Source organism: Hordeum vulgare, chromosome 7H (assembly GCF_904849725.1).
Source record: "Hordeum vulgare subsp. vulgare chromosome 7H, MorexV3_pseudomolecules_assembly, whole genome shotgun sequence".
Classification (NCBI taxonomy): Eukaryota; Viridiplantae; Streptophyta; class Magnoliopsida; order Poales; family Poaceae; genus Hordeum; species Hordeum vulgare.
In genome coordinates this window covers 10377791-10521969 of record NC_058524.1, presented here as the reverse complement: position 1 = coordinate 10521969, position 144179 = coordinate 10377791, and the positions used below count along the sequence as shown (strand labels likewise).

At 44.5% G+C, this 144179-nt stretch overlaps 6 protein-coding genes, 1 non-coding gene and 1 pseudogene across 7 annotated transcripts; 7 read left to right on the top strand and 1 right to left on the bottom strand.

The window, feature by feature from the left end:
- Nucleotides 1-49418: 49418 nt before the first annotated feature.
- On the top strand, nt 49419-53205 carry LOC123412337 (anthranilate O-methyltransferase 2-like). Its single transcript, XM_045105293.1, has 3 exons — nt 49419-50005; nt 51991-52260; nt 52589-53205. Exons 1-3 carry the CDS (start codon nt 49583-49585, stop codon nt 52952-52954), a joined length of 1059 nt encoding a protein of 352 aa, XP_044961228.1. The 5' UTR covers nt 49419-49582; the 3' UTR covers nt 52955-53205.
- Nucleotides 53206-66177: 12972 nt separating this feature from the next.
- Nucleotides 66178-68497, top strand: LOC123411490. Its single transcript, XM_045104449.1, has 4 exons — nt 66178-66286; nt 67713-67811; nt 67957-68118; nt 68211-68497. The coding sequence occupies exons 2-3, from the start codon at nt 67718-67720 to the stop codon at nt 68100-68102; spliced, it is 240 nt and encodes a 79-aa protein (XP_044960384.1). The 5' UTR covers nt 66178-66286; nt 67713-67717; the 3' UTR covers nt 68103-68118; nt 68211-68497.
- Nucleotides 68498-80939: 12442 nt separating this feature from the next.
- Nucleotides 80940-81078, top strand: LOC123414472. Its single transcript, XR_006614434.1, has one exon. It is a non-coding gene; the product is annotated as a small nucleolar RNA Z247 (small nucleolar RNA).
- A 6370-nt stretch (nt 81079-87448) lies between these two features.
- LOC123410468 (GDSL esterase/lipase At5g62930) lies at nt 87449-91034 on the top strand. The gene is made up of 8 exons (XM_045103416.1): nt 87449-87615; nt 88319-88459; nt 88549-88670; nt 88755-88832; nt 88922-89059; nt 89697-89773; nt 90090-90254; nt 90658-91034. The coding sequence occupies exons 2-8, from the start codon at nt 88387-88389 to the stop codon at nt 90812-90814; spliced, it is 810 nt and encodes a 269-aa protein (XP_044959351.1). The 5' UTR covers nt 87449-87615; nt 88319-88386; the 3' UTR covers nt 90815-91034.
- Nucleotides 91035-91122: 88 nt separating this feature from the next.
- LOC123410469 lies at nt 91123-93553 on the top strand. Its single transcript, XM_045103417.1, has 2 exons — nt 91123-92717; nt 92822-93553. Exons 1-2 carry the CDS (start codon nt 92635-92637, stop codon nt 93318-93320), a joined length of 582 nt encoding a protein of 193 aa, XP_044959352.1. The 5' UTR covers nt 91123-92634; the 3' UTR covers nt 93321-93553.
- Nucleotides 93554-98610: 5057 nt separating this feature from the next.
- LOC123412694 (flavonoid 3',5'-hydroxylase 1-like) lies at nt 98611-102825 on the top strand. The gene is made up of 2 exons (XM_045105635.1): nt 98611-99787; nt 102043-102825. Exons 1-2 carry the CDS (start codon nt 98861-98863, stop codon nt 102670-102672), a joined length of 1557 nt encoding a protein of 518 aa, XP_044961570.1. The 5' UTR covers nt 98611-98860; the 3' UTR covers nt 102673-102825.
- Nucleotides 102826-117821: 14996 nt separating this feature from the next.
- Nucleotides 117822-118828, top strand: LOC123411979 (annotated as a pseudogene).
- A 20334-nt stretch (nt 118829-139162) lies between these two features.
- LOC123408002 (glycerol-3-phosphate acyltransferase RAM2-like) lies at nt 139163-140750 on the bottom strand. Its single transcript, XM_045101238.1, has 2 exons — nt 139755-140750; nt 139163-139681 (listed from the first exon to the last, which is right to left on the bottom strand). Exons 1-2 carry the CDS (start codon nt 140748-140750, stop codon nt 139163-139165), a joined length of 1515 nt encoding a protein of 504 aa, XP_044957173.1.
- Between the last annotated feature and the right edge of the window lie 3429 nt (nt 140751-144179).

Below are 144179 nucleotides of genomic sequence, written 5' to 3'. Positions count from 1 at the left end.
CTGACCTGAGAGGTGGACCGTGATGCGGTAGGCAGTGGCACGGTGTACCAAGTGGCTCCCGGATGGTGGGCTTGGGAACCCTGCGCACATCGTTTGAGGCCATCGCGGAAACCTCGGCCGGACTTCCGTACGGGTTACTCTCAGATAGGCGATAAACCTGGACTTGGTACTAGTGTGGTTAACGGTCGTGGCCGACTCCCTCGCTGGGCTTCCGCTTGAAGGTTGCCGAGGTGCATGACGTGCACTTGGCGATAAGTGGCGAGAGCGTGTGTGAGGAAGTACACCCCTGCAGGGTTATGATCTATTCGAATAGCCGCGTCCGCGGATATGGACTACTTGGAGACATATGTTGTTCATAGATAACTTCAATGGCTACTTATAAAATTGCCAAGATAAGCGTGAGTGTCGTGGACGACATTTCTGTATGGAGACGGAATGATTCCACGATAGTGTATTGTTGTGGTGTTAGTGGACTCGTGTGCGAGAAATCAAGTTGTGAAAACCAATTTTAAAAAAATGCAAGTTGTCTAGCCACGAGTCAAATGCTGGCTTCCCGCATGAAACCCCACAATACCTTTTGATACCTTGCATGAGTAGTTAGTTCTCCTAAAGTCTTGCTGAGTACCTTCGTACTCATGTTTGCTTAATAATGTTCCAGAGGTTGCTAACGACCCTAATGGAGGGTTCTTCGTAGACATCGACGACGACGAGTAGCTGGTGTCCCAGCTACGATCTGGCCCTACGTCGGCTCTGTAGTATAGAGAGGCCATGTGCCTTCTAGTTGCCCTGTCCGCGCCCAGACAGTTTATAACTCTTCCGCTGGCTTGTAATTGTATGACTGCTATTACGGGTCATGAGACCCTTGATGTATAATATTATGTGTGTGGCTCTTCCGAGCCTCTTAAATAAAGGTTGTATGTTTATGGTTATGTTGTGATGCCATCGATGTATCTATACATATCGGTATGCCATGCGTACGTGTGTCGTACTTGATATGTATGGGGTTCGATTACCTAGTCGTGAACTTTAGTAGCACCCCTTACAAGGAAATGCCCCTTTGTGATCCAACGAGCCTTGGTAGTTCGCTACTGCTCTGGACACATTGGTTGACCGGCATGTGTCCTTCTTAGCTGCTGTGTCTGTCCCCTTTGGGGAAATGTCACGCGATGTAATGGAGTCCTTGTAGCTTGCTACGACTCGTCTACATTCGCTGATGACCGACACCTGCTTTGTTGGGTCATGTATGCCTGTCCTTGTGCGGTACTGCCACTTTGGTTTATGACTAGACATGTCGATCCGGGTTCTTTGACATTGGATTGCTAGCGACACTATCGCATACGTGAGTCAAAAGACGCAAACTGTCCCGGCTAAGGTAAGGCTGCAGCCGTGGAGTTAACCGTGCGTGAGCCCACAAAGGGATGCGATGTGTTACAGGCTAGATTCCTATGGCTTAGGATCGAGGTCCCGACAGCGTTGGTATCAGAGCCTGACTGACTGTAGGATTACTAAGCCAAACTGGTCGAAGTTGAGTCTAGAATTTCTTAGTTATATATAAGGGAATTGTTTGTGGAAGGGAACGTAACACTCTTGTTCTCTTCTCAAGATATTCTATTCTGGTCATCCTCGTCTTTTCTGCGGGAATTAAGGACTAGGTTACTCATCTTCTCCTAGGCTCGTGTTTCTGATCGGTAGATTATAGGACTACGGGTCAAGAGATATTGGGTTTCTTTTATTCCTAGGAAGCAGGAAGTAAGTTTGATGGTCAGAGAGTTGAACTTGATAGTTGAGTGGTTACACTATTCCATTTTTGGGTTGTCTCAAAATTTGTTTTTGAGCATTTACAGCCGTTATGCTGCCCAATTTTTGCATTCGGAGCTCTAATGCTTTTGCATTACTCTCTATTTACAGATGCCTGGCCGTCCTTCTCGTCAGGTGGTACGTCTGACCAGGTGCATTGATGTACCGGGTCATACGGCCATGCTGGTCAGGGTGATGTCGGTGTGCGGTTACCGCTGGTACCCCGAGTACACAGTGGAGGAACAGTACCGAGACTTCAACCAGAGCCAGTACATCTGCACTGTTAGGGTATTTCCAGACTACCCTGGAGCTGAGAAGCCAATCCATTGGTCCTATGGGTTGGGGGTCACCGTTGACATGGCAGTACAGGATGCTGCCTATTCAATGCTGACCATTATGAGAGCGAGACATGCACTGTTGCAGAATTCAGAGTTCTGCTATGTTCCGGCCTCTCAGTCTGGTGAAGAGGGATACCTCAGTGGAGTCTATTTTGATTCTTCTATGGAGGATCCACTTCTGCAGTCCACTGTTGAGATGCTAGAGAACAGAGATAGGGATGCCCGTGCTCTCCGCATGGAGCTTTATGCTACACGTGCCCGTCTGTGGACAGCTTTGACGCAGCTGGCACCGGTAGTCCAGACAGGGTATGGAGAGATGGAGATGCTGAACCCTGTTAGGACCCATCTTCCGGCCCACGTTGACTGCCCGGCTATAGGAGGAGTCACACCTCTTCGGGGACCCCTCTTACCACCAGTCAGGGGACCAAGGCCACATCCGTGTCCTCATGGATCCCAGGGATCTCAGGCTAGAGTGTTTCCTGATCCGCAGGTTGAGCTTCCAGGTCATGGAGGTAATCTCTATGAGATGTTCTATGCGGATGCCTGAGCTGTGAACGGAAGGATAGTATGGTAGTAGCCGTACGTTCACAGTCCTGCATGACTTGTGGAGTATGGTAGTAATGTGAAATGAATTCCGGAGGCCTAGATAAATAATGTATAGGAAGCTTGTAAGCCTCTGATGAGTAGTTCCACCATTTCAGTAGTTTGCTCTTCGAGTAAGTTGTACTGAACTATGTAAGGGTGTGTATGAACCATGGTGTATATATAGCAGTTGCTTGTTACCATGTTGTTCGGATATTCATTTCCGCATTCCGTGTGTTCAGTACATTCTTAATCCATAGCTAGTATTGATATGATATTGGTTTAAGCTATGAGTTTGTTGTCAGGATGGTGTTCACCAAGTTGAACCGTGCCCCTGCTCATGAGCAAGGTGAGGATAGTCAAGCGTCGCAGGAAGACCTGCCTCACCCACCTTCTCTAGCAGAAGTGATGCTTGAGGCAGAAAGGAACAAAAGGGAGACCAACCGACTGCTAGACCGTATTGAGCAGAATACGGCTCGACAGCCTAGGAATGCTGCAGTGTCCCTCAATGACTTTGTGAAGCTGAATCCTCCAAAGTTCCATCATTCCGTCGATCCCCTCGACGCTGATGACTGGCTGTGCAGCATTTCACGCAAGATTCACTCTGCGAATGTGTCTGAGGCCGACAAGGTGACCTTCGCGACGTATTTCCTGGAGGGACCCGCCAATCTGTGGTGGGAGAATTTTGAAGCTATGCGTCCCGCTGAACCAGTGGCCACGTGGGCAGACTTCAGCGCAGCTTTCCGTCTGCACCATATTCCAGAGGGCCTGATGGACAGAAAGAGAGAGGAGTTCTGTGCCTTCACTCAGGGCAAGTTGTCTGTGGATGCCTATAGCCGCGAGTTCGGTTACCTCGCCCGCTATGCAACAGAGGAGGTGTCTACTGACGCCAAGAAGCAAGCAAGATTCCGTAAGGGTCTGAGCCCTGAGCTCCGTCGAGACCTGCGCCTCCATGAGTGTGCAAGCTTTCAAGCCCTAGTCAACAAAGCGATTAGTGCGGAGACTGGTCATACTGACTTCGAAGCCACAAGGAAGCACTCCCGTGACTTTGGCTCATCTTCTGGTTCCGCGTTTCCAAAACGCAGGCTGTGGGTTCCAAACAGTTCTCTGCCGCCAAGATACACTCCGAGGCCATCCTACGTGGCGCCTCAGACGAATCAGGCCAACCCTCCATCAAAAGCTTATGGTGGTCCAGCTAGCAATGCTGCACCCCGCGCCAACCAGGTGATATGCTACAAGTGTGGAGAACCAGGGCATTATTCCCGTGAGTGTCCTCAGAATGTGGGTGCCAAGCAACCCGGAAAGTCCGTCGGGCAGGCCAAGTCGGGCAAAGCTTATTATGTGAAGCCAGCTCCTGCACGTGGCCGTGTGAACTATGTGTCAGCGGAAGAAGCTGCAGAGGATCCCGACGTCATGCTGGGTACGCTTCTTGTTAATCATCACCCAGCGTCCGTTCTCTTTGACACTGGGTCTTCTCATTTCCTTCATTTCAGAAAGGTATGCACAGTTGCATAACATGTCATTTTGTGATATGCCAATTCCATTGGTTGTCCAAACCCCTGGTAGTAAATGGCAAACCTCTAGAATAACCTATGACAATGAGATTCTAGTAGACGGGCTAGTTTTTCTAGCCTCATTGATAGCATTGAAATCTTCGGATATTAATATCATCTTGGGCATGGACTGGATGTCAGCTCACTATGCCAAGATTGATACTCACTCTAGAAATGTCCAGCTTACCCATCCCTCGGGTGAGATAGTAAATGTCTCTCCTCGAGTTGCCAAATGCCAGCTCTATTCCCTAAATGCCAACCCTCTTCCGGAACTTGAAGACATTCCGATAGTCCGTGACTTCCCGGATGTTTTTCCAGAGGAACTGCCAGGAATTCCACCTGACAGAGATGTAGAGTTTGTGATAGATCTTGTTCCGGGAACTGTCCCAATAGCCAGAAGACCTTATAAGATGGCACCCCTAGAGCTAGCCGAACTTAAGAAGCAATTAGATGAGGCCTTGAACAAAGGTTTCATTCGTCCTAGCTCTTCTCCTTGGGCTTGTCCCGTCCTCTTCGTCAAGAAGAAAGACGGAACGGATCGGATGGTTGTAGATTACCGACCAGTTAACCTAGTCACCATAAAGAACAAGTATCCGCTCCCCAGGATCAACGATCTGTACGATCAGCTCGCTGGATCCTCAGTCTTCTCAAAAATGGATTTGAGGTTGGGATACCATCAAATCAAGATTCAGAACGGGGACATTCCAAAAACGGCCTTTGTTACTCGTTATGGCCAATATGAGTACACCGTTATGTCCTTCGGTTTAACCAATGCCCCAGCCACCTTCTCTCGACTGATGAATTCAATCTTTATGGAGTATTTGGTTAAATTCGTCGTAGTATACCTCGATGATATTCTCATCTACTCAAAGAATGAAGAAGAACATGCCGAGCATCTAAGGCTGGTATTGATGAAACTTCGAGAGCATCGCCTTTATGCCAAATTTTCAAAATGTGAATTCTGGTTACCAGAAGTGACCTATCTAGGCCACGTAATCTCTGGTAAGGGTATTGCTGTCAATCCCGAGAGAGTTCAAGCTGTCCTTGGTTGGACTCAACCTGAATCGGTTAAGCAAGTTAGGAGTTTTCTTGGTCTAGCGAGCTATTGTCGCCGCTTCGTCGAAAATTTCTCCAAGGTTGCAAAGCCTCTGACTGAACTCCTCAAGAAGGATAAAAAGTTCGAGTCGACACCACAGTGTGAGCATAGTTTTCAGGAACTGAAAAGACGCCTGACTTCCGCACCTGTGTTGCTACCACCAGATTTTTCTAAGGACTTTGTTATCTATTGCGACGCCTCGCGACAAGGATTAGGTTGCATTCTCATGCAAGATAGTCATGTGATCGCATACGCATCTTGACAGTTGCGTCCACATGAGGATAATTATCCCACACATGACCTTGAGCTTGCAGCTATGGTCCATGCACTAAAAACGTGGCGACATTACCTTTTGGGTAATCGTTGCGAAATATTCACTGACCACCAAAGTCTGAAATATATCTTCACCCAGCCGGATTTGAATCTCAGGCAAATACGGTGGGTTGAGTTGATCTCGGATTATGACTTAGGGATACCTTACACCTCGGGGAAGGCCAATGTTATGGCCGATGCACTAAGTCGTAAATCCTATTGTAACAATTTGATGCTAAAACAAGGTCAACCACTTCTCCATGAGGACTTTCGGAAGTTGAATCTTCATATTGTTCCTCAAGGATTCCTTTCTACCCTGGTGGCGAAGCCTACTCTTAAGGATCAAATTATAGCTGGCCAAAAGCGTGACAAGGGTATATCACGGATCAAGGAGAATATTTTTAGCGGAAACGCTAAAGAATTTTCCATGAATGATCAAGGTGTGGTGTTCTTCCAGAATCGTTTAGTGGTTCCTAAGAACCCACATCTAAGGCAGTTAATCCTTAAGGAGGCTCATGATTCCCCTCTCACCATTCATCCCGGTAGTACTAAGATGTATCAGGACCTACGCCAGAGGTTCTGGTGGACTAGGATGAAGAGAGAAATTGCTGAGTTCATTGCTAACTGCGATGTTTGTCGTCGAGTTAAGGCAGAACATCAAAGGCCTGCTGGCACCCTTCAGCCTCTAGCTATTCCTGAATGGAAATGGGATAAAGTTAGCATGGATTTCATTACCGGATTTCCCAAGACCAAGAAAGGAAATAATGCTATCTTTGTGGTCATTGACCGTCTTTCCAAAGTGGCTCATTTTCTTCCTGTTCGCGAGAGTATAACAGCTAGCCAGCTAGCAGAGTTATATATCTCTCGAATAGTGTCTCTTCATGGTGTTCCCCTGGAGATTAACTCGGACCGTGGAAGTATCTTTACTTCTCGCTTCTGGGAAAGTTTTCAGAATGCCATGGGGACTCACTTATCTTTTAGCACTGCTTTCCATCCCCAATCAAGTGGTCAAGTAGAAAGAGTGAATCAAATTCTAGAAGATATGCTCCGAGCTTGTGTTATATCGTTCGGTATGAATTGGGAGAAGTGTATTCCATTCGCCGAATTCGCTTATAACAATAGTTATCAATCAAGCTTGGGCAAAGCCCCTTTTGAAGTTCTCTATGGACGAAGATGTCGAACACCTCTTAATTGGTCAGAAACCGGAGAGAGGCAACTCTTTGGTCCGGATATGATCCAGGATGCAGAAGAGCAGGTTCGCATTATTCGTGAAAAGTTGAAAACAGCCCAGTCTCGTCAAAAGAGCCAATATGATCGTCATCATAAGGCTGTGACCTTTGAAGTTGACGAGAAGGCTTACCTTCGGGTTACACCTTTGAAGGGTACCCATCGATTCGGTATCAAGGGCAAATTGGCTCCTCGTTACATTGGTCCTTTTCGCATTCTTGCCAAACGAGGAGAAGTTGCCTACCAGTTGGAACTTCCTCCGCATCTTTCCAAGGTTCATGATGTTTTCCACGTCTCGCAACTCAGGCATTGCTTTTCGGATCCTATCCGTGAAGTGGACCACGAAACGCTTGATCTACAAGATAACCTTTCTTACCGAGAATACCCCGTGCGTATTCTTGATCAAGCTGAGCGTACCACTCAACGTCGAAACCTCAAGTTTCTTAAAGTTCAATGGTCAAATCATTCTGAAAAGGAGGCAACTTGGGAAAGAGAGGATCGTCTCCGACTCGAATATCCTGCGTTATTCCCGACGACTTCTAAATCTCGGGACGAGATTCTTTTGAGTGGGGGTGAGTTGTCACAGCCCTAACCCTTAAGCAAGATAGCATTGTGCTCATGTCTTCTTTGCATTTGCATCTAAGAAGTTTCAACAAAAACAACAAAGTGGCAAAGGAAAAACTCAAAACCCTAGCCACCATTTCAATTAAAGGAAATTTCAACTAGTTCAAAATCAATGAACCCAAAATGGCCTCAAGAAATGTTCAAACTTTCTGATAAATCATGAAAGTAAATGAGCATTGGAGAAAACTATTTTTCTTGACACTTTAAGCATTTTAAATAAATGCAAAAGCCACTGGTTTCAAATTTAAAATTTGAAATCAGAAACTATAATTTTCCAAAAATGTTGAAAGTCTTGGAAATGAGTGGGGATATTATAACAATTATTTCAGGAGGTCTAAAATAGTTTTTACTTTTTGTTTTGGAGCTGAAATAATTAGCAAAGCAATAAATAGCAAAACAGAAAAACAAAAACAGAGAAAATGGGGAAAAACTTACGTGTCGCCTAAGCCTGGCCCGGCCCATCTCCCCGCTCGTCCCCTCCCTCGCGCCAGTAGGCAGCAGGAGGTGGCCGCCGCCCCCTCCGGCGTGGCCACGCACCTGCGTGCCTGCCTGGCCGCCGGTTCGCGCTGGCGACGACGGGGATAAGCTCCCCAGAGCTTCCCCTATCCATTCCCCGCCTCGGTTCTTCCCCTCCTCCCGGATCCCCTCCTTCTCACTGCTGCCGCCATTAGAGCCGAGCTCGAGCTCGAGCTGGCCATGCCCCTGGCCATAGGATCCCCTCCCAGAGCACGCCATTAGCTCCGCCTCGTCGCCCTGGTTGTCTCTGCAGAAGCCGAAGCTTCTGCTGGGGAACGTCGCATGGGAAACAAAAATTTTCCTACGCGCACGAAGACCTATCATGGTGATGTCCATCTACGAGAGAGGATGAGTGATCTACGTACCCTCGTAGACCGTACAGCAGAAGCGTTAGAGAACGCGGTTGATGTAGTGGAACGTCCTCACGTCCCTCGATCCGCCCCGCGAACTATCCCGCGATCAGTCCCACGATCTAGTACCGAACGGACGGCACCTCCGCGTTCAGCACACGTACAGCTCGACGATGATCTCGGTCTTCTTGATCCAGCAAGAGAGACGGAGAGGTAGAAGAGTTCTCCAGCAGCGTGACGGCGCTCCGGAGGTTGGTGATGACCTTGTCTCAGCAGGGCTCCGCCCGAGCTCCGCAGAAACGCGATCTAGAGGAAAAACCGTTGAGGTATGTGGTCGGGCAGTCGTGGAAAAGTCGTCTCAAATCTGCCCTAAAACCTCCGTATATATAGGTGGGAGGGAGGGGGCCTTGCCTTGGGGTCCAAGGACCCTCAAGGGGGTCGGCCGAGCCAAGGGGGAGGACTCTCCCCCCACAAACCGAGTTGGACTAGGTTTGGTGGGAGGGAGTCCTCCTCCCTTCCCACCTCCTCCCTTTTTTTTTCCTCTTCATTTTTCTTCTCTTGGTGCATAGACCACTTGTGGGCTGTCCCACCAGCCCACTAAGGGCTGGTGTGTCTCCCCCAATGCCTATGGGCTTCCCCGGGGTGGGTTGCCCCCCCCCCCCCCGGTGAACTCCCGGAACCCATTCGTCATTCCTGGTACATTCCCGGTAACTCCAAAAACCTTCCGGTAATCAAACGAGGTCATCCTATATATCAATCTTCGTTTCCGGACCATTCCGGAAACCCTTGTGACGTCCGTGATCTCATCCGGGACTCCGAACAACATTCGGTAACCAACCATATAACTTAAATACGCATAAAACAACGTCGAACCTTAAGTGTGCAGACCCTGCGGGTTCGAGAACTATGTAGACATGACCCGAGAGACTCCTCGGTCAATATCCAATAGCGGGACCTGGATGCCCATATTGGATCCTACATATTCTACGAAGATCTTATCGTTTGAACCTCAGTGCCAAGGATTCGTATAATCCCGTATGTCATTCCCTTTGTCCTTCGGTATGTTACTTGCCCGAGATTCGATCGTCAGTATCCGGATACCTATTTCAATCTCGTTTACTGGCAAGTCTCTTTACTCGTTCCGTAATACAAGATCCCGCAACTTACACTAAGTTACATTGCTTGCAAGGCTTGTGTGTGATGTTGTATTACCGAGTGGGCCCCGAGATACCTCTCCGTCACACGGAGTGACAAATCCCAGTCTTGATCCATACTAACTCAACCAACACCTTCGGAGATACCTGTAGAGCATCTTTATAGTCACCCAGTTACGTTGCGACGTTTGATACACACAAAGCATTCCTCCGGTGTCAGTGAGTTATATGATCTCATGGTCATAGGAATAAATACTTGACACGCAGAAAACAGTAGCAACAAAATGACACGATCAACATGCTACGTCTATTAGTTTGGGTCTAGTCCATCACGTGATTCTCCCAATGACGTGATCCAGTTATCAAGCAACAACACCTTGTTCATAATCAGAAGACACTGACTATCATCGATCAACTGGCTAGCCAACTAGAGGCATGCTAGGGATGGTGTTTTTGTCTATATATCCACACATGTAAATGAGTCTTCATTCAATACAATTATAGCATGGATAATAAACTATTATCTTGATACAGGAATTATAATAATAACTATATTTATCATTGCCTCTAGGGCATAATTCCAACAGCTTCCTCGAGCCCTGCAACGCCCGCAACGCCGTCGTCTTCCTCCTCCGGCCGCCGGACCTCTCCCGTCGATTCGTCGCCCCCAGGCCTTCCCCGAGTCGTCTGAGCTCTGCTCTGCACTCCCTGTGAGCATGCGGTCGTTTCCCCTAAGTTTTCCCCGTCGATCCCCTCCTCTAGCCCTAGTTTCACCGGAGCCCGACGAGGACCGCCGCTGCCGCTCGTCGCCGGTAGCCCTCCGATGATCAGCTCGTCCTTCCGAGAGCACCAGCAGCTCCAGGACGACGCGTAGATGCCGTAGCAGCTAAGAACCGAGCGTAGATCCCCCTAATTCAAAGACCCCGAGGACGCCCGAGCTTCGGCCGCCGCTCCGGCTCGTAGCCGACGCCTTTTCCGGCGACCCTAGCCTCCCAGTTGGTCCTGCCAGATCGGCCACTTCGCGAGCATGCTGTAGCTGCCAACCGCGTGCGTTTTGGTGCTGTGCAGCGCCGTCTAGGTCGCCTCCGGCGAGCCCTCCGCCGCGGGTCTGGTCGCCGGCGACCACCCTCCGGTGGGCGTCGACGTGGCCGACCATTAGGGCGTAATCGCCCTCCCCTCAGTCGCTGACAGAGGGCCCCACGCCTGGTCAAACCCCAATTAGGGGCTGGTCAGCGCGGGATTAATCCCAGAGAGGCTGACCAGTGGGGCCCCCCTGTCAGGTTTGACCTGAACAGGTCGGCTGACCTGCTGACGTCAGCCTGATGCAGTAAATGGAATTTCCAGTATAAAACTAATTCACGAAATTGCTAAAAATTGCAAAAATCATAGAAATTAATCTGTAACTCCAATGAAAATAAATTATATATGAAAAAGTATCAGAAAAATTCAAGGATTCTGATTATGCTATTTTCAACTATGTTTGAAAAATTTACAGGACCCTAAATTGTGAAATAAGGAATAATTCAATTCTTTTAATCACTTTATAAATGGAATTTGCAAAAATATTCAAATTTCATTATATATGCAATGATCACACATTGCCCTAGATATAAATCAGTACCATAACATGACAATTCATGCTTGTTAACATTAAGTTGATCTGAGCATCAGGTCGAATCAATTAAACCGGTATTCGAGGATACCCGTTTGAATTGCTATTCGAATGTGATTCAAATCAACTCTAAACCTAAAACATCTTGATTATAATAAATTATCACTTTGCATTCTCATGCCATGCTCATGCATCATTTTGATTACATATGATTGCTATTGAATGTGGCCATTCATTTCGGTAGGCTCCGCACCCCCGGATTCCACCGAATATCCGTCTGACGGATATCGTTCCTCCTCTGAGCAACAAGGCAACCAACCCTTTTGATCATCCCGATAAATCCCATGTTCTTGCTCCTGCACCTAATTATTGCATTAGGATCAAATGCTTCAACTGCTTTTGCCACGATAGTTGGACCCACTTCCTTTGCATGACCTAACCTTGTCACAGTAAATAGCCAAACCTTGCAACCTAGCATACCCTGTAGTTGCTTGAGCTATGATGTGCCTTATCCTGCTATGCATGCTATGCTTAGAGTTGTGTATGGTCTGTCATCTGGGAGATGAACAGAAATGTGGAATGTGTTCGGTGAGCAAAGGTTGTGTGTTGAACTTGATTTGGTAAAGGTACCGGTGAAAGGCTGTGTAGGAGTACATGGCGGGTTGTTTCATTGGAACCGTCCTTAGGAACTGAGTTCCGTGTATGTAATCCAAGACTAGATACTACCACATGCTGGGTCCTGAAATATGACCCCGCTCGGCCTATTAATCGCTTAGTACTCGGTCCAGGAGTTGCAAGTAGTTTCCGGTGTTTATAGTAATGCTGGAGGCCGTGCATGGTGCTGACCTGAGAGGTGGACCGTGATGCGGTAGGCAGTGGCACGGTGTACCAAGTGGCACCCGGATGGTGGGCTTGGGAACCCTGCGCACATCGTTTGAGGCCGTGGCGGAAACCTCGGCCGGACTTCCGTACGGGTTACTCTCAGATAGGCGATAAACCTGGACTAGGTACTAGTGTGGTTAACGGTCGTGGCCGACTCCCTCGCTGGGCTTCCGCTTGAAGGTTGCCGAGGTGCATGACGTGCACTTGGCGATAAGTGGCGAGAGCGTGTGTGAGGAAGTACACCCCTGCAGGGTTATGATCTATTCGAATAGCCGCGTCCGCGGATATGGACTACTTGGAGACATATGTTGTTCATAGATAACTTCAATGGCTACTTATAAAATTGCCAAGATAAGCGTGAGTGTCGTGGACGACATTTCTGTATGGAGACGGAATGATTCCACGATAGTGTATTGTTGTGGTGTTAGTGGACTCGTGTGCGAGAAATCAAGTTGTCAAAAACAATTTAAAAAAATGCAAGTTGTCTAGCCACGAGTCAAATGCTGGCTTCCCGCATGAAACCCCACAATACCTTTTGATACCTTGCATGAGTAGTTAGTTCTCCTAAAGTCTTGCTGAGTACCTTCGTACTCATGTTTGCTTAATAATGTTCCAGAGGTTGCTAACGACCCTAATGGAGGGTTCTTCGTAGACATCGACGACGACGAGTAGCTGGTGTCCCAGCTACGATCTGGCCCTACGTCGGCTCTGTAGTATAGAGAGGCCATGTGCCTTCTAGTTGCCCTGTCCGCGCCCAGACAGTTTATAACTCTTCCGCTGGCTTGTAATTGTATGACTGCTATTACGGGTCATGAGACCCTTGATGTATAATATTATGTGTGTGGCTCTTCCGAGCCTCTTAAATAAAGGTTGTATGTTTATGGTTATGTTGTGATGCCATCGATGTATCTATACATATCGGTATGCCATGCGTACGTGTGTCGTACTTGATATGTATGGGGTTCGATTACCTAGTCGTGAACTTTAGTAGCACCCCTTACAAGGAAATGCCCCTTTGTGATCCAACGAGCCTTGGTAGTTCGCTACTGCTCCGGACACATTGGTTGACCGGCATGTGTCCTTCTTAGCTGCTGTGTCTGTCCCCTTTGGGGAAATGTCACGCGATGTAATGGAGTCCTTGTAGCTTGCTACGACTCGTCTACATTCGCTGATGACCGACACCTGCTTTGTTGGGTCATGTATGCCTGTCCTTGTGCGGTACTGCCACTTTGGTTTATGACTAGACATGTCGATCCGGGTTCTTTGACATTGGATTGCTAGCGACACTATCGCATACGTGAGTCAAAAGACGCAAACGGTCCTGGCTAAGGTAAGGCTGCAGCCGTGGAGTTAACCGTGCGTGAGCCCACAAAGGGATGCGATGTGTTACAGGCTGGATTCCTATGGCTTAGGATCGGGGTCCCGACAGTTCCGCGCCGGGCAGGAGAACGAGAGGAAGAAGAAGAGAAAGAAATGCGATTTGGGTTGGAATTTTTCTAACTCCCGCTTATATAGGTGGATCTTTAGTCCCGGTTCGGGGCTCGAACCGGGACTAAGGACCCCCTTTAGTCCCGGGTGGAGCCACGACCCGGGACTAAAGGCCCTTTTTCGGCAGACCAGAAGGCGGGAAGCAGGGGCCTTTAGTCCCAGTGCGGAGCTCCAACCGGGACTAAAGGGGGTCTTTAGTCCCGGGTGGAGCCACGCATCGGGACTAAAGGCCCGTGCTCGGTAGGTAGCAGGCGAGGGGCTTTAGTCCCGGGTCGTGGCTCCACCCGGGACTAAAGCCCCTCCTCGGCTGCACGATAAGTTTAGTCCCACCTCGCCCAGCGAGGGGGACTAACACTTGTTTATAAGCCCCGTCGCAGCATCTCCATCGAGCTCCTCTCTAAAGCAGGCTTACGGGCCTAAACTGACTGTAAATTTAAAAATTAAAACTATATTTGAAATTGTGGAGAAAATTAAACGTGAATTCAAAGTGAGGTCACTTTGAATTTTGGTTTAATTTTCTTTACAAATTCTCATATAGTTTCAATTTTTTTTATTTTCAAAATTAACTATTTTGTTATTTTCAATTAAAAACTATGTTTATTAAAATTCTTTTTGCATATTTGAGAATTTGACAAAACTATGATAATGAAAAGTGTTTGAAATTGAATAAATAATTCAAAACTATTTTCTATTTTCAAAATTAATTATTTTGACTATCCAAACTATTAACTATTTTGTTATTTTCAATTAAAAACTATGTTTATTAAAATTCTTTTTGCATATTTGAGAATTTGACAAAACTATGATAATGAAAAGTGTTTGAAATTGAATAAATAATTCAAAACTATTTTCCCTCGACTCCGTCGGCCGCCGGGAATCCGCTTGAGAGGCAAGTCTTTAATCAGTCTCTCCAGCCGACATTGGGATTAGGTTTGTCCTGTGCTATTTTTTCTCCAATGCGAGCAAGATTTCTCATATATGTTCTGCTCATATTCTGCATCTCAAGCTCAAGTAGTCAGCCAGAAGTTAGGACCATGATTTCTTTTTGTAGATGTGGATTATGCGTGTGGATTTTCCCCCGTATTCATCCGAATCATAACAATAGAGTGATCTGGCCATTTATCCATACTCGATGGTTCTTTAATCCGCATGGTTCTTTAAGCTTTCTTGTTTTTAAACTCTTTATGAAGAAGATAACAGATGGACAATATGTGCTTCTCTGTTTAGCAAAAGCAGTAGATCTCGGGTTACTGTTCACATCAAATCCATTATTTTGAACCCGGACCTTACTTTCCTCACTGGTGCACATGGAAAGGAAAATATGGCAGGGTCCTCTGAAGAAACAATGAAAAGCCAAGGAAACGGCATATAAAATGTTTTAAGCTGCAAACATATTAGGCCAATCCCCATTATGTGTGTATTGATTTCGAAGAATTTAGCCTTTATGACAGTGTTAACTTCTTAGATCCTTAGTGCTTCAGCTATCAGATATAAGTATATAAGCAACTTATCAGCATCACAATCACATTTTGTTCCTTTTTCGATTAGACCACAAAAAAGGATTGTGCAATCAAATACTTTCCATGTGAAGATGGCCGGCGCACCCTTTATTTAGGAAGGTTTGTGCATGACACTCATATTAGGGTGGGTGATATCTGTCTCTTTCAACCAATGAAAAATGTTAAGTAGAGAAGATTCATAGTGACAGTCCATCTCCTTCACAAAGAGAGCATTGCTCATTCCCTTGGTGGAAGAACAGACATTGGCTCAAATCGCGGAAGTACCTATGCCAAGATGGGCGGCATTAAGGAGGAACCACCTACCGATGGTACTAAACTGTTGCTAGAATGCATGTGCACTTGAGTTCTCATTATATTTGTCTAATCATGTGAAAACTTGTCCAGGTGAAGAGTACTCTTCAGAACATGAAATCTCTGAGAATTCTGAGGGCACTTATGAGCGTCTGTTCATTCTGTCAAACAGAGCTTTTCTAACACCAGCGCAATATATAACACACCAGCGCAGTATAACAAATCTCCCAAGTATCTCTACACATGTGTCATTCTAACATTTGCCCTCTGTTATGTATATAAACAACACTTTGGCTCTAAGTATGCGGCCACATATCTTGTTCAGAAGTTTGCTGCTGTCTCTTACAAAGGGATTTCATTTTTTTGAACTTATTTGAACTCCATACTTTTTGTGTGTTCAAAATGCACCATTCAAAGGCACATCACAAAATTTTAACAATTTCTCACTTCATTTGGTATTCTTCGTGCATTTACTTATTTTTTTGAGCTAGTTGACCCTGAAATTGAAAAGCACTACAAATGAACTCTGAAAATGTTGAAAGTTGGCATGTTATCATCATTTCACCCACATAGCATGTGTTAAAAAGTTGAGAGGGCTATGACAAAAACTAAATGCACTTCGTGTACAAAACGGACACTTTCTCTCGAAGTATCAGGGTTTCGAACGAGAACTCATCTCTTACAAAGGGATTTCATTTTTTTGAACTTATTTGAACTCCATACTTTTTGTGTATTCAAAATGCACCATTCAAAGGCACATCACAAAATTTCAACAATTTCTGACTTCATTTGGTATTCTTCGTGCATTTACTTTTTTTGAGCTAGTTGACCCTGAAATTGAAAAGCACTACAAATGAACTCTGAAATTGTTGAAAGTTGGCATGCTATCATCATTTCACCCACATAACATGTGTTAAAAAGTTGAGAGGGCTACGACAAAAACTGGATGCACTTCGTGTACAAAACGGACAATCTCTCTCGAAGTATCAGGCTTTCGAACGAGAACTCATCTCTTACAAACGGATTTCATTTTTTTGAACTTATTTGAAATCCATACTTTTTGTGTGTTCAAAATGCACCATTCAAAGGTACATCACAAAATTTCAACAATTTTTGACTTCATTTGGTATTCTTCGTGCATTTACTTATTTTTTTGAGCTAGTTGACCCTGAAATTTAAAAGCACTACAAATGAACTCTGAAAATGTTGAAAGTTGGCATGCTATCATCATTTCACCCACATAGCATGTGTTAAAAAGTTGAAAGGGCTACGACAAAAACTGGATGCACTTCGTGTACAGAACGGACAATCTCTCTCGAAGTATGAGCGTTTCGAACGAGAACTCATCTCTTACAAAGGGATTTCATTTATATTGAACTTATTTGAACTCCATACCTTTTGTGTGTTCAAAATGCACTATTCAAAGGCACATCACAAAATTTCAACAAGTTCTGACTTCATTTGGTATTCTTCGTGCATTTACTTTTTTTTTTGAGCTAGTTGACCCTGAAATTGAAAAGCACTACAAATGAACTCTGAAAATGTTGAAACTTGGCATGCTATCGTCATTTCACCCACATAGCATGTGTTAAAAAGTTGAGAGGACTACGACAAAAACTCGATGCACTTTGTGTACAAAACGGACAATCTCTCTCGAAGTATCAGCGTTTCGAACGAGAACTCATCTCTTACAAAGGGATTTCATTTTTTGAACTTATTTGAACTCCATACTTTTTGTGTGTTCAAAATGCACCATTCAAAGGCACATCACAAAATTTCAACAATTTCTGACTACATTTGGTATTCTTCATGCATTTACTTATTTTTTTGAGTTAGTTGACCCTGAAATTGAAAAGCACTACAAATGAACTCTGAAAATGTTGAAAGTTGGCATGCTATCATCATTTCACCCACATAGCATGTGTTAAAAATTTGAGAGGGCTACGACAAAAACTGGATGCACTTCGTGTAGAAAACGGACAATCTCTCTCGAAGTATCAGCGTTTCGAACGAGAACTCATCTTTTACAAAGGGATTTCATTTTTTTAACTTATTTGAACTCCATAGTTTTTGTGTGTTCAAAATGCACCATTCAAAGGCACATCACAAAATTTCAACAATTTCTGACTTCATTTGGTATTCTTCGTGCATTTACTTTTTTTTTGAGCTAGTTGACCCTGAAATTGAAAAGCACTACAAATGAACTATGAAAATGTTGAAAGTTGGCATGATATCATCATTTCACCCACATAGCATGTGTTAAAAAGTTGAGAGGGCTACGACAAAAACTGGATGCACTTCGTGTACAAAACGGACAATCTCTCTCGAAGTATCAGGGTTACGAACGAGAACTCATCTCTCACAAAGGTTTATTTAAATTATTTTTGCATATTTGAGAATTTGACAAAACTATGAAAATGAAAAGTGTTTGAAATTTAGTACATTCCATACATGCATTACATAAAAGGTTTAATACATTATTACATTATTGCACCAATATTCCTATCTATTATTTCTGTTTTCTTCTGGGTCGTAGCCATGGAGAATCTTCATCATTCAGTAGGATGCTTGGGTCAGTTTTCACTTTGAAGGGCGGAATTTCATGAAACTTATTATAAGCTTCTGCTATGTCTGTCTTGTCATCTACTCCCACGATGTTTCTTTTCCCTGAAAGAACTATGTGGCATTTTGGCTTATCGGACGATATCTTCTTTTGCTGATATTTTTTTCTCGTTTTTGTAGACATGTCCTTCACATAGAAAACCTGAGCGACATCATTGGCTAGGACAAGTGGTTCGTCAATGTACGCAAGATTGTTGAGAAACACTGTTGTCATGCCGTACTTTTGGTCTACAACTACCCCGCCTCCTGTCAGCTTCACCCATTTGCACCGAAACAAAGAGATCTTAAAAGTAGGTCCATAGTCAAGTTCCCATATCTCCTCTATGTACCCGTAATATGTTTCCAAACAGGGCCCATTCTCGTCTGTTGCATCAAAGCGGACACCACTATTTTGGTTGGTGCTCTTTTTTATCTTGCGCAACCGTGTAAAATGTATTCCCATTTATCTCATACCCTTGGAAAGTACATATAGTCGAAGATGGTGGCCTGGCCAAACAGTACAGCTGATCTTCAACGGTGTCGTCATTCATGAGATGTGTCTGCAACCAACTACCGAAAGTCTTCTCGTGTCCCCTTTAATCCAAGAGTCAGCCTTCCCCGGGTTTTCGGAGCGTAGAATATTCTTGTGTCTCACGATATACGGAGCCACCACGGTGGAATTGTGTAGAACTGTGTAGTGTGCTTGAGAGAAAGAATGCCCGCCCATACATACTTTTGCTTTCCTTCCTAGTGTGCCTTTTCCTGTCAGCCTACCCTGATACCGAGATTCAGGAACACCAATCGGCTTAAGGTCAGGAAGAAAGTCCACACAAAACTCAATGACCTCCTCCGTTCCATAGCCCTTGGAGATGCTTTCTTCTGGCCTAGCACGGTTACGAACATATTTCTTTAAGACTCCCATGAACCTCTCGAAGGGGAACATATTGTGTAGAAACACAGGACCGATAATTCTAATCTCTTCGACTAGGTGAACTAGGAAGTGTCTCATTATATTGAAGAATGATGGCGGGAACAACAACTGAAAGCTGACCACACATTGGACCACATCAATCTGTAACCCTGAGACACTTTCTCGATCGATTACCTTCTGAGAAATTGCATTGGGGAATGCACATACCTTCACAATTGCCAGGCGAATATTTTCCGGTAGAATTCCCCTCAATGCAACCGGAAGCAATTGCGTCATAAGCACGTGGCAGTCATGAGACTTTAGGTTTTGGAACTTTTTGTCTTTCATATTTATGATTCCCTTTATATTCGATGAGAAGCCAGTCGGGACCTTGATACTGAAAAGGACTTCAAAGAAGATTTCCTTCTCTTTCTTAGTAAGAGCGTAGCTGGCACGCCCTTGAAACTGCCCTGGATGCATGACATCTCTTCCTTTATGATGTTCCTGGTCCTCCCGTGCTTCCGGTGTACCTTTTGACTTCCCATACAAGACCAAGAAGCCTAGAATATTCACGCAGAGATTCTTCGTCAGGTGCATCACGTCGATTGCCGAGCGGACCTCATGGACTTCCCAGTAGGGTAGCTCCCAAAATATAGATTTCTTCTTCCACATGGGTATGCGCTTATCAGGGCAGTTAGGAACAGGTTGGCTACCAGGACCCTTTCCAAAGATTACTTCTAAATCTTTGACCATATCAAATACTTCAGCACCAGTACGGATGACAGGCTTCCCCCGGGGTTCTGCCTTGCCATTGAAATGCTTGCCTTTTTTATTTAAGGGATGCTTGGGCGGAAGAAAACGACGATTGTACGGGTACACATTCTTCCTACATTTGTCCAGATATATACTTTCTGTCTGATCCAAACAGTGCGTGCATGCATTGTATCCCTCGTTTGACTGTCTTGAAATGTTACTAAGAGCAGGCCAATCATTGATGGTTACGAAAAGCAACGCTCGAAGGTCAAATTCCTCTTGTTTGTGCTCGTCCCACACACGTACACCTGGTTCGACCCACAGCTGTAAAAGTTCATCAACTAATGGCCTTAGGTACACAGCAATATCGTTGTCGGGTTGCTTTGGACCTTGGATAAGCACTGGCATCAAAATAAACTTCCGCTTCATGCACAACCAAGGAGGAAGGTTGTAGATACATAGAGTAACGGGCCAGGTGTTGTGACTGCAACTCTGCTCCCCAAAAGGATTCATGCCATCTGTACTCAGACCTAACCATAAGTTCCTTGCGTCAGCTGCAAATCTCGGGAACTCTCTGTCGATTTTTCTCCACTGCCGACCATCAACGGTGTGCCTCAACTTATCGTCTTTCATACGATCTTCCATGTGCCATCGCAACAACTTCGCATGATCTTTATTTCTGAATAGACGTTTCTACCGTGGTATTATAGGAGCATACCACATCACCTTGGCAGGAACCCTCTTCCTGGGTGGCTCGCCCTCAATATCACCAGGGTCATCTTTTCTGATCTTATACCGCAATGCAGTGCATACCGGGCATTTATCCATATTCTCGTACTTCTCACCGCGGTAGAGGATGCAGTCATTAGGGCATGCATGTATCTTCTGCACGTCTAATCCTAGAGGGCAGACAAGCTTCTTTGCTTCGTACGTGCTGGCGGGCAATTCGTTCTTTCTTGGAAGCATCTTCTTCATCAGTACCAGCAACTTTTCGAATGACGAGTCAGTCACACCGGTCTCTGCCTTCCACTTCAGCAATTCGAGTGTGCTACCCAGCTTCTTCTGGCCATCTTCACAAGTTGGGTACAACAATTTGTTGTGGTCCTGTAACATCTGCTCGAACTGCAACCTCTCCTTTTCTGTGTCGCAACCTCGCCGTGCATCAGAAATGACCCTGCCAAGATCATCAGCGGGTTCATCTGGTTCCCGTTCTTCATCCTGATCTTCTTCTTCATTGTCTTCCATTGCGGTATCAGCATACTCAGGGAACATAGATCGGTAGTTGTCATCATCGTTCTCTTCTTCTTCATCGTCGTCTTCCATCATAACCCATCTTTCTCCGTGCTTGGTCCAAACATTATAGCCCGCCATAAAACCGGACCGAAGCAGGTGGCTCTGCATGACTCTTGAGGAAGTGTAATCCTTCTCATTCCGACATTCAACACATGGACAAAACATATAGCCATCACCATGCTTGTTCGCATCGGCTGCATCTCGAAAAGAATGCACGCCTTCTCTGTAAGCGGTTGTGCGTCGATCACCGTACATCCATGGATGGCTCATCTGCGTTATACGACAGTATATCAAATACAATCACGATCCTAAAAATTAGTACCGCACGGTCTAAATGAGGAAATATAGTTGCTAACCTTTTAGAATAAGTAGAAATAAAGAGGAAGAGGTTTAAGCGTGGCTCAGGCATCTCATATCGGAGTTGTGTTCGGTGAACTGAAGCGGCATCGCTCTAACACACATTTCAACAAACATCTCTAGTGCATAAAAAAAATGGAGAGCTAGCACACACACACTCTTTCATCCAAGAAAAATGCAAGGAAGAGGGGAGAGGGGGGCTGTGCTATATATAGGCAGAGTACTTTAGTCCCGGTTTGAGGCTGCACACCGCGTAGCCCTTTAGTCCCGGTTTGGGACACAAACCGGGACTAAAGGCTCCTTACGGACCGGGATCAAAGCCTCGTGGAAGGCAATGCGATTTGGGGCGACGTGGCCGGACCTTTAGTCCCAGCCCAGAGACAGGCCGGGACTAAAGGTCCAGGCCAAAGGCCCGTTTTGCACTAGTGGAGTGTTCGCGCTCAAGGGCGATGGCTCTAGTGGTGGGATGTTCACCGACTCTGGCACGGCCGCCATGTCCTTCCCACAAGCCATGATCCGGAGCAAGTTGGAAATTATCACAAAAAGCAGTAACGCCTGAACTTTAATTTGATACATCAAAATATAAACGACAATTGTTAAATCCATCTTAAAGTTCCAACAATTATCCACCAATGACATCTTCTAAACTGCCTACCAATACCATTGCCAATTTTTGACAAAAAGAAAAGATTTGACCATTAATTTCATCAATCATGCTTCCGGCAGGCTAATCCACATAGGGCCACTTCCGAAACAATCCTAATCCTCCATGTGAGGCCTCTTTAACCTCTCAAAAAAATGACCAGGCCTCTTTACCAGTATTTGGCCTTTTTAGGATTGATTTGTCCTTTTTAACCTGAACTTTTAAGCCTTTATGGTCCCCAGTTTCTATTCCATGCCTTAAGCACCTGCCGAAGGTCACTCCCACCGTCCTTGCGACAAGTTGTCCCAACCCGTAAGTTTTCCATTTTTTCGTAGATCTGTTTATTAAAAACATTTTATCTCTTAAATCGCGTTTCTAAATCTTGAACCATTTTAACCATTGGATTCCTCGCATCGAGCTCTTTAAAACTAGAACTCATGTTGATAGGTATTAACGAACTTCCTTTCATGAAAAAAAGGACAAAAAAACCATGCCTCTAGCGGAAGGGAAAAAAGAACACGCATTTTTTTCGTTTTTGAGAGGCACGATCATGCCTCTCGCGGGAGAAAAACCGTGCCTTTGGCAAAAAAAATTGTTTTCGAGAGGCAAAGCCATACCTCTCGCGGAAGCAAAACCATGCCTCTCAAGGAAAGCAAAGAAACGTGTTTTTTTTGTTTTCGAGGGGCAAGGCCGTGCCTCTCGCGGAAGCATATATGTGCCTCTCGAGCAAAAAAAATGCTTTATTTCATGGACAAAAAATAGAATTTAGTTTTGGTCCAAAATCTAAGAAAGACCGACGGAAAACAAAAAGCCGGCAAAATCCAGAAAAATTTCTAAAAAGCCAAAACCGTGTGCGAAAAAAATAAAAAATAATCCTAGAAAGCGCTCAAAGCACGACACATGACGGAGGCTGAGAATGCGTCAAGTGACTGACAGTGACCCTTCAGAGGCTCCCGAAGGAGGGCTCCTCAATTAGTTGCTCTCATTGAGGGTGTCCGTGGTTAGGGGGTGCTAACCCGAGGTGTCCAATAATTGTATTGTTTGATTTTTGTTCTGGTTTTCCCCAACATGTGATTTTGCAGTTTTTTGGTTTTCTTTTTCTTTATTATTTGTAATAGTTTTTTTGTATTATAAAATCCGTTAACATTTCACAAATCAGTGAATTTTCTCAAATTCATGAACATTTTTCCAAATTTCTTGAGCTTTTTACAAAATATGAACTTGTTCTGACTTAGACTGAAAGTTATGAATCGTAAAATGAGGTTTCCCACAAGGTCAGAGAGGGCACCAGTGCAAGAGTTATGGTCTGCCATATTCTCTTGTAGGTTTCTACAATTAGAAAAAGGAGACAAATGCTCCATAATGTCTCCTCCAAACAATTTTGCACTAGTTCAAGCTTTTCTAAAGCTACAATGTTCCCAAGTGTTGGTGGTCTTGAGCTTGATGAGTCCTTTTATGGTACATCAACCAAAAAGGAAAAGTTTATTTTCATGGTTCGACAGCTCAGAAGTGACAATCCTATACTAAATTTTTGGTAGTATATTAATTAGTTTGGGCATTTTTGGTAGTTCATAGTATATTTCGGTAGTGTGGTGGCAGGCGGGTCAGCCCCCGTCCGCTACTAGCTGTTGGAACCGGGACTATAGTCACATTAGTCCTGGTCCGAAACCCAACCGGGAATAATGCTCTGGACGAAAAGTTTGTTTTCTACTAGTGTTTGGGTCCAGAATTTGTTGACTAAGTTGGATGTTCATCATCCAAAAGCAGCATCACTTTGGTGTGACAGTCTTGGTTCTAAATATCTGTCTGCTAATCCTATTTTCTATGCCAGGACAAACATATTGAGATCGACTATCACTTCGTTCGAGAAAGAGTAGCTGAAAAGTTGCTTAATATCAGATTCATACCTACTGGTGATCAAGTTGAATATGGGTTTCCTAAACCACTTACTCTACGCCAATTAGAGTCTTTTAAACACAATCTCAACTTAGACAATTGTGAGTGAGGGGGAGTGTTAAACATAGCCTTGTAACCGTATAGGATAGAGATGTTGTATGGTTGTTGGACAGTTGAGATTTGCATCCTCGGAGATCAATCCACACCAACTAACTCCGTGTAAATCTCCCTGTAATCTTTTATTGGCTTTGGCCCTTATTAACATGCAACCCGTCCCTGCCAGGTGCATACGCTTAGATTCAATTATTGAACTCATTAATTTTTTCGTACAAAAATAGCATATGTTTAAAAAAATCGTTCAACATATTTGCCAGTCAATTCACTAGAACAATACATTTTGTTTACGGACTTAATTTGGAAATGCTAATGTCAATAAATTCATATGGAACTTAAATCAGCAATCTTTTACTTAGATAAGTTATGGTTGAGGGACGGTTGAAATGATGTGGTTACTACTTCACATGTTTAAGTTTGCCATATCTCTCTTGATGTGTACTAGTCTTGAAGATCAAGGCAATTAAATCACATATTTACAAAGTAACTAAACAGGACTAATAAACATTTTACTGAGTAATATAAATAACAACTCCTACAGGGTTGTCTATACTGTTCATCAAACCCATATCCATCACTATTTATAATAGCTTGAGTTCAGAACAGCTTCATTCCCATGGTTCGCTAGGAACATTCTACTTAGAGTTTCTAACATTTAGATTTGACATGCGTGTTATAAATGTCCGCAACTACATAACTCATTGTAGAATTAAATGATCACAACAGTTGGCATGTGATGCTTGGTGAAGCAATGATGATATGCTGGTTGTCAGCTAAACCCCTACTCACTCATGATCAAATCGGAGGTGGAATCAGCACAGGAAGAAGATGAACTACTGATGAACTCGAGAGGTTTTGTGCAGTGTCCAAGTTACTGCTTTTCTGGTGCTTTTCTTCCTCTTATTGTGCAGGAATAACAAAACTTGTCGTGGCTATAGCCACGATCCCGACTAAGTCGTGCCATCCCACGACTTGGATCGAGCCCACGGCTCTCCTAAGGACTCGCGATGCGGGCGCACAAATCGCGTCAACATCTGACAGAAAACGACTCTGACGAAACTAAACTTTTCGACACCTAAAACCCTGACGAGCTAACAACTGAAACTGAAACTTATTCCCAACAAATCTCCCCCTAAGTTTTAGTCCACGGTGATGTTGGTGATGCCGATCCTTCCTCGTAGTTCCTGGAACTGAATTCTTCCAAGAGACTTGGTGAGAATGTCGGCGAGTTGATTGGTGGTGCCGATGTGCTCGACGGCGATCTTGCCTTCCTCGACGCACCTCCTGATGTAGTGGAAGCGCGTATCAATATGTTTGCTGCGCTCATGGAACACTGGGTTCTTGATCAATTGGATAGCACTCTGATTGTCGATGTAGATCTTTACCGTCTCCTCCTCCTTGCTCAGCAGCTCCCCTAGGAGGCGTCGGAGCCATATAGCCTGGCACGCCGTAGCGGAGGCGGCCATATACTCGGCCTCGCACGACGACAGGGCTACTGCCTGCTACTTCGGAGACTGCCAGGTCACCGGGCAGCCGTTGATGAGGAAGAGACTGCCCGTCGTGCTCTTGCGGTCATCTAGATCACCAGCGTGATCCGAGTCGCTGTACCCTACGAGCTCGAGCTGCTTGTTACTGCTATGGATCACGTACCCGTAGTTCTTGGTGCCGGCGATGTAGCGGAGGAGGTATTTGACAGCACTCAGGTGCTCCGTCGTGGGCTTCTCCATGAATCGACTCACATACCCCACAGCGAAGGCGATATCCGGCCTGTTGTGCACCAGGTAGCGGAGACTTCCGACGATGGAGCGGTAGAGCGTCACGTCCACCGGCGGGTTTGAGCTTGTCTTGCTAAGCTTCAGGCGCGGCCCCATGGGCACCTGCGCTGTAGCGCAGTCTGCCATGCATGCCTTCTCCAGCAGCTTGGCGGCATATGCAGATTGACAGAGCGTGATCTTGCCGTTCTGCTGGGTCACCTCGATGCCGAGGTAGTAAGACAGGAGGCCCAGGTCGCACATCTTGAACCTGTCCGTCATCTCCTGCTTGAATTTGGCGATCTCCAGTGTGCTGACGCTGGTGACGATCAAGTCATCGACGTATACTCCCAGCAGCAGACGCGAGCCTTCTCCTCCGCGAGCGTACACAGCATGTTCAGAGGGGCATCGGGTAAACCCTAGTGAACGAAGAGTGTGATCGAGCTTGGAGTTCCATGCCCGTGGTGCCTGACGAAGGCCGTACAGCACTTTCTTCAGGCGCAGCACTTTTCCCTCCATGCCGCTGACGACGAAGCCGGGGGGCTGGGAGACGTACACCACCTCCGTCAAGTCGCCTTTAGGAACGCGCTCTTCACGTCAAGGTGGTGCACCTCCCAGTTGTGGTGCGCTGCTACGGCGAGGAGGACGCGTACGGAATCCAGGCGCGCCACTAGAGCGAAGACCTCGTCGAAGTCGATGCCGGCGCGCTGTGCGTACCCCTTAGCGACGAGCCTCGCCTTGTGCCGCACCACTTCTCCCGTCGGGTTCTTCTTCAGCTTGTAGACCCACTTGAGCCCGATGGGACGTTGGCCGGCGGGGAGATCGCAGAGTTCCCACGTGTTGTTCTCCTTGATCGCGACCATCTCCTCGGCCATTGCCGCCCGCCACCCTGCCTCGGACTGGGCCTCTGCAAGTGTTGCAGGTTCCTCCCCTTCTGCAAGGAAGAGATCTTGCTCGAGCTCTTCTTCTATGTTAGCCAGGGTCCTATACCTTCGCATAGGAGTTCCTATGCAGTGGGTGTGTTGTCGGCTCCTGGCGTGGCGAACTCCACCCCTGCACGCGGTGGCACAAGCGGTGTAGCGACGGGAGGAGTTGCGGGTGTCTCTGTTGGCGGGGGCGTAGCAGGTGGCGCCTCCACGTCGACCTCGTCGTCTGCCTCCGCTGGAGCGCTCGGTGGTGGGGCTGGTGCGCCCTCACGCGCCCCCTCCGAGCCGCGTAGGGCCGCAGTCGGTGGAGTGTAGGCGATGTCGAAGTCGCCGTTCTGCGTCTCTATGCCGGCGCCCTCCCAGCTCCATGACGCCGCTTCGTCGAAGATAGCGTCCCTGGTGACGTGCACGCGCTGGGTCAGGGGATCGAACACCCTCCACGCCTTGGTGCCTGGCTCGTAGCCAAGCAGCACCATCTTCTTGCTTCGATCCTCAAGTTTACTGAGATGTGGCCGCGCTGTTTTGACGTGGACGACGCAGCCGAATACGCGGAGGTGATGCAGACTCGGCGGCGTCCCGTGCCATACCTCGAAGGGTGTCTTGCCGTCCACTGCGTGCGTGAAGGAGCAGTTCAGCAGGTATACTGCTGTGGTCACCGCATCCCCCCAAAACGCACTGGGAACGCTTCTCCCTTTGAGCATGCTTCTTGCGGAGGCGACCACCGTCTGGTTCCACCGCTCGACAACACCATTGTGCTGTGGAGTGTACGGCGAGGTGAGGTGGCGTTGGACACCATTGTCGGCGCAGAAATCGCCGAAAGAGTGAGATGTGAACTCCCCTCCCCGATCAGTGCGCAGGGTGTGTAGCACGCACCCACTCTGAACCTCTGCTGCTGCTTTGATGCGCGTGATCGCCATCTCCGCTTCGTCCTTGGTGGTGAGCATCGCCAGCCACATGTAGCGGTTGTAGTCGTCCACCATCACGAGAAAGTAACGTTTCCCGCCAGGGTTGCCGGCGAGATCGGCCCGCAGAGATCGGTGTGGACAAGTTCCAGACGCGCCGTCGCCCTGAACTTTGCCGCCTGCGGGAAGGACGCGCGCTTCTGCTTCCCTGCCAAGCAAGCATCGCACAGCTGGTCGGCGTGACCGATCTCCGGCAAGCCGCGAACCATGCCGCTGCGGGACATGGTGCGGAGAGCGCCGAAGTTCTGGTGTCCGAGGCGTTCGTGCCACATCCAGGCCGTGTCGTCGCGGCGCACAGAGAGACAGGCAGGCTGCACGATCTTGAGATTGACTTTGTAGAGACGATTTGGCGAGCGTGGTACCTTTGCGAGTAGACGGTTCTGCCGATCCAACACCGTCATGTAGCCGCCACGGATCGAAGACGGGCACCCGCTTTCATCGAGCTAGCCTAGGCTCACGATGCTCGTCTTGAGTTTGGGGATGAAGTAGACATCAGTGAGGGCACGATGCTCGTCGCCGCTCACCGAGATCACCACCGTGCCGCGCCCCTTGATGTCGAAGATGGAGTTGTCGCCGAAGCGCACGGTGCCGACAATCTTGGTGTCCAGATCAGCGAAAGGGGCACGGCTGCCGGTCATGTGATTCGATGCGCCGCTGTCGAGGTACCAGGGAACGTCGACAGGTTCCTGGTCTTCCCCGAGCCGCACGATCGCCTGCTCCTCGTTCATGAACACCCACTCGCCGTCCTGCTCCCGTGCGTCGACGGTGAGGACGAGGTTCAGTTGTGCCGCAAGGTATGCCGCGGGCTCCTCCTCGCCCCCCTCCTTCACGAGGCGGGCTTCTTCGCGCTTCTTCTTGCGACACTCCCGGGCCCAGTGCCCGAGTTTGCCGCAGTAGCGGCACTTGTCATCGCGGGCAGCTCCTGTGCCCCCCCCCCCGGTTTGTCACGCGCGCCGTCGTGGCCGCGTCCCTTGTCGCGGCGGTTTCCGCCTCCGCCGCCACTCCCAGAGGGAGTGTCCTCCTTCTCACGCGCGCGCCACTGCTCCCTTGTGAGCAGCAGCTGGCCGTCATTTGCTGCACCCGCCGGCTCGTCGTCGTCGTCTTCCTCGCAGACCTTGAGACGCCCGGTGTGCTCTTCGATGGACATGGTGTTCAGATCGAGAAGACTCTCGATCGATCGTGCCATCTGCCTGTACCTCTTCGGCACGATACGCAGGTATTTGAGAATCACCTTCTTGTCGTCGATGGGGTCGCCGTGGACGTCCAGCTGATGGACGAGCTCCTGCAGCTGCAACCCAAAATCATCGACGGACTCACCAGGTTTGAACCTGAGATCCTCGTACTGCTTGCGGAAGTTCTGGGCCTTCGAGTCGCGGACACAATCGGCCCCGACTCGGATCGTCTTGATTGCGTCCCATGCCTCCTTCGCCGTGTCCTTGACGGCGAGCATGGGGATCATCTCCTGCGGCACGGCCCGGAGGATAGCCTCCAGTGCCATGCGATCGACGTCGAAGTCGCCTACTCCGATGTCGATGACGTCCCACAGGTGTCGCACCTGGAGGATCACCTTAATCAGCAGCGACCACGAGTTGTAGTTGGTCCTCGTCAGCGTGGGCCACGCCGTGCCCGAGCCGCCGCCGAGATCGCGCCCGGAGCGCGGGAGGGACAGAGTGGATTTGGGCAGCGCGTCGTCAGCGCCGTCGGCGGCCTTCTTCGACGCGTCGCCTCCTCCAATCTTCGGCATTCCTCCGACAGGTATGGATCAACAAAGCTCTGATGCCAATTGTCAGCTAAACCCCTACTCACTCGTGATCAAATCGAAGGTGGAATCAGCGCAGGAAGAAGATGAACTACTGATGAACTCGAGAGGTTTTGTGCAGTGTCCAAGTTACTGTTTTTCTGGTGCTTTTCTTCCTCTTATTGTGCAGGAATAACAAAACTTGCCATGGCTATAGCCACGATCCCGACTAAGTCGTGCCATCCCACGACTTAGATCGAGCCCACGGCTCTCCTAAGGACTCGCGATGCGGGCGCACAAATCGCGCCAACATCTGACAGAAAACGACTCTGACGAAACTGAACTTTTCGACACCTAAAACCCTGACGAGCTAACAACTGAAACTGAAACTTATTCCCAACACTGGTCACACTACAGCGATTGATCACACCGTGACCTCCTATATAAACTAGCTTATTCCCCATGTAGAGGGATCATATTGAATTGGTAGACTCGCAGAGGATGAAAAATCATGTGAGGAGAGCACCAATCACGAGCATGGTGAATGGCACCACCGGTCAGATAGCACGGTTTGGTGCAGGAATAGGATGTATTGGGAATTAGAGGTAGTGGCACATATAAAAGCACAGTCCTTCCATGATGTGCGTAACTAGAAGATACTGTGCAATTCAACGTTCTGATCACTCTACAGGCAAGCAAACCGTGATTTGGTGCTATCCAATGTACGCGATTAAAGCCTAACTGACAGCAGGACGTAGGTTTCTGCAATCAAGATGCATAAGAGTAGATCTGATGACGTTTCAGTCCTCTACATAATCATGCGCATGTAATCTCACATGATCTCCCGTGATTCATACATGGATCAGGTATTAGCAGTGACACAACGTAATTCAACCACACGAGAGTACGATCCGTCCAGTCGGTGACATGAAGTAATTATAATTATATATAAACAGAGATATGTTAACCACCAGACCTCCTAATTTATACTCCCTTCGTTCGGAAATATTTATCGCAAAAATTGATAAAAGTGGATGTACCTAAAACTAAAATACATCTAGATACATTCATTCTTATAAGTATTTTCAGATGAAGGGAGAATAGGACACCACAGTATGCTACTGCAGTTCGCCGGTCTATTGTCGTATTTGTCATACAGCGGTCACAAAAAAAAAACAGCGTTCTTCTGTTCTGTGAGAGTTTTATGTGAGTTAGAAGAGAAGAAGAAGATGGGAGCTGGCCATAGGCTCCAACAATTGGGTTTAGAGCCATGGGCTGTTCCGTCTTTGTAATCGGACAACAAGGGAAATGATGCGACCAAGGCGACGGAGCTGGCCAAGGGGAAGTTGGGGGAGCCAACGACTACACCGAAGGCGATGCTCACCGACGGCAGCAGCAGTGGTGAGCTTCGCATCGTCGAGCACCTGGTCCGGCAAAGCTCGTTGATGGTGCAGCTTCCAGCACTGACCCGTACGAACTACGCTGAGTGGCGCTCGTCATGCGAGTGCAGCTCCAAGCTCAAGTCATGTGGGAGAACGTCGAACATGGCGCCGTCATCGACTACCCTGACGACCGTGAGGCGTTGGGCATCTGATGAGAATAAGCCATGCTCAGGTCCGTGATGACCGAGCGTGTGTAGGTATGTGTGCGTGAGTGCATGTTCGTTAGAGACAGTCACGGGATAGAGGTAGACGCTGGCGATCCAGGCGGGTTCCAGCCGCGTCCAGCGCGTAGGAGCGCGTCGTGTGCGTAGGCGGCGCATGCGGATCATGGGGCGTGTATGTGCGCATCGTGGGTGCGTGAGCAGCGCGTATAAAACCCACCCCTCATGTACTCTCTCCTCATCCGAAGTTGCCAGCCATGTAGCCGTCGTAAAGAGAAAAAAATTAGGGCGTTTGAGCGCCCATGGCCGCGTTCGTGCGTCGGCCCGGAATTTTTTGTGTCTTGTGTCTTCTTCTACATCTAGCCCAGAGTGAGAGAGGGCTGCGGTTCCAACAATTGCTATCATGAGCCAGTTCGTCTTGGCGTGGTTTGCCGTGCCGGAGGCGTGCCGGCGATGACGGCGTTCGTCGGCGGCTGCACGATGGAGCTCCGTTCCGTGTGTCGGCCTGTGGAGGTGCGCGGCGACGGCGGATGGAGTCTGTGGAGGCGCTGCCTGGTGGCGCAGCCGCCACGGCAGCGCAGCGAGAAGGCCGTGGAGGTCCTGCGTGATGGCGCAGAGGCTGTGTGGAGAGAAGACCGAGCTCCTGGGCACGCCGGATCGGCCGCGTTGATCGCGTCAGTGCGTGATCATGGCCGCGAGCTGGGGGCATGTGGAGCTCGGGGTGTCTCGCCGTGAAAGAAGACCGCGTCCTGGGCGCGCCGGGCTGGCCGTGTTGATCGCGTTGGAGCGCGATCATGGCGCGAGCTGGAGGTGTGCGGAGCGCGGCGATTCCAGCGAAGGAGCAAGGCGTCAAGACCGCGTCCTAGGCACGCCGGCCGGCCGTGTTGATTCGCGTTGGAGCGCGACGAGGGCACGAGCTGGGGCGTGTGGAGCACGGCGACGAGCGTCGAGGAGGCCGTAGGAGCGGCCATGGCGCGGACGTCGACGACGAGCCTGTCCTGTGCAGATCATGGCTTAGGACGTGAATGATGGGAATAAGCCATGCTCAGGTCCGTGGTGACCGAGCGTGTGTAGGTGTGTGTGCGTGAGTGCATGTTCGTTAGAGATAGTCACGGGATAGAGGTAGACGCTGGCGATCCATGCGGGTTCGTGGGCGTAGGCGGCGCATGCGGATCGTGGGGCGTGTATGTGCGCATCATGGATGCGTGAGCAACGCGTATAAAACCCACCCCTCCTGTACTCTCTCCTCACCCGAAGTTGCCAGCCATGTAGCCATCGTAAAGAGAAAAAGATTAGGGCGCTGCGCCAGCCCGGAATTTTTTGTGTCTTGTGTCTTCTTCTACCTCTAGCCCAGAGTGAGAGAGGGCTGCGGTTCCAACAGCATCATCCTCTAGGCTGTGCTGCCGGAGATGTTGCCCTCCTTGGTTGTGAAGGACTCAGCAGAGGAGGCTTGGGACGCCTCGATCAGAGTTCTAGAATCTCAGCTTCAAGGATGGCCAGAAGATGGAGGAGTTCGTGGTCCGCCTCACCGGCATCGTGATGACCTCGAGGCCGTCGAAGATGGCATCACTGAGCACAAGGCGGTGCTCAAGTTTCTCCGCTGCATGCCGCAACGCTACCGGCGACTCTAGTCGCTGCTTGACCTCAAAACGATGACGATTGAGGAGCTCACAAGTCGCTTCTTGGCTGTGGAGAAGAGCTCCGACATGGATGAAGAGGGGTGGATGCAGCGGCACAAAGAAGAAGAATCATGGACGGGATAGGAAGATATTTTGGTGCTTGACAGTACGTCAGCGATGAGCCGTCTCCCCTCTAAAGCTCCATGAAGAATGTGGAATTAAGGATAGAGGGGTAATTGTTAGCCTTTTAATCTTGATTTTTTTTAAAAAGGAGGCTCAGCCCCGCCCTCTGTATCGAGAGATGCATACATTACAGCCATCCTTTTAATCTTGATGCACATGTATCTGCATATTTTGGAGAGAACTTGAGGTCCCCCGCGTCGCCTCCTCCCTGGCGGCTCGGGGGAAACCCTAGCACCGCCGCCGCAGCGTTTTCACCCTCTCTCCCTCTCCTCCGCCGCTGCCAGAGGGAGCCACGGCACTGGCTTGTGGCCTTGATGAAGGTGGCGGCGGGGATCCTGTGACCCGACGGCGGCGGTTCCCGCGGCGGCGGGGATCTTGCGCCTGACGGCGGCGGTTCCCGGAGCAGCAACTTCGTTCCAGGGGCGGCGGCTACCGGTGGCGGCGGGGATCTCAGGCCTGGACGACGGCGGTGGCTTCGGCCGGCGGCTCCTGGTGGCGGCGGGGTTCCAGAGCCTGGACGGCGGCGCCCGGGGTGGCGGCGGCTTCGGCTCCCGGGGCCGGGTCGCCTGGTAATCCAGCCTGATCCACCGAGCCAGTCTGGTTCCGGGTGCCTTCTCCTGGTGCTTGCTGGCCGGATCTAAACTGGTCTTGGCGGTGCCGACGGCGACGGCTTACCTGGGACCATGGTGGTGGCGGCGTCCCCTCCGCGGGGGATGACGGGTCTGATGGTGGGGAGACATGGTTGCCGGTGAAAACCGTGCCGACGGCGAACGATGGCGGCTTTCTGAGTCGTTACCTTGATGAAGGCTTCGTTCTGTAACTACTGTTGATCCACTCGTCCTGCTCCAGGGGAAACCCTAGGATCTGGTTTTCCAGATCAGACGATGGCGGCATTGCGGTGTCGTTCCTTTCTAGGGAGCATCGTTTGTGGAGCAATGCTGGAAGACGGTGGCAGGAGGTGGAGCGTCTTCGTCCAGCACGGAGCTTCAGTGGTGATGTCAGGTCATGCCTGGCCGACAGGTGCTACGCTTTGCCATGCCTGGTCGGCAGGTGCTACGCACGACAGATCTTACTGAGCCTGCGCGTTTGGATGGACGAGCGCGGGGAGGTGGTGCCGTTGGGCGCCGTGGTGGCCTCGACGGATGGCTGGACCGACAAGGATTATGCGGATCTCTCTCCTGAAGATGGTTCAACGGTTCGAGGATGATGGCGGCTTCTAAAACGTATGTATGTGGTGTACGCTTTAGGTCTGCTGCACCGGTTGTGCGTTCCGATACGTTATGTGGGTGGATCAAAGACGACACCGGATTTAGATATGGGGAGTGAGAGCACTCCACATTATCACGGTATGTAGGTGTGAGAGGGGGCTTCTCGGATGGTTTGATGTATGTACTTGTCAGACCTTTGTTGAATAAGTAATAAAGATGGCTGCATGCATCATTCGATGCAGAGGCCGGGGCTCAGCCTCCTTTTCTAAAAAAAAAAATCTGCATATTAGTTTGCTTCTCCAAGCATATAGCTAGTTTGTTCTAGCAGGTGCAGCCTCGGAGATGATGCAGGAGGTGAGATGCGTGGCGCCGTGAGATGTGATGCACAACGAGAGGCTGCTCTTTATGCATGTCGGACGGTCGAGGTTGTTAGCTGCTGCTGCATGAGTGGCCGGATTGTGTGGTTCCTAGATTGATTCTAGGAAAAGATCAGGTCATTAGTTAGTAGTGTGAGTGCATACGTGCATGCAGTTCGTGGGCGAGTGAGTGACCAGGCTGTTTGGGCGTGAATGTACTTAAACACGTTCCCTGTTCCTTGAGCGAAAAGGGCAGGCTGTGTGATGCAGCGGCCATGAAAAAAAAAAACCAGCGTTCTTCTGTTCCTTGAGAGTTCTACGTGAGGTAGAAGAGACGAAGAAGAAAGGAGCTGGCCAGCTAGGTAGTATTGTTGGGTTGTATTGGTTCGCATGAACCTTTTATTTCAAGTCAAAACATTGATTTTAGGGGTTGGAAAAATTTAGGATTGAATCCATGGCTCACCTTCCCGGAAGGAAAAAAGAGGTTGCTCAACAGTATGTATCCAATCGGGTTACTTTACCCTAAAGAGGCCCGCCAGTAATATGTTTCCGGTAGAGCTAGATTTCACATTGTTCCTCTACACTCTCACTTGAAAGCTAGATTTCCCCCTTCCCTTACTGCATCATTTCATTCTCCGTCGTGTGTTTGTCCTCACGGGGAAAGAGATCAGAGTCACGTTGCTAGTTCACGTTCCTAGTCATGTTTAGAAATGCCACGAGTGGTAGTATGAATGTCATCAGCAATAACAATTGTTGGCATGAGATGTTTGGTGAAGCAATGATGACGTCCTGGCTACAGACAGCGTTGATCAGTGAGTGACCTCCTATAAATAGCTAGCTTATTACCCATGTAGATGGATCGCATGTAGGAGACATGTAGAGGATGGCAAAGCATGGGAGTTTAGCACCAATAAGGAGTAGGGGCGAATGGCATGGCCTGTCACACAACATGATCTAGCAGCGGAATGGGATGTATTGGAAAATCGAGTCAGAACCACACAATGAACCATAGTGCATGCGGTCGCGTTGGAACTAGCATCTACTGAACAAGCCACAAATCTTGCTACTTTCTTGCCAAGCAGATCGTGGCTTTATGTTGCTTAATTAGTCAGTATGTCATGTATGAGTCTTTGATACCATCATGTCCGTGTAGTCTTGAACGGTCTCCAGCAGATTTCGTAGAGTACCAGTGTAGACCGTTCCACTATGGTTCGTACACCCATTGTCCAGAAGGAACTTCAAGTTGATATTTATTCTAATAATATAAAGTTCTTTTCTAGAAAAAAAAAGATATTTTGAGATTATAAACGGATTGAAACATGTAGCTTCCCTTGCCAACAACACAAAATAGAATGGGCCAATTGGGTTTAGGAACACTTGGTCTCTGGTCCTGTTGTGGTTGGTACACAAGCTATATGTACCTATGTCGAGCACCACCATTAGCATGGGCCAGCCAGCTAGGTAGAGCCCAAGCAGAAGGTAGCTCATCCAAAACTCTATTTTTTAAGATTAATAAAAAGTCTCGACCCGTTCAATATTGTTCAATTTTAATGAAATTTGGGATTCCTAAAAAATCTCGAAGTTTGCAGAGGAGTAGGAGAACAGAGAGCGGAATGAAACTATCGCTCGCATGGAGGAAAGGGATCGCTGCCACGGGCAACCATATCGTCGTTGCCGCCACCGGCTTACTCAACATTTGAACAAGGTTCGCAATATTCCATTGCCCCCTCAGTTGAACCCTAGTTTCTCTTCCTCCCTTCCACCCATCAGTTCATCCTCTGTTTGGCGTACACTTTTATGTGATTGTCGGGCGATTCTCGAGACCCGAATAATGTTTTTAGGATTTGGTTCCCTCTCGCTCGGAGCAAATTTAGAACCCTGGAACTGGCTGACGGCTTGATTTTATTAAAATTAATCCGAGGCACGTCGTCGATTATTCGAGGAACAAACAATCACACAAGACACGGCACCGATATTTGTAAACAAGGTTCACGAAACTCGGCTATATCACTGAGGCCTAACTACGGGTGCTCCTCCCAATGAAACCATCACAGTACCACACACCGGCCAGCCGAGCACCAACACATGTTGTCGGCTCCACTTACATCTCTGTGATATTGTGTTCTCATAGGTTAGATCGTGTGTCTATCTTTGTATTTTATGAGAGGCCTATGATACAAGTGTAGTAGGACATGACTCCATACCCTATAAACATAATACAACTCTGAGCCTAACTGTAACCTACCTTATACATACTATTTGACAAAATTCCAACAAACTTCACCTTGATCAATATTCTTCACCACCTTGAATTCGTCCTTACATCAAATTTTCGTGTACATTGGACTTGATTTATCCCATGACTACGTGACTCCACCTATAGTTTGTAATCCCTTCTTTTCTTGACCACACACCTTTACCGTGGGTTCTAACAAGAGCCGCTAGTGCCAATCTCTTCGGTCTTTGGTCTCTCCCAGGAGGAAAGAAAACAGAAACCATAGCAGCGCCGGCCGATAACCTTCACTACGGCGGCGCATCCGGGAAACGCGACTGCATTAGCGGCAATCAGTTGGTTGGTGGCAGGCCGGCAAAGCCTCAGCGACCATCGATTGGAGGCTAGGTGATTGGGGGCGAGGCCGGGGCGTCGTTGGCAAAAACAGAGGGAGGACTGGCGCGGCGGAGATCCGGGACCGGCAGCAGCTCAGGTTCTCACTCCCGCTCAGGATCTGCCACTATGCTGCTGCTACTACTTGATTCTTTCCCTCCTTCCTTGTGGCTTCATCGTTGTCTCCGCTGCAGGCCCGGCCCTGACGGGGGGCGAACGGGGCGGCTGCCCCGGGCCCCCAGTGCCAGAGGGGCCCCAAAATGTTGAAGTATTGCCTATTATCCAGATTTCCTTTTTGTTACAATTTCCTTTTTTAATACGTGTTTTCCCTTCTAGTACGATCCTTAAAACAGGCATACTCATTATTCCTAATTTCCTTCCTTATCAGCAAAGACATGATTGACAAACACGTAATAGTTTCCTAACAAAACAAGTAGGAGTTATTGTATGCGACTAATTAGGGGTAGTTGTGAATAAAAATTTGCTGGTAATTTGCTTCCTTAATTTACGAGAGCCATGCAAACAGACTCAAAAAGCGAGGGAACAGAAATAGATTCCCCGCTTCATTGCGATTGATATTCATCTCCTTTGCGTGTGTGGCACCGCCGCCTAGAGTTAGAGCTAGCAGCCCTGAATCAGGGGGTACATGACTGCCGGAGATAACCAAGCTGTTGTCTCCCATGACTGCCGGAGGTAACCACACAGCTAACTCTTCAAGATCGTGTACGAGTTACGAAGATGAAGGCATGTCTCTGGTCTCCAGTTATACAGGTAGTCTATCCCCTATGGGATTTTACCATGATGATTGGTCAAAATTTATAAATGATTATCAATATTGCATTTTTACTGTCGTAACTGTCCGCTGATGATTGATTTATTTGATACTGTTTATGCATAGGTATTATTGGTGTTATGAAAACAAATTTAGTTCGGCGACATGCTGATAGTTGCAAAGGAGGAATTAAACGAGAGGCTTTACATACCAAAGCAAGTAATCATGGGCATTTAACAATGAACCTGTTTATGTATTGTGATCGAAAAATCAGGTTAGCCTTAATATTGGATATATTAGTAAAGAAAGAGACTAAAGAACTATATTTTCATTGGCTCACAATTCATCATATTTTTCGTATTTTTTCTATGTTTATGTTAAGACCCTTGAGATTGGGATCTAGTTTCGCCCTGGGCCCTGCTCCGCTGTTGACTAGAACTTGCATAAGCTCCGGCCTCCATTGCTATAGCCAGTAGTAGTAATACTCACACGTCACATAAAAGCTTGCTCTTTTTAGTTTTTTTATTATTTACTAACAATCGTGACTATCACTCTGTGCTCGCATAGTTGTATTATGTTTGATATTATGTCATCCTGTTTTGAACATCTGTAAGTTCTAAACGAGGTCATGGATGTAATGTGGTATGCTATATAAGTTCGAGGAATTATTTTTTTATCAAATAGCATACCAACCTACAAAAATTGACCCAAACATCCTTGATTTGTGTCATCCACAAAAAAAGAAAGAACAAACTTTTCATGAAGGTTTTTGAGTGAGGGCCACAAACTGTTATCATATTTTTGAAGGAAATCTTCAGGTTTATACATGCTGGACCATACACTGCCTTTTTTTCCACAACTTCCGTGTGCCTCCTATGAAGATAATATCACATACTCTTCGGATAAAAAATCAACTTTGTAGCTACTAGCTAAGGGCGAGAAAGCTATTGTTCTAACAGTTTAGTACTGCTTCTACCTAGTCGTGGACGCAGTCCAGTCGTAGCAAAATGTCCCTTGATAATTAAGTTTCGCCAACAAAAATGTTGAAGTGTAGGGTGTTTATGTTCTTACCATCAGCATCTCCGGATACTTATGTGCACGGTCATGTTTTTAATCAGCACCCATTCTTTTTTCCTTCTTCAATTACCATCCATGTCATTCTTCTAATGTTTGTCTTTGAATTCATAGCCTCTCGCAGATCAAAAGCTACTATCTGCAAAACTAAGAAAGGCTTGTTGTGTTTGTGCCTCCACCATATCTAGACATCAAGGTTGGGCAGACCTAACAGATGTCCTGCTTCATTCCATTATTGCTCTGGCAGGCTCTTTCTCCGACCTCCTTGCTTTCGCTTGCACCCGCCGCTCTTGGCGTGAGGCCTTCTTCTCTTTTCCATCAAAGTCTTCCTCCTCGACGATCTTCCCACCTGTGCTCCTGCAACCTGATGTCCCGGGGCGCTCTCCATATCACCGCCCCTTTGGTCATAAATGTCCATGTCAGGTCATTGATCGAGCCAGTCAACACTCACGCCTTTGTTGTCAAATTCCCCTAAATGACCTTTCTCGTTACTCCAAGAGTCCTCTGGTAGCTTTTTCTTCCTAGGTGCTTCTTATGGCCATCTCATGAGAAAATTGCGACTATACCACTAGTGGAAACCTCAAGTGCCAAAATACCACTATAAAAAACCGAAGTTTCAAAATAGCGCTGCTCTCTTAGTTTTTCATGCCAGAATAACACTCCCGTTAGATGTCAAACCAATTATGTGAGTCAAACTGTTAGCATCTTGTCAGTTTTTTTGGTATTTCCAAAATGCCCCTGATCTCTAAACCTAAAGAGGGGGACTACCCCATATTCCCCATCTCTGCCGTATCCATTCATGGCGGCATGGCGGCACTGGCTCCGCTCGCCCCGCCGCCCTCCTCTAGCTTCACCGCCCAGCGCCGCCCTCTCGCTCGCCCCCGAAGAGGCCCCAGCGAGGCCGTCCTCCGGCCTCGATGCCAGCTGCTGGGGCAGCCTCTCCAGGGTACCGACGCTGCCCTCCCGCTCGCCCCCGACCAGGCCCTCGATGGTAGCTGCTGGGATGAATATCTGATGCTTTAAATCTGATATTTTTATTACAATTAAGGCTTGTAGTACTCTCTAACTGTTAGTATGAAAATATGATCCTTGTGGCATGTGATTCTAAATGATGATCCTCTTTTTGCATTTTCAGATTCGATGGGCGATTTCAAAGTAGAAATAGATGTTCAATCTTACTTGATGATTTCAAAATTGCTGCTCCTAGCCCTCTTCTGTGAGTTCAGTTCATTTGATTGTGAGAACCATGATTTTTATGTGAAAACATTCGGAGTCCAAATTGCCTTCATCATGATCTTTACTTTGTTTTCTCTCAAAACAGCAATGCCATGTGAAGGGGGATATCATCAAGCTTTTGGATGTTGAGCGTCCCAAATTATCACTTGTAGCAGATTAGTTAGATGTTATGTAATCGGAGTGAGTACTCCTATCCTATGGTACGAAGACTGTTTGCAACCGTGTATGCGTGCATAGTAGGCAGAATGGTGTACACGAGGTGCTCGGTGCTCTTTTGGTATGCTATACTGTGTTGTAACTTATGTGAACCATTTTGGTCTCTTCATTCTATGTTGAAGAGGTAAGGGCATGCAAGTCTTTTTCAGATGATGTTAGTATCAGTTATGAACTGGTGGTATTTTGACTAGAAAAAACTGAACTCAATGCTATTTTGGCAAGTTGGCTTTTACTAGTGGTATTTTGTCATGTTTGGTTTTGACTAGTGGTAGTTAGGCTAGTCACTCCGTTCTCATCTTCTCCAGGAACAGATCGTGTATCATTGTTGATTCGTTCACAGGTGATAGTTTTTCACCACCACAGGTTCCGGGTGACGAATCCACTGAGCTCTACTATGGTGCCCTGACCGCTCCTCTAGCATCACCCAACCCACATCTCCTTGTCACCAATGGATCACACGGTTATTTTTGGCGTGTTCGTAGTCCATCTTGGTTGAGAGCCTCTCCTTGTGATAGAACAGTCAACCAGATCGTGACCTTTAAAGGCCGGGTCTTTGGCATGGACTCTGGTGGCATGCTCTTTGTTGTGCACTTGGCGCCTCGGATTCGCGTACAGATGATGGCAGTCAGATTGGGGGAAATCTCCATGCGTCATCTTTCCAACATATATCTGGTGGCATGTGGAGATATGCTTCTCTTGGTCGGGTGTTGGGGGTTGTTTCCGACAAGAGGGGATTCCTTCGAAGCCTTCCGCCTCGACCAGTCGACCGAACATGCAAATTTAGTGAAGGTGGAGAAGTTGGAGAATTGGGCATTCTTCATCAGCACTGACAAGAGAAGCCAACCATTATCCTTCATGAACCCGGAAAGGTGGGGAGGGAGGAGAAACTGCGTGTACTACTATCGCCATGATTCTGAACATTGGGCTGCATTTGAGCTTGGAAAGCCTGCCTCAAGTCGAAACAGCTTTGTTTTCAAAAGCTCTAGCAATGTAGTGCAACCTATGTGGGTTGTCCCTAGCATGTTCGCCTAGTGTCCATGATGGTTGACGATGTTAATGCATTCCTTGTTCTAGGAATATAATTGGCTATTATTGCTGGTTGGAGCAACTTCCTGTGTGAGTGTGTGTAAGAATGTTCCGAACATCGATAGAAATAATTATGTAATTATATTGGCACTACTCTGCTGTTATAATCGTAGTATGATGGTTCACAAATCGTGGCAATGTTGTGAGGCTGCAATGACTTTTATCTTTGAGCCAGCTCTATGATTTGTAGCTTGTGCCCAGTTTTGTTTTATTTCGAGATAACTGAACTGCTTACTGGAATTTGTTAGTTTCGGTGGGCTAAACATCACTGATTTTGGATGTTGATTTTGGGTGTTGTATCAGGTTTGATTTTTTGCTGTTTCAGTCACGTGCTTTCCCCTTGGACATTCCAATCCTCTTGAACAATTTTCTTCTTCAAATAATGATTTTTTTCTTACTGTAATTTCGTGATCCCTCCACCTTTTTCATCAGCTAGGCCTTGGGCATTAGAGTGTTTGCCGACAAAATGCTCTACTTCCAACTTGTGTTGAAAGGTGCCATAAGGTTGTCTTGTTTAGGATATCATTACTGAAAGTATGTAGTAATGAAGTAAACCTATAAAAAGGAGTTTCATCGGTTTTTGTAGGGGTTTGAACCCTTATGATTTTTTTTACATAGATGTGGTTGATTTATAGGATTTAAATTCTACAAAACAATGAGATTCAACTTTAACGAAGATCTTCTACTATTTAAAACATAGATCTTGAAATAAGCCGTATGTTTTTCCGTGAAAAACCTAATTTACTAAAGCTTGTCGACATAGCTAGTCACTAAATTCAATAATTAAGTGGTTATATATATGTTGGGCACTCCATGACTGGTACTTCGACTGTCGGTGATTGCCTTTTTTTCATCTTCTCCTCCTCCTTTACCACTTATCAGAGGAGGAGGAGGCCAGAACGACCCTCTATGACAACAGTCGGTTCATCTCCCAAGTAGTTGTATATATGATATACATCCAATGTTATTTCGACCATTGGTGAAGGCTGTCCTTCACCTTCTCCGCCTACTTTACCAAGTGCTCAGAGGAGGAGTAGAGGAAGGATGACCCCTACGACAACAGTCTAGTATCTTCTCCTCTGAAAACAACAACTCTCATCTCAATATGTGAATTCAGAGTAAGAATTTCCTGCCTGAACAAAAAATGTAGTTAACAATATCAGCAGAATAATTAAGTATTACTTATAAAAACGTTAAATAACTACATGACTTAATTTTAAGAGCATTACATTAATATTTCGTCATTACTCTGCTTTAAAATAGACATCGTGCTAAAAATTTGACAAAACGAAAATAAATCAATGTTTCATAAAAAAAATAGCACTTATTACGAATCCTTGTAAAGACATTTCCTATAATCTAAGGCCTATGACCTACGAATACAAAATTACCTACAATCTACTGTCTATGATTTATGAATACGAATAAGAAAGGCCCTATAATATACGAATAAAGAACGCAGCTAAGAATAAAACAACACCATATTAAATCTTCGGCATGAACTTTGCTTTAAAATGGACATATGAAGTGCTAGAAATTTGGCGAAGTGGAAAAAAAATCAAAATTTCCCAAAAACGTTAGCCCTTATTATGAATCCCTGTAAAGAAAGTTCCTATAATATAAGATGTACGACCTATGAATACGAAAGTAACTATACTCTATGGTATATGATCTATGAATACGAATAAGAAATGTCCTATAACCTACGAAGCGGGAATGTAGCTAACAATATCAACAACACTATCTTAAAATTTGGACATGAATTCTGCTTTAAAATGCACATATGAACTGCTAGAAATTTGGTGAAACGGAAATAAATCAACGTTTCGCTAAAACATTAGGACTTATTATGAATCCTTGTAAAGAAAATCCCTATAATCTAAGGTCTATGACCTATGAATACGAAAGTACATATAATCTACAGTCTACGATCTAAGAATACAAATAAAAATGGTCCTATAATTTACTGACGAAGAATGTAGCTAACAATATCAATAACGCTACATTAAAATTACAGCATGAACTCTGGTTCAAAACATTAGACATAACCCTATCAACAAAAAAATGTAATAGAACACAATACGAATCACAAGCATGCAATCTATGAATACAAATCCTAGCCGTAAGCCCCTAACCCATGTACTCCTAACTCTAACCCCCGGTTTCGTATCAATGTGGGTGACGGCCATGACCATGGGTGTTGGTGGCGGCCGTGGCTGTGGGTGTTTGTGGCAGTGGGGACAACAAGATCGTACCGGATCCCATGGCGAAGTCGACGGCAACGGGACGAATGCGGTGAAGAGATCAAAGGGGCCGACGGGGGCGGCAAAGAGGACGGTGGGGCCGACATGGACGGCGAAGAGGACGGCAAGGCCGAGGTGACGGCGGCGCCGAGAGCGAGATCCATCAGGGAGAATTAGGGTGAGAGTGAGTACATGAAGTGAGGGGTCGGGGACGGGGGTACACATGGGTTGATAAAATGTGCTCGTGGTGCCACAGCTATGTTCTGTCAAAACTTGGCATCTGGCAATAATTACTAGTGATGGTTGCTAGCCAACACTCGCCACTGCTTGGTCACATACATGTGGCGGGCGCTAGGTAATGCCCGTTACTGTTGAGTTAGGCAACCAGGTCTCGCCCAGGGGACTATACCTATCGCGGGCAATGGGCTTTGCCAGCCGAAGACACGCTACTAGCTATGTAGATCACCACGCCCGTCATTAGTTGATGTTCACCTATAAGGGCTTTCTTAGTAGTTTTTTTTTCGAAAAGGAGGCATCGCCTCGGCCTCTGCATCGAGTGATGCATGCAGTCATTTTATTAAGTATGAAGCAGTCTGGAAGAAATACAAAGAAGTTCCAAAAGCGGAAGAAAATAAAATGAGAAGGAGTTACAAGGCGATCCTAACGTCAACACCGATGATATCAATCGGTGTAAATGACTATGGACCTATCCTATGAGCATGCCGTCATCCATATCGGTTGAAGATAACCTGAGCTACCATCTCCCATCGAACACATCCAGTAACCAAACGCTCCCTGGTTGTCACAGGAGTGAGTAAGGACCACATGTGGATCAAGGCGGTAGCCCTGAAGATGACCTGCAAAAAATTAATATAGTGTTGTCTGTTAAAAACTAGACCATTTCTGCAGTTCCATATAGCCCACAGAAGAGCGCAAGTTCCAACTCGAATTAGTTTGGCGTAAATTACATTAACCCCTTCCAACCACGTCCCAAATAACATGTAAATGCTAGTAGGCGGGGCAATGTTGAAAGTAATTTGGATTGAGCGCCATAAGAGTTTAGCCATAGGGCAGTCCAGAAAGAGGTGCTTAATCGTCTCATGCGTCTGACAGAAGCTACATCTTCTATTTCCTTTCCAGATTCTTTTGGCCAAGTTATCCTTAGTTAAAACAACTCCTTTGTGAACAAACCACATGAAGATTTATCTTAAGAGGAACTTTTACCTTCCATATATTCATTGACTTTGGAATAGGGGAAGAATCAATAATATGGTCATACATCGATTTCACTGAAAAAGTACCATTGGTGGTCAACCTCCAACGAATACTATCAAGACAATCAGACAGGGTAATATCCATTAGCCTTCTGACTAGATGTAGCCATCTAACCCATCTATTTCCGATCAGGGCTCTACGAAACTGAATGTTAAGAGGAGTTTCACGTAACACTACCGCAACGGATGTCTGTTTGCGCTGTGCAATATTATAGAGTTGCGGATACTGGAGAGCCAAGGGCTCTTCTCCTATCCAAGTATCCTCCCAGAATCTAGTTTTTTCACCATTGCCTATGATGAATCTAGTCCCTCTTAAAGAAAACAGTCTTTGTCCTCATGAGACCTATTAAAATTAAAATTATATGTGTTCACACCTATTAACAAGTGTACTTTTGCAATATTTATTCTTCTTCACATGGTACTTTTCTAATAAGGATTTTGGGGACCCAGCTGTTTCCACATCTCGCCAGCTGCTCTGAACGTCTAGCGAACTGATGACCACCTGCTAGACAGCTCTTTTATTTTTTGACATATTTGTAATCACGAGGGGTCTATAGATGATAACTAGAATTAGAGACATGGATTCTTGTGCAGGCGCTACCCGTAAATCCAATCCTTTTAAATGCCTAAAATGCCTCCACAATTGTTTAGCGTTCAAAATGACCTAAGGCAAAAGCACACGATGTCTCTTTTTATACGTTTCTTCCGTTGGCCGATGCATGGTGATGTCAATGAAGATCTATCAGTTTGCATGATGTTGACGACAGATATAGACAGTTATGCACGAGCTTAAGGTTGTCAAGTATCAGGAATAGTGCCATGGAACGTGTGCGCTTACGCAAACGGCAAATTGATAGATCACAAGCCATGTCGGCCAGCCACAATGACATCTTATCTACCACTAGCAATGTCGACATGTGCGTTGCCGGATCGACCTAGCCTATTTTGTTACTCTAGTATGATTTTCTTATATTTTGTGGGTCTGAATTATGTTTTACATCATGTTTAGTTGTCGGCATCCCTAACATGGCTGAGAATACACGGTTTTGTTATAAGCATTTAGTCCTTAGACATGCACGCTGATGGTTAGTCTCAAAACAGGCTTTCACCTACTTTAAAGATAAAGCAACCATCATGTTTATAGAAAAAAAAAAATCAAGTGCCGCATTAAAGATAAAAGGGTATGTTGGGGCAATAACATAAAAACACCCAAAATAACCATAAATGAAATAAAAACACCAAATGGCTGGAAGCTCAAGCGATATGTGGCGAAGGTCCATCAAGTTCTACAGATAGTGGGTGCCAGTGCTCGAAAGATGAAAGAAATTTGAAGATAGAGTCATAGGCTCGCTTAACAAAAATCCTCTTAATCACCATCTTGTTACGCGTTGTTCACAGGGTCCAAACTAGTGCCACGAACACAAGCATATAAGAAGGTTCTCCTCCTGGTCTGGTTGGCATCGGTTTGTAGGAACCCGGTCCAGTCTAAGGCGTCTCACAGCCTCACAGAACAATCTCCAAAACAATCTCACTGGCGTGCATGGGAAAACGATTGGTGTACAAATGGTTAATCTAACTATGTATCTACATCAAACAAAATTTCAAATAGTCGACGGCGTGCGAAGGATTTACCGAAATTCGACTAAAAAGGCTCCAAATATGAACATGAATTCTAAATTTTACACTTCATGGAATTAGGAACCAATCATATGAATTAAACCACACCGTTTGTGTGCATCGTTTCCATGTAGAATTACCTTGAAAAAAATCAATGTTGTGTAGATTAGAATAGGTAGAGTGAAGAAGAATAAAGAAGTGAGCAGAATATAAACACATGCAGACGTTCATACGGCCAACACTGTTAAAGCCACATGCTAGCTCACTGAAAAAGCCCAATTTGATCGTTCCTTTAGAGTCAATCTAGAAGCTGTTTTAAGAGGATTATCATGCAGCTGAACGGAAAATGCAGGCAGCTCAACGGAAAATGCATGCGTCCTGGAGCTTACCATGGGCCTCGTGCAGCCTAAAAAACATGTTGTTTTAAGTATATAAATAAAACATATCGTTAGTCAACCGAGTCGGCCTTAAGAACAAGCAACCCAGCTCATGATTCCCGTTACACGTTGGATTGATGGCCATGTGTTCCTGGATCTCACTGTTTGCCCTGAAAATAAAATGTGGCCCTGGCGTGCTCAAAAGTCATGGTGGCGGCGGAGCGGAGAGGAAGCCAAGCAAGCCAACAGGCTTTAGGATATGATTGGAGATTGGCTTCAAATCGTGCACATTGACACCACTATTTAGGCTATGGAGAGGTCCACAAAATATTGTTGGCTTAAAATGTCTGAAAGCAACATTTCTAATAGAAGTGCAATGACATTTTATCACCCTGCTTATGTGCAGAATCATTTGAAATGCGAAGAATGCAAGGGTCTTTGACACAAATCCTCCCCATGAGAATTCTGAAGGAGGAGATCAAAAAGAGAGGCAAGATTTTAGGTTATCGCCGGTTCACAAAGTTTGAGTCAACTCTTGTCAGGAGAGTAGTGAGCTCTTGTATTCCTTACTGCCTCATGTTGTAACCTCAACTTTCTTTTCCTCTTAATTAATGGATAAGGTAAAGTTTATGTTTTCATTTCCAAAAAGAGAAAAACACAGTCAAACTGGGTACGCGCAACTCCACCAATACATGGCAGGTTAGTAATAGCAGTGAGCTAGTGGTCAAAAGGGACACGCAGGCATCATACCAACAAAAGATAATAAAAGTTGTTTATTTCCCTTTTTATTGACGTTAACAAATGCAAGGAAGAAATGCGAACATTCATGTTAAGGGGCAAGGCTTCTTTTTACACCAAAAAGTTCAAAGTGGAGTGTAGTGAAGTGAAGCAGAGGCTTGGCTGTGCTTCGAGGCGAGATGGTGACAGTGGTGCCGGTGCACCATCGGCTCATCCTAGAGGTGGAAGATTCTTGTGAACCCTATGCCTTGGTTGTAGTTTCTTTTGTCATTAGGTATGTGTTGTAAATTCTGGATTTTGTTTAGATAATATAGAGGTCTATGTTCTTTTCGCAAAGAGAGAAAAGGCATGTTGTGTTGGATAATGAAGATCTCAACAGTGTTGATCCCTACTCCCCAGAAAAGATCTTGCAGCAAGCTAGGGATTATTTTAGTGTAAAGACCATCGAGGTCGAGGAAGAACCGAGAATGAAGATCTCCCACCACGAGTATTTCAACAAGTGTACCTCCTCCGATGTGGGTGTGTAGCACAGTACCCATAGTTTAAATACCTAGTTTAGGTTATTATGCAGCGAGTTGTGTATTTAGTTGCTTGTGTAATGCATGTTTAGTTTAATTATGTAACAAGAAGTGCAATGATGTTTTAAGCAAGTTGTTGTTCAGACAGAGCAATGCTATTGTTCTGGCAGGCAGAGTAAGTCTCGTCGCACACGATCCACATGACGAAACTATGTGCGATGATTCTTCCTATGACACACGGTTCTTTCAATTCCGTTGTGAGCCCAATATATCACACATTCACGCCACACAATCGGATGCGTTGCCACAAGTTACCGCACACGAATTCCCAACAGGAAACCGTGTGCGAAACTTCGTACATAGTGAAGATATCATGAAATATGTATGATGTTCCCCGTCATTACACACGATTCTTTTATTTCAATTGTTTATAACCCAATTCACACAATTCAAGCAACATAATTGTGTGTGCTACATTAAATTAGCACACACACATCGGTTGAACTGTGTGTCCTCTATCACGCATAAATCTCTTTTAAAAATCGTACTCAATTGACGAACCATCGCAGTAGTAGATGGAAGCAGGAGTAGGTCTACTTGTTTACAGACGTGATAATTATATGTAATGATCTTTGGCATGAATAAATATTGCACAACTATGCGCTTTTCTATCAATTTCCCAACAGTAATTTGTTTATCTATCGTATGCTTTCTACAAGAGAGAAGCCTCTAGTAAAAACTATGACCTCGGATCTATTCACAAATATATTTACAAAAACTATAAATACATCACATATATTATTTTCTGGCACACATGTTTTATTTTTGAAATGCGTGCAATGCCTGCATCACACCCACTGTTGACGTGACATGAGCGTGAAAGAGGTTCAAGAATCCGTTTTCTTTTTATAAGGGCTAAAATCACTTATTATTTTGGCTTTTTGACCCCATATTGTAGGGTGGATCTCGAAAGATACGAAATATCTCCCTTCAAGCTGTACATATGACTTTCATCGAATACGGCTTTCCACAGAATTCTATAGGGATCTATGAGATCGAGTATGGAATTCTGTTTACTCACTTTAAATTGAGTACCTGTTTCCCTCCTTTTTTCGCTAGGATTGGAAATCTTGTATTTTCCATATCCATACGATCGAGTCCTTAGGTTTTTGAAATAGTGTAATGGAAAAAGAAGTGCACATCACTGTCGATCGGGACGTCCCTCCATATATCCAATGTTGAGACACGTAGGACACCAAAACTGGGATATGACCCAAAGTGAAGTGCTGTGAGATTGCACATGCCGAAACTAATTATCCATGACCAGTCTGCAACAGTGAGACCGGCTGGCCTCTTTAAAAAGAGAGCTTGGGCGTTCTGGATAACATAGAGAAACATACTAATTATTGGTGATCAATGGCCATGAAGGTAGAGAAGGTTCTTGGCATGGCTACCGGCGATGGAGAGAACAGCTACGCCGCCAACTCCAGGACGCCAGTTTGTATCCAAATAAGCATCACGCGTATTACTTAATTTCTTCCTGTAGGCTACATGTAACACCTCTTTATATTATGCAGATGAAGGCCATAAGGGAAAACATGCCGTTGCTTCAAAAGGCCGTAGAACAGGTATACACGTCGCTCAGCCCTGCGAGCGTGATGGTCATCGCCGATCTCGGCTGCTCATCGGGTCCAAACGCTCTACTCATCGTCGCCGAGGTTCTCGGCATGATCTCTGACTGCAATCAGAAAACAAATGAAAAACGTGACATGGAGCTGCAGTTCTTCCTGAATGACTTGCCGAGCAACGACTTCAACCTCGTCTTCCAGTCGCTTGATCAGTTCCACAATGTCACTAGGAAAGAAGAGGGCAATGAGGCAGCGGCGGCACCGTACTTCATCGTCGGGGTGCCGGGGTCATTTTACACGAGGCTTTTCCCTAAACAGAGCGTCCATCTTTTCCACTCCTCCTATAGCCTCCATTGGCTCTCTAAGGTACTACGTACACATGTTGCACTTTTTTGCCAACATCTGGTCCCATGGGGAGAAAATGCTCCTATTCGCCCTCCCTACAAGTGTTTTGGAAAGAATATTTTCGTCCACAACTAATTTTAGGATAAATTGTAGTTTTCTTGCAAAAGGATAGACTAATCCAGAAGTACATGATAGCAACACCAAAACCGTTTGTCACTACGCCTATTTCAGTGAAGCATCAATAATCCAGCACTGGGGTTTTCTGTTTTTGAGAAAAAGATCAGATATACTGTAAAAGTTCACCAAAAGTACAAAGCATTTCAAATATAATAAAAATTACATCGAGATTCCAAGACCACCGAACGATCACTACTGCCGCCAGAACGAACCGCTTGACCTTGTCGAATGCAAGTAAAAATTATATATTTGTTCCCCTATCGGAGCCAGCTTGACCTTGTCGATGATAGCCGGAAAGTCTATATGTGCATGCCCTTATGTACCAGCGCCCTGGAGTTGCACTCATCGTCGTTGAACCTTGCAATATCTGAAACATCTTACAGCAAATCTTGCTGCGTGACAAAAACCTTAACCTCACCACACCAAGGAGACGGCAGAAATCATAGCCGTGAGACTTTCCAACACTTTTGTCATCAATGCAAATGATATGCACATATAGGTGATGTTTTTCTGAAAATTTTGATATTTTATTTGCATTTTCCCGAGTTAGTATGAATTTGTTATGAAGTTTAAAAATGATGGGCAAGCATTCATAGGGCAAAAGAATAAGACGAGCAAAGTGTTTTGACCAGGAACACGTGTTTTCGAAAAACAGGAATAATACAGCCGAGTGTGACCCAACTAGGGGCATAAAACCAATTATCCCCCTTGTATTGATATGGTTGTGTTTTCTTATTGGTATGGTCTTACGTGGTGCACGCGGTATGACCCTCGTGGTGAAGATATATATGTGTTAGCTGGGTGTTGTCCACTGTCGGTGTCTACCAATGGTTTTCACATGAGATCTATAGAGACACCATGATCACCTGCAAGTACGGCCATAACCCCTAAGGCAACCAAGCACACTCTTACAAAGGGCCCCACACCCAAAAACTTCCCCAAGCCCCGAGCCACCACAACCCATCATCTCTAGTGACCTTAGTAACTTAGTAGATATATAAAAGAGTACATAACAATATTCGTCCCTGCTCCATTTCTTCAAACGCCCGCCAATAAAGAATTGTTTCTGAATCTAGTATTCCATGGTTCTACCTACGCGGAAGTCTGGTGAATGTAGTTTTTTAAAGAATGGGAAAAACCTTGGCCTCTGTGCATGCAGTTGTACTAGCAAACATTGTACCATCATGTCTTATAAAATGGACTGGACAACTTAACTTGACCATAGTTTTAAAACTTTCAAAACAATGAGTATAAGGGGCACGCATTATTTTTAACGGGAAGGAGTAAAATGGCAATGAATGACTTAATTGTCGTAGTTCAGTTCTAGTGGTTATGTTGTTTAACTGGGTTCTGCATTAGGAAGCAGCTCCCTTGAAATATGTCACTTCTGACTTTGGTCACTAACATGTGGGGTCGTGGCCACTGATCGAACCACATGTTTGTGACAAAAAAATAGAATTGATGTACGCCAGTGAAACTTGTTCCCACTCTTGTAGGAGTTAAGTCAAACTTGTAATGACTCTCACATACATATGGCATATGCACAACCAGTAACACTTTTTCTAGACACGGAAAACATTCAAATGTTAAAAAAAAATTACATGCAAAAGAATTGTGCTAATGTGGTCATATGTATCACGCGTAAAGAAAATCCTACTCCCTCTATATACTAATATACATTTTAGGTCACAACTAAGATGAGTATAGTACGAGAGATGGTCTTGTCTCTCGCCATACATGTACACGTATACATGTTCTATGAGTATAATTTGACAATGCTCCAAATGTTCTCTAATTAATGACTCAGTTGTTGTCACTAAATGTCTTAGGTGCCCGAGGAACTCTCGAGTGGTAACTATCTAAATGAAGGGAACATTCATATTGGAAAGACTACTCCACCTTTAGTAGCAAATGTATTTAGGGAACAATTCCAGATTGACTTTGAGTTATTCCTTCAACTGCGCTCAAAGGAACTTATGACTGGTGGGCGAATGTTGCTCACGTTTCTTGGCCGAAAGAGTGAAGAGATGTTGATGCATGGAGAAATTGGCATCATGTGGGAATTGCTTTCTGAATCTCTCCAATCACTCGTCTTGAAGGTATATAGTTTACAAACCTATCTCATAGCAATGTTTATTATCCAGTTTAATGGCCGGTCAATCAGGACTAGACAATACAACTCTATTGAGCATGAATCATTCGTCATTTCCTATTTACCCCCGAAATGTACTAACTAACTATGCAATTGTGAAACTTTATGCCTTGTAGAGTTGATACTAAAATTGTTTTGTATTCATTTGCTTTTTGTTGAAAACCCATGTATGATTAAAAATGTGTTTCCCTCAAATGCGAAGGTCTGAGTACAAAATGATACTATTTTACATAAACTATATATGAAGTCTTATTGTGCTTGTTGGTGCGTGGTAGGGACGTGTGGAGAAGGAGAAACTAGACTCATTCAACCTGCCACTCTATGCCCCATCAATGGAGGAGGTGAAGGTAGTGATCAACCGCATAGGGCTTTTCCACATTGAGCATATGGGACCGGTCGCATTCAGTTGGGATCCTCAAGATGATGACACAGACGACGACCATGAGGTGCTTGACCCAGCTAACAGTGGGACAAACGTCTCCAAATCCATCAGGTCAGTACTGGAGCCACTCATCGCGGGTCACTTCGGTGAGGACATTCTTGATGAGTTGTTTGTGGTGTATGCCTCAGTCGTTGCAAAGTATCTCGAGAAGAAGAACGCCAAATGCCCCAGTGTTGTGGTCTTCCTGAAAAAAGCATGATGCACTAAACCTGAACTAGTCATCTGGTTTTAATGCTATTATGCATCGCAACATAAGTGGGACACACCTCTCTATGTATCCATACATATATGTATGTATGTATGTACGTATATATGTTTTTATGTTATGTGTATGTGTATGTATGTACGTGTATGAGTAAACGAGTATGCTTGTGCTCCAGCTATTACAATAGGCCCCAAATGTACTTCAACTTTGGTATATAGAGGCAAATAACAACAAAAGGAGGTGAACAGGAGATTTGAAGGAATTCGTCGTATAAGATGAGCTAACTGAAGAAAAGAAAAAAGGTTAAGTACTAGAGGTGAATGTTGTAGAAAAGACAAACTGAACAGGTGTCAAACTACTCACGTATTGATGACTAGTGCGACTAAGATAGAAACATGAATGTGCAAGACATACAAATAGCAAGATAGCAATACATGTAGCACGGACTGACAAAATAGATATACAGAGCATATAGAGGGTTAGTTCTTCGCAATACACAATATGAACATAATGTAAATGGCATTGTGAGGAAGTAGAACCCGTAGGCATGGTGGATATAATGGTGTGTTCATCCAGTTCAAGTTGCTGGCACAACCCTATGTCTAGTTGGAGGGGCTAACATTCAACTCAAAGACATATATATTAAACATATTGTCATTGAGCTAAAGCCAAGTCTAACTTCGCCCAATCACTCATGGTGGATCATCAAGGCAGACCACCAGGACCATCACATACTATTCTTTGACAATCAATAGTTACTCTTGGATGCTCTAGAACCAATACCTAACCATCTCGTGAATGCATGGTTGATACGTCTTCAATGTATCTATAATTTTTTATTGTTTCGTGCTGTTATATTATTATTCTTAGATGTTTTATGATTATTTTGTAGCAACTTTATATCAATTTTGGGACTAACCTATTGACATAGTGTCCAGTGTCAGTTGTTTTTTTTTGCTTGTTTTTTACTTCGCAGAAATCAATATCAAATGGAGTCCAAATGTCACGAAACTATTTGGAGATTTTTTTTTCTACCCAGAAGACATCAAGTGACCAAGGAAGCAAACCAGAGGAGGCCCAGGCTGCCCACTAGGCACCAGGGCGCGCCTGCCCCCCCCCCCTAGTGCGGCCTGGTACCTAGTGGGCACCTCGTGGCCCATCTTGGTGTGATTCCAACGCCAAAAATTCCTATTAATATTGAAACTCCAAAAATAACCCTAGATGAAAAGTTCCACCGCCGCAAGACGTTGTAGCCACGAAAAACCAATTGGGGGCCCGTTTCGGTACCCTATTGGAGGGGGAGATCATCATTGGAGGTCGTCTTCAACATCCCTATGGCCATCGTGATGAGTCGACTTATGAACCGGGACTAATGCGTGCATCAGTCCCGGTTTGAGTGGCCAGGATGCTTGTCGGCCTCGGCGGGCACCAGTCCCGGTTCGTCTGGGACATTTAGTCTCAGTTCCTGCCATGAACCGGGACTAAAGGGCGTGCCTCCTGGTGCAACTCCTTTAGTCCCGGTTTGTGTCTGGAACCGGGACTAAATGTATGTCTTCAGTCCCAGTTCTAGACACCAATCAGAACTAAAACAATCCTATAAATATCCTTGTCCCTGCCCGCTCACTCCTCTATTTTTAGTCGGCCAGCATGTGGGGGTTGTCTGCTACTCTGCTCTCACCTCTTGTGCACATGGTGTGTTCGATGAAATGCCCAAGCCACACTTAAGCTTTCTCTCCTCTCCAAGCTCCATTTTCCCCTAGATTTGTCTAGGTTTGGTGGTGCACCAACTATCCAAGTGTTCTAAAAAGGTGTGACAGCCCGATGCCAACGGTCCAGAAGAATCCCCTTCTATTCCGTTTTTGTCGTGTGTGTTATTTTATTTGTCGCATCATCATCGCATCATGTGCATCATCAGCATTGCATCGGCATCCCGTTGCCGTCAGTTTTCAAACTTGCATCCGTAGTTAGTTGTCGGTTCTCGTCGTTGTTCGTTCTGAGCCCGTTCACACACGCACGTGCCCGCGGCATCGTCAAACCCTGTTTTAAAAGTGTGTGTAAAACTTCCTCTGATTGGGTTGAGATTTGACGTGCGGTCTTATTTTAATATAGCTAGGCCGCCTGTCAAATTTTGTCGCAATCGGAGTCCGTGTGGTACCCGAACGGTCGACCGTAGCGGCACCATATTCGGCCTACCGTCAGACGTTTTTTGATGTTTTAAAATTTCATTGTCGGGTGCCGTTTTACCCCTCTTCTATGCCTAGCCCCTCTGCTCAGTGCACCGTCCTGCGCGCAGCCTAGTCCGAAACCTCCCGAAACCCAAACCGGGTGCTCGTGACCATTGGGTCTGGATCAACCCCGATTTACCGCAAAACGTCTTCGGTTTGTCCATTGGACTCCCTAATCCAGCTATTTCCGATCGTCCGATTTAATCGGAAGGTCCAGATGCCATTTAGTCTAACCCAATTACTGTATATAGTCAACCTGGACCTAACCCTAGCGTACACAGCCCCTCGCCTCGATCCTCTCCCCTAGCCCCGACAGCGCCGCCTCCTGCCCAAAATAGAGAGCCCGCGCTCAGCCCTTCCCTCGATCCCGCCGCCCTCCTGCTCGCAGCCCGAGATCTGAGCTGGCTCGTCTCCGTGCTCGCGTCAGCACCGCAGTTCCCTGCGTCTTCGCCTCCGCCCGAGTACCCGAGTGGCCGCTGCCAGCCGGTCCTCCGATCGAGGGCCTCGATCCCGCAGTCGATCGGCGCATTCCCGCTCGATCTGGATCAAGCCAGATCCGATTGGGGAAGGCGCGTTGACCGAGGCAGTCGGCCTCCCCGCGCCATGTGCCGAGCCCCAGCCGCCAGCGCTCGCGGCCGCGTTGACCCCCTCGTCGGCCCGCGCCCGCCTGCAGTGCCCTGGTGGCCCCACCCCTGAGAGCGACAGCCACCGTGACGTCCAGCTCGCTTGCCAACCCCCGCGTGGCTGCTCCAGCGGCAGCTGGGCCCTGTGCCAGCCGGCCCAAGTGGACCTCACCGCGGCCCAGCTCCCCTTCCCACCGAGCCGGCCCAAGGTGAGCCTCTATTCCCTCACCCTGAGCACAGTTTAGTTAGGTTGTGCCCAGTACGGCCCGTTTAGCTATTTAGGGATTTTTTTGGAATTAATATGTTCCAGAAAATAGACGATTTTATAACGTCCGTATCTTTTTAACCGTGTGTCGGTTCGAGGCGAGTAGTATATATATTTTGTGTAGATTTTCGCGTAGAATACGATTTTACTACTTGTATATTTGTTTGACGTAGTTTGAGCCGCCATATGCGTAGGTTTACGTGATGTCTCAATAGGATAATGCCCGCATTTATTTTCCGCGCGTGTTCGAATAGCTCGAATGTCGTAGTAGAAATATTCATGTTTTAGGAACTCCTTTGCCATGTATTTTAGAGTAGTCATTGGTATTTTTACATGTACGGTTTTGCATGTACGGTTTTGCCATGTATTCTGTGTTTAGGATATTATCTCGCATTTACGTGCGGTGATATTTTTGTGTAGCAACCCCACATGTTCTATATGTTTTATTTAGTTTTAGCTTTTGAGCAAGTTAGTGCGTATGATATTTTGCCATGTTGCCCTCTTTTCTATTTCGTAGGATTTATTTCGTGCTTTGTTTGAAGGAGTTGTCAACTAGTGAGTTGTTCTTGGATGTTTAGTCTAGCCCCTGGTATTTTTAGTTGCAATATAAATCCATGTTTTGGTGTGCTTTGGTTGATCTTTACTTGTTAAAAAATAGTGATGTTTCAGAGATGCTGAAATATTTCTAAGTCTGAATCTGTTATATTTTGTTGTTGTCTTGTCTTGCTTCTACCTTGTGATCTGTAGCTCTTTTGAGGTTGGTCCAATGGAGTTAGTTGTAAACTTTGTGATTCTCTAGCAGGCTGTAAATTTTCATGCCATTTGGAGTCCTGTAGATTATGGTTTTGCTGCTGTCAATATGCCTTTAGATCGAAAACTGCAGCTTCAAAAACAGCTATTTTCACTAAGTCTGAAACTGTGTGTGAGAAGCCATTTTGTGACTTCTTTTCCTAGTGATCCTTGATGCCATGCTAGGTGTTGTTGGTTGTATGTTGTAGTGCTTATTTCCCTCTATCGTGTCATGTCTTGGTTGAGTATATTGGATTTGTGTAGCTCTTAGTTGTGGCGCGTAGAAGATGCTATGTGGCTGATTTTGGCAGATTGTAGTGAATTCCTGTTTTGCTCGTAGTTGTTGATCCGTAGCTCCGTTTTAATCATGTCCTATATGAAACTTGCTTAGAATCTCGTGTAGTTTCATTTTCTCTTGCTGGTTGTGTATTTTCAAGTGCTCGTGACCGTCGTTGCACACATGTTGCATTCATGCCATCATATCTTGCGGTGTCCGTATCTTTTGATTCGTAGCTCCGTTGGAGATGATCTCTATGTGTAAATTGCTTGTAACGACGCGTAGAATCAAGTGAACCTTTTTGTTTTTCTGTTTAACAACTAATTAAATGTGTTAGTTCAGATCTGCACAGAATTATAAATTAACATGTGAGGTCCTCTCGGAGGTGCTATATGTCATTTCGATCTCATTTAAAATGCCTAGATAGGTAGTTTAATTACGCTTCACCTTTTGCCATGTTTAACCACATTTAATATTGCCGTGTACCTAATAGAGAGTGAACTAAATAATTCGTATGTGGAGTTTCGTCAGTATGCAACTCGTTGCATATTGAACTTCACTTAATGTGTAGTGGTTGATTGAGTGAATTGTCATGCCGTGACTTGCATGTATTCAGCTGCTCATGCATCATTTGTGTTGTGCATCGTGTGGTGAATATCATGTGTTGATTCTTGTTTCCGGTTTGCTTCGTCTCGATAGAGTTCCGCAAGCGTGTCGGATTGTGAGGACCCGTTCGACTACTTCGGCTCGTCTGCTTCACGGAGTCGTTCTTCTTCCAAGCGGGATCTCAGGCAAGATGACCATTTCCCCAGATACCATTACTATCATTGCCATGCTAGTTTTACCGTTTCTATCGATTATGTCTCGTTGCCTACCACATGTTGAATATCAGCCTCTCAACAATGCCATGAAAACCTTCAACCTGTTCACCACCTAGCAAACCACGGATTGGCTATGTTACCGCTTGCTTAACCCTGTGTTAGCGTTGCTAGTTGCAGGTGCAGTTGCTTCCATGTGATAACATGGGTCCCTTGTCATATCACCCTATTAAATGCTATTTAAATTAATGCACCTATATACTTGGTAAAAGGTGGAAGGCTCGGCCTTTCTAGCCTGGTGTTTTGTTCCACCTTTGCCCCCTTAGTTTCGGCTACCGGTGTTATGTTCCATAATTGAGCGCTCCTAACACGATCGGGGTTGTTATGGGGACCCCCTTGATAATTCGTTTTAGATTAAAGCTGGTCTGGCAAGGCCCAACATTCGTACTACATTTGCCCAACATAATAATTTTGATAATACTGAAATGCATAGGGAGTTAGCGCTACCCGAGGAGTAATTCTATATAATACAGGGAGGGTCAGTGCTGATGGTGCTGGTCCAAAAGAGAGCATCGTCCGGGGCCAACCCGGGGCAACTCGGGAGATGCCTATCAGGCCACCGTACGCTTTGCTTATCCGTCGTGTCCTGAGAACGAGATACGCGGCTCCTATCGGGATCGTCGACACGTCGGGTGGCCTTGCTAGATTAGTTTTACCTTTGATGAGATATCTTGTGCATCAGGATTCCGGTGATGCTTTGGGTAATCTCAGAGTTGAGGTTTTCCATTAAGGAATCCGACGAGATCGCGAGTGTCGTGATAGAGGATTTTTATGCGGCTTGTGGTAATTTGTGATGGACAAGTTGGAGCATCCCTGCAGGGTTAAATCTTTCGGAAAGCCGTGCCCGCGGTTATGTGGCAACATGGAAACTTTGTTTAACACTGGTTCTAGATAACTTGAAGTTAACTTAATTAAAACTTGCCAACTGTGTGCGTAACCGTGACTGTCTCTTTCGTGAGTTCCTTCTCCGATAGAGGACACGGTGGGGTTATGCCTGACGTAGGTAGGTGTTCAGGATCATTATTTGATCATCAGTAGTCACATCCGCTATGCATAGATCTTCCCCCTCTTACTTCTTGTAGTCGTAAGTTTAGCCACCAAATATATGCTTAGCCGCTGCTGCAACCTCACCACTTAACCCTACCTCACCCATTAAGCTTTGTTAGTCTTGATACCTTTGGAAATGAGATTGTTGTGTCCCCTGTGGCTCACAGATTACTACAACACCAGTTGTAGGTACAGATAAAGGTTACTTGACGCGAGCGCGTTGATTGTTCATTTGGAGTTGCTTCTTCTTCTTCTTCTTCTTCGATCTAGGATGGGTTCCAAGCCGGCAGCCTGGGATAGCAAGGATGGACGTCGTTCTTCTTTTCTCGTTTGTTTTCGTCCGTAGTCGGACCCTGCTCTTCTTCATGATGATTATGTATTGTACTGCTGTGGTTATGTATTGTACTGCTGTGACTCTGATGTAGCTTGTGGCGAGTGTAAGCCAATTCTATATATATATATCTCTTCTTTTCAGTACATGTGCTTGTAACGATATCCATTCTTGCGACACGACGAGATGCGCTTCTATCCCTGACGAGGCCCTCATGCCAAATTGAGGATAGGGTCGCATCTTGGGCGTGACAAAAGGTTAGCAACTTCATCCTCATCTCTCACTATTAGTTTAGCTCATTTCAAATGCTTCAGAACTAGTGTGGTTTGTGCGTTTTAGTGGAGGAGTGTGTGTTAGTTTATTTGATTTAGATGCACAATTTGAGCTCAAATTAACTTTTTAACTTGCACATGTGTAGGGTACCGTCTCGTCCCCGTGCCTGTCGTCCTCACCCCCGTCCATTGCCCGTGCCGATCTCGTCGCGTGCACAATCGTGGTGATCCTCTTGTTCTTAATTCTCTTCTTTTAGAGAAACAATTCTGACTTGTATGATTTATATAGCTACTTGTATTATTTTCTTACTTTTATTATTGTTTTTTATTAATAGTGCCATGATTTTGGTATCCGCCCCCGTCGGCTCTTGTCTCGTCTATGATTCAGATGTGGTATATTGATACGTCCATTTTGCATCATGCTTTCATGTTGATATTTATTGCTTTATGGGTTGTTATATTACTTTGTGGTACCATATTTATGCTTTTTCTCTCTTATTTTGCAATGTTTATTTGAAGAGGGAGAATTTAGGCAGCTGGAATTCTGGACTGGAAAAGGAGCAAATCTTAGTTCACTATTCTGCACATCTCCAAATGCCGTGAAAAGTTACATGGAATTTTTTGGGATTATATAAAAAAATACTGGGCGAAAGAAGTACCGGAGGGGGGCCACCAGGGCGCCACAAGCCCTGCCACCGCCACCCCCTGGTGGCGGAGGGCAAGCTTGTGGGCTCCCTGACGGCCCACTAGCCCCCCTCTTTTGCTATATGAAGGGTTTCGTTCCATAAAAAATCATTCAGGAGATTTTTCATGGTTTCGCCGCCGCCACGAGGCGGAACTTGAGCAGATCCAATCTAGAGCTCCGGCAGGACGATCCTGCCGGGGAAACTTCCCTCCCGGAGGGGGAAATTGTCGCCATCGTCATCACCAACACTCCTCTCGTCGGAGGGGAGGCATCTTCATCAACATCTTCATCAGCACCATCTCCTCTCCAATCCCTAGTTCATCTCTTGTAACCAATCTCCGTCTCACGTCTCCGATTGGTACTTGTAAGGTTGCTAGTAGTGTTGATTACTCTTTATAGTTGATGCTAGTTGGATTACAGCATATGAACATGAATCATATGAACATGATGAAACTAGCATGACAGAAATTCCCGTGTGTCCTTGGGAGCGTTTTTCCTCCTATAAGACTTTGTTCAGGCTTGTCCCTTGCTACAAAAGGGATTGGGCCACTTGCTGCACCATTGCTACTACTTGTTACCTTTCACTTGTTACGTTTCACCTCGCTACACCATCACTTGTTACCGCTACTTTCAGTGCTTGCAGTTATTACCTTGCTAAAATCCGTTTATCACAGCCTTCTGCTCCTCGTTGGGTTCGACACTCGTACTTATCGAAAGGACTACGGTTGATCCCCTATACTTGTGGGTCATCATATATTATCTTTTATAACTATTTGTTTCATTTAGTATTTATGACAATTATGCCAACCAACTTGACATAGATGTCTTTATCTAGGAGGTATGTGAACCAGAAATTCCATCTGACCCTCTTGTCGAGAGGTTAAATCTAGTTGAAAAATAAAACAATTATTTGATTGAAAAATTTGAAAAGAGTTGAAGAAGAGAAGATGAAATTGGAGTTGCATGTTGCGGATGTCGTCGATCTACATAAGATCCATATGAATGCAATGCGCTTCTAGATTAAAAAGATTAGTAAATATGCCAGTGATAATGAGACTTGGTATTATTATGATGTTGGATAAAATATTACCTTAGTTACGATTTTGGTCGCATTTGTTGTTGCATTAAAATTTTTTACATAGTTGTATGTTAGTTTCAATGTATGTTTTAATTAGATGCTCTAGAGAGGTGTATGTTCTTCTAGGAGGACTATATGTATGGACTTTATGTATTTTTTTAGTAATAACATTTGATGATGAACTTCTATTAATTTGGCAACTTCTCTATTCATGAGGTTCTGTAATGGTTTTTTATATACTTAATTAAATAAATGAGTTTTCGTCTGAAATCCTGATACTTCGAAAGAATTTTCGTATGAAACCTTGATACTTCGAAAGAGATTGTCCAGTTTGTACACGAATTAAATCCAGTGTTTGCCATAACCCTCTCAACTTTTTAGTGCATGTTTTGTGGGTGAAATTATGATACCATGGCAAGTTTCAACCTTTCCAGAGTTCATTTGTAATGCTTTTTAATTTCAGGGTGATTTAGCTCAAAAAATGATTACATGCATGAAAAATAGCAAATGAAGTCAGAAAAGGGTTGAAAATTTATGATGTGGCTTTGAATGGTGCATATTGACCTCACAAAAAGTTTGGAGTAAAACATGTTAAAAAATGAAATTCCTTTGTAATAGATGAGTTTTCGTCTGAAACCCTCATATTCTTCGAAAGAGATTGTCGAGTTTGTACACGAATTGCATCCAGATTTTGCCATAACCCTATCAACTTTTTAGCATATGCTATGTGGGTGAAATTATGATACCATGCAAGGTTTCAACCTTTTCAGAGTTCATTTGTAGTGCTTTTCAATTTCAGGGTCATTTAGCACAAAAATGATTAAATGAATAAAAAACAAATGAAGTCAGAAAATTATTGAAAATTGCTGATGTGGCTTTGAATAGTGAAAATTGAGCTCACAAAAAATCTGGAGTAAAAATATGTTAAAAAGATAAAATCCCTTTGTAATAGATGAGTTTTCGTCCGAAACACTTATACTTCGAAACATATTGTCCAGCTTGTACACGACGTGATCCAGTTTTTCCATAACCCTCTCAAATTTTTAGCACATGCTATGTGGGTGAAATTATGATACCATGCCAAGTTTCAACCTTTTCAGAGTTAATTTGTAGTGATTTTCAATTTCAGGGTCATTCCGCTCAAAAAATGATTAAATGGATGAAAAATAGAAAATGAAGTCACAAAGGTTAACAATTGATGACGTGGCTTTAAATGGTGCATATTGACGTTACAAAATGTCTGGAGTTAAAATGTGTTAAAAATGAAATAATGTTGTAATAGATGAATTTTCGTCCGAAACCCTGATACTTCGAAAGAGATTGTCCAGCTTGTACGCGAAGTGCATCGAGTTTTTGTCATGACCCTCTCAACTTGCTAGCACATGCTATGTGGGTGAAATTATGATACCATGCCAAGTTTCAACCTTTTCAAAGTTCATTTTAAGTGTTTTTTAATTTCACGATCTTTTAGCTCAAAATGATTAAATGAATGAAAAATAGCAAATGAAGTCAGAAAAGGATTCATAATTGATGATGTGGTGTTGATTTATGCATATTTACCTCACAAAAACTCCGGATTTAAAATATGTTAAAAAATGAAATTTGTTTCTAATAGATGAGTTTTCGACCGGAACCGTGATACTTCAAAAGAGATTACCGAGTTTGTACACGAAGTGCATCCAGTTTTTGCCATATCCCTATAAACTTTTTAGCACATGCTATGTGGGTGAAATTATGATACCATGCCAAGTTTAAACCTTTTAGTTGTAGTGTTTTTCAATTTCAGGGTCATTTAGCTCGAAAAATGATTAAATGAATGAAAAATAGCAAATGAAGTCAGTAAAGGGTTGAAAATTGATGATGTGGCTTTGTAATGTGCATATTTACCTCACAAAAAGTCTGGAGTTAAGATATGTTTAAAAATGAAATTCGTTTGTAATATATGAGTTTTCGTCCGAAACCGTGATACTTCAAAAAAGATTGTCCAGCTTGTACACCAAGTACATTCAGTTTTTGTCATAACCATTTTAACTTTTTAGCACAAACTATGTTTGTGAAATCATGTCCAGCTTTGGCATCTGCATTTTGGTGACCGTAAGCTCGAATTGTTTGGGCATTTGGCACTTGTGTTTTCCTCGGATTACATCAGGAGCATGTTCTTTTGAAGATTATCCCTCTGTAACGGTAGCCTGCATCAGTGGTACAAGTGCTATGATAGATCTTCCAGGCTTGAGCACATACTCAACTTCAACCTTGCACAGCACTTCCTCCGTTCCTAAATATAAGTCTTTTTTGAAGATTTTACGAAAAGACCACATACGAAACAAAATGAGTGAATCTATACTTTAAAGTATGTCTATATACATCCGTATGTAGTCTTCTAGTGAAATCTCTTAAAAGACTTATATTTAAGAACGAATGGAGTATGTTTTGAGGGATCAACATGGTATGTGATGAAAAGTATCTGTTTTCTGTATTTATTTTTGGTCAGCAAGAACATTGTTTCCTGCAATGCAAATATCGGTACATTGGTTGTAAAATTAACGAAAAAATGGAGCTTGTTTATTAAAACTTCACATTTTGTTGTATCATTCTTTTTCTCGAAAAGGTGGATTGTTGTCTCATTTGAGGATTTTATTTTTCTTCCCTTCATTTCTGACATATGAACTCCTGCACGCATGTAGCATTTTATTATTTGGGAGTCGGAAGCAAAAGTTATTTAATGCACAACTAGTTGACAGGTGCTACGCACGACCGTTCTTCTGAATCTTCGCATCTGGACGAATGAGCGCATGAGGATGACACCATTGGACGTTATGGTGGCGTCGACGGATGTTTGGATTAGCAAGGATGATGCGGATCTCTATCCTGAAGATGCATGAGTGGTCCGATGACGCTCGCGGCTTCTAAAATCTGTGCATATAGTGAGCGCTTTAGGTCTCCTGCGCCGGCTGTTGGTCCCGATATGTTATGTGGATGAATTAACGACGACACCGGTTTTAGATATGAAGAATGAGAGCACTCCATATTATTAAGTTTGTAGGTGTTAGTGGTGGTTTCGGGTGGATTGATATATGTTTTTGTCAGAACTTTATGAAATAAGTAAAGATGATTGCATGCATCGATTGATGCAAAGATCGGGGTTTTAACCTCCATTTCCAAAAATGTGGACGATACAAAATATCGAATGTGGCATCTCTCGCCTAGGATTGAACAATGTCAAGGCTGCGAACTAGTGGACACTGAACCCAACCTGCAGCGGTTAATTCCGGCAGTATAAACGCTGAATTTGAGTACTGCCACCTATATATCTTCAGTGCCCTATGTAAATGACTTGATAACGCGACTTTTTCTTTCACTTATGCCCGATGTTTTTGTTGTTCATGTGATGTTTGCTTGCATCGGTTGAGTGTGCCATGTGGAGGAAATTCGATAGCGTGCTCTTTTGCTTATTCTTTAGTTGAGCTGCCTGTGTCGCACCGTAGTTTCTAGACGACCGTATTCTATAACAATTGCTACTCTTTCTGTCCCATAATATAAGAATATTTAGTCTCAAAAAATGCTTTTTATACTATGGGACTTAGGTATCACATGTGTCGTGTTTGATTATTCTCTCTCTGTCCTAGTTTATTGGGCCCGAAGACCACTTCTCTTGTACGGGAGGAGAGACTCGGGGACAGGAGGAGGCGCCCGTTTGCGCTCCTCGCGCCTGCAGCACCCTGCGTTGGCCCGACCCATCAAACAAATCTGGTGCCCCTGCAGGCCCTGAAAAAGTTCATTGATATTCAAGAAATAAAGTACACGATTTTATAAAAAAAATCTTTAAATGGAAAAAATGTTAACAAATTTAAAAAATAATAATAATCAAATTTGAAAAATGTCTATAACATTTGATAAAGGTTCATTAATTTTTATTAAAAGTTCAGTGGAAAAATGTTCATAAATTTGAAAGAAAAAGTTAATGGATTTTCAAAAAAAGTTCCTCCAATTTTAAAAAAGTTCATCAAAATTTTAAAAAAGTTAATCAAATTTGAAAAATGGTCATCGCATTAAAAAGGAGTTCATTAATTTTGTAAAATAGTTCATTGAATTTGAAAAAAACATCGAATTATAAAAAAGGTCATCAAATTGAAAAAAAGTTCATTGAATTTGTGAAAAAATCATTATACTTTCAAAAATGTTCATTTGATTTGAATAAAGTTCATTAATTTTGACGAAATTTCGACGAACTTAAAAAATAATCGATTTGAAAAAAAAGTTCACAAACTATTAAAAAATCATCGAGCCAGGAAAAAATGAAAAATATAAAAAAACGCAAAGAACGAAGAACAGAAGCGAAAATCGAAAACCAAAGAAGGAAACAAGAAAAGAGCAAAAGAAAAATAGTCATCAGGTCGGGTGCACTGGCGCGGTGATTACTGCCGGTTAACCCAAAGTGAAGATCGGGGCCTGTTAGCAGAATTGCACAGTAACAAATGCTTGTGGCCCCAAATAGGATTTCCGAGCGGCGCCTCCCTGGCGGGGTGCGGTGGCGTTGGTTTTTTTGGGGGGGGAGGGGGGGGGGAGTATCCTAATGGCGTTGGTGGGTCTGCTTGGCTGAGCCATGGGCTTTTACACACACGAGCCCTCCTCATTTGGGTTTGGAGAGCCCGGGGCAGGCCAGGTCGTCGATAGATATCCCTACCGGGCCCACGTTCCGAGCCCGACGAGGCCCAGCTACACCGGCCTCTTCTTCTTTACGTCTGGCTAGCTAGCAGCAGCACATTCCACAATCTTTCTCCCCTCTCGCTCTCTCCACCAAGCAAGAACTCGGACCAGCCGCCGCCGAATCCGCCGAACTCGGACCAAGCAAGAAGGTAATCACCACCACCGCTCCCCCTCCTCCTCCTAGCCAGCTCCCTCCCCACCCCAGCGCGCCTCAAATCTGCACCATCAAGCTGCCTGCTTTGCTCTGCTCTGCCTCGCCGCCCTCGCCCCCGCCGGATCTGGCAGCATCAGCGTCCCTGTCTCTTTTCCCCCTTGCCCTTGGCTCCGGCGGGCTAGATCTCGAGGATTAGGAGCTCCGGGGATCGGGTGACCAGCTTAGCTTAGGCTTTGCTCTCGCGGGCGGAGACCCCGTCCGGATCGCGCGCGTCGGCTCGGCTTCCCGCCGGCGGGGAGAAGAAGGCTCGCGGCGTGCGTGCGTGTGTGCCCCGTGCTGCAGCTGTAGATCACGCCCGCCAGCTGCTGCTTGCGCTCGGGTGTCTGGTTCTGCAGCAGCAGCAGGCTTCCCGCCGGCGGGGAGAAGAAGGCTCGCGGCGTGCGTGCGTGTGTGCCCCGTGCTGCAGCTGTAGATCACGCCCGCCAGCTGCTGCTTGCGCTCGGGTGTCTGGTTCTGCAGCAGCAGCAGATCCAGAGTCGATTTCGCCTACCCCGTGCCCCAGGATAGGATGGAAGAGATGAGCCAAACTGGCGCCTTGACTTTTGTGAACTGTGTTAGGTTGGTTCGGTTGCCCCTGCTGTACGAGGGGCACGGTTGATGGATCTTGACCTGCATAGCTTCCTGGTTTCCAATGGTGGAATGTTTCTCCTTGGTCCGCCTTCTCCCCCGGGTTGAATTGCCGGGTGCATACCAGGGCCTTGCTAAAAGCCGTTCCAAAGTGGAATCCCTGTGTCCACCATGGAAGAAATGCCTCCCTCTTTTGCTACTACTTACATACAATGAGAAAAGCAGCCAGTAGAGGTAGGTATGTCTTGCTGGTTTGTTGCTACAGTTTACTACTGTGTGTTTTTGGCTAGTTCCCTCAGCCTTGCAATTGAATTGAATTGAATGACCCTAGTTTAGCTTAGGCCACATCTGTTGCAACTCACAAGTCACAATCTGTGTTGTGGCCACCATATAACCATAGTTATTAGGGTTCCAGGGAGTAAGATATCTTCACTTGGGAATTGTTTGCATTTGGGTCCAGTTTTTGTTCATGAAGAAGATAAAAGCCGGATGGATTTTGTGCATATTCCTGGATGAATTTGTATGCTGCAAAGACCATGGGAAATGCCCATGATTATGATGTATCAAGTATATCAACTGATAACAGCTTTGCCTCATTAGTTGCATGCTATTACTATGGTAAAACATCACTTTGGTCATCTCAAGGGCCTACTGGGTGATGCACTTGGTAGAATCTTCTTATTATTGGCAAATGATTCATTCCAGGCTTGGCAACTTTCATGATTTAAACCTTGAACAATCTGTACAAGTTTCCTGCCCTCTGTTGCTGACTTTTTGTGTACTGAACTGTGCAGCTCCAATGGCTGCCAAGTACATCGTCGGCGGCCTCGTTGGCTCCTGTGTCATCTCGTACGCCTGTGACTACATCGTTTCTCAGAAGAAGATCTTCGGTGGTACGTACTGTGTCTTGTCTCTATAGTTCCTGTTGTGAATTCTCAGCATAGTCAGCATATTACACTCTTGGTGCTTAAAAAATAGCATTCAAAAACCATTTCCTTTATGTTAACTATTCTTATCATGCTGTTGCTCCTTGATCAGGCACCATCCCAGGGACCGTCTCGGACAAGGAGTGGTGGAAGGCTACAGAGCAGAGGTTCCAGGCCTGGCCCCGTGTCGCCGGACCACCGGTCATCATGAACCCCATCAGCCGCCAGAACTTCATCGTCAAGGACCTCAACCGCTGAGGCCCTAGACCTTAAGGTAGAGCAACCATCTAGACTGTGCCTGCCAAACCTTGTTTCTACATCAGATTCCATGGCTCTGATTCTAGATCGTCCACTTGCTGGTTTCAGGTTCGCGGTCGTTCGGAAGCTTTACCCTGATGGCGATGTCTCTTGCTGCAACCTACCTATATGTGCTGGCTGCGCACTCTGAAGGCTATTTTGTCTGTCTAAATAATTGAAACAACACTATTGTGTAGGGCACCGTGGTTTTATTTCTTCTGAAGAACAGAAGAGAACCGAACCTGAAGCATATTTGCTTTGGCCTTTTTGTCATCTGTCCTTTGCATAAACATTTGTTTACTTTCGCATTGCACTTGTCACAGCAGCAGCATCGTAATTCATGCTTCACAGATTTAGACCCTTTTCCTAACTCCAGGCTAGGATCTACTTCCTCCGTTCCTAAATATAAGCCTTTCTAGAGGTTCCACTAATGGATTACATACGGATGTATATAGACATACTTTAGAGTGTATATTCACTCATTTTGCTCCGTATGTAGACCCCTAGTGAAATCTTTTAAAAGACTTGTATTTAGGAATGGAGGGGGTAGATGGCCTTGTTCTCGAGAGGTTTCTTTTGTTTCTCTTGAGTGATGCTCAATGCTTAGGTTGGTAGCAATTTTTTTGTTCTAGATGCGGTAGAAAAGTTGCCAGAGAAAAACGCCATGGAGATTGGACTGCTATCAAATTGTCTGATTAGTTTTTGCATAGGTGTTTACGGGTGATTGGTTGGAAGTTTCTGCAGGCGATGGAAGATGTTCAGGTGCAGTTCCTTGGCCTGAAATTTGTTGAACAAAGGTGCTAGTTGCCACATTGTCACCATTGCAAGTCAATGATCTGCAATTCGGATTAAACTGGCAACATGTACTTTTGGCTGACTAGCTTTTCTGTCAACAAGTGCATCTTGGGCTCCTTTGTGTTAAGATTTAATTAATCACTAGATCATCGAGGGCGCGCGTTGCCACGCCCGTCTAGTATGGAGATGGAATGCTAATAAATTAGTAAATATATCAAAGCATAAAAATGAACATAAATAGATGTTTTTATCAAAAGTAACCATAAATCTAAAGTATAAGGCTCTAGCAAATGGTATTTTAACGAATCATGATAAGAATATGGCTTCTTCATTTCCAAAATAATAACATAGCATCCCCACTGAAGAATTATTTATACAAAGTTACAATGTATTATCTTGTAGACAGCTTTTTTCACAAAGATATGAACTAACGGTTCTTTCATAAACTCCACATTGACTCTAAAGGTTTTTTTGGACTTCCTGATGGTTCTTAGAAGCCGGTATCTTAACCACACACATCAGAAAAAACCAAACTAAAAGATGAGAAGCATGGTTGCGTGGGACACATCAGGAAAAACCAAACTAAAAGATGAGAAGCATGGTTGCGTGGGACACATCTGTAAGCAAGATCAAGTGCAAAGAATATTTTCCCTAAAGAAGATGACATCTTTAGATGAATTGCATTATAAAGTACTATAATGTTAAGACAAGATATATACAAAATTTAGTGTTCAAAAAACAAAATGTTGGCAATATCAAAATGGTTATGTTTTTTTAATGTAAAATGGTTATGGTTTATCCCTCATACTTACATGACAACACGCACTATATATAGCTGGTCTCTTCCTCCTAGACTACATCACTCTTGATGTCATCCTTCACATGAGGAATGTAAATGTGCTAAAAGCATGCATAGAGAAGTATTGTTCATACAAGGTTTTTCATTTGGCACACCGCTAAAAGGGGGATGATATCTCATCCCACAATGTGGTTAAATAATCAAGTAAAATCTCCTTTTTCACGAGCAGTTAGACAGTCAAACAGTTTAACTTTCTGCACAACACATTTTCAGAAAATAGCGATGATGTATAGAGTTGAGCAAACAAAGGGTAATAAACAATGGAAATGGAAGAAAGAACGTTATTTAATCAGTGAAAATATAAGGATAATCTTTACTAATCCCAGCATAGGCTTTAATGAAGTCCCACTCATACTCATATGCTTAGTGTGTTTTTGAAGCAAACAGTGCAGCTGCCATTGGCTAATCAACTCAAATGTTAAGTAAATCTAACAAATTATGTCGATAGCTACCCCTACGTTGTGATGTGAGCATTTCATTTGCAAAGATGTAATGGCTTTTATGCCTGCCTTAGTTTATTGAAGTGATATGCTAGTAAGCAGCCCTAAAACTTTTTTTTCTTTAAACTTAACTCATTACCTGCACAAAGTGTGAGATGAAGCCAGATAAGATTAGAATATTCGGTGTGGAAGATTGAAGATCGGGTAGAGTAACGGTACCTAATTTCCAACCCATTTATTTCTTCATGGAGATCATTGGGGGAAGTTCCATTTATATTAATATGCTCGACATCGTTGAGTCTTTACCATCGCCTCATGCCATCATGATAAGAGGGGTTCATCGCTATTGCCTGATGCAGTGATGCCTTCACGGAAGTAAACTGTCGCATACAACACAAACAGTACCATGGCCTGAATAATAGAGAAACACAAAGTAAGCAATTGTATATCCTTAATGCATATATAGATACTAAAACATGAAGGTATGGGGTATGCCAGTCCACGTGAATTAATTACCTGGCCCATAGCCAGCATCTCAAGCATAATATCTTGGTGGCACATGTATGTAGGAGTAACAAAACAAAAAAGAACATCTAAAGAAACGAAATAAGCAGACACCTATCTCTTCCGAGCAAATGTACACGCTATCACACAACATGATCATGCTTATGAATTGAAAATCAGGAAGGAAGAAAATACCATATGCCAGTGCGGATATAAGGGCCACAACACACGACGAACCACCGGGCGGACACATAGCGAGCCAGGCGAGGCGCTCTTCCTCGAGTCCTAGTGGTCTGCTGGAGGCACACGACGAACAACCGACGTCGGTGTGAGGAACAACACCTTGGGCGGCTTGCCATATGGCGCATATTTGGAAGCTGGCGAAGGTGTTGTTCCTCACACCGGCGTCGGGGATGGTGCTGGCTTGAAAAGCTCTATCGACCACCTTGTGGAAGGCATAGATGGTGACGGGATTCGTCTAGCAGGGTGGACTTGATCAGTGTGATGGCATCAAAACCAGAACTCCCAGCCCATATGTCTCTCCACTGTGCTACAATTGGCAGAATAATAAGTGTATCGATCAATTCTATGGACACAGCTGCATGAGGGCACAACAAGGAACAACTGAAAAACACATCAATCAGGATGCTTGTTCAGTACACACACCTTTGCAAACATTATCTTTTCCTTGATATTTGATCTCTACCATCCATCTTTCAACGTCCTGGTTGTTAATTTTGCCTCATGTGGCAATTTGGTTTCATCAAAACTCTGAATTCTTTACTGATAATCTCAGTGTTATCATAGAAGAATAATAATTCTTTGAAATAACCTGGCAGAAAAAAGGTTGCCACGGGACAAATCAACAAGCCAATTGTCCCAGTTTTAAATCAAGCAACAACCAACTGATCTTATTGTGTATGCAACCGGAACAATCCTCGGTTGCACGTACAGGAGAATGACATCGTAAGCAAAAAGGAGTGTGTGTTGGCGTCTGGATAACGATTCCTTTGATTTCTCATCAGTCATGTCTGGGCTTCGACTGCATACAATAAAGCGTTACATGGGGTGGGCGCTGCTCCCTCAACAAATTCATCGATCTGCTATTCATTTAGCCTGACTTAGGGTTTAATGGGTTGCTAGCTCTCACCCTTACTATATATCTTACTGGTCGCACAACAACTTTCCGTTCACTGGTTTGCAGATCAAATTAATAGTATGGGAGTGCATAATCTTCCCTTGTCAAAACTTGAAATCAAAAGAAAAGGAAAAAGGTACATGGTGGTGATTCTCACCTTGACGCTGAAGGGGGCAAGCGACTGCTTGCAGCAGAATTGGTGGAGGACCAGCCCCCATGACATGGAGGAAGTTTGAAGTAAATTCGTCGTCCCCCGCTTGGTGCTCTAGCCGCCCGTCGCTGCATTGCTGCTAGGAGAAGGGAGAAGAGGACTTTGGTGGCCGGCGTGTTCAACTATTCATGATCCCATTACTGAACTTTAGTTCCTCGCTGAGTAGCACACTAACACGCCCTGAAACAACAACAATGATGCCTCACATATAGGTTTCTGAAGTGAAGTAAATCAAACCAGGCCATCGCTCATTGGGGAGAGGGGTGGGTTGGGATCAATCTTTGGACTCGACCACTATGTTGAGGTCGTCACAAAGGAGAGTTCGAGGAGGACACCTGGGGTACGGTGGTGGGAGGGGCCGAACAGGGCTTGCGGTGGCCGCCGCCACTTAGGGTCAAGATCGAGAGATTGAGTCGTGGCTTGATCTTCGCGCCGGTAGTGGCTGGGGGCGGCGGCGCACTAGGGTGAGGGCAACGTACAGCCAGGTCGGAGAAGAGGAGAGGTCGACGAGAGATAAATGAAGGAACGGGGCCGAGAGACAGAGAGAGAGGAGATGCTCATGGAGACATGGACTTCGTGGATTGAATACTTGTGCGCGAAACTGGCCCAATTAATCAGAGGCCACCGAAACGGCTCCCGGAGTAGCAGCCCTAAGGACAGGCGACCCGGTTAGCGTTAAACAATAATCTGACGACCAAAAATACTTCAAACACACAATCTGACGGCTAAGATTGTAAGTGCGCTGAGAGGACAGGGATTAGGTGCAGTTTTACTGTCTTTAATGAGTTAATTAAGGAGAATCTTCTGCTAACCGTTATGTGGTTATTCTTTCCCTTGATTTTTTTAACACTGTACAGACGCAATCGTTCATATACATTGGCATATATTCATCTCTATGAACATACGAGTTGGCATATCATCTTAAGACTTATAAAGTCATTGTAGGTGTGTCGTCGTTGATGAAAACGTTCCTTTTCATTGAAAATATATTACTGAAAATCTTGCAATAAATTTAGAAATAATGTAAGCAACCTGATTTGAACCGAATCCTGTTGGGATGGAGATACTATTGTTCCTTTAATCATCTAACCAATGGTTGGTTCGCTTTTCTCTTGATGTTGATAGACGCGACTCTCGCTCGTGGTTGTTTCTGTAAAGACGCATGTAACTTGCGTCTCTTGTATCCATATAAATAGCACCATCATGAATAAAGAATGTGACTTGATTGATTACATTAGCATGCTATGCTCTGACGGAGCGATTTCATGGCGGAACGCTGCGAGAGCACGAGAGAGCGTGTTGCCTGCGGGCTCGACCTCCTGCAATAGCCTGAGACAGCCACAGCCTCGACGGAGTGATTCCGGAGGCATCATCTATGGCGATCTTCAGTCTCGCCCACCATGCACCGAGGCGACTACTCACGCTACGCCCTCAGCCGTGCGACCACAGACATGGCCCGGCCTTGACCTCCCGGCGCGTGGCGCCGGTGGCCCTCCAACGCCGCGAGGCTCAGCAGCTCCGCCCGAATCGTCGCTGAAGCGGCTCCAACCGGCCGGCGGCCTCCGGCTCCTCAACGGCGTGGCGTCCGCCTCCGGCCTGGGATCTTCTCCAAATGTGGAATATGGGGTTCCGGACCTCTGCACGCATTGCTGGTGATACACATACAGCAGCCCGGCCATGGCGGTCGTGGGCGTCTTCGCCTGTGTGTGTGTCAGTCACGGGATTGAGATGTGGCTGGGTTTGCGCCTGGTCGCTCTCTTGCTTATTCGTCCAGTTGACCAGGCTGGATTTTAGCGATGGCTGCTAGCCCATTTGCATGCTTATTCGGCTCCCACCGGCCCCTGCTTAATTGCCAAGTATTTTTTCAGCTTTTTACCAGATTATAGTGCTCCAACAACTATTGCTATTTATTAGAATTTGTCATGTTTAGGCCAAATCCGCATTTATATCATTTTCTGTTTAATTTTAAAAATTCTATAAATACATGATTGTTAATGCCTGACATGTTCTTTATCGGTACAATGACAATGTTTTACAACTGAGATTAAATTTTCTCACACAACAATGTTGATTTGGATGCTACATGAGCCTGATCACCCAGTGAATCAATCCTACTATAGCTTTTCACAGTATCATGTGGATTTTGATCTCTTTTTTTCCTTCATATTTAAGGGTTACATATAGTTGGATTGTCATTGATTTCCATAGATTTCATGCAATCAGAATCAGAATTTAAATACATATTATGCATGCACGGAAGAGCTGACTACTATTTATTGTGCATCATGCTTGTGAGTTATTGATATATCTTTGCGATCCTCCTCCATGTCCTATTATTTTTTTATTTATGGCCAAGCGACATGGTACTATAATATTATAGTATCTTTGTACGGTTGAATATCGTTGTTGTGTACTATAATATTTATCATAATGAGTCCATGTCATAAATTAATTGTTTGTAAAGATGATTTCATAGTGTTCTTTTAACTTCTTGAATCATATAATGTCGTATGGTGTGCTCAATTTGTAACAACAAAGTGTGTTCATGTTACTAGCAAAGGTTTTTAATGTTGATCTCAACTTTAGTTAATTAGCCATTAGAATGTCCAATTCATCTCTTTTAGGCAAGACAACCATTTATTGATTCATTGTATAATGCATCTTCTTGACAAAATGATACATATGCTACTGACCGGACTAGATAACATGAATGGTTTTTGCCACGATGCCTGAAACCCAAAGACGGATTTCTTCTACTTTATTAGTATTATATCGATAACATTTTTTTTATTTGTAGATCACAAGGATGAGATATTGTAGTTGTCTCAATAGGCATTAATTCGTAGCTAAATGCTGCAACCAAATGTCCTAATTAGCCAATTTTGATTTTCTATGTGAACGTCTGCGCACCTAGCCGATCCGTTCTTTTAAGCTCCTAGGGCAACTAATAGGAGCAACTATGCACTCGAGCATGAACCCAAAATCAATCAACTCAACACCTGTCACTCTTTCACGCCCTCCTCTTCACTTCAATTTATGCTAGAGCATTCCACATTGAGCTACACCGGGTATCATTGTTGAAGGGATGAATGTTGAAGGGTTTGCTAGTATGGTTAAAAGCATGGTGGGAGTATAGAGCATGCAGTTATGGTCCAATAACCCACTCCAAGTCACTGATGAACAACTTGAAAGATGGTGCAAACGGTAGTTGTTTGAGTAGACATTACATGCCACGATGTTAACGTTGGCCTTTAGGGTTGCAGACGAATGTCTAACTACACATCAAGTAACTCAACGAATGGTTCCTATATTGTGGCCTAGAGGACATGTTGTGTCCATCTGCAACTAAATTGTGTGTCTCGGTATGAGAGGGCAGACGGATCCCTCAATTAACAACCGAGCTAGATCACAGTATCAAACGTTGGTAGCTCCGCATGCGAGTACTGTTAAACCGCATGTATATCTTGGATAGAGATAGACTTTAGGTAGTTGCTTAAACCTCTTATCTCCTTTGTATTCAAATATCTATCTCTAGTTATCTTTCTCTTCAAGATGTAACTCTCTTCAAATCTTGTACGCATATCCAGGCTTGCAACCTGTTATATAAACACGCACCACGTCACCCAGCAAGGGTAAGACGTTTCCGTAAGTTCGTACATGGTAATCAGAGCTTTCCTTTTCCAAACCACACTACAACAAAACAAAGCTTTGGTAACACAATCAGGTAACACATGGTAAAGTATGTTACAAGTGAAATTCAAGTAACACAAGATTTATGTTACAACACCTGGCAGTAACGCATACTGTATGTGTTTCGATCATGTGTTACAACAATATCTAACAAGTAACATATAATTATGTGTTGAATGTAATGTGTTACAGATATTGACCGAGTAACATATAAATATGTGTTGACGAAATGTGTTACAAACTTTCATGCAAATAATCATGTGTTGATCCATACTGTTACGGTCTTTGTTATTTGGGAAATGGAAAAACTAAAATCAATTGCATGAGTGTATCACCATTACCTTAACATAGTCACACGTGTCAACTTAAAATTCTTTAATAAAAATGAATAAATAAATAAAAATGGCAAAGAGGATAGGAAACAACCATACAATTTGGTTACGGTAAATACCGAACAATATTGATACAATTTTGATAAATACCATATGAATCAAATTTGACAGGAATTTTAGGATGACTCACAACCATTCATGTCAAACTAAAAATTTGACTATAAGTAATAATTGCATGCTTTTGAGTTTTCAAGTTGTAGCTCTGCGTAACTCCAGCATATAGTAAAATAAAAATGTTGGATGGGTCAACTAAAAAAAGAAAAAAAAAGAAAATGCTGGACGAGTTAGTAAAGGATATATAAAAAGACATAAAACATTTTCTAGTTAAAAATCAAACCTACTTGTCATGTTTTATTTTGAAAATTCCAAAAAAAGCATGCTTGTTTTTTTGAAACCATTATAGTTCATGAGTCCTATGGTTAAATAGGAGGTTCGGAAGAGGAGCTTGGTGGGTGACCTGAAAAGGCTCAGATCATCATAATTCAAGGTCTTTCGAAACCAACTATATCGTCGACTCACCGTGAGCCGATTAATTACCTCGACGTATTCCTTTATTGGCAAGGTGTGAGGCGTTGCCTTGGTGCAGGTTGTGCGTCAACGGGAGACAAGTGGAAGATCAAAACACAAATGTACTAGGTTAACAAATATTGATTCACTATAATAATAACAATTTAGACTACATTTCAAATTATAAAACATTGCAAATTGTAATATAATCCTCCTATATTATGCGGTATTTTTAAAACGTTTCACGTATTCTTTCTATAGAAACGCGCCACAACTTACCATCAATTGAATCTCTTGATTCCAACCATCGCATATGTGTGCCTCCAGCCTCCAGGAATCAACATTTATTTATGTACATACATGCGTTATGTACTTATACATGTCAAATATTTTAGATCTATGAATTATAAAATCCTAGCCTTTAATTCTCGTGATCGACGGACCAAATATTTTGGAGGCCCCGCCATTGAAACCCAAATTGAAGTGACGAGGTCATATAAGCCGCTAAATAAAATTTTGGAGCTAAATCCCCAAACCCCTGCCCCTAACCCTATCTCTCTCCATCCCTCATCGTGATTCCTACCTCTCTCTCCTGTGGCAGCGGCAGTTAGATCTGAGGCAACAAAGCGCCACGACGGCCGCCGCACACCTCCCCATGGCTCCCTCCTTCCCTTTCTACATCCCTCCCCCAGCTGGGTAAGATCTCCGACAACGCCGTTCCTCTCAGGCCACGTGTTGGTCGCCATTGGGATCCACGAATCCGGTGCCTCGCTATCTCCATTATGCGAACATCACGGCGATATAAGCCTACTCATGCTTGGTGCGGCGAGGACCTCGGCATTCTCCTCCCATCGTGGCTTTGCGAGGGTTGGCTCGTCCGACGGATCTGGCAGGTACGTCAACATGCGACTCAAAGGAGGCCATGACGAGCACATCGTCGTGCTCCTCGTTCACTACATCTGCTGCATCTCCGCCTCCCCGTGGCCCAGCGTGATCGAGCGGGCTCGGGTGGGATCCGACGATGGGCTCCCTCTCCGCCTCCCTCTGAGCACGACCACACCAACACAGGACAGCCATGTGGCAGCGCACTGCCAAACGATGACTTCCTAAATTGGATTCTGAATTTCTCATGTATCTATACTTATCGTGTTTTGATGTCAATAATTATTAATACACGGATGCCCGCTTGAATATAGTTGGTTCAATTTCTTTTTTCCTAAATGTGTAGGGAAGTTGCCTGATGGCGGATCAATAGGTTCTACCTCCTGACTTACTATGCATGCTGTTTGGAAATGTGACACCTAATTTGTTGTGCAAGGCATGGCGATGCTGAGGTAACTGTTAGTTTTGAATGATTCGGTGGATCCTAAACTAATGAGCTTGGTGATGTAAACATGGCTGACTTGCAGACGTCTTTATACTTCTTTCCAAAATTGCCACCTATCAACTTGGTCACTTATAAGTGTTCTCCTTCATGGAATTAGTCACCATGTTGCACGTCTACGTGGGAGATAGCGTAACAATTTTTGTGTATGTATATAAGGCCTAAAAACATATTTTATATGTTCAGAGCTGAGACTCACTCTTTTACGCCAAACGTATATTTTATCTTATGATTTGGTCACCTACAGCTCAGGGCGCCGCTCTAAAGCAAGGCGGACACACGAAAGTGTGGCGTCATTGTGACTGACCTTCCAATTATATTTATCAGACTATAAGTGGGCTTGAGCTGTCTAGGTGGCCTTAACTGGAGCATTAGTGTATTAGCTTAGGTCCTATTTCGGTTTGAAACTGGCCTGGGGTCTTCTTTAATACAGCTACATCCATATATGTGTTTCTTAATTATATCGACTTACGCAGCCACTCTTATTTCGACTGTGAGCGAATACTATCAGATGATTGATACTGTTGCTGCAGATACATGGAGCAATGCTGAACGTAGTAGCATGCATTGAAACGCCTTCTACTATCATAATTGAATCTAAACCATGGTGAAAAAATGTGACCAGTAAAAGCTTAAATTGCAGTTTTTGGGATGTACAATTTCTTCATCTATGCTTACTTTTTTCTATAGCCACATCTTCAATTTGCTTTCACATAGTTATTTCTATTCAAAACTTCTGCTATAATTGCCAGGCTATACACAATCAAATGCTTTATTCCTGCCTCATAGAACCATTTCACATACCTTACAACTATCTTAGCATTCAAATGTTATTAAGTCGTAGAACACGCATCAGCGAAACAGAATTTTAAGACCAGTGACATTCGTTCCAGTACACAGTTTTATCATACAGATGTATTTAGATAGTGCAGCTAGTCTCTAGCTAATGGAAAGAGAATCCAGTAAGTAACAAGACTTGTAGACATATGTTGGCAGATCCTTGTATTGTATGGATGCTCCATTTTACTATGTGTCTCCATCACCTTTGTGTTATGCGTTAAGCTTTTGTTAATTTGGTCAAACCTGCATCCTTGCTTGCTAGTGGGTGTTATACTGGCATTGGAATGCTGAACTCTACTTGTGACATGCTCCCTCTTCTGTCGTCAATTTCACTTATATGCAAAATTATAATGGAACTGATTGTGACATGCTCCCTCTTCTGTCGTCAATTTCACTTATATGCAAAATTATATTGGAACTGATTGTAGACTGCATGTACAAGGAGGTTGTTTCTCTTAGTACTTATTTTAGTATAAAGTATAAGGAGGAAGGCATCAAGGTTGTAACAAGGCACTATATCAACCACTACACTAGCAACAAGGGTATGTCTTTTAGCTACAGTCCTCTTAGTATTTCCAATGGTAGAAGTAATGTTTTTTCCAATTGTTTATTAACATATACAATATTTCCGTTTGCAATGGTGAAGGTGGTTGTTTCTCTCATTTGTTATTTTCAGAACATAAAGATGGAATAATGGCAGAGCTCCTGCGGTTCTATCCTATGCTCATGCTCATGATGAAATCAAGAAGAAAACTAGTCCACTGAAGACTAGAAGCAGCAAGTTTAGTTTATGCCAATGGATGAAAAAATGTAATATTTTATCAAGGAATACTACAGAATGATGTGAAGATACTTATATTAAGTTTAGTGCAATTTAGTTATGCTATGATCGGTACAATTATACTTATGTATATTTGTAATAAATATCTTCAAATTTTTGATTTGTGCATGTGGTGAGCTTCAGTTTCTCCGTCATTTTAATGATGACAAGATCAAGTGCAGTAATTTTATTAAATTAGTGTATATTCATTAAAATATGTACCCAAATTTTGTTTAATAAAATAGAATTATATTATTAGGTTGTGATGCTAATATATCAATGTTATTGATGAAATTATTAGAGTTACAAGATGTGTTACAGTAATGAGAATATGGTGTTACACCATTTGGATATTATGTTACTAGTTTTGTCTCGAAGCTAAAAAAGGTGTTACCAATTGTGTTGCTATAGTTACAGTATAGTATGTTACCACCAATGTTCTACGTCTAGGTTAGTATGTTACTACTGGCGTTACTACAACTACAATAAAATGTTACCAGTGTACTTAGTAACACATACTATGCATGTTACTACAACGTAATTGTAACACAGTTTTTAAACAATAGTAACAACTATTATGTGTGACAATGGATAGCACGTAGTAACACGGGCTAATGGAACACATTTCAAAGTGTGTTACTACATGACCTAGTAACACCTTTTTGGGCCTATAGTAACATATTACCGTGTTACCAAAGCTCTGTTCTGTTGTAGTGCCATCTAGCGAAACAAACCCTATCTATGTCTTCCTCTGGCGCCTCCCAGCCAAACCTCAATGGCCAAGTTACGACGAGGCTTACCCACACCAATTTCATCCTCTGGCGCGCGCAGATCACGTCGCAGCTAAGAGGAGCGGGTGTCTTCGGCTACGTCGACGGCACATCACCAGAGCCGGCCAAGATCCTTACCTCCAAAGAAAAGGATGGGAAGGAATCCTCTGAGCCCAACCCCCTACACCCGATCTGGGTTCGGGAGGACCAGCAAGTGCTGGGCTATTTGCTGAACAACCTCTCCAAAGTGGTGCTTGTCCAGGTGATCGCGATCACCACGGCGCATGCGCTGTGGACGACTCTTGCCGGCATGTTCTCCTCCCAGTCCATGAGCCGCGTAAACAACATCCGCACGGCTCTGGTGGGCGCGCAGAAGGGCACACAATCGGTGCCCACCTTCTTCGCCCACATGCGCGGCCTCGCTGACGAGCTGGCGGCCACCGGCAAGCCCATCCCCGATGATGAGCTCATCTCCTACATCCTCCACGGCCTTGACATGGAGTATCAACCCCTTGTCTCCGCTCTTGACGCTCGCGTCACCCTGGTTTCCCTCGACGAACTATTTTCCATGCTCAGTAACTTTGATCAGAGAATGGCTATGTTCCAGGGATCCGGTGGCTTCAAGTCATCCGCGAATGCTGCGACCCGCGGCCGCGGTGGTTCCTCCTCTCGCTACCGTGGTCACTCGCGGGGTAGATCGGGAGGAAACAGTCCCTCCTCTGGAACACATCCCCGTAATGCCCCCTTCCTCCACCAACACAAAGGGGCGCCGCGGCGGGGCCAGGAGGTCTCGCCCAGATGTCGTGCGCTGTCAGATATGCGGCAAGCTCGGGCACACGGCTAAAGACTGCTGGTACCGCTTCGACGAGGACGAGGCATCCGGTGATGATGAGGAGAAGGTCGCAGCTGCTTCCGATGGCTCCTACGACGTCGATACAAATTTGTACCTCCACAGTGGGTCTACCAACCATCTCACCGGCGAGCTCGAGAAGGTAACCCTCCGTGAGAAGTACCACGGCAAGGATCAGATCCACATGGCAAATGGCGCAGGTATGAGAATAAGTCACACTGGTCACTCAGTCATTCATACCCCTCATCGAAAACTTCATCTTCGAAAAATCTTGCATGTTCCTAGAACCCACAAAAATCTGCTCTCAGTTCATAGAATTGCTATTGACAATCATGTCTTCCTCGAATTTCATCCCTTTTTCTTTCTCATAAAGGATCAGGCCACGAACAAAATACTCTACCGCGGTAGATGTGTTCGAGGACTCTACCCATTGCTTCCACAAGATCAAGGATCAAATAAATATGCCTACGGTGCTATCAAACTTTCTTCAACACGGTGGCATGATCGTCTAGGACATGCATCTTTTTCTTTAGTTGAACGTTTGCTTAGGAAAAATAAGCTCCCGTTTGTTGGTGAGCGTAGTGTCGAAACTATTTGAGATTCTTGCCAAAGAGCTAAAAGTCATCAGTTGCCTTATCCTATTTCCACCCGTGTTTCTACTCAACCACTTCAATTGATTTTTTTCGGATGTTTGGGGTCCTGCCCCCAGTTCTGTTGGTAGACACACCTATTATGTAAGCTTCATTGATGATTACAGCAAATTCTCATGGGTCTATCTTCTTAAGAAACGATCCGAAGTTTTTCAAGTGTTTCAAAATTTTCAAGCACTTGTTGAACGCAAAATACTTGCCGTTCAATCTGATTGAGGAGAGGAATATGCAAAATTAAATTCCTTTTTTCAACATCTTGGCATCTCTCATCCCGTGTCATGTCCTCATGCCCATCAATAGAATGGCTCTGCTAAGCGCAAGCACAAACACATTGTTGAGGTCGGCCTAGCTCTCCTAGCCGGAGCCTCCATGCCCCTAAAATTCTGGGATGAGGCGTTCCTCACAGCCGTACATATCATCAACATGCTTCCTAGCCGAGTGATAAACAATGAAACACCCATCGAGAGACTCCTTCACACCAAACCAGATTATAAATCTCTACGTGTTTTTGGCTGTGCATGCTGGCCTAACCTCCGTCCCTATAACAAGCGAAAACTCATGTTTCGGTCTACTCAATGTGTTTTTCTCGGGTATAGTGCTCAACACAAAGGTGTAAAATGCCTTGATGTTTCTTCTGGTAGAGTATACATCTCTCGTGATGTTTTTGATGAAACAAAGTTCCCCTTCTCTGAGCTTCATCCCAATGCGGGAGCACTCCTTCGCCAAGAAATTCTTCTTTTGCCATCCCACCTATCAGGTGCTAATCAAGGGGTTGATGACTGTGCTAATCATATGTTGACTAACTCTCTCACCCCTGCTCCTGAGTTTTGTGATGATTCAGGGAAAAACAGCGAAGAAAATGGAGTTTTTGATGCCCCGGACGGCTTACTGCCTCCATATCACATGTGTCTCCCCGCAGGAAGCAAACCCCCCTCGGGATCCGCTACGCAGTCTGACGCGTCGACAGAATCCCCCTCGGGATCCGTGTAGCCGTTCCCTGCCCAGACACGGGTGGCGGCGTGACAGGCGGGACATGCGTATCCGCTCCGGTCCCTGTGCCAACTACCCCGCGCCACACATCGCCAGGTGTCGGGTGCGGCGCCGCTGATGACGTCGTCCCCGCACCGCGCCAATCAGGAGCGGGCGCCCCGCGGTTGGCCACCTCTCGCGTTGTGTCTCCTGCGCCTGTCTGCTACAACCGACGCGCGACAGCCGTGGTGGCCCCCACCACTGGACAAGCCGACCCGGCTGATCCCGAGACCGTCTCTTCATCACCTATCGAGGACGGCTCGCTGCATCTGGTGCCGGCTACTGTTCCCGAACCAGCTGCACCACCATCTTCTGCCTCTTCGACGCTGCCTCGCACACGGCTACAGGGAGGGGTAACGAGACCTGTTAATTACAAGCATCTCATCAAGTATGGTATGGTATGCTCTACAGGTGAATCTGGTGAACCACACACACTTGAGGAAGCCCTTGGCGATGAGAGGTGGGTACAGGCTATGAATGATGAAATCATGGCACTACATAAAAACAAGACATGTCATCTTGTTCCTCCACAACAAGGTAAAAATATTATTGATTGCAAATAGGTATATCGGATCAAAAGAAAATCTGATGGAACAATTGATCGCTACAAAGCTAGGCTTGTTGCAAAAGGTTTTAAACAGCGGTATGGGATTGACTATGAGGACACTTTTAGTCCTGTTGTAAAGGCTGCCACCATCCGCCTTGTGTTATCTATTGCTGTTTTCAGGGGCTGGAGCCTTAGACAGCTAGATGTACAGAATGCGTTTCTCCATGACGTTCTGGAAGAGGAAGTGTACATGAAGCAACCTCCTGGGTTTGTAAACAAAGCTGCTCCCTCTTATCTTTGTCGACTTGACAAATCATTATATGGTTTGAAACAAGCTCCAAGGGCATGGTACTCACGTCTCAGCCACAAAATGCAAACACTTGGTTTTTCTCCTTCCAAGTCTGACACATCACTGTTTATCTATAATAGACACAACACATGCATATTTGTTCTGATATATGTTGATGATATCATTGTCACCAGTTCTTCTGATGAGGCCATTACAGGGCTCTTAAAAGATCTTAGTACAGAGTTTGCTCTCAAGGATCTTGGAGATTTGCACTATTTTCTTGGGATTGAAGTAAAAAGGCATGAACATGGTCTTCATCTCTCTCAAGAAAAATATGCAGCAAATCTGGTAAAAAAGCTGGCCTACAAGGTTGTAAACCTTCACCCACTCCATTATCAAGTTCAGAAAAATTATCTCTTGTAGAAGGACAACCCTTGAGTTCAGATGATAGCACTAAATACAAAAGTCTTGTAGGTGCTCTCCAGTATCTAACACTTACCAGACCTGATATTTCCTTTGCTGTTAATAAAGTCTGTCAGTTTCTACATGCACCTACCACAGTTCATTGGACCGCTGCCAAGCGTATAGTAAGATATATCAAAAATACTCTCAATGTTGGACTCAGCTTCAACAAGTCCTCCTCCACACTTATTAGTGCCTTCTCAGATTCTGATTGGGCTGGATGTCTGGATGATAGACGTTCAACAGGTGGTTTTGCAGTATTTTTTGGACCAAACTTGATCTCATGGTGTGCAAGGAAACAAGCCACTGCCTCTAGATCCAGCACAGAAGCAGAGTATAAGGCTTTAGCAAATGCTACAACTGAGATCATATGGGTTTAGTCCATGCTGAAAGAACTTGGTCTCAAAATTTCTCCACCACCATGCTTACGGTGTGATAATCTTGGTGCAACTTACTTATCAGCTAATCCAGTTTTTCATGCTCGCACAAAACATATTGAAATAGATTTTCACTTTGTAAGAGAAAGAGTTGCGAACAAACAATTTCAAATCAGATTTGTGCATTCTCAAGATCAACTTGCAGATGGCTTTACAAAACCACTAGCTACAAGACAGTTTGAAGATTTCAAGCATAATCTCAACTTGATGAAGTTGTGATTACGGGAGGGAGTTAAACTGCATGTATATCTTGGATAGAGATAGACTTTAGGTAGTTGCTTAAACCTCTTATCTCCTTTGTATTCAAATATCTATCTCTAGTTATCTTCCTCTCCAAGATGTAACTCCCTTCAAATCTTGTATGCATATCCGGACTTGCAACCTGTTATATAAACGTGCACCACGTCGCCCAACAAGGGTAAGACGTTTTCGCAAGTTCGTACAAGTACCACATCCTTTCCCGAAGTCTCTTATTCCGAACGCATCACATAACCATTATCTATTTTTCTTCTTCGGGCATCCATACCCTAGGCTGCTTCTTTTTAGCTTTCCTCACTTTGTGAGCTATTTGATGGCGGCGATATAAGTTCATATCAACTGGTAGATCGTCAAGCTTGCTGTCATAGGGAAGGTTTAGCATTATATATGCGTGAAGCATGGTGCAACATGGTCCAACAAGGGTATCTATAATCTTGCGCTAATTTCGCGCCCGTGAGTAGTTCATTTATGAGCATGAGAGTGACTTTATATACGTATCGACTGGATGGCGAATCATGAACTTTAGTACATCATTATTGTGTATCTCTCGTACATTTGGCTCAGACAAGTGCAATATGTAATCAGTGGCTTATTCTCGAGTTTGCTTTTACTTGATTACAACCTATAGCATACGCAGGTACCACAGTCATGAACCATCCAGCATAGCGAATACACCAGTAAATTAAACACAAAGAAATTGTACGAACACAATTTTGCTGAAAAATGACAAACAATTAACATACAAAGAGTAGTGGTGGAGAAAATATCGCGTACCCCCTCGCGTCGCTCGAGCGACCGAGGGGGCGAACCCTAGCCGACGGGGCTAGTCCGCCGCCTCCAGCTCCCTCCCTCGCCGCCGCCGGTGTGCGCCGCCGATTCGGTCGGCGTAGGCGGCGGCGGGGATTTCCCTTCTCCTCGTTCGATGTCGTGCGGCGCGGGACGGCGGCTTCGACGACGGTGTCATGCGGATCCAAGGCACGGCGGCGCGTGGCGGCGCGGGTGGAGATTGGCTGGGCGTGGCATGCCAGTCGGCTGGACGTTGCTAGAAGATGAAGGTAGGGCTGGGCATGGCCGGTGGCGGTGGCAGCGGCGACGTTCGGCCCGGATCCGGTCTTGGCGGTGGCGACGGCGGCGACTAACCCGGATCCGATCATGGTGGCGGCGGCGTCCCCTCCGTCAGGGATGACGGGCCAGGTGGTGGGTCTTTGTGACGGCACCGGTGACGACAGATCTTGGGATCCCGTGACCGGGCTCGTCGCAGGATCCGGTACTAGCTGCGAGTTGGGGAGACATAGTTGCCGGTGAAAATCGAGCCGACGACGGACGATGGCGGCGTTCTGCGCCGTTACCTTCATGAAGGCTTCGTCCTGTAATTACTGTCGATCCACTCGTGCTTCTCCAGGGGAAACCCTAGGATCTGGTTTTCCAGATCAGACGATGGCGACATTGCGGTGTCGTTCCTCTCTAGGGAGCATCGTTTGTGGAGCAGCGCTGGAAGACACAGGCAGGAGGTGGAGCGTCTTCGTCCTGCACGGAGCTTCGGTGGTGATGTCAGGTCATGCCTGGCCGACAGGTGCTACGCTTTGTCATGGATGTTTGGCAGGTGCTACGCACGACAGATCTTACAGAGTCTTCGCGTCTGGATAGACGAGCGCGGGGAGGTGGCGCCGTTGGGCGCTGTGGTGGCGTCGACGAATGGCTGGACTGGCAAGGATAATGCAGATATCTCTCCTGAAGATGGGTCAGCGGTTCGATGATGATGGCGGCTTCTAAAACGTGTGCATACGGTGTATGCTTTAGGTATGTTGCACCGGCTGTGAGTTTCGATACGTTATGTGGATGGATCGGCGATGACACCTTTTTAAGATATGGAAAGTGATAGCACTCCACATTATCGCGTTTTGTAGGTATGAGTGGGGGCTTCGGGTGGCTTGATGTATATTTTTGTGAGACCTTTATTGAATAAATAATAAAGATAGTTGTATGCATCGATTGATGTAGAGGTTGGGGGTCTTAACCTTTTTTTAAAAAAAGAATTAACAAACAAATTCTTGAAGTGGTTTAAGAAAAACACGGTCATGCGCCATCCTAATTTCGTGAGTGCTTTTCAAAAGTGTGCTAATATTTGCTTCAATAATGTTTCAACGATAATTGCTACCCCTCCGTTTTTAAATATAAGTTTTTTAAAGGTTTCACCAGGAAGTTACATACGGATGTATATAGACATATTTTAAGTATAGATTAACTAGTTTTGCTTCGTATGTATAGTTATTTAGTGAAATCTCTTAAAAGACATATATTTAGGAACGGAGGAAGTAGTTAGTTTCTAGTCTGTTCTGGTACTGTTTTGACTAGTGTAAAATGTTGGCCGTTGGATCTGCTTTGCAGGGCAGAGATGAGAGGCTGGTTGGCCTTGTTAGCAGAGCTAGCGACCGAATCTCAGCGCACATCCCGTGGAGGTCAGGAGCGAGACAGCCCGCCGCCGGCCGAATCGAACGCGGCGGCGCTCCCTCTCCGCCCCCCTGAGCTAATCGGCTAGGTCCCCGGAGTGCTCCGCCACGCAGCACCGCGAGGCCAACCGCTTATGACCTGATCGGAGCAGGTTCGATCCGATCCGACCCTTTCCCCCTCACCCTCCCAAATCCGCTGATCTAGTTTGCTCCGCGTGTATGAATCTTGGCGTGAACTTTAGATGCATTCAGGCCAACCCGTGCCAGACAGTAGGAGCCCCAGATCTTGTTCATAGTATCAGTGGAGCATTGGCTGAGTTGATGAGGCGAGTGGCGGCTCGATTCCTCTGCTCTAGCTGTTAAGAACCAGGATTCATTATCGTGGACTGCTGCCTGCAACTCCATAATGATTTTCAGCTTTTGCTTCCGTCAAACGTCTAGTATATACTCCCTCCGTTTCTAAATATAAGACCTTTTAGATATTGCACTATGAACTACATACGAATGTACATAGACATATTTTAGAATATAGATTCACTCATTTCGCTCCGTATGTTGTCTCCTAGTGTAATTTCTAAAGGGTCTTATATTTTGAAACGAAGGGAGTACGTACTACGTAGGTAGGATCGCAAGCATGTTTGGAATCCCTTCTTCTCTGATGCAACTTCTGTTGTGTATTTATATCTATATACATCTGCTTTAATTGGTCAGCCGGCACATCGGTTCTTTGTATGCTCCCATTTAGGTGCTCTTGTGTCGAATGAATTTGTGTCTGTGTGCTCACTCCTTCGAAACTGTATGGTGATTGCAGCACCTGCTCTGCTCTAACTATAGCTGCCATTTTTCCTCTTGCAGATCAGGGGGGAAAGACAAAATTATAGGGGCCCTAGATACTCCTGCCTGCAACCAGGTGCTCAGCCTCGATGGCGATGCCCGGATCCTGCCCCTCAGCCCCGTCTGCCGGCCACCGTCCCATTTGCCTTGCCGATGCTTCAGGTGGTTTGCTGCATTCCTTTCCCACCATCACCGTGCACAAGCCAATTCCAACCCCTCTCACATTGCTCTCCCACTTCTGGCTTTGGCAGGGGGAGCGGGATCCCAAGACATGCTGCGGCCACGTCTGGTGCTCTTTGGCGACTCCATCACTGAGCAGTCCTTCCGCCCCGGCGGTTGGGGAGCGGCCCTTGCCGACACCTACTCCCGCAAGGTCGAACCGGACCCCATCGATTCTCAAATCCCTTTCGTTTTCCGGTGTATCGATGCCGATATCCAGTGAATTTTTCTGTATCAGGCCGATGTTGTTGTCAGAGGCTATGGTGGGTACAACTCAAGATGGGCCCTGTTCCTGATCCAGCGCATCTTTCCCCTGGTAGGAACAGCTTGCATACAGCTGCTCTGGTGTTAATTATGAGATTACCACAATGATCTGTGTTATATCAATGAATACTCCCTATGCAGGTTGGCTTACCACCCATTGCTACGACTATATTCTTTGGCGCTAATGATGCAGCGCTTCTAGGACGAACAAGCGAGCGACAACATGTTCCAGTTGAGGAGTATAAACAGAATCTCAAAACAATTGTTAATCACCTGAAGGTAAGTTTGAAACGAAAAATAATAATGTACCTAGTTAGTTTGAACTGTACGAAAGGGGAAAGCTTATATTTGCTTTCGGAATTCTGACCTGAAGCAGTTTCGGACTAGCTGTATGTAACTCTACCTGTCAGGAGGTATATATCTGTGTAAAAGTGGATTGGCTTTCTTAGGATCATAGCTTGCTGGAGTGCCTATTTTGATCACTAGGGCTAGGAAAATTAAGAAGCAGTATTCACATCATGCTTGCTATCTGTCATACAAAAGTTATGGAACCTCCATTTCAGAGTTAATGACCAGTCATTTTAACTCGTTAGTTTATCGAAGTTTCTTTACCTAATAATTAGTACTGTTGGAAACTTGGAATAAAAAACACTGTTGTTGATATATTACAGCAGCATCAACTTCAGGGTCTCCCGGTGTGTCATATAGTTAAATGTCTTTCATTGTTAAAAAATTGATCTATGTTATGTCGTAATCTTTTTTTGCGGGAATATGTTATGTCGAGTTAAAGTAGGCATACTGAGGTAAATTTTAGAATTTACAATTGCAGTGCTATGTTTTTTAGTAGTTTTTTTGAGCCAATATGAAGTATCAGTCATTCATGTTATTTATAATCTGACATTTTATATCAATACAGGATTGTTCCAAGTCCATGGTGATTTTGCTTATCACCCCACCTCCTATTGACGAAGATGGAAGAGAAAGATATGCACGGTTGGCATCACTTCTATTCCTGAATTATTCGTATTTGCTTTAATAACTTTAGTGATTGACTGGCACAGAAAGAAAGAAATGAGAATGAAGAATGCCAAACACAAAATTAGCTTCTTTATTGTCTTTTCTTGATCTACTAAATACTGGAGTTCCTTTTGTTTTTGTGGGCACAATGGATTTACGGAATAGTATAATTCGTTTGTCATTTGCCATTCATGTTATATCCAGTGACTGATATTTTTCGCTTTCCACAAGCTTTACTGAACACATAATGTGTAATCTATTAGTTGTTGATTATTTGTATTTCCTCCCCAAGATCACTCTATGGAAAAGATGCGAGGAGGCTCCCTGAAAGGACAAATGAAATGGCTGGTGTCTATGCAGGTCAATGTATAGAACTAGCCAAAGAAATGGATGTACAGTATGTTGATCTTTGGTCAAAGATGCAAGCGACTGAAGGTTGGCAGAAACTTTACTTAAGGTAATGCCTATTTAAATTTAAATTTTCCTTGTTACCATTTTTATGGAATGAATGATTTGATTTGAAATTTTTGTTCAGGTTCTCTATTTAGAAAAACATTGAGTTCAATCAGTTGCATTTTTTTCTCACCAAAGCAAGATAAACCTATTTTCGTTACAAAACTAGCTTGAAAAATCTAGACCCTGTTATCCACCTTTGACTAATGTGCATTTACATGGGTGCATTAATCATCTTTCACATACTTGGGAACTGGGGAAACACCGACTGCAACTTCTTCCAAGAAAATTTTCAAATCAGCTGAGTCGTTCGAGATCACCTCACAAAAGCTTGTTAAGAAACATCCATTACAGCATGCCTTTGTTCTTGATAGTTTAATGAAATAACCATTTTCGTCATCTCGTAGTGATGGACTGCATCTGACACCGGAAGGAAATGCTCTGGTCCACAAGGAGGTTGTCCAAACCTTAAGAGGCGCTGGTCTGAAACCTGAAGATATGCCCCATGACTTCCCTCATCATTCCAAAATAGACGGAATTCACCCAGAAAAGGCCTTCCAGTGAGGTGATTTTAGGCTGTGCCATGTTTACGCTTGAACCGCTTGCTTCTCGTTTGGAGGCTTTGCTTTCCTCACATTATGCCTTTTCTTTTCTTGTTGTGAACTTTTGAATTGTGGAATTTTTGTGTCCATTTTTACCCCATGGAAATAGCTGGGCATATTGCTGCGGCATATACCTTCCAGTGAAGTGATTGATTTCAGGCTGTGTGCTGTTTAATTTTGAACTGCCGTCTGCTTCCCATGTCGTCTGCAGGTTTTTGCTTTCGTTGTGTTTTACTGATTTCTTTTGTTGTGAAGTTTCATGTGCATTTTTGCCCCATCAAAACAGGCGGCCTCGGGGATTGGCTGCTGGATTGTTTTGGTATCCGATTCCGCAGCACCGATTCCAGACCTTCAACTTCGTGTGCGGTATTGTAGATACAAAATAGCCACGCATTTACTGTAAAGCCATTTTTTCTCACCAATACCGCACATATTTTGGCTAGAATGGCCACGTCTGTTGCCACGACCTATTACCCATTTGTGCTGCAATATTTACTCAAGGCTATTTTCTTCTCAGTAATAAAACAGTATTCTTGGGGTAGGCACGGTGGGTACTGTGGCTGAAGAACTGTTGAGAACCTGAAGCATGCTTGCTCTAAACCTTTTTGTCATCTCTCCTTTGCATAACAAAGGAGAAATTAATATCTCCTTCCACTTTGCGCTCGTCGCCGCATCGGCATATGTGCCTTACAAAAAAAGGATTCGCTTGTTTTAGACACTTGTTCTAACTCTAGACTAGGGGTTCCAGATGGCCGACCTCTGAGTGTACAGCTATCATGTGCTTTTCACCATCTCATGGTTCATCCAGAGGTCTCCATCCTCTTCCCGCAGTGATGCTCGTTGTCATATCTTTGTCATTTGATCAAAAGGTGTTCCCCCTCTTTTTTGGGTCCGAAGAATAGGTACATTTTTGTGAGATCAACTTCTGCATCATTTGTTGATCTGTGATTTGCTGGGAAACGGTGTGCTGTCGACGAATGAGCTTTAGGTGCGGCATCTAACTATTTGTACGTGCTCTGCGTCGTGGCCGAAAGCAAAAATGAAAATGTCTCAATACAAGTTTATATGTCTGAAGTTTTTCTTGTAATTAGGTTTGGGATCAGCATACAAGATCCAGACATTTCCATACTCACCCGCCTCCTTACGGAATTTTAAACTTAAGTTGTTGGTCGCTAAGTTTGAACTGTCATAGTTGCTACCAAATCAACCATTTGGTTTGCTCTCAGTATTATTTATTTAAATATAAATTTCAACAAATTTTACTTCAAAACCATTACTTTTACAGACTAATATAAGAGGGTTTATATTATTAAATTAATATTGTAAATGCTTTTATATTAGTTTACCGGGATTACATGCCCGAGTTGTTTGCAGGAAGCAATCGCGTGTCCTCTTCCGACGGAAAGGGCGGTTGCGTGCGTGTCTCCGCTGGTTTCCTTCCACCGCATCACCGACCCTCTGCTCTCGTCAATGGCGCCGCTCCGCGTGTCGCCACGCCATTCCTCGCACCACCGCTCGTCCTCGTCCTGCACCGGCATTGCCGCGTCGGGGGCAGTAACTCATTAATAAAGCCACCGCCCATCGAGACCGAGGTGCATTGCATGGGGAAGAAGAGAGAACCCCATCTCAACTCTCAAGCCTCAAGAGCTCACAGTGGATAAGCTCGCGCTCTGCTCTCACTCCCAGACACACACACACTACACAGCACAGACACTCTCTCTGCTTCACGATCTTCTCCACTGAGCTCGCGAGGAGGAGAGCCGCATCGATCTATTCCCGACCATGGCTGCGCGAGCGCTGACCGCCGCCGCCGGCCGCCGGGTGGCCGGCCGGACCGGGACGACGCCGCTTCTCGCCTCGTGCAGGTAACTACAGCAGTAACCAGCTTTGTTCACCCTGCTTGCTGTACAACTCTCAGGCAGTGGCAGTCATTCATGGCGGCGTCGTCCTGTCTCCTGTGTGCTCGCAGGAACGGGGCCAGCATGAGCCACTCCTCGGCCACGGCCGGCGCGCGGCGGGAGGAAGAGCCGTACAAGGACGTGCATGGCCCGGCGGCGGCGGCGGCGATGACGGGGGCGCAGGTGGAGGCGGCGCTGAACCGCAAGAACGTGGAGGTGCTCCAGGGCGAGGAGGAGGAGGAGGAGCACGTCGCCACGGTGCTGCCGGACGAGACCGTCAGCATCCCTGCCGGTGACGGCGAGGAGGACGCGTCGTGGGTGCCCGACCAGGACACGGGCGTCTTCGGCCCCGCCCACGTCGACGCCACCCACGGCGACGGCGGGGCAGCGCATCCCGCCCCGCCGCACCTGTTCGGAGGCGCCACGGCCACGGCGTACTCCACGCACGGGTCGGTGCTCGACCAGGCGGTGTTCGTCCGGGAGGAGGACATGGAGGACGTGGAGAGGCCCGCCGCCGTCGACATGGCCAACGCCAACGCAGACGTCAACGGCAGCATCAAGAACTTCTAGTGTCGGTTTCAGTTTCAGGCGATCTGTCGGTCCTCTGTACTTTCAGGTTCAGTAAGCTAAGTTTAGTGCTGGCGCCACTGCCTCCGTAGTGGTGCACTCTAGAAGAGAATAAGCCCCCAATCCGTCTCTGTAGGGTAGTGTTTCACTGGTGCAGTTAATCAGTAATGCTCATGTATTAATAACCAGTTTGGTACTAGTATCAATAAAGAAGTTAGCCTCATGTTGCTCTTAAATTTCTGCAGAAGCGAGCTGGTGATAGCCCTTAACCTGGGCTGAAAAGCTGCGTGCAATCTTTTAATTTTCTTTTCTGACACTTTATTGTAAAAATATAAAAATATCACATTGTTTTAAAAAAAAGAGTTCATGCCATTCAAAAAATCATTCATGTCATTTTTAAATGTGTACGTATTTGAAAATCTGTTTTGTGGCATTTTGTAGAAGGCATAGTAATAACCTAAAAAAAATCCAACTTATTTTAAATGTTAATTGTGTATTTAAAGATGCTTAATAAGTTAATATATAATATGTATTTAAACAATGTCGAAAGTGTGTCTAACGAATGTTCAACCTACATACGGTAGATGTTCAATGCATATTAATCAAGGAAACATGTGCTTAAAAAAAGAAATAAAATTTAAAACCAATAAAAAACTAGAGGAAGGAAAAACAAACACATGGAACCTTTCCAAAATCGGATCCCAGGAAACTTTCCGAAACTGCTCGTACCACACGTAATGGGTCACCCATCTCGTCAATCGTTTGAGACATTCCTTGCTTGCTATAGGAACATAGTTTGCGCTATAGTAAGAGCATCTCCAGTGGATCCTTTATATAGCGGCTAACTTCAAATAATAGGTAACTTAAAAGAATAAGAGCATCTCCAGTGGATCCTTTATATAGCGGCTAACTTCAAATAATAGGTAACTTAAAAGAATAATAGCTATTATCTCGGAGAGCTGCCGTTTTCACTACTTTGGTCCCTAGCGATATTGTTGCTTAAACTAACATGGAAAGTGGGTTCCATGTATAATAAATATACATGATCTGGACAGTTTTTTACTGCCCAACGACTCCCAGCGGCTCGTGTAAACAGGGGTGTAAAATATCCACGTCCAGCCACGACGGTACGAGGCGTGGAAACAACCATGACGAAGCCACGCTCGTGAGCTCGCCCGTGCGCCCTGCCTCCCGCGTGCCTCCCCATCTCCCCGACCTCCTCGCTGTGGATCGTCGTGCTTCGCCCGTCGCGCCGGAGCGTCGGTCAGCCGCCCCTTGTCGAAGCTCCCGTGCCGCCTCCCTGAGGAGATCCCATCGCCGAGCCCCTTCGTCGGGCCCCTCCCTGCCGCCGCGACCGATCCGCAGATCGGATCGAGTCTGAGCCACCCCTCGCTCGCCAGCGTTGACTGAGCCGCTGGCTCCCTGCATCGCCAACGCTCGCACGACGGGAGAGGGAGGGGGATGGACTGCATCACCGATCTGCTGCCTACCTACTGCTACTGCAGCCATGCGACAGAGCCACTCCGGCGAACTACCGGCGCAAGTGGGGCTGCAGAGGGAAGGGAAGGCGGGGGAGAAGGTCGGTCTGCTCACCCAAAGCACCGAGAAGAGGAGGACGAGCGTGGAGGAGCCAGATCGAGCTCGGCCTGCTGCAGGGCTTCGGCTCCGGGTACTCGCCGGAGACGAGCTGGTTGGGGCCGTCGCTGTGGTGGCCCATCGGTCACCCTAGCGGTGTGAATGGAACGAGGGAGGCACCCTCGAGTCCATGGACATCTTGGATGCCACGGGGAAGGCTGCCGGCGACGAGGGAGACGGCTGCAATGCGGCGAAGCTCCCCTGTTTCTTGTTCTCTGAACCTCTCTGCACTACTGAATCGCACCTAAAGCTTATCTTGCAGAGGGGGAAAGATATACACCATCCACTGAAAAACTAGGACGTGTATAATTTAACAACGTGTATATGGACGTGTATATGAGAGCATCTCCAACAGCCGCGCTATACAAGCGCCGCGTCGTAAAAAAGACAGTTTTTAGCGCGCGCGCAACGCGGCGGCAGCTCCAGCGGGCGTGCAAAAACGGCGCGCGCGCCATTTCCAATTCAGCGCACTGGCCGAAACGCAGTCCCGCGCCCATTATTTGCTGCGCCGGCTCCCGCGCGCGCGACTCTCTCGCGCTCTCTCCTGCGCTCTCCTGCGCTCGCTCCGCCGTCCTCATCCGACCGCGCCGCCGCCGCCGCTCGAGCCACTGTTCGGCGCTTCCCCAGCCTATCCCCGCACCGCCGTCGCCGCCCGCGCCCGCCGGCGACCACTCAAGCGCTTCCCCGGCCTGTCTCCGCTGCGGCCGCCGGCCGCGCCCCCCGACGACTGTTCAGGCGCTTCCCCGGCCTCCCCGCGGCGCCGCGCTTCCGCCCCACCCCCTCCTAGTCTGTCCGGCCCTCGCGCCCCTCCGACGTCCGAGGAACAGCGCCCGAGCGCTCGCTGCCGTGCCGCGCCCGCAAGGTGTTCGACAAAACGCCTATAAGGTATGTATTGCTTCAAACTTATGAATTTGGTGCATGTTTTGAATTGTAGTTTTTATAGTATAGTATTGAACATTGTAGATGAGTTCATCGTATGCTTCTTCCGAAGAAGAATTTGATATGGAAGAGGAGGAGGATCTTGCAATGATCATAGCTATGCATATCAATAAAAAACCGAAGCATGGTGGTTCGGTTATGGGTCGGGAAATTTTTTGGAGAGATAGGATTGATGCCCATAACAGATTGATGAAGAACTATTTCGTGGAGAATCCCACATACCCGGAGTCATATTTTCGTCGCCGGTTTAGGATGAGCACAGACTTGTTCAAGCGCATTGCAGAGAAACTAGCGAGCCATGACCGGTTTTTCCAGCAAAGGAGGAATGCCGCCGGAGAGCTCGGGCATAGCACCTTTCTGAAGGTGACAGCCGCTTTGCGTATGTTGGCATACGGTATCCCGGCTGATTTAGTTGATGATCACTTGGCTATGGGTGAGAGCCAAGCCATCATGTGTGTCAAGCGCTTTGCAGTGGGAATTGTGCAAGTGTTTGGCGAGGAGTATTTGAGATCTCCCACTGCTGAAGACGCCGCAAGGCTATTGGCGATGAACAAATCTCGCGGCTTTCCTGGCATGCTTGGCTCAATAGATTGCATGCATTGAAGTTGGAAGAATTGTCCAAAGGCATGGATGGGCAATTCCATGGCCAAAAAAAGGGTTCCACTATAATCCTTGAAGCAGTGGCCGATCATGAGACTTGGATTTGGCATGCATTTTTTGGAATGCCTGGATCTTTGAATGACATCAATGTTGTCAACCGGTCACCACTGATGAATAAGATTGCGAATGGTGAGTTGCCACCGATGCAGTTTGTAGCAAATGGCCGTACGTACAGCTATGGCTATTATCTAGCGGATGGCATCTATCCAAAGTGGCAAACCTTCGTGAAGCCGTTGAAAAAGCCAGAAGGTAAGAAAAATCTTGATTTTCACAATGCTCAGGCGGCTGCTAGAAAAGATGTGGAGAGAGCATTTGGGATTTTGCAAGCCCAATTTGCTATTGTGAGAGGACCGGCTAGATTTTGGGATCAAAAAATGCTTTGGTACATCATGCACGCTTGTGTGATCATGCACAACATGATCATCGAGAATGAGCGTGGCCAAGATGTAGACTACTCACGGTATGAGCTCTTGGGACATCCAGTGCGAGTGCGACGGAGGGCTGAAAGGGTAGCCCGTTTTGTTGCCTCGTATCATGCCATTCGGCGTCCCGCAACACACAATGATCTTCAGAAGGATCTGATTGAAGAGTGGTGGGCATGGCATGGACGACAAAGAGCATGATTTGATTGCATTATTTGTATTGTATTGTTCATGAACTATTGGTTGTGTTTATTGCATTATTTGTTGTACTGAACGATAAACTATTTGTTTGAGTTGTAATAACTATTTATTGTTGATTTATTTTGTTTGTTTGATCGTTTTTCTCCTATTTTTTGAAATGTATATGTGGTTTGTGCCTGCTACGCGCGCTGCATTTTTGGGCACTGCTGGAGCGGCGCGCGCGCTGCATTATAGCGCGGCTGTTGGAGCCAGCGCCTATCCCTGCGCTAAACCAGCCGACGCGCGTGCTATAAATACATTTTTTGGACGCGGCGCGAAGCGCGGCTGTTGGAGATACTCTGAAGATATACACGTTCAAATTTACACCATCCACTAGAGATGCTCTAATGCTCGACATCTTGCAATCTGTTTATGTTAGATACCTTATTTGTGACATTAACTTGCCGTACCATTATACTATTTTAGGCACGCTAGCAACGGTTTGGACTCATTTGCACATTGGGTCTGCATTATCAAATAAAAGACCTAGATGTCCTTGCTATCTCTGAGGAGCAACTAATCAGAGGGTGCCTCCCTCCCTTTGGTACTTTATCTGGGCCATGAGAACATGCGAGTGATGTAAGTGATGTGTCCAGGCGTTGTCACGTGTAGCCATATTCAACATGTTTAAATGAATTTCAGCCAAGAAAAACCACATTTTCGGTCACTGAAAATTACCGAAAGTCGACATTCGGCATGACACTTTATTTGAGCCACATTTGTTATGTCTAAAAACTGGACAATTTCAATCGAAAACAAGAATAGAGGGGAAAACCGGCCATGCGTAAGCGGTTTTGTCTCTCACTTGCCCGGTGCTGCACGTCGCCGCGTCCATACCCTTGCAGTCAATGTTAGGATTTCGCTACAAATCCAATGTCAGATTTTTAGCATGGAAAATCAAATATATTTTTCTGAAAAAAATATATTTTGTCACGAGCATATCAATTTCCTTTAGCAAGCAATCGTAAATCTTTGCCATGTCGCCAGTATTTTTCGTGCTTAATAAAAAAAATTCCGTCCTTGGAACCACATAATTTGGCATAAAAATGTATTCGATTCGCCATGGTTAAAAATCTGATGTACATTATGATAATGCTATTGACTTGGTATAAATCCTTTGCAATTAATTGGTTGATGGACTAAAAGGCTGAGCATGACATGCGAACGCCCACATAGCTCATCTGCTTGCTCCGAGTCACGTCGCGCGCAACTCCAGACTTGGCAATCAGTCGAGTGGAGCAAGTACTACTTACTACTCAAGATACCGAACCGTGACATGGACACCGTCGCCATGCATGCATGCCGTAGTCCTTCACTGCAATGCCGACTGCTGGAGGTGGAGGATTGCCCGTCACTCTCCTTCACCTACTCTACTCCCCCCCATGCCTCAAAGTGCACACCCCACTACTACTCTACCAATGCAATGCAAGGTGGTGATGATACCATACCATCATTCTCGACACTCAACACTGCCCGCCCCCCACACACACCACCAAATCCACAACAAGAACGCCATGCCAAAAAGCTTCACACGATGGATGGAGCTCACCACCTTGCTAGCCACAGCCAGTACCGCGGTCCAGAACTGCCGCCATTGATCGGAGTCCCCGGCCAACTTCACCTCACTTAATTTCCACGGCTGCAGCCATGCAGCTCGCCGCGCTGTGCACGGACCCCTTCGTGCTCTCCTGCACCTTCCTGTGCCTACTGCTCCACCTGGCCCTCCGCCGCTCCCTCAACCGCCGCAGCAGCTCCCGGCTCCCTCCGGGGCCTCCCGGCCTGCCCATCCTCGGCGCGCTGCCGTTCGTCGGCCCGGCCCCGCACGCCGGCCTGGCGGCGCTGGCGCGCAAGCACGGGCCCGTCATGTACCTGCGGATGGGCACCTGCGGGGTGGTGGTGGCGTCGTCGCCGTCGGCCGCGCGCACGTTCCTCAAGGCGCTGGACGCGCGGTTCGCGAACCGGCCGGCGGTGGCCAGCGCCGCGGACATCACCTACGGCCGCCAGAACATGGTGTTCGCCGACTACGGGCCCAAGTGGAAGCTGATGCGGAAGCTGGCGAGCGTGCACCTGCTCGGCCCGCGCGCGGTCGCGGACTGGGCGCGCGTGCGCCGCGACGAGGCCGGCCGCGTCCTGCGCGGCATGAAGGAGGCCGCGGAGGTGACCGGGCGGGCCGTGGTGGTTCCCGAGGTGCTGGTGTGCGCGCTGGCCAACATCGTGGGGCAGATCACGGTGAGCAGGCGGGTGTTCGACGCGCAGGGCGACGAGTCCAGCAGCTACAAGGAGATGATCGTGTCGCTGCTGACTGGCACCGGGCTGTTCAACATCAGCGACTTCGTGCCGGCGCTGTCGTGGATGGACCTGCAGGGCGTGCAGGCCAGGCTGCGCCGGGTGCACCGCCAGTTCGACGGGCTCATCACCAAGCTGCTCGCGGAGCACGCCGCGACTGCCGAGGAGCGCGCCCGGGACGGCCGGCTCGACTTCGTGGACAGGCTCCGCGCCAGCAGCAACGACGGGGGCGACGGGAACGACGACGGCGAGACCATCACCGAGGTCAACATCAAGGGCCTCATCTTCGTAAGCTCGCTACCTCTCCCCACACTCTCTCATCCGTTTTATTTCCAAAGTTGTTTCTCATTATGCTCGTAGTACGTAGTTACCGTATGATCATTTTGTTACCATTAGTTTGAACATTTTGGTGTCCGTCAAGTTGTACCTGCTGATGGATGTGCACGATCGACATGGGAACCACCAAATGCAATATAATGCAATCGAGTGAAGCAGCTGTCGTACGTGGTGGTGGTGCAATATATATACGGTCGTTGTGGGGTTGGAGCTTTGCTTAGGTAGTGGGGTGGTTGGAAAGAGATGGAGACGAATGTTGACGGCAACAGTCCCGCATAAAATGATGCAGCACCACGTACGACTGCCGTCCATCGGGGTAGTGACTCCGTTACCATGATATCAGTGGTATAGTACGGATCCTAGTACGTCCAAAACCAGTCAAACCATTTCAGTACACCCATATGCTATGACACGATTCGTTACACTATCACCTCACCTAATCAAATCGAGGCAATCATGCATATATGAACTTCAAGCCTAGCTATACATATATTGTTAGCTGGTTGTTGGTGGAATGCGACGGCGAGTATATAATTAAGCTATCGTAGAAATGACTTAAGCGACCAAACCAAACCACCACTACATAGTAATCCATGACGCATATGCACTAGCTAATTTCTTCTGTTAACAAGTTGGTATTAGCTAACAATAAATATAGAGCAGTAGTACTTCCTCTGTAAATAGATATAAGACGTTTTAGATGAAAATGCATAGGAGCTCTCCGGTGCTCCGGCCCCCTATATTTTAAAATAATTTAGTGTTTTAAAAAAATATTGGAATTTTTTATGGAATCAAACATGACCAAATATTGCATTTCTATAAAAAGATTAAACGTGGAATTACCTTCATTGCATCCGGGATTAAAGATTTCCCTAAAAATGCTAGATAAAAGTATTAGGCTGGTTGTAATGGGTAGTATCATATAGTAGTATCATGCATATGATACTAGTCCATGATACCACATCTGTAATGCATAGTATCATATGTTAGTATTATAGGATAGTTCATTTATTGTCATGCAAGACACATAGTAGCACATCATTTAATATGATACGGTATCATGATATGATACTCAACTCTCTCTTTCTTCATTTAATTCCATGACATCTCATCAAAATTGCCTAGTTGGCATGCATGATACTACCTATGATACTCCCATTACGGGCAGCCTTATCCGTGCTATATTGTTGTCATAATTTATTTATTTTGCCTTGAAGCCAACGAGAACAATTCCTTGGCCAAACTTTTTATACTAGTACATTACCTAGTCATATTGAATTCTAAAAGAATTCTGGGATTTTTTACCCTTTTTTAAAATTACTAAATTATTCTTGAATATAGGGGGGTTGGAGCACCCGAGTGCTCCTAGTACGCTCCCTATTTTAGATCACTACTTTTGTTATCCACAAGGCGTCCTATATTTTTTTTGTAAATCACTACTTTAGTGATCCAAAACATCCTTTATTTGTTAATAGAGGGAGTAGCAAATATCTTTGAACTTTGATGAGTTAACTGGCATAAACTTGGATACATATCCTCATACGTAACATATAGTCAGACAAGAGCTCAAAGCAAAGCTTGAAATATGGAGTAAATTTGAGGTGTATAGCAAGTCTCAAAATATTATTTTTTTCTTTCTAAAAGGAGGCTATCTCATTTTATAACTGTGTATTGTCTATGATGTACATTATGTCCTCATTTTTGGCAAAAAAGAAAAGTCATGGTAACATATCAGTTTGCATTGGTCTAAGTCCACACTTGATCGATCAATATCAATTACTCAACCTTTTCATTCCATGTAAACAGAACTCTTGGGTTGGGAATAGCAGAGTGAAGGTTACATCGATTTCTCTAATACTCGGTTGGTAAACCGTAGCTTTGACTTTGCTTTGATTCCCCTTGAAACAATATAGGCACAACCATATGCTTGATTATGGAGTACTTAACACCACACATGCACGTCAAGGCGACAAGTCATTCTTAACAAATCAATTGTAATTGTATGATCACAAATGGAATACGATGGGGTGGGCTAGTGGGGGGCATGCAATGGGCATGATCGTGTATATGTGAGCTGGTTATACATAGTACAGAAAGAGAAAATGATTTGCATGTATTTTGCGGCACGAATCTCAGCTAAAACTGCAGCAAAAACATAGTATCACTTGCAATTTTAAACCGTTGTATATATAAATGCTTGCATGCAGGACATGTTCACTGCCGGGACGGACACGTCGTCGATCATCGTGGAGTGGGCAATGGCGGAGATGATCAACAACCCGTCAATCATGGCGCGCGCACAGGAGGAGATGGACCGTGTCGTCGGCCGCGGCCGCCGGCTCGAGGAGTCCGACATCGCCAACCTCCCCTACCTGCAAGCCATTTGCAAGGAGGCGATGCGCCTCCACCCCTCGACGCCGCTCAGCCTGCCGCACTTCTCCTTCGAGGAGTGCGAGGTGGACGGCCACCACGTCCCGGCCAACACGCGGCTCCTCATCAACATCTGGGCCATCGGCCGCGACCCGGCGGCGTGGGAGGACCCCCTGGAGTTCCGGCCGGAGCGGTTCATGTCCGGTCCGGCGGCCAAGATCGACCCGATGGGCAACAACTTCGAGCTGATCCCGTTCGGCGCCGGCAGGAGGATTTGCGCCGGAAAGCTGGCCGGAATGGTGTTTGTGCAGTACTTCCTGGGGACGCTGGTGCACGCGTTCGAGTGGCGGCTGCCGGACGGCGAGGAGAAGGTGGACATGGCCGAGACCTTCGGGCTGGCATTGCCCAAGGCCGTCCCGCTCAAGGCCCTCGTCACGCCGCGGCTCGTGCCGGCCGCCTACGCGTGATTGTTCTTGTGTGTCTGGAGTTCGGGAGATCAGTGTAGTGTTTTTTATGTCTGGTGTGACCCAACTTTGTGTGCTGCATGCTTCGAACATTTTCCTTCATGATAAAAAGAAATTACCTGCTTTAAGTTGCCAAAAAAGTACGATTGCCTCTTTTTAGAATTGTTATACATGACAAGTTCTTGGAGAATATACTCCCTCCGTTCGGTATTATAAATCGTTTTAGAGAATCCATTACAAAATTTCGTAGTTTAAACATTTTCTACACATTTCAAAAGTACCCCCGGTCGGAGAGGGCTCTCTCACGCACGTTCCTCTATTCCCCACTCTTTCTTGCCTCGCCTTCCTTGGTTCCTCCTCCTCTCCCTGACGCGTGTTCCTCGGCACCGTCGACCTCCTCTCCCTCCTCTCCCTGATGTGGCAAGCTAAGCAACCATGCATTGAGGACTTTAGTTACTAAATTATTTAACATGGTTAGCACCTCATCTTAGCACCAATGCATTGGAAGTGGCCTTATAATACTGAACGGAGGGAGTACTAGTTTCCGAGAATCATTGTCAAAAAAAGAATGCTGATGATTTACTTTCCTTTTGCTCTCAGAGGCAGTTGGGTTCTCTACTCCTCGAAAGGGAAGTCTCCGTTACTTGCGAGTACATAATTTTTTTTGTTTTGAGGGATTGGGGTTGGGGTTGCTTGACCGCACATGGTGGAGTACATGAAGTTAAAATAAATCCATATTTTCGGTTGATGTTTGTGGTACACATTGATGAGTTCAGATCGATGTATAGACTGTGCTCCAGATAAGAATCCCCGCAATTGATTTAGTTATTCTTTTACTTGAATCGAAAGCATTTAATTTTACACGTGTCAAACGGAAGTCTACTAGTAGGAGAATCATTTCAGTATGTGCCAAAAATATTGCATTTTTGTTGTAATATTTTGGTGACCCGTGAATTCGAGCCCAATTCGAAATATATGTGTTAGAGTATCCAAGTCATAGCCTCCCCCGTCGGTTTAGGCGAGCACACGCGACTGGTCACTTTGAACTTACTAGCAAAAGGGCCCGTGCGTTGCAACGGGAGAAAAAAATACCACACGCTTTTAATTTTTTTATAATTATTTTGATTTATTAAAATAATAAGCTAACTAACTAATGTAGTCAGTCCTATCCTATTTTATTGAGAAATCAACCCATTCATTGTTAATTCGATGTGGAAATTGAGCAGGACAAGCAAAGCAAAATAAAGAGGCTACGTGAATTGATCAATGGACTGTTATCTTATTTCACTCATGGGGTAGAAAATGTGGGATCAGATGACAAACTGAAGGTGGTGTTCCATTCTCTGTCTCTACAACAATACAATCTTACATTCAATACATTCATTCATCAGCAAACAAATCCCCACAAAACAAAATTTCTTGCCGGTGCACACGGTTGGAGGCATGGGGAGGGGATCTCACCAGATGATGAGTTCCTGTCAGAGTAGGGGATACGATGAGGGGAGCAAGGGTTAGGCGCCTCTATCTGGCCATAAGGAGTCGATGTTGCCGCGCCATAACCTCGGAGTTCCCCGTGTGAGCCATGGAGGCCCGCCTCCACCTGCAAGTACTTCGCTTCGCCGCGCCACCGCCGTTCTGCATCGAGCAGACGCATCATCCCGAGTCACTGTAGCTGTCGCGTTGATTTGATTCAGAAGTTGTGCTCGAGCGCCGAAACGGGGGCAGCAAGCGGGCAGAGGTACGACCATGGAGGCGGATGGATTGAGATCGACAACAGTGGTGGTTGAGGTCGGCCGCGGCAGCGAGTGATGTGGCAGCGGCCTGGGCACACGCCAGGGTGGACCAGGGTCGACGCGATGCGCTCGAGCGCCACAACGGGGGCAGTGAGCGAGGAGAGGTACTGCCGCGGAGGCGGGTGGGTTGAGATCGACAGCGGTGGAGGTTGAGGTCGGCCGCGGCGGCGAGTGGTGTGGCGGCGGCCTGGGCACAGGCTAGGGTGGTCCAGGGTCGACGGGAGGAGGCGATGCGTACGGGTATAATTTTTGCAGCGAATCGTTTTTTTCCTTTTGTGTTGTATATAAATAATGGAGCGCGGGTTGAATAACAAAAATTACAGGGGCTTTTTTATAAAAATACCGCGGTGGGTTTTCCGACGGAAGCAATAACCTCTTTATTATTAGGTATAGATATAAAAAAATTGGGTACTCCTTGCCACACTTCGTCACTCTTTAATTTTCCGAAGAATTAGTTCCATCATATCAGATTTTGCTGGACTAATACGCAGATAAAGTAAATAAGAATGGTCACTCTTTAATTTTCCGAAGAATTAGTTCCATCATATCAGATTTTGCTGGACTAATACGCAGATAAAGTAAATAAGAATGGTCACTCTTTAATTTTCCGAAGAATTAGTTCCATCATATCAGATTTTGCTGGACTAATACGCAGATAAAGTAAATAAGAAACACATGAAAATTCGATAATGCTGATGTTGAATTTAATCAAAAAATTATCTTGCTTCATATAATAATAAACGGGGTCACATTCTAGGGTGTGATGCCATCGCTCACCTCTAAGCCGTGCACCCATCCCGCACCTCCACGCCCCCATCGTTGATTTTGTTATTAATACCTTTCACATTGAAGCGGTCATCATGGGTGGCAAGTCGAGAAGCTGGAGTAGGGCGGTTGCCGAATCTAGATACGGTAGTCACTGAGCGATGGCCTCATCTCTATATCGAATTGGTGTGATGCGTCTTCTCATGAGACGTACATCACACTTTCAGATGGTGGATATGAGTAGCGAGAGTTGTTGCTAAGATGATGGCTTCATACTTGTCGATGTGTTATTTTATAAGGTCTTTATGAATAATTATTAAAATGACCGCATGCATCTTTCACATGCAGAGGCCAGGAATTATTCTTCTTTTTAACAAAAGAAAAGAAAAACTTTCTCACGTGCCAAGTTTTCAGGCGCATGCGAAGACGACGGGTGGGCTGGGTCGGGACAAATTTTAATCTTCCGAAAATACCATCACACGAGGTATATTGCCACACAAGGATGAGCAGTACTAGCGATAGATCTTAACAGTACAGATCACGAACAACCCTTGATCTCAGCGAATTGACGGCCCACATTCATCACAGGATATCATTAAAGAGCTGGTAATTACAGGACTGGCTTCACAACATGCTGCTTCGTTGTGACTGCCCGGAAAGTGAGAAGAGTTACCGTGTGCACAGATCCTGCTAGCTTCACCGTTTGCTTGTGCTATATGCCCATGTACGTTCCCCCGACTCGAATTTCTAACGCATCCCATTCCCCCTTGGATTGTGCTACTTCACCGTCACCCCTGCTCGTCGTTGTTGCTCTCCTACCACGCTTTGCCATTCTCTAGCTAGTTCCCCTATTGACTATGTGATCTCACTCCATGGGGAGTAAGCTAGTTATTTGTAGGAGGCTGGCTAATGACCTACTTCCTCCGTTTCTAAATATAAGACCTTTTAGAGATTACATTATAGACTATATACGGATGTATATAGACATATTTTAGAGTATAGATTCACTCATTTTGCTTTGTATGTAGTCTATAGTGTAATCTTTACGAGGTCTTATATTTAGGAATGAAGGGAGTACTATATATGTGTGGCTGGACATGTATAACCATTGCTTTCACCAAATATCGCATGCCAAGTTTTGTCATCGTTTAATTCTACTGCAGTGGTGTAGTTGTAGACATTTGGAGCACGCATGATCTAAATACGAGCAATTTTAAGGTAAGTGTTGCTAGTAAACCATGTCAAATGAGCCATTCTTTTTCTAAAATAAAGACAAGCAAATGGCATCTTCGATCTGAGTAATACTTCCTCCGTCACGGTTTAGAAGACACACATGAAAATCTCTAGGACCAAGATAGTCATCAATTGGTTGTGAGATGTAGCAGGTGTAAATGCTAATGCGTCTAATCACCTGAGAAAATACTAGTACTAATACGTGAGCAGTAAATTGGGAGGGCGCATTCATGACTAGTACTAGTACTAATTAATAAGAGTAATTGTTTTCACGTCTTAAACCTTGTCTATTTTGAAAATACACGTAAGTTTAACTATGCCTTCTAAACCGTGACGGAGGGAGTATAAAAAAATAGGAGTTAAATACATCAAGGGTGCCTTAACTTGTCATGTGCGGTCAGTTTGGTGCCTAAAGTTGTAAAATACACGAAAATGGTGCTTTAACTTGTTCGACCGTGCAAATACGATGCCTCCTACCGTATTCGGATGTACGCCTTGCCGGGTGACGTGCCAGCATGGCGGCGGCCCACGAGTCAGTGGCTGGAAGTGAACGGGTAATTTTTTATTTTTGTTGGGATGAAAATTTGAAGCTGGGACATCCTGCTTAATGCAATAACATGCTGGTCACCGAGCCAAACTAAGTTATACGTAGTAGTATTAGCTAGAAATGTATAAAGATCAATTCGGCGTATCGTTCTGCAATTCTTCAACACATTTGTTATAATTTTATAGAAAAAATCAAGATCATGTTTAATTTTCATGATATGTAAATTTTACCAAATAAATATACAGTAATTATCGGTAGGGCATTATTGTGTATTTTAAACATCTATTATATTTTTATTATTGTGTACTTTGAAGAGGTTAACGTGAACGTTTAAAAAAATTATGTGGATTTAGACAGTTCAATGTATATTGAAAATTGTTGTGTAAATTTATGTATCTTCATGCAGAACCACAAGCACGGACAATTAGTGTGTATCTTCATTGTATTACTATATTTTTAAAATACACATTTACAGAAAAATTGACAATGTAACTGTTTGATGTGCATTAGAAATTAGTGTGTAATAATAGTAATTTTAGAAATGTATTAAAATATCTTAAATGTGTTTGTAGAAATGTAAGAACAATTTTACATAATAACATTTCCATGCACGTTGAACATTTATAAAAATACATATTGTCATTTTCTTGAACGCATGACAAACATCTTTCAAATATAATTTTATAATTTTATAATACCCGTGACACATGTTTCAAAAGCATATTTTTTTTCAAATGCACCAGCACATTTCCTAAATCTCCCTTGATACTAAAATGTTTAAGAAGTAAATTATCTCATTTAGACATCAAATGGTTAGCAGAGGTCCCTCGGTGAACAATATAACCACGAGGCATGACACCACGTGATGCCTAAAATAGAGAAATAATGTTTACATTTTTTAAAGGGTGAGATAAATAAATTCATAGGAAAATTCCAACTAGATGCTCTAAATAAACATAAGATTTTGCTTGGTTTATCGGCTAGATTGCAAGGGTGGCACACGTGAGCTCCTAGGTTCGAAACTTCAGATCCCTTTTTTCTTTCTTATTTTTCTTTAATATCTTGCATTGTATCATTATTATAATTTTCATTATATATATGATTTGCACATACAACCGTGCTTGATGTACTTGATATGCGGGACCCAAACCTGACAGGTTGGATCCATCAGTATGCATCTGTATGTGATACAATTATGGGTAAATAAATAAAATATGAGGGGTTGAATGTAAAAATGCTCCCGGTCACTGACATGCGGGCCGCCATCATAGTGGCTCGCTATGCGGGCAAGGCATATGCCTGGATACTGTACGAGGCACCGTATTTGCACAGTCGAACAAGTTAGAGCACCACTTTCATGTATTTTTCAACTTTAGGCACTAAACTGACCGGACATGACAAGTTAAGGCACCCGTGGTGTATTTAACTCAAAAAATAGAGTTAATTACAGCGATGGTGATAGAACTTGACTCAAATGATCAGTTTAGTGCTAGAATTTATGGTACACATTAAACTTGTTTAACAACTTGGCTCGAACCTGTAAATAGGGTGCAAATCACGTTCAACACATAAATAATGATGACTTTGCATGCGAGCGTGCAAGGAGCCGCTGTCAGCGACTGAAAGGAAGGGAGCAATGCGTGTGGTCTTCCTTTTGCAAAAACCCCCTTATTTTTTTATTTCTCCTTAAAAACAACTATGTACGCGTAAGGAGACACATGGGTCTCAACTGTCAATACTGAAAATTTAAAAGAATAAGACGACGGTCTCAATAGGTCGATCTCACGAACAACATCTGGAATGCTGGCAGACTTAACCACTCCACCAATCACATTATTTTGCCTAATAACGATAACAGGTCTTCATGTAGTATAAATTGGACACATGTAAAGCTTAAATGGGTTGCAAACAGTGCCGTTCATTTTACATGCACTAGTTTAAAAAAAAATTGTAAAACGTAAGGAATAAAAATAATGTTCAAATATTTATGTGTTATAATTATATTTTCTTTTGGATATAAATAGTACACATAAAGACGATGATTAGTAAATAAAAACATCTAAATGTACACCCATGTATAATATAAAAAAACATTTAGTAAATACAGACATTTAAAATATTTGTTAAATACATTTTTAAATATGTAAAAGCATTTATATAAAATTGTTTTGTAAATATAGACATTTAAATTGTTTTGTAAATACAGACATTTAAATGTAAACCCAAATGTTATATAAAAGGACTATATTGTGCCTATAATTATTGAAATGTTTGCTCGTACAGAAACATTTTTATTTGTACGTATATAATTGTATTATACAAACATTTTGATTCTAAATTTTAAATTGAAAACATTCATATTTTTTAATTATGAAAACATTTTTAGTATTTATAAAAATATATTTCAAATGTTGAACAAAGGCCTCCTTTTTTAGTGCCATTTTTAAGTTATTTTTAGGCAATCTTTTCAACTACATTATTCTTAGTTATCCATGTAACACATGAACGCATTACGGATGGACTGGCTAGGACCGTTTATGTGCTAGTCAGAGGTTGCTCGTTCTTAACGTTGAGCACTCTTTTTCTTCTTATTTTTTCAGAAAAAATAAGGTTCCACATCATCAAATAACGCCAGGAGCTTTTTTGTGATAAATTAAAAAATTCGAGGTAGTTTTCACAATAAAACTTGCCACACACTGCCTCTCTGCCGTAGAATCAGTGGCAACGGGCCCATGCCATGTTGGCATGCCTAATCAGTGGTTCGGACGTACACAATTAAGATTTATTCCATATTTACATGTTTGAGCCAAATAATTGCACCGATCCAATGTATGATGCAAGTTCTAACACCAAAATGACCGTTTGCGCCAAGTTCTAGTACCATCACTATAATTGATTCACAAAAATAAAATAAAGGCCAACAAAATAATTTGATCCATGGTTCTTAAAGTTGAGCACTCTTTTTCTTCTTAATTTTTCAGAAAAAAATGAGATTCCACCTTATCAAATAACATCAGGAGCTTTTTGTGATAAATAAAAAAAATCAAGGTGGTTTTCGCAAAAAAAACTTGCCACACACCGCCTTTCTGCCGTAGAGTCACTGACAACGGGCCCCATGCCATGCTGGCATGCCTAGTCAGCATTTCGGGCGTTCACAATTAAGATTTACACTGTATTTACATGTTTGAACCAAGTTATTGCAACAATTCGATGTATGGTGCAAGTTCTAACATCAAAATGAACTTCTGCACCAACTTCTAGTACCACCAGTATAATTGATTTAAAAAAATAAAATAAAGGCAAACACAATGGATAGACAACTGGGCGTAGAACGATTAGTAAAAATAAAATCACATTGAAAACCACACTAGTCCTCTTTTTTCCTCGGATATGCCGTCCGTTGGAGCTTGAAAATTTCACTTAACTAATGACAAAGAAAAAAAAACACATGCAAACTGTCTTGTTATATCAGACTTTGAAGATCACAATAGCCACACGCCCCTTGAGACGAGATCAATAAATCATTGAAACACCATCGACTGGAACATCACATCACGCAAAACAGCTTTGCAATCCATCACCACCAGATCAGCACTAGTGTACCTAGGAAGTATTTGGAGAGGGGGCAAACCAAGACCGTCCACCAGAGGAGGGGGGGGGGGGTCGAAGGACCGCCGGTGGCCAGCGGTGATGCGACAGTTGCAGGTACATGCTGAAATGGAAACACCTTCTCGTCAAAGTAAACGTGCCGCGAGGTGAAGACACTGTGAGAGACGGGATCATAACATCGGTATCCTTTGGTGTTGGGTGGGTAGCCAAGGAAGATGCAAGCAACAGAGCGAGGGGAAAGCTTATAGGGCGTGGTAGCAGCGATGCTAGGGTAGTAGAGACAGCCGAATATGCGAAGGTCAACATAAGAGGGTGGGGAACCAAAGAGAAGATGATGAGGTGCAAAGTTGTCGCGAGTGCGACAAGGCCGTATGTTAAGGAGAAGGGATGCAGCGGCGAGGGCGTTGTCGTGGGTATAAGTCTGACAGTAGATGTGTAGGGTACGAAAAGGATGGGCAGAGCCTTAGCTACGGCGAGGTTGTATGAGTTCAGGCCCCTCTGCGGTGGAGGTAATAGCCCTACGTCTCAATGCTCTGGGAGCTTGTTGTCGAGTGGAATATGGAATACAAATGAGTTGCTAACCCCTGCACCAATGGGGGAGGGTGGCTTATATAGAGTGCGCTGCCCTCCACAACGGTTCGGTGCACAGGGATGGAGTAGTGGCGATTAAATGCCTACGTTACAGGTAACGTACGTCTTAAATGCTAATAAAGGCGCATGGAAACGTATGACCGTTTCCCCCCAGGGGGGTTACGATGCACAGAGTGGAATCCAGTCGGTTAGTTTGATATACTCCGAATGCTCGTCTCCGACTGGATGGTCGAAGATCTGTTACCGACTGGATGATGGGAACTTCTTAGTTCAGTCGGAACTGACTAAGGGCCTTGTCCCTTATGAAGGGTAGTCCTTGGGTAGGACATACAGGGCAGGCCTATGACCCTACCCTAGGACTATAACCCCATCATTAGTCCCCGAATGGATTGGGGTTGGAACGACGAAGCGATGCTTGAAGTTTGGATCCGACTGGTACGGATGTGACTTTGGCGTTGCTTGCCTCGATCCATTTCATCTTTTCTGACCAACGATCCGACTGGAAGTATTTGTGAAACAAACTGTCAGAAACCGAGTGCTTCCGTGGTATCTTCTGACGTGATCAGTCAACTGACAGCGGCGGATTTTCCGGGATCCTCAAATTTCGGTTACCGTGCGCTCAGCGGGGATGACGCCATCGCGCTCGAGTAGCGCCTGACGCCTCGATTCTCGTTCCTTCATCCTCTCCACTGATATCGCCGCGGTTGGTCGGGGAATAAGGTTTCGGGGCCACCTGCCAGCGACCCAGTCGGAACCTTACTTAAATCTCAGCGGCGAGGGTTTTTCGTTACGCTCGCTGGATCTTTTGCCTTTGCTTGCTCTGTCCTTCTCGCCACCTCCAGCGCACCTAAACTCCTTCCTCCTCCTTCCCCTCCGCGGATCCGCAGCTTCCGCCATGACCAAGGGTCAGACCAGCAAGATGGAGGCGAGGAAGAAGAAGGGGAAGGCGGTGGCTCCTGCTCAGCGGCGGCAGCGAGCGTTGCCGGCGGGGTGGATCCAAGGCGACTTCCTCCCCTCCACGATGACGGAGGGGGATCTGCTGCAGCTGGTGGAGCACGGTATGATCGTGCACAAGTCGTGGAGGCTGCCGGCGGAGAATGAGGTTGAGCCGGCGCCCGGGAGGGGGAGTGCGTCCTGCTGCTCAGCCATGTATATCGAGGTTTCTCTCTGCCCCCGCATCCTTTCTTCAAAGGCATTATGAACCACTTCGGGGCGCAGCTTCATCACTTTCCCTCGAATGCTATAGCCCATCTCTCTGCTTTCATAGTCCTGTGCGAGTGCTTCATTGGCTGTCCTCCCTTTTTCCTTTTTCCTGAAGGCTATACACTAGATATCATTGATGAATGCACAAATGCACGAATGCCGAAATATGTGTAAGTATGGTTGAGTCCCAGGTCGACACACTAGCACAACTCTTTTTCCTGAAGTCTTCCATTCTGGAACTTATCACACAACCCGTATCTAATTTCCTTCTTTGGGCATGTAATCCCCTATGTTGCTTCTTTTTGAGCTTTCTTCAGTTGTGAGCGATTTGATACCGGCAATATAAGTTTGTGTAGATCATCAAGCTTACTGCAGGTTCAACATTATATATGGACGCTACATTATTGATATTATCTTGGTGAAACATGGTCGATGGGGATGGATAAGTACCACTTTGCATTGATTATGTATCGGTAAGTAGTACAGTTATGAGCATTTGAGAGCCTGTATACACACATTCAATGTAAGGCAAATCCTGAACTTTAGTAGACAATCAGTGTGTATCTCATGTGCATTTGATTCACACGTGTATAATACTAGATCATGATTGGCGCGCGTTGATGCGTCCGTCTATGTTCGATGAAATGATAGAGGAGTTTTCATAAAAAAAGATCTAGATGATTGATATACTAGTTTGCTAAACTTTAGACAATACAAATAGTTAGGTATGCTACATAGCAGAGTAGCAACATGAGCAGACCATGCCAAAACAGAGTAACCCAAAATACAAGAGTACATCCATGCTTGATCTACTATTCGAGTGACAAACTTCAGACATTGACTTTGCACGTAAGAGCCAGTTAACGCCATCTTTCCCACGAGTTCATTTCTAAGCTTCTTTCATATTGCCTCCTAGTGCTAGTACAAAATCAGACAAATACATCTAAATGTGACATCTCAATGCTCTATTTGTACAGAAGACTCGAACTGCAGCACACACTTGCGCAACACATTGTGGTAGAGTTCTTTCCCTAAACCCTAAACCTTGTAACATTAGTTCTATCATGACTGTTTTTCTAATTTCTTTCCCTGGAATAATTAGAGTTTCAAGGTAGAATTTATCACATTCATTGTGCATAATATACATAAATTTTAGCTTCGGTGTAGTACTATATATCCCCAAAGGAAGGTATCAATACTCATAATGCAGACTATAGCAGTACCAAAAAAAATTAAGGCTGGCATCTCAACGGCAAAAGAGAAAAGCAGCTCAAGGTGTTCTCAAGATTCAGAGTTATTCCTCTTCTACTTCAAGTGTTTCTCATAATCTTGCTAAGTCAAAATGAAATAAGAACCATAGAGTAAAGTATCCCTTTCTAGCTTTATCTGTCTGGCCTTTTTATTTATTGTTCAGGCTAAAACAAAACCAAATAAACATCATGTTTGGGATGCTGAAATAGTGCTACTAATGCTATTTTGTAACCAACATTCATGGAACATGAGTACATAAGTATAGAAAGTTTCTAAATTAACAAGTAAGAAAATAGAAAAGATGAAACCAACATGAGATGCAGAATGCGAGAATCATTAGATAATACAATGGCTAAGTTTCAGTCTTGCAACATGATTGCCCGTCTAGCGGAACAACCAGTGGTTGGGCCAACTTACTTGCCGAGCATGGGCAAGGTCAATTTGTAACACTGCCGAGTGGTGTTTTCTGAACAAAACAACACTGCCAACTCATATACTGATGTTGATTCTTAGTGGATGCTTAATGGACACTCCAATTGAGTCAAGGCAGTTGCCCGGAGTCTTCGGCCATGTAAAATGCAGTTTTAAATTTTCAACAAGAGTTTTTTTTTGCGGGATTTATATACAAGTATAATATATCAAAGTAGTCTAGGATGTATATCCCTCGAACTCTGATCAGCCGCGAAACAGAACAATTCATGTCGCAGCATGTCACAGCGTTACTTCTATACAATAAAATTTCTTTAGTCAACTCAGTCTTGCATCACCCTATATCAAGGGGTTCTCTTCGTGTGGCCATTGTGAACATATACACCAGCCAGATCTTGTGAAATTTTCTTTTATTTCTGCAAGATTCCACTACCTCACAAATGTTCGAGAAAGTTCCGCTTCATATGTAATATCATAAGTAATTGAATTAGATAGCGTCCTATCAGTTCAAAAAACAGTAATCTACATGGTTGAAAACAAACAGTTTGGCTCAAGTTTTCCAAATTTAAAAATAGAAACAAGGCCAAAGTCGAGAAACATGTCATTCCTTGAACACCTGAAAGTTAACATCATTTTCTTTTGATGGTGAATGAAATGGACTCCTAATACATAGTACATAATTTAGATTTTCAAGTCCAGTGCTTATTCACCAGGGACCAGGCTCACAAATAGTACGAATAAGGGGTAAGTGACCCACTCGTATTTCTGACTAAATGTGTATACTTTCTAGAAGGCATCAAAGAAAAGCAAATTTATAATTGTTTCGGCCGTAAAGCAAGCTAGAAAGACATGAACTCATGTGTTGCATCGAGTATGCAGAAACGCCCAGGAAATCAAAACACGGTAGAAGAAAACTAGAATCAAGTCATGTCTCGTGCATGGTGTACCTTGTGAAGTTCATTAAGCTAGCTGCAATCTAACTGGAACCAGAACTCAGTTATCCTATAATAACGCGGAAAATAAATTTACAACAAATATGCTAGATTATTTCATTGATATGAATATTAAAAAAATAAAAAAAACCCGGACCGCAGTCCACATGAATCGCGGACGACACTACTCTACGCGCACAGCCTCCTCTGTCCACATGAATCGCGTTTTCGTCAAAATAAAAAACCGGACCGCAGTCGCTGCTGCCTCCATCGGCACCGCCTCCCCATTCCATCCCTTCTATCCATGGTGTAGCCGCCGCGGCCATGTTTCTCGAAGAGGCCAACGTCTGGAACCGTCGGGGACCGAGCCGAGCCCGGGTACCATCTTTGCAATCCTGCTGATAATGTCTTCAACTCCGGCGGCGGCGACGTCGGCTTCGACGGCAAGCGCAGATGGGGACCGTGGATTAGGCCTTTGGCAACGACTTCACATTACCTCTGCTCTTCCCGCCCTCGTGCTCATCTGCCTGTCCCCCTCTGTTGTGATGCGGCCTTTGGGAGATGGGATCGGTGGATGTAGTACGTCGTCGGAGTAGTAGGCGGTGAGGATTGATGAAGATTCAGGTTGCAGCTACTTGAGAACTGAATGATATCGAGCAAGCTTCACACTTCAGACACCTCATTGCACGAAAACATATTGTGGAGCTTAGGATGCTGGACACCCCCTTATCTAGCCATCCAATTCTGCATCACGGTTCATGCATGTACTTTTCTATTTTTTGTTTCTCTTATATAGAACAACATATGAACTTCAAACTTTCCAGCACAACACAAAATTCTAACTAGAATGTGGGAAAAAAACTCTCATATTTTTTCGTGCAACATAAATACTGAAAATATGATAATCTCATTTTGTATATTTATGTCGGACCAAAAAATCTGAATGTTTTTTTCCATGTTGTAGTAATAATGTTTTCCTATCATGCAAAGTTTGAAGTTCATATGTTTTGTTTTGAAGAAACAAAAAAAGAAAAAAAATCATGTAAAAAGTTAGTTGTGTAGCACGGATCTCAGAGGGTAAGGATAAGAGGTGTCCGGAAGCCTAAGCTCAAAAAAATCCACGTCCACTCGTTGCATGTCATTCCCTTCAAGGTAGATGGAAGGTTCAGACTTCACACACCTAATTGATGTAGATTCGTCACTCTCCATTACATCTTGATAGCCAGAATCATCTCCTTTGGGTTCAGCTTTGATAATCTAAGTTGTAGATAACTGTTGAATCTAGATATTTAGAGTTGTCAATTCACTAGTGGAGAAATGGCTAGCCACAACTTTTGTTGGTGACGCACCATTTTCACACAACGCCGGCATTTTTTTTAAATAGCGTTGGCGTCAGCTAAATTAGTACGCTAGCTGTAAACAGTCAGTGCTCGCATTGATATTTTTGGACACGTCAAAAGTCTCTTGGTCCACGTATACCCACCATTTGAAAGATAGTGGTGGCGTTGAATTTCTGTGCACGCCATAACTATTTAATTAGTGCTGACGTGTCAAGTTATTTTACGCCACACATAATAGTTTCACTTAAACCTGTATTAGTATTTATAAATATTAGATAGTAGTTAGAAAATAACAAACAGTTTATTTTACGTTTTTACATCATTATTGCTACCAGTTCTAATTTTAACTATTTAATTACGTTTAATCTTTTCTTAAACTTAATTAGTCTTTTTTTATTTGGACTGTTTTTAGCTATGGCGTTGCATTTTAGGCCCACGTCAGCAATGGCCCACCTGAGTCAACTCCCACGCCTTAGTAAAAGACATACACCCTTTTATTTCAACTCTTCTTCGACCAGCCGCCATCCATCGCCTACCATTGCCACCCCGTCACCGCCCATCGCACCATTTGGCTATCCAGCAATGTTCAATCCTCTCCTCTCCCGTTGCATTTCCTTCCTCTGCACTGGCACCTCCTCTATCCACGCATAATCCAAATGTGAGATTCATCTATAAGTTAATTTAGGATTGCTTTGCGTAGAAATTTTAGTGTGTATATATATATATATATATATATATATATATATATATATATATATATATATATATATATATATATATATATATATATATATATATATAATGGAGTGCTTTGTGTGATGTAGATTCGAAATTTGATTCCATGGATTGCTTTGTGTAAATTTTTTAGTGATAATTCGATATAAAATCAGATTTAATAGTGCATTTTGTGTAGAAACTTTTTGAGTGTCTAGAATGTTAAAGATTCAAGTTCAACTTAGTTCGGTAGTGTAGTCTGAAATAAGGAATAGATAAAATGATTTCCTAGTGTAGCAATTTGAGTAGAATTTGTTTATTTGTGACTCCCTCCGTGGATTTTGATTATTTGTGTATACATGTTAATAGCATAGAATTGTTCGTGTTACTTGTGTCGGTTCACTAGTCTAGAATTCGATTATATACTTAGTTTTTAATATGTTTTGTGTAGAATGGCGTAAGCACCACCATGTTGAGTGTACAAGTCAAGGTGCGCAACCAGCCTTGCAATTGCCATGTTGTTCGACATTTACTTCCAGACGTGTTTTTCCTGCAGGAGTAAGAAATTATATGAACCTTCTAATAGTTTGTTCTTTTGTTTTTGTTGCTACTTCCAATAATGCATCGTGTTTGTGCGTTTTTCGTTTTTCTTACACAGATCGTCCCTTGCAATGTGAGATTGGATTTCAATGAGCTCATTACTGGAGACAGTGTCATCTTCGACTCTCCTGGGGGCCCCTACACTATGGATGTCAATAAGGGACGAAACATAACCCAGATTGGAGGAGATGAATGGGATCATTTCATCGCCCACATGCATCTCACTAGGGATGAATTGGTCAGCTTCTCCTTCAGAAGAGGAACTCCAAGGTTGGCTATTATCTATATCAACTATGAGGAAGAAGATGATGACCCACTTGATGAAGCACTCTTTGCCTAAAGAATGACCAAACTGAGCGAGGATGAAACGGACATGCTGTGGGAAAAAAACTTCCGCCACATGATGCCTACGTCGGGTTGCCATTCGTGAGCCGCCTGGCATGAACAATGGTTAACCGCCATGTCATGGTATGTTACTTATTACTGTAGTAATTTTTTGACATGATCAGTGTGTAGAATTTGATGATATGATTAGTGTGTAGAATTTGATGATATGCTTAGTGTGCTAATATGCTTATAGTATAGTAATGTGGTTTGCTTAGTATATTAATGTGATGATATGTTTATAGTCTAGTAATGTGATATGCTTAGTATATTAATGTGATGATATGCTTGTAGTCTAGTAATGTAATATACTTAGTATATTAATGTGATGATATGCTTATAGTATAGTAATGTGATATGCTTAGAGTGTGATATATTGATTATAGTGTAGTTATGTGATGATATGCTTAGTGTAGAATTTGATGATATGCTTAGTACGTATATTAGTGTGATGATATGCTTATAGTGTAGTAATGTGACATGATCATCATGTTTGTTTTTTTCTAAAAAATACCTAAGAGTCTATGTGTGAGTTGTGGCATCGAGCCGAATGAAGAAGGCGTTGCTGGAGTACGCCTTATCACAAGGGGATCTGTCACCACATGTGCTTACAAAGTGGACACGGATGGACGCACTATCTTCAATGTGGCTGGGTGGAGCAACTTCCTTGCTGGTAAGAATCTCCGGGTTGGACAGGCCGTCTTAGTCACTATCAGGAACACCACATGCCATGACTTGAGGATGGTGATCGTTATCGACCTCCTTTAACTATGTTACTTTGCTTGTGTAAAATGAACTCCATATTAACTATGCTATAGCTAGTTTGCTCGTGTTTGTGAGGATTATCATCAATAGCTACTTATTAGCTCTAGCTAGTACTGCTTGTGAGATTGACACTTGTTATTAACCGGAATGCATTGTTCTATTAGACTAGGTCCTCGTGTGCAATGCTAAATGCTAAATGTTATGTGCTGGAATTTGTTTTGGCTGCATGAAACATTTCTGGCATGCAATATACATTGCACGCCGCTAGGTGATCGATTATATTGGTGACTTTGTCGACGTGGCACACCATCAGCACGTAGAATACTGCTGACGTGGGACCCAATGCCACCATTATTTTTTAAAAATGGTGCCATATTGGTGGCGTCAGACTACCACGCCAGCAAAACCTTTTCTGCCACGTCATAGCTAAGCTTTTCTACACTAGTGATTTCATGTACTATGTTTGCTCTGTACTGAATGATCGGAGGGGATACTAATGGCACTGTATTGTAGCATATCAGTGTAAATTCGCTTTGTAAATATGAGGTACTATGTGGACACCACGTACGACACAAAGAATTAATTGGAGTATGACATAGTCCCACATAAGAAGTGGTGGTCAGAGAAGGAAAGTCCCACGATGTCCAGTGAGTTGTTCATTTACATCCTGACTTTTACGACACCGTTCCTGGGGATGCCACGTAAGCAAATCACATGAAATATGGGATGCTCGAAATTGGGAGAGATACAAAAACCTGTAGAGGATGAAGGAAGTGGTCACCGACCATCACCGCTACTACCATAGTGTCCATGAGCTGGACGGTTTACCCGCCTCGCCCACATCACATGTGGCTGGAGGATGATCCACCTTCTCTGTTGAGCACGTGGAGTCTAGAGGCAGGGGAAAGGAAAAGTCGAGGGGGGAGAGGATCGCCCTACCACCTAGCTTTGTCCAGAGCGAGTGAGAAGTGGAAAGGGACACCGTGCTCGAAGTCCATTCTATGGCGGCGGTGGCGGGGTCGGGAAGGTTATTTCATCAAGATCAGGGAGGGGAGGAGGAGTGCGAGAATGGGTTGTACAGAAGTGGAATTCGTGTGCTACAGAGCCCAATTAACCAGAATCCACATATTTTTCTTCCGGAATAGCAGCCCTTTAGGATAGGCAACCCATTTCGCAAATTGAAGTTAGATTGGACGGCCAGGAATGTTCAAGACATGAAATCTGACGGCCCCAAGCGTGATGGCATGAGAGGGCTGGGATTAGGTTCGCTTTTACCATTTTAAAAATAGTGAGTGACTCGTTCTCATGATGCTTATAAATGGCCTTAACTTATAGCATATTCACATGCTGAAATCATGAACTGCCCATCATGGCTAAGGCACAAGTAAATTAAATATATAGTACATGTAACTTTGGTAAAGCATCTCAACCCTCCCCATGAGAGCCCGCAAGTTATATTGATCGAGCGAAAGAAAACCTCTTGTGACGATTACAGTGTTCGGTACAGAAGACCTGATAGAAAACTTGAAAGAGAAAACCAACTCTATCTATCTTAACCAAATTTATCTCTATCTCTGAGAAAAACTTGGCGTACAAAAGGGAGAGAGGGAGGGGCACATAACAGGGGTGCACGTAATGTATTATAATGTTTAACACCCTTCCTTAATCACAACTGCCCAAGTTGAGATTATGCTTAAATTTCTCTAAGCCTTTGACTAGTAATACTTTTGTGATCCCATCGGCAAGCTGGTCCTTGGAGGCAATGAATCTCATCTCTAGTTTTTTGTTTGCAACCCTTTCTCTCACAAAATCAAAGTCTATCTTAATATGTTTAGTCATGGCATGAAACACTGTATTAGGAGACAATTACGCAGCACCAATGTTATCACTCCAAAGACAGGGAGGCAGAGGTTCCAGAATTCCAACTTCCTTCGATATAGATTCTACCCAAATAATTTCAGTTGTAGGATTTGCTAGTGCTTTATATTCTGCCTGAGTACTATGCCTAGAGAAACAATAGCTTGTTTCTTTGCACACAATAAGATTAAATTAGGTGCACAGAAAACAACAAACCCACCAATTGATGTTCTATCATTATCATCAAGGCAACCAACCCAATCGGCGCATCAGAGAATGCACTAACATGACTAGAATAGAATTTTCTGAAAATCAATCCAAGATTAAATGTATGTTTTTATATACCTCAGAATACGCTTTGCTGCAGTCCAATGAACAACTATGGGTTCTTGTAAAACTGACAAACTTTATTTACCGCAAAGGAAATATCAAGCCGAGTGAGAGTCAAATACTGCAATGCACCAACTATGCTTCCGTTAGTAGTGTTGTCCTCCTGATTCAAAAGTTCTCCATCAGTTAATTTGGTTGCTTTTTCATTGTTTGAATTTCATAGAATTTTTTTTTGTAAAATAATTATCGTGGATTTTTTTGTCCATGCTTACATTTTTGTGTTTTCACCGTCTAAAAACATGTATTAAGAAGAGACCGTGCAGCTACACACATTACAGTTTCAAAAGGGGTCATATTTGTAAGTTTATAAGAAAAAGGGGCCCACAAGTGCATATATTCAAAGGGGTCCCAACTCGATTTTTTTAAATGGAGTCACAATCACAACTGGAACCTTTCAGAGGGTCGCAACTACATGTTTTCAAGGTCTGGTCGTAACTCCATGTTTTCATGGTCACATCACAATTGCAAGTTTTCAAATGTCGTCGCAACTGCATGTTTTCAACGTCGGGTTGCGACTGCAAGTTTTGAAATGCCATCACAACTGCAAGTTTTCCTGATAGGGTCACAATTGCATGTTTCCAATGTCGAGTCGCAATTGCAGATTTTCAAATGTCGTCGCAATTGCATGTTTTCATGGTCGGGTCGCAACCGCATGTTTGTAGGATCTAGCCGCAACTGAATTTTTCATGGTCAGGTTGCAACTATAAATTTTTAAATTTGATGTGACTATGACAAAACGTTAACATTGCAATTATCTTTGCATGTACCTACGGTAGTGCCAAATATACATGATATGTGCCCCGTTTGCGTGTGCCCATTGTGCAACTGTGCACAGGCCGGTCAGTCGCGTGAGCGTGTATGTGCATGCATGTATATTGCCCTGCTGTATGTGTGTACGTATGCGTGATGGGCATATGCCCGATGCATATATGTGGATGGACTTTGTAGAAGAGTACGCGTGTCCCTTTGTTATGTTTTTTTTACAACAGCCAATAGGCACATAACTGAAATAGGCCACGCGAAGGAAAGAAAAAGCAACTTTAGACATGGCCCATTCAATGAAAACGGGCTATAACAACAAAGATGATGTCAAGTGATTTCAGGTGCATGAGATCAAACTATAACTCATTTAGATGAGTTCTTGGCACTCCCTAATATTATTAGGAAGCTATACATTGTGTTGAAACTGGCGAAGAATAAAAAGGGAAATTTATAATATAACCAATAACCATTGCTCGATTCGAAGCCAAACAAACAAACAAACATGTTACAAAAGAGTAGTACAATACGATATAATATTACTCCCTCCGTACCGTAATATTTGTTGTTGGGGAGAACTAATCTAGTTCTTCCCAACAACAAATATTTAGAAACAGAGGGAGTATTAGCTAGCTACATATCCTGTTGAAACTGGGGAAGAGGTTGTCCGAGGAAACTGTTTAACCGAGCGAGGAGGTCCGGGTGATCTTGGAGGAGCTCGTGCACGCGCGCCTCGACGGCGGCGGCTAGCGTCTCGGTGTCGTCCCCGGCGTAGGCCACGAGTAGGCGGAAGAACTCGTCGCAGGCACCTAAGCGCGCCACGACCTCTCTCGCCAAGGAGGCGGCCGCTTGGATTTCCCATTCCAGATAAACCTCCTTCCTCGCCGGATCAACAATGGCGGGCGCCATGGCTGCAGCTGAGCTCCTTGATCGATCTTCTTTGTTTCTCTGTGTGTTTCCTCGTATAAGAATCGTCTCTGGTCGTGGTGATCAAACCAGCAGCCTGCTCATCTCATTAGAGGAGGTCCTCCCGCGTATATATAACTAGGCCGCAGATTTGGATATAGGGTCGGATACGTGGGGAGCAATTTCAGCCGGAATCGGGCAGGAGATCCTATTGGGCGCTGCACGCGGCATGTAGCGCTGCTGGCGTTCGCACGCGGCATGTAGTGGGCCGGCCTGCTCAAAAAACAAACGCGAACCAAAACTTTAATACGTCAATTCGGGAACCAATCTCTGCACGCCAAAGTATATAAGCTTCATGTCTTCACCAATAGACCAGACACAGTTTTATTCATTATTAGTACTAGGAAATAAGCCTATATGACACTTCTTTAAGCACAAACATTAACATATAGTAATTATATATGGAAATTGCTTATTTTCAACCGGCTGATCCGTTGAGCTTGTAAACCGCCTCCTCTTAGCGACGCGTATCCCGCGTGGACCTCGCAACGCGAACGCCTTATGCCCTCTGTGTGTCTCTCGTCTCTCACTCATTCTTTCTTCCTCAGACTTAGCACAACCATGGACGCATGCCAATACGAGTCCCCTCATTGTTGTGAGCGGAACGACCACCCATCCCATGCCTTCTCCCGCTCCGGCCGGCGGAGCTGTTGCTACAGCGAATGGACGCGCGCTGCGCTGCAATGGTGGGATCACCCCTTGCAACATGCAGGTTGGGGCCAACCGCCGGCCTTGCAGCCAGGACGACAACGCTCGTGGTGCTGCAAAGCGATGACCGGCATGACGTGCTTGTGGTGTTCCCGTCTCAGTTTCTTCCATGGTTATCGCGTCCTGTTGTGAAGCTTCCACCATCCGGACACTCCGATGCTGTCGGTGGAGGCGCTTGCGCTGGCCACGAGCTGCAAGGCAGAGGCTGCTACTCCATAAAGCTCGTCGGTGCTGCAACCGGTGTCGACGCTGCAATCGACAGGTCTCACCAGCGGGAGATGTTGCAACGCTCTGTAATGGAGCGCCACTAACGCTGCGTTGGAGCTTTTGCCGCACCGACGAAGCTGCATTGGAGCTTCGCCGGACTGTGTTGGAGTTTTTGCTGCATCGTCGGTGCTGCAATGGAGCGTCATTGGACGCCACAGGTGATGCATTTAAGCTATCGTGCGTGCGGTGCTGCAGTGGTGCCGTGATGGAGCTACAATGAAGCTTCGTCGGGCTGCGATGAAGCTTTGCCGCGCCGGGTCGTGTTGCCATGGAGCTGCACCGGAGCATCATCGAGGGTCGTCAGTGCTGCCATGGAATTCTGCGATGCAGCTCGCCGGAGAGAGCACCATGATGCAAGCGGGCAAGCCTACTGCGAAGTGGTCGCCGGAGAGCATCGGTCACAACACTAGTGAGGTGATGCGATGCAGCTCACGGAGAGCCGCCGGAGAGAGTGCTCATGCAAGCTGGATTCATCGCTGTCCCTTCACTGTGGCCGGTGCGGGAAGGGTGTGGGCCCTGCAGTTGTGGCTGGAATGGAGGGGTCGAGCCACTGCTAGTGGTAAGGTGCACGTACATGCGTGAGAATGGGTCAGATGAAAAGGAGATCGGACGGTTACGTGTTTGGGATTGGACGACTAGCTAGGAGGATGAAATCATCCGGTTGATTCCTAGCAGCCCCCCGCCCTACATAAAATATTTCATAAGGAAAATGTAAATTTTAAAAATAAACCCCTATTTAAAACGGTTCACAATTTAAAAAAGAGTTCATCAAAATTGAAAAAAGTTCATTGTATTTGAAATTTCTTATCGGTTTTTTTAACAAGTTCATCGAAATTGAGAAAAGTTCATTGAATTTGAAATTTTTTATCGATTTTTTTAACAAGTTCATCGAATTTGAAAAAAAATCACCGTTTTGAAAAAAAGTTCATCAAATTTTGATTTAACTGATTTTTCGAAAAAATTCATCGAATTTGAAAAAAATTCATTGGATTTGAAAACATTTCATCAAATTTGGAATTATTTATTGAATTTTTGAAAAGGTTCATCGGATTTGAAAAACATTTATCCAAAAGTGGAAAAGGTTCATCGAATTTTCATCAACGTTTATCGGATTTTTTAAAAGTTCATTGATTTGCAAAAACAATTCATCCATAAATGGATATAGTTCAACAAAATTTCAAAAAAGTTCATCAAAAAATGAAACAATTCACAAAATTCGGTGAAAACAGTTTGCAAAATAAAAAATCACGCATATAAGTAAAAATATAACAAAAGTTAAAAGAAGTAGAAAAAATAAAAGAAAAAGATCATAACGAATTGAGAAACGAATAGAAGAGCAAAATGAAGATACATTGAAAAAGTTGGTTAGTAGCCTGGTTGTTGTCACGTGCTCCTTTTTTTTTGGTAACATGTCACGTGCTCCTTTATGAAAGAAGGTCGCAGGTTTTTTTTTAGTTTTTGAGGAATAGGAGGTCACAGGTTTAATTCGGTGTGAGCGTATTTGATTTTCTGGAACAAAACGCAGGAAGCAAAAAAAAAAAATCTAGATGGGCCGGTCCAGCGCGGTAGGTGGTGCGCGCTGTAGGCGCCGGTGTCACGATTGAATATAGTGGCTTTGCTCATGTCAACTTTTTTTTTTTAAAATCTGGGACCGTTTTGGTCATGTCATTTGTGCACTGCCCAACTGACCCTGGGCAATTCACACATGGGCTGGGTTCTGCTCTACAGATGCAGTGGCAAACTTTGTCCACTGAACTAGAGTAGGTTCACAACGCCCTGTTCACGTTGATGGAAATATATTCGCCCTGTTCACCGTCTAGCCAAAGGGGAGGGAATGTTCTTCTTTTGGTCACTGCATGATATTGCCGACAACTGTGAAGCCGAGTATGTGCTGTTCAGTCAATTAATTACACAACTTGTGGCAAAAACAACATATATAAACAGTGATTATGCAAGAAATAACACAAGTTTTGTAAAACCACATTTATTTGACTACACGACATTGTAGTGACGACAAATGGATAGCTGTCTTGGCGCCACCATAGATTATCGAATAACACAACACCAACGCTACCTCGGCTGACCCATGCAGCATTTTTTTTTTTGCTTTTCCACTTTCATGATGTGTTTTTTTTTTAACCGTTTCCTCTTCTTTTTTTTCTTTTATTTAAAATAATTGTTTCTTATTCTATTCGAAACGTATTGGAAAAAAGTGTATGAACATTTTTTAGAATTACACAAACTTACTTTCTCATATAACTTGAAGATCAAGCTTGCCACTGACTAGACTAGCTGCAAGAATGTAGTTTGCCACGATGCTTGGAACACAAAGATTCATTTGTTCTACTGTATAGTATGTGCTAGCAAAAGGGCTCGTGCTTTGTAATGGGAAAAATATATCATAATATTCAGTTATCATGATCACATTTTGTTGCACCACCGAGATGAATGCTAGACCAAATCCTCGATTCAATAGTTCCCATGCCGCATAGTATGGTATGAATATATCATTTTGTTGCAAACTTGACACCTTCCTGCTAGACCAAATCCTCGATTCAATAGTTCCCATGCCGCATAGTATGGTATGAATATATCATTTTGTTGCAAACTTGACACCTTCCTGCTAGACCAAATCCTCGATTCAATAGTTCCCATGCCGCATAGTATGGTATGAATATATCATTTTGTTGCAAACTTGACACCTTCCTGCTAGACCAAATCCTCGATTCAATAGTTCCCATGCCGCATAGTATGGTATGAATATATCATTTTGTTGCAAACTTGACACCTTCCTGCTAGACCAAATCCTCGATTCAATAGTTCCCATGCCGCATAGTATGGTATGAATATATCATTTTGTTGCAAACTTGACACCTTCCTGCTAGACCAAATCCTCGATTCAATAGTTCCCATGCCGCATAGTATGGTATGAATATATCATTTTGTTGCAAACTTGACACCTTCCTGCTAGACCAAATCCTCGATTCAATAGTTCCCATGCCGCATAGTATGGTATGAATATATCATTTTGTTGCAAACTTGACACCTTCCTGCTAGACCAAATCCTCGATTCAATAGTTCCCATGCCGCATAGTATGGTATGAATATATCATTTTGTTGCAAACTTGACACCTTCCTGCTAGACCAAATCCTCGATTCAATAGTTCCCATGCCGCATAGTATGGTATGAATATATCATTTTGTTGCAAACTTGACACCTTCCTGCTAGACCAAATCCTCGATTCAATAGTTCCCATGCCGCATAGTATGGTATGAATATATCATTTTGTTGCAAACTTGACACCTTCCTGCTAGACCAAATCCTCGATTCAATAGTTCCCATGCCGCATAGTATGGTATGAATATATCATTTTGTTGCAAACTTGACACCTTCCTGCTAGACCAAATCCTCGATTCAATAGTTCCCATGCCGCATAGTATGGTATGAATATATCATTTTGTTGCAAACTTGACACCTTCCTGCTAGACCAAATCCTCGATTCAATAGTTCCCATGCCGCATAGTATGGTATGAATATATCATTTTGTTGCAAACTTGACACCTTCCTGCTAGACCAAATCCTCGATTCAATAGTTCCCATGCCGCATAGTATGGTATGAATATATCATTTTGTTGCAAACTTGACACCTTCCTGCTAGACCAAATCCTCGATTCAATAGTTCCCATGCCGCATAGTATGGTATGAATATATCATTTTGTTGCAAACTTGACACCTTCCTGCTAGACCAAATCCTCGATTCAATAGTTCCCATGCCGCATAGTATGGTATGAATATATCATTTTGTTGCAAACTTGACACCTTCCTGCTAGACCAAATCCTCGATTCAATAGTTCCCATGCCGCATAGTATGGTATGAATATATCATTTTGTTGCAAACTTGACACCTTCCTGCTAGACCAAATCCTCGATTCAATAGTTCCCATGCCGCATAGTATGGTATGAATATATCATTTTGTTGCAAACTTGACACCTTCCTGCTAGACCAAATCCTCGATTCAATAGTTCCCATGCCGCATAGTATGGTATGAATATATCATTTTGTTGCAAACTTGACACCTTCCTGCTAGACCAAATCCTCGATTCAATAGTTCCCATGCCGCATAGTATGGTATGAATATATCATTTTGTTGCAAACTTGACACCTTCCTGCTAGACCAAATCCTCGATTCAATAGTTCCCATGCCGCATAGTATGGTATGAATATATCATTTTGTTGCAAACTTGACACCTTCCTGCTAGACCAAATCCTCGATTCAATAGTTCCCATGCCGCATAGTATGGTATGAATATATCATTTTGTTGCAAACTTGACACCTTCCTGCTAGACCAAATCCTCGATTCAATAGTTCCCATGCCGCATAGTATGGTATGAATATATCATTTTGTTGCAAACTTGACACCTTCCTGCTAGACCAAATCCTCGATTCAATAGTTCCCATGCCGCATAGTATGGTATGAATATATCATTTTGTTGCAAACTTGACACCTTCCTGCTAGACCAAATCCTCGATTCAATAGTTCCCATGCCGCATAGTATGGTATGAATATATCATTTTGTTGCAAACTTGACACCTTCCTGCTAGACCAAATCCTCGATTCAATAGTTCACATGCCGCATAGTATGGTATGAATATATCATTTTGTTGCAAACTTGACACCTTCCTGCTAGACCAAATCCTCGATTCAATAGTTCCCATGCCGCATAGTATGGTATGAATATATCATTTTGTTGCAAACTTGACACCTTCCTGCTAGACCAAATCCTCGATTCAATAGTTCACATGCCGCATAGTATGGTATGAATATATCATTTTGTTGCAAACTTGACACCTTCCTGCTAGACCAAATCCTCGATTCAATAGTTCCCATGCCGCATAGTATGGTATGAATATATCATTTTGTTGCAAACTTGACACCTTCCTGCTAGACCAAATCCTCGATTCAATAGTTCACATGCCGCATAGTATGGTATGAATATATCATTTTGTTGCAAACTTGACACCTTCCTGCTAGACCAAATCCTCGATTCAATAGTTCCCATGCCGCATAGTATGGTATGAATATATCATTTTGTTGCAAACTTGACACCTTCCTGCTAGACCAAATCCTCGATTCAATAGTTCACATGCCGCATAGTATGGTATGAATATATCATTTTGTTGCAAACTTGACACCTTCCTGCTAGACCAAATCCTCGATTCAATAGTTCACATGCCGCATAGTATGGTATGAATATATCATTTTGTTGCAAACTTGACACCTTCCTGCTAGACCAAATCCTCGATTCAATAGTTCCCATGCCGCATAGTATGGTATGAATATATCATTTTGTTGCAAACTTGACACCTTCCCGCTAGACCAAATCCTCGATTCAATAGTTCCCATGCCGCATAGTATGGTATGAATATATCATTTTGTTGCAAACTTGACACCTTCCCGCTAGACCAAATCCTCGATTCAATAGTTCCCATGCCGCATAGTATGGTATGAATATATCATTTTGTTGCAAACTTGAAACCTTCCCGCTAGACCAAATCCTCGATTCAATAGTTCCCATGCCGCATAGTATGGTATGAATATATCATTTTGTTGCAAACTTGAAACCTTCCCGCTAGACCAAATCCTCGATTCAATAGTTCCCATCCCGCATAGTATGGTATGAATATATCATTTTGTTGCAAACTTGACACCTTCCCGCTAGACCAAATCCTCGATTCAATAGTTCCCATGCCGCATAGTATGGTATGAATATATCATTTTGTTGCAAACTTGACACCTTCCCGCTAGACCAAATCCTCGATTCAATAGTTCCCATGCCGCATAGTATGGTATGAATATATCATTTTGTTGCAAACTTGAAACCTTCCCGCTAGACCAAATCCTTGATTCAATAGTTCCCATGCCGCATAGTATGGTATGAATATATCATTTTGTTGCAAACTTGAAACCTTCCCGCTAGACCAAATCCTTGATTCAATAGTTCCCACGCCGCATCGGCTAACCCTACTCGCCTTTGTCCGTGCAGATATGATGGTGATGATGTCCATGTACGTGAGCTCAATGGTGGGTGCCAGCCCGTGAAGGAGATGATGCTCAGATAGCAGTGTCAAGGTCACATGCAACCTGCTTGAACACGGATTCATCGACGTCCTGGAGGTGGAGTGGTGCACATCGGATGGAATGCGGAAGACCGCATAGAGGTGGTGCAAGGCGGTGGATCCAGTGCACAGCGGCATTGCCATCGTACATGTTGCGTGCATGCGTGCGTGCCGGCTACCTGAGCTGGGCAGGTCCGCGCTATGGAGTGCCGCCGCTGCAACACGGAAGGTGTATATTCTTAATTTGTAACATCATACAGTGGCGGGCCTGAAATAAGGACCACTACAAATACGTTTCCCTATAGTGGCATGTGAATATTGACAGCCGCCATTCATAGTGTGTGTCGTTAGTGGATTACTAGCTAGTGGTGGGCGCCGGGTAGAGTCCTCCACTGCTAGGTATTTACAAGTGGCGGGCGCCTTCCCAAGGAGAGAGGGTGACTAAAAGTAGCGGGACTAAAACTTGCTAGCTTCATCCATGCTTGGATCCAAATACTAAAGAGACTAAAATCAAATTAATGAGCATTTATTATTCTTCAAACCCTCCAATCCAGAACTCGCATGTGTTAAAGAAGAGGAATTAAATGTGAAGAGAGAGGACTAATTTACATTTTAGTAGGGGTACCCCTGACTTAAAATTTTTAGCCTCAAGACTAATTTTAGCCTCTCTTTAGTCAGGGGTGCTTGGAACTTTAGCTTTTTAAAGAGACTAGTTTTAGTCAGACTAGTTTTAGTCCCTTGGATCCAATCACCCTCTGAGGCTAGCAAGTTTTAGTCTCACTACTTTTAGTCATGGGACTAAAACGTATCCAAGCACCCTCTATCTCACCCACTTAACTGGAAAAATGCAAGTGCCATTAGAGCATGGTTAATAGTATAGCCAACTGCTGGCTATAAGCCATATTATAGCTAGCTTGTACAATAGTGAGCTATCAAAGAGTACTACTTTTATCATATATGACCCACCTTCCATTGTCACAAAGCAGATAGAAGCATGTGCTAGAGCTAGCTCTTCACGAAGAGCCTGCTTCCCTTCTCTCTCATCCAATTCAGCAAAAATATAGTATTTTAATCGTTACAGCCTGCTGACTGTATCCTATTGTACTTGCTCTTAGTAATAACTAGCAAATATGCCCATGTGTTGCAACGGAAGAAATATATACATTATACGCTAGCCAAATAAGCGTAATAATTTTTTAAGGATTAACTCAATACCCTCACATATGAGCATCCTCTGTTTTTAACATGACGACTCATCATGTTGCCACTTAACTTTCTCTCCCACCCTCGTTGATGATGGTCTGATGTTCATGTGATGACAATGCATTCAACGCGCTAAATCCAAGGGCTATGAGCTTGCTACTGCATATCCCATTTGTCATTATGTTGCGTAAGGGAATATATTTTTTAAACAAATCTCACCGACCATGAACTACTTCCAACGTCTAGACATATAAATAATTTTGAAAATCTAATCAAATCCTGGACATAAAAGGCTTTGAATCAGTGAACAGTTTTTGAATTGACATTTTTTTTTTGAAAATCACGAACATTTGTTTTGTGTACGAACATTTTCTGAAATGCAAGAAAAGTTTTTGAATTCATGAGCATTTTTGACTCAACAAACATGTTTTGGATCGCTTAACTTTTTTAAAAACTAGGGATTTTCTTTAAAATTTGTGTTTTTTTTACTTTTTTGTGAACATTTTCTAAAATTTGATGGACACTTTTTGCCGATTCCCTAATATGTTTTGTGCACATATTCTGAAATGTATTTTCTGTACGAACATTTTTTTGACTTTTTATTTTGTGTACGAACATTTTGTGAAATGCATGATTTTTTTTTGAATTCATGAGCATTTTTTGACTCAACAAACATGTTTTGAATCGCTTAACTTTTTAAAAAATGGGGGAACAAATTTTAGAATTTGAGTTCTTTTTTACTTTTTGTGAACATTTTGTAAAATTTGATGGACACTTTTTACAAATTCCCGCATATGTTTTGAACAAATGATCATTTTTTTTCAAAATCAAGAACATGAGTTTATTTCCCGACTATTTATTTTTCAAATTGTGATTTTGTTTTGTAATTTGCAAACAGTTTTACAAATACACCAATATATTTTGAATCCATGAAACTTTTATAATTTCCTTAAAAAATCAAATTCTCATGCATTTTATAATTTCTCGAATGTTTCTTTAAAACTCACCATATTTGAAATTTGAAAACCCCCAATTATTATAAAGAAGGAAGAGAACAGAATAAGAGAAGAAAAAAAAAGAAAAAAGAAAATGAAAAAAAACGACAACGGAGTCTAGACCAACAGATGGGCCGGCCGGTTCATGAAGGCACACACATAGAGGAAGGCGTTGTGTGAGAAAAGGAAAAGGAAAAGGAAAAGAATGTGCAAGATGGGGATCGAACCCTGCTCGCCTGGCTAGAAGTGCTAGGCCTCAGCCACTACATGGCTAGTCCATTGGTGCTGCTATAGTAACATCCACATGAAATAAAGGACTACACCGTGGCTTTTGGAAAAAATGAAAGCGTTTGCTTTATTTATGGGTGGCACATTGGGTAATTTATGTCTACTTTGGGGGTAATATTAATGACGGACGACAGAAGCACTAATTGCTCTATTAGTAGGTAAAAGATGTTTTTCTTTCTGTGAAGAAAAGTTAACAACATTTGAATGAGAATCATTTGCACATAAATTCTCGGCTGGTGAGCCCCCAGCCGCACGATCGCGCATCCCAGACCATCCGATCCAGCCCGCGTGTGTCTCTTCTTCCTCGCCCCCCGCGTATGTGTCTCCTTCTTCCTTCCCCGGCGGTCGACAACCAGCCATGACACTGCGCTTGTCCTTGGGCCGCCCGTGCTAGCCGGCAGCCCGTGCCGCCGCTCTCCAGCCGTCGTCGAGTGGTTGTAGCTTCCCCGAGTAGTATTTTTTATTCCGTGAAGAAAAAGTAACAACATTTGGATGTTTGATCCTCTACTACAGAAAATCATTATTCAAATGTGCTAGAGGTAGGCGTCTGAGCTCGTTAGCTCCAAATGTATTTTGGATCAACTATTAATCGTAGATTTTACTAGCAAAATATACTTACTTTGTATGCCACAAAATTAAATTATTCGGTTTGTGTTTCGAATGAGGTTTTAATGCTACTATTTTTTATACGTACATATAACTCTTTTTTATTAGTTCAATTTACCGTTTACCCGAAATATGATGCCGCCCAAGAAACCCCCTTGCGACTTTGTAAACTTTCATCTCATATTTGAAATATGATGCCGCCCAAGAAACCCCCTTGCGACTTTGTAAACTTTCATCTCATATTTGAAATATGATGCCGCCCAAGAAACCCCCTTGCGACTTTGTAAACTTTCATCTCATATTTGTCGGCCAAATAATATTGTCACGGAAGGGGGCCGTCAACGGCTTTGTTTCAGTGATGACTTTAGGATAGTGCATCTACAACGGCGAACCGTAAATTTTCTCTACCATCCGTCCGTAGACAGGTGGGACCATTCCATGGACACGGATGGGGAATGCCGCCATCCAACATTATGCGCATACACCCGGCCTTCCTTATTATTATTATAGTTCACATGATCAAATAGACACATACATAGCGTTTAGACATTCAAATAGGCGCATACATAGAGTGCACTCGTTCAAATAGCGGCATGCAGCACTAGTTCCAACATGGTTGTCACCTTTAACTGTCCATTGATACTCAATCAAATCTTCCTTCAGTTGCTCGTCAGTTGGTTGATGCTGAATTTTTGATGCATTTCAATAAACTCTTCAAATGTGGCCGGATTCTGGCCTACAAGTTCGATAGGATCACCCATGTTCTCAACTTCTAGACTTCAGCATCATCCTTGCCCTCATCCTCGACGATCATATTGTGCATGATCACACAACATGTCATCACCTCCCGCGAGGTCTTCGGATCACGTTGTTTAGCAAGTCCACTAACGTCTGCAAATTGGCCTGCAGAACTCCAAATGCCCTCTCGGCATCCTTTCTAGTTGCTTCTTGTCTTTGGGCAAAGTGAGACTTTTTCTAGCTAACTTGGTTAGAGATGGTGATGTTAAATGTAGCCTATGGACGATAGATACCGTCAACCAGATAGTATCTCATATTGTACTCATGTCTATTGACAGTATAGTGGCAAGGAGGAGCCTTGTCTTTAGTCAGACATGCAAACAACAATGATCATTGTAGCACATTGATGTCATTGTGAGATCCGGGCATGCCAAAGAATGCGTGTCAAATCCAAATATAATTGCTTAGTCTCGCAGATGCCTTGGTTTCCCTCCAAGCTTAAAGGATGATGTAGCACAACGACGACAATTATTTCCCTCGGTTAAGAAATGAAGGTATCAATCCAGTAGGAAGATCCACAAGACTATGCAAGCAGCACCTGCACACAAATAGCAAATCCTTGCAACCCAAAGCATGGATGGGTTGTCAATTCCTCATGGGTAAAGTAATGATGGATTGATAGATGCAAATAAGAGTGATAGCAAATAGAACGCAACAAGGTATTTTTAGAGTTTTTGATAATATAGATGTGAAAACAAAAGAGCAAATAAAGTAGAAACACAAATAGCAAAGTAGAGATTGCAAAATAGATGATGTGAAGCAGACCCGGGGGCCGTAGGTTTCAGTAGTGGTTTCTCTCAAGAAAATAGGAAGCAGTGGGTAGACAAATTACTGTTGGACAATTGATAGAAAAGCAAATAATTATGACAAGATTCAAGACAATGATCATGTATATAAGCATCACATCCAAGATAAGTAGACTGACTTCTGCCTGCATCTACTTCTACTACTCCACACATCGACCGCTATCCAACATGCATCTAATGTATTGAGTTCATGGAGAAATGAAGTAATACCTTAAGAATGATGAAACGATGTAGACAAGATCTGTTCATGTAGGAATAGACCCCATCTTTGTTTCCTTGGTAGCAATGATACATGCGTGTCATGTCTCTTTCTATCACTAAGATTGAGCACTGCAAGACCGAACCCATGACAAAGTACCTCTTCCCATTGCAAGATAAAATATCAAGTTGGCCAAACAGAAACCAAATTTTGGAGAAGAAATACGAGGCTATAGTAAAATTTGTTCGGGGTTTTTCAAAAAAAATCTCCTTTTCAAATAAAAATTCTCAAGATTCAAAAAAGTTTGTGCCTTAAAAAATTGTTCACGCTTCCATATTTGTTCATGTATTTTTAAAATTGTTCTCAGTTTCAAAATTTGTTCTCAAAATTCAAAAAATGCTTGTGCTTTAAAAATTTGTTCGTGCTATCAAATTTCTTCGGGGTTTGAAATTGTTCTCCTTTTTCAAATTTTGTTCTCAAGATTCAAAAAATGTTCGTGCTTCCAAATTTGTTCACTTTTTTTAAAATTGTTTTCAATTTCGAAATTTGTTCTCAAAATTCAAAAAATATTCGTGCTTTAAAAATTTGTTCGTACTTTCAAATATTTTGCGGTGGTCTATATTTTTGGATTCGGGTTTTACTAGAAGCCCATGAACTTCTTCTTGTCGACGTTGGGCTTGGACACAATGGAACCATCATTGCCGGCGAGCACCATGTATTTGTCCTTCCTAGTGATGGTGGTGCACTAATACGAGAGCGTGAAGGCAATGAGTTTCTGTGTACAACTTTGCACTTCGGTTTTGCGTAAAAAAAAAAAAACTTTGCACTTCGGTTCCGTGGCTGCTATATCATATCACAAGAATACCCTGTAAAAACAAGTTAGACGTTCTCTAATTTATTGTTGCATATTTTACGTGGCTGCTATGGGTATCTAGTACGCAAAAACCACAATGGAGATGTGCAAATTGCTATTTAACGTCTCTCCAAAGACCGCCTCAGTCAAAACCAATTCAACTAAAGTTGAAAAACAGACACCCGCGAGTCATCTTTATGCAACGAGGTTGCATGTCAATCGATGAAACCAATCTCTCGTAAGCGTACGAGTTATGTCGGTCCGGGCCGCTTCAATCCAACAATACCGCCGAATCGAGAAAAGACTAAGGAGGGCAGCAAATCGAATATCACCGTCCACAAAACCTTTTGTGTTCTACTCGAGATAACATCTACGCATGAACCTAGCTCATGATGCCAGTGTTGGGGAACGTTGCATGGAAAACAAAAATTTTCCTACGCACACGAAGACCTATCATGGTGATGTCCATCTACGAGAGGAGATTAGATCTACGTACCCTTGTAGACCGCTCAGCGGGAAGCGTTAAGAAACGCGGTTGATGTAGTGGTACAACTTCGTGATTCAAATCACCGTCGTCCCACGATCCGTCACATGAACGGTTCCGATCTAGCGCCGAACGGACGGCACCTCCGCGTTCAGCACACGTACAGCTCGATGACGATCTCGGCCTTCTTAATCTAGCAAGCAAGACGGAGAAGTAGATGAGTACTCCGGCAGCGTGACGGCGCTCCGGTGGTGATGATGATCTACTCCTTCAGGGATCCTCCCGAGCTCCGCAGAAATCCGATCTAGAAGTGAAACTATGTGGAATAGGCTATAGTTGCACGTGGCAAAGTTGTGTCTCAAAAAGCCCTAAATCACCAATATATATAGGAGGAGGGGAGGGGCTAGCCTTGAGGCACAAGGGCCTCAAGGATGCGCCGGCCGCCAGGGAGGAGGAGGAGTCCTCCTCTTCCTTCCCACCTCCCTCTTTCCTTTTTTTTCTTTCCTTTGGTGTTTTCCCACTTGTGGCGCCATGGCCCTATTGGGCTGGCCTCACCAGCCCACTAAGGGCTGGTGCGCCACCCTAGGGTCACTGGGCTCACTTCCGGGTGGGTGGGCTCCTCCCGGTAAATACCCGGAACCCATTCGTCACTCCCGATACACTGCCGGTAATGCCGAAACTTTCCGGTGATCAAATGAAACCATCCTATATATCAATCTTCGTTTCCGGATCATTTCAAAAACCCTCGTGACGTCCGTGATCTTATCCGGGACTCCGAACAACATTCGGTAACCACACATATAACTCAACTATACTAATACATCATCGAACCTTAAGTGTGCAGACCCTGCGGGTTCGAGAACTATGTAGACATGACCCGAGATACTCCTCGGTTAATATCCAATAGCGGGACCTGGATGCCCATATTGGATCCTACATATTATCCGAAGATCTTATCGGTTGAACCTTAGTACCAAGGATTCACATAATCCCGTATGTGATTCGCTTTGTCCTTCGGTATGTTACTTGCCCGAGATTCGATCGTCGGTATCCGCATACCTATTGCAATCTCGTTACTGGCAAGTCTCTTTACTCGTTCCGTAATACAAGATCCCGTGACTTACACTTAGTCACATTGCTTGCAAGGCTTGTGTGTGATGTTTTATTACCGAGTGGGCTCCGAGATACCTCTCCGTCACAGGAGTGACAAATCTCAGTCTTGATCCATACTAACTCAACGGACACCTTTGGAGATACCTGTAGAACACCTTCATAGTCACCCAGTTACGTTGCGACGTTTGATACACATAAGGTATTCCTCCGGTGTCAGTGAGTTATATGATCTCATGGTCATAGGAATAAATACTTGACATGTAGAAAACAATAGCAATAAAAATGACACGATCAATATGCTACATTCATAGTTTGGGTCTAGTCCATCACATGATTCTCCTAATGATGTGATCCAGTTATCAAGCGACTACACTTGCATATAGTTAGAAAACCTTGACCATCATTGATCAACTGGCTAGCCAACTAGAGGCTTGCTAGGGACATTGTTTTGTCTATGTATCCACACATGTATCTATGTTTTCATTCAATATAATTATAGCATGGATAATAAAAGATTATCTTGTAACAGAAAATATAATAATAACTATTTTATCATTGTCTCTAGGGCATATTTCCAACAGGTTCCACCAAAACTCAAGAATTTCACGTGGCAAGTGACCTCAGGCGCCCTGCCGACGGATGCTGAAAAGAGGAGAAGACATATTGGTCTGAATGGGTACTGCATGCTTTGTGACCGTGAACAGGAATCATCATTTCATGCGCTACTTTCTTGTCCACATGCTGCTGATCTCTCGGACTTGATGCAAAATCACTGGCCTCTTCCAAACATATCGATGATCAAGTGGACAGGCACTGAATGGTTGCTTCATCTCCTTGCAGAATCACATGACTCTATCAGAAGTAGAATTATCATGGTCTTATGGAGAATATGGTACCTTCGGAATGAGCTGGTACATGGTAAATCAATCCCTCCACCAGAGGTATCCTGCTCCTTCCTCCTCAGCTACTATAACACCTTCAATCAGATTTCACGGGGTGCGGATGAGATTATCAGGGGCAAGCGCCGGCGTTCTCTGAAGGCCTGGCTATGCGAGAGCCCCGCATAAACCCACGCCCCGTGTGCCTTGGCCACCCCCTCGGATGGGAACGGTGGCGCTGTCAGTGGATGGATCCTTCAATGTTACAAATGGCTCGGCTGGCTCGGGTATGATCTTGAGGAATGCTATACCGGTGGTGTAACATTTGCTGCTTACCGCAAGCTATTCCACTGCAACAACGCCCTTGAAGCGGAGTTACATGCTATTCTAGAAGATATTAAACTAACAGTTGAGCATTCCAAGTCCGCCATGATGGTGCAATCAGACTGTGATGTAGCCATTAAAGCTATATCTATGACTCCTTGGATAGATCAGCCTACGGCCATATGATTCAGGAGATTAAATTCCTCTTAGCCTGAACAGGAGTCACAGCCATTTGTCAAGTATTGTTTCTGCAGTTCCGCCGTGCCGCCACGTGAGATCAGCTTGTGGGCGATTTGCCATGTCAATACTCCGTGTTCTTTTATCACTCCCTATTCTTCCTTGCGACGATTTTTGCATCGAATTGTAAAGTGTAGGGGCAGAGCTAAGTTGGGGGCTAAACTGGGCATTCGACCGTCCAACCCAATAGAAAATAGGGAAGACTCACGAAAAAATTGGGCCCGAAAACACAGTTTCTTAGCCTGACCCGTCCAACAATCAGGCCGAATCTCCGCCACTGGTAAACTCATTTTCTGCTCTCTTTTATTTAGCAGGGTAAACTCATTTTCTGCTAATCAGATCCCTATTGGGGTAGTTTTTTGCATTTTACTTTTCTTTTATATCAATGAAAAGTCGTGAAAGAAATGAGCACGAAGGCAAGGAGTTTGTTCCCCATCACGGCTTTTAATATTTTGCGGTGGTCTATATTTTAGAGTTCACGTTTTACTAGAATCCCATCAACTTCTTCCTGTCGACGTTGGGCTTGGACACGACGGAACCATCGTTGCCGGCGAGCACCATGTACTTGTCCTTCCTGGTAAAGCTGGTGCACTGATACGAGAGCGTGGAGGCGATGAGTCTTTGTATGTAGTTGGCCACCTCATAACTAGTCTTGCCGCCCTTGCAGGTGTGCTCTGGTTGGAGCTTGCTGAGGAAGGTGACCACGTAGCCCGGGCTTGGGTTCCTGAAGAAGAAGAAGGGGTCCAGCCCCTTCCACCCCCGCACCGTCGTGCCATGGAACATGCTCATCTGGTTCTCCATCGCCACCGGCACGATCTCGTCCGACAGCTCTGCGAACAACGCCGAGAACCGCAGCAGGAATGGTTCCCGGCACGTCGTACCCTCGGGGCAGATCAGCAGGTCGCCCTCCTTGAGCAGGCGCCGGATCATCGCCGCGTCCGCCGCCCGTTCGCGGGTCAGCCGCACCGCGCGGACCGGGGACAACATCTCCGATAGCCGTGACATCTGTGCATCCCATCGTTCATCGACACGTGATCAATAAGGGTGACTGCTATCCAGAAGTTGTAGATGTACATACCGAGTAGGTGACCGTGGTGATCGGCCGGCCGAGTGCCGTGGAAAGGAAGATGCCGTCGAGGAGGGTGCGGTGGTTGCAGATGAAGAGCACGCCCTTCTGGCCGGTCTCGAAGCTTGCTGTCGGCGGTGGCGGGTTAACCCTGACGGTGATGCGCACGCCGAGGGCGGTGAAGGCGTGGTACAACATGCGCATTGGCAGGAGCGCACCCGCGGCGAAACGGAGGAAGGAGAGCAAGAACCCGATAGGGATCCAGAGCAAGGTGAGCAACGCGAGCGCGGGCGACAGCTTGTGGACCATCCGGCCGTCGTGGAAGATGACCTGCTTCGGCAGGTCGTGCGGCGGCACGGGCTTCATCTTCATCGTCGGGGGCACCACGTAGCACTCCTTGCACAGCCGCATGAACGGGCAGTCCGTCTTCCTGTCACCGAGGCCGATGTCCGGCATGGTGTCACCGAACGCTTGACGGAGCGCGTCAGCCTTTTTCTCGCCGACGAGCACGCCGGGTGAGCAGACGAGCCCAGTCACCCTGCCGCCCCAGATCAGGAGCTCCGTGCCGAGCACGATGTCGGCGCCGATGTACTCCTTCAGGAAGGCCTCCACCATGATCCTCGGGTTCGCGGTGAGCACGCACCGGCGAGCGCACGCCGAGAACACGCGCCACGACTCCGGGTGGAGGTCGGAACAGTAGAACTTGGGCAACACCACGCGCGCCACGGCCTTGACGTCGTCCACCTTGGCGCCGGCCATGGACCCGAAGATGAGCACCTGGATGCCGGCCGGCTCTGACACGAAGTAGTAGAGGAGCCCCGCGAGCGGAGCCAGCAGCAGGAGCAGCAGGAGTCGGAGTAGGCCAGCGGTCTCGAAAGCCATGTGCGCGAAGTACGGGAACGAGCTCCGGCCGCACAGCAGCGTACCGTCTAGGTCTGCCACCACCGTGTCACCACTCCGGTCCACCGACGAGCACTTGTCCACCGTCGGGAACCGCGAGGCCGTCATCGTGGTTGTGTCCTCCATCAATTCCAACTTTGCACTTCGGCACGTACGCTTCCGTGTGTACAACTTTGCACGAGAGTTTCGCACTTCTCCGTGGCCATTCATATACACGGGAGGCAAGGCAAATAGGAGCTTAGGCCTTGTACTACAATGTAAAGTGCTTATCATGTGTGGCTTTCCATGTGCATAGAACGAATACGTGCATGTTGTTATTGCATGTGTACGTACATCCTATGCATGGAGTGGGGCCCAGTCAGTACATGCATGGAGGACGAATAAGGCGTTGTCTAACTGGTTGTGCGCGTAACTAGTATCTCAACCGTTGCTATTTCATATGGATCCAATCCTTTTGCATGTGCATGCCCCTTCTTCTAGTCTTTTTCTGCTGATTGACACATGCATGTCTAGAGCATCTTTTCTCTCTCCTCAATCATAGTTACTTTTATTTTTCTTTTGATAGTTTAGATGATTCATATCTTTAAAATAATTTTTTTTATTTTTAAAACTCTTTATATATTTGAACTCACGGCGCTAAGGTCTTTAGAACAAGATCAGTATTGTATAAATTATAAAAACATTTTTGTTAGCTCAAATTGAAATATGATTTTATAGTAGCTTTGTTGTTAGTGAGGAACTTTGCTAGAAACAATGAAGAGCTTCTCATTTTTATTGTATAGTTCTAAATAAACAGAATCAGGAATTGAAGGACTTTTTGGATACTGGGTTTGCACTTTGTTAGAAATACTGAAGAACTTTCTAGAAAATGTATTTGGAACCAATGAATTTTGTAAACAGCTTGTCTGAACTTTTATAAAAAAAATATGGAACTTTGTTGGAAATATATTGATATTGGACTTATTTCGTAGAGCTAACCGTGATAAACTCAAATACATAAACGAATTTAAATTTGCAAAAAAACATTTAAAAGTTTTTCTAGCAAACATAGTGCAACTACTAGTAGCTATTTAGTAGTAGTACATACAGCTAAAAGGCAAGTGATATTCTCTACTACTAGACCATAGGCCCTACTGCTTGCATGCATGCCTGATTGATGTATTGATTTGATCTGCAAGCTTGATGGATGGTCAGGATATGCGATGCACGCGCAAACGGTTAGACAAAATCCACGTCCCATGGAGGAGCACACACAAAAAACATGGCCATCGACATGGGCCTCGTGTGCAACATCTACAACGGGAAGAGCATCTACAACGGTTTGTACTATGTTAAATTGTTGATACAACTGTTCATGTCATCAACCAACTTCACATCATACATGATCTTCAATGAATCATATGTTAAGCTTCACTATGTAACAAACGAGATAATATGCCAAACATACACCACTCAATGGTGCGTTGGTTCAGCATTAGACGGTGTCATTCTCTCTCCGCTATTATTATGTGTCATGTCGTCAAAACTGTTTACGTGCGAAAATTACCAATGATGAACATACAACTGTTGTAGATGCCCTACAAGGAAGTGGCCCTGCATTGGCGGTTGTGCTTAGAGACGCAACGGACTCTTGTGTCTCCGCCTTTACTAAATATAAGAGTAGATCAATAGTTATTTTTAGAGTTAATAATTTATTGTATTTTCTGATCATCGGTACAATTTGCATCAATGTGATATGTTGGACTATCGCCTAGATCGAGGGTGAAACCCCAACTTGATCATCAACTTACTTACTTTCTTATATGCAATTTTAGATTGCAATTCACCTTTGTTCCTGTTGGTTCTTTGGTTGTTCGTAGGAACTTGATCCTCGTTGATCGTGCCTACGACAAGGTCAACAAGTGTTGTAGACTGAGTTTAGTGATTGTCAATGCGAATTGTCGGGTACATCATAGCTAGATTATCAAGTCAGAATTCACCAAATCGATAGTTATCATCACTCTCATCGAAAGATCGTGCCGCGGTCCCACTCTTCCAACACCATGGCGGTGTAGTGAGCACGCGCGTGCCCATGGTGATACCGACATGAGTAACCGAGGGCAATCGTGCCAGCTTCTCCTTGGCTTCCTTTACCATTTCTTTATCAAATTTAGTTTATAACCATATGATACTTGAAGTGTATTATACATCTTATGGAAAATACCCATTGTTTATCGGGTGTACATACATCTGATATGAATAAAAATTTGTAATTACGTGAACTTAGAAAATTCTGAAAGTTCATTTGAAATAAACTTGACCTTGTTTTATACTCATATATGGTTGTGATATCCATCTCCATCCATGGTATGTGCATATGCCATGCAATGGCAACAAAGCTATAATGGAGTTGGTTGGGGGAGTGTGTGTGTGGGCAGGGGGGGTGCGAGCGCGACAACACATGTGCGGTGCAAAAGAGAAACGTGGAGGCAATTCGTTCCATTTGAGATTTGTTCTCTAACGTCAGATCCAATCTTTAAAGAGTCATATCGAAAACAAAACTTGTTCCTTAAATGTCCTTATGGACATGACCGAATAACTATCTCTTAAGCATTGGACCGGATGGAACAAAAACTCTATGCACTAATTTATTTGCATTGCAACGACCCTCCTGATATTAGCTCTCTCCCCTTATCAGATTGAACTAGTAGGTACAATTTTCGTAAATTAGTACATAGCAATAATGATGCTCTTTCATAAATGTGGACATGAACTTCCAACAAATTTGCACAAATTGCCCGAAAATAGAGGTTCCTACTTCACAAATTTAACTGTCAAAAATGGAGTACGTGCGTTCTAAGCTTTCTGAGACAAAGCACCATAGCACTTCTAAAAGGAGCACCAACTATAAGAACCAGTGGTTGCCATCATTGATCTGCAGCAGTCGCCATGGTGGTTTTTAATGATTAGTTTGTACTCCCTTCGTAAAGTAATATAAGAGCATTTAGAACACTACTTTAGTAATCTAAACACTTTTATATGTATGAGTACTTCGTAAGATCCTGTGTGACTGGGTGGATGAAACCTTCATCTATTTTCCACCCTTTCTTGTGGATGTTGTGACTTTTAACTATATTTAATTTAGCCAACCTGCAAACCTCCCACTTCTAGCTCAACATATCATCACAAGTCGGTATCAGCTTTAACTATATTTAATTTAGCAAACCTCAAACCTGCAAACCTCCCACTTAAGGCATGAACTATGGTGGCATCACCTGCGTATGCCTCCCCTCTTCCACGTAGATAAATTTAAACGAAGCTATGGTGTGTTCCATAATCACCCAATGAAGGCTACTTTCTTGACGTCATTATCTTACACCATCATCTGACGAAGCTCACACTGCATTTTTTCGTTCCACACATGCAAGCTCCAACCAACAACTTGTGGTCCTGAACCCGGCAGAGCTAAGAAGCTCACACTGTGTCGCGAGAGTGACTGCCTCGTAGCTTTCGTCAGGGAGGAGCTGAGTTCTTCTGCAGGAGTCCGTTTCCATCTTC

Coding starts and splice junctions, on each gene's coding strand:
- LOC123410468 (XM_045103416.1), top strand. CDS start 88,387: ATGGCGATGCCCGGATCCTGCCCCTCAGCCCCGTCTGCCGGCCACCGT. Junction 89,060..89,696: donor CAATTGTTAATCACCTGAAG/GTAAGTTTGAAA, acceptor ATATCAATACAG/GATTGTTCCAAGTCCATGGT. Junction 89,774..90,089: donor GGAAGAGAAAGATATGCACG/GTTGGCATCACT, acceptor TTCCTCCCCAAG/ATCACTCTATGGAAAAGATG.
- LOC123411490 (XM_045104449.1), top strand. CDS start 67,718: ATGGCTGCCAAGTACATCGTCGGCGGCCTCGTTGGCTCCTGTGTCATC. Junction 67,812..67,956: donor TCAGAAGAAGATCTTCGGTG/GTACGTACTGTG, acceptor CTCCTTGATCAG/GCACCATCCCAGGGACCGTC.
- LOC123410469 (XM_045103417.1), top strand. CDS start 92,635: ATGGCTGCGCGAGCGCTGACCGCCGCCGCCGGCCGCCGGGTGGCCGGC. Junction 92,718..92,821: donor CCGCTTCTCGCCTCGTGCAG/GTAACTACAGCA, acceptor GTGTGCTCGCAG/GAACGGGGCCAGCATGAGCC.
- LOC123412337 (XM_045105293.1), top strand. CDS start 49,583: ATGCAGATGAAGGCCATAAGGGAAAACATGCCGTTGCTTCAAAAGGCC. Junction 50,006..51,990: donor GCCTCCATTGGCTCTCTAAG/GTACTACGTACA, acceptor TAAATGTCTTAG/GTGCCCGAGGAACTCTCGAG. Junction 52,261..52,588: donor TCCAATCACTCGTCTTGAAG/GTATATAGTTTA, acceptor GGTGCGTGGTAG/GGACGTGTGGAGAAGGAGAA.
- LOC123408002 (XM_045101238.1), bottom strand. CDS start 140,750: ATGACGGCCTCGCGGTTCCCGACGGTGGACAAGTGCTCGTCGGTGGAC. Junction 139,682..139,754: donor TCACCACGGTCACCTACTCG/GTATGTACATCT, acceptor TGGGATGCACAG/ATGTCACGGCTATCGGAGAT.
- LOC123412694 (XM_045105635.1), top strand. CDS start 98,861: ATGCAGCTCGCCGCGCTGTGCACGGACCCCTTCGTGCTCTCCTGCACC. Junction 99,788..102,042: donor ACATCAAGGGCCTCATCTTC/GTAAGCTCGCTA, acceptor GCTTGCATGCAG/GACATGTTCACTGCCGGGAC.